Source organism: Hemiscyllium ocellatum, chromosome 16 (assembly GCF_020745735.1).
Source record: "Hemiscyllium ocellatum isolate sHemOce1 chromosome 16, sHemOce1.pat.X.cur, whole genome shotgun sequence".
Taxonomy (NCBI): Eukaryota; Metazoa; Chordata; class Chondrichthyes; order Orectolobiformes; family Hemiscylliidae; genus Hemiscyllium; species Hemiscyllium ocellatum.
Genome location: NC_083416.1, coordinates 37,502,657 through 37,646,835, shown reverse-complemented (window position 1 = coordinate 37,646,835; position 144,179 = coordinate 37,502,657). Strand labels below are relative to the sequence as shown.

Genomic DNA, 144,179 nt, shown 5'->3' with positions numbered 1-144,179 from the left:
AAATAATACACTCTAGATCTCACACTCAATGTGATGAAAGGGGGAGATTTGGTAAATTATTTTTTTTTAGTAACTTGAATTTCAAACTAGTGGCAATTGGTTTTTGACCTATTCTTTCATTGGCCTTAGAAATTAATTAGGCCAGTCTTTCCAGAACATTGATTTGAAACCAATATGTGTTTCCCAGAATGTTAAAGAAGTTTGTTTATACTGTGTTGGTGTATGACTAGAAAAAGAAAGAATTAAGCCTTTAGCTTAACGGAATCCAGGATGAGCAATGTTTATAAAGTTATTTCAAAAACTTTCAGACAGTTTGAAGTATACTTGACTAAAGTCATATACAAATAACATTTCTCGTAAGTAAAGGAGAATGTTCAGAGCAGTTAAGTAGATAAGCTACTTTAGTGAGAGGATGGTGTGTGATAACTTCCAGACCAAAAGTTCTTAGTTTAGACTTACATTAATAATTCAAAGCAGAGAATGCCTAAGATCTCAATTGAATGAGTCAAAGAAAAAGGCTTTGCAGCTGATAGAATTGAGAAGAAGTAATAGGGGCAAAGCTACGAATTTGGAAAGGAAATTTCTTTTGTTTTTGAGTAACTGTAAAGGATGGTGTTGTGGAGTAGATACGGTTCTATTTTGCTGTTTGTTTTCGAATTTTTAAAACTGTTATACAGATGACTTTAGGTGTTTTATTTTACTTTTATTGTCAAAATCAAACTCACAACCTTGTGTGCTTATTTTTCAGTGAAAGACTACCACTTAAATTTTTAAAAAAGACAAAATGTGAACTATCAAGTCAGATTTTATTCTGGGACCTAACCTGTCAAGTAGTAACATAAACCAGTGTCATAACAGTCTCCTTTTAATATTGTATATTGAGAATGGCACTTGGTCCAGTAATAGGCTGCTTAAATGCATTTAAGACAATTTTGCTTTAACAATACTGTTTTTCACTTAACAGCTTGTCAGATGTCAGATGTCGCAACCTGGCAAAACATAATTTTCCATTCACTGCACTGTCATCACTCACTTCAGTGAACAGAGATATAACTTGTGTTGCAACATTTTACAAAGAGCTGCAAAAGGAGGTTAATATCATTTTTACCCAACTTTTATACTATTCCATCTCTAATCCATGGTTCACACCTCCATTCTGTAACATGATTAGAAAAGATTCCAAAATACAGACACCTTGATGAATGCTTTCAAAATGGTACTAGCAACTTCTAAACAGCAGACTGTGGGGTTCCTGACCTGCAACCTTTCAAACTCTGCCGAGAAAATCCAAAGATGGAAACTCTGCATTTATTTTCTGAGTCTCAACTCCACGTAGTCTTATCAAATCCACCCTTTTGTCTTTGTTCACTTTGTGATGACAATGTTCAGATTCACCATCCTCCACTGAACTGGGGAGGCAATGACCTAATGGTAGACTAGTCACCACTTGTGACACCAGAACCACGGCAATGTGGTTGCCTTTTAATTGCCCCCTAATTTGCGATGGGCAATAAATGCTGGCCTCGTCAATGGTGCCCACATGCCATGAATCAATAAAGGATAATCCCAAATGCCAACGGTGAGTGGAATTTCTGTTGCTGCAAGAGAAAGCAAAACATTTTGCTGTTGTTGGAATGAATGAGTGTCATTGAATGAAACTCTCAGAGGTAGTTTGCCAGTTCAAATCAGATAGGAGAAGCATTTCTTTGTTTTCTCACAACTTCCATGTTTGAACACATCCAGAACACACATAACATTCCACCTTTGTCTTTGGCAGTTAGTTAAATCGAGGACATCTTTTCTCCACTTTAAAAGTGTGGGTCCTGAGGTGAAGAAATCGTCCAATGCTGGATCCTCAAACCCTGCTACAGGTGGCACTGGTGGTGTTTGCTGAATTTGGGCGGGAGTGCTGGGAGATGAGCAATTGCAGATGGACATTCATGTTTTCACATGCTCCTTTCTGCTGTTCACACTTGTTCTCAGTTTGGGTCTGGCCATACTTACAGATTCTCACTCTCCTCCAAATTGGATAATCTCAGGCTAGAGATGTTTACAGGTCATTGGAAAACTCTGCAATATGCTTTAGGGAGTGACATTCCCCGTGGGTGGCACGGTGCCACAGTGGTTAGCACTGCTACCTCATAGCGCCAGAGACCCTGGTTCAATTCCCGCCTCAGGTGACTGACTGTGTGGAGTTTGCACATTCTCCGCGTGTCTGTGTGGGTTTCCTCCGGGTGCTCCGGTTTCCTCCCACAGTCCAAAAATGTGCAGGTTAGGTGAATTGGCCATGCTAACTTGCCTGTAGTGCTAGGTGAAGGGGTAAATGTAGGGGAGTGGGTTGCGCTGCGGCAGGTCGGAGTGGACCTGTTGGGCCGAAGGGCCTGTTTCCATACTGTAAGTAATCATCCAATCATCATCATGCCTTCGTGACAATTCCCTGCCATGATAAAACCTGGTATAGATAGCTTATCCTGGAAGTTTTGTCAGTCAGGCAAATGATGTGTCCCAACACAATAGACTGATTGTAACCAGTACCTCAATACTCGAGGTTTTGCCAGGGGATATGCAGGATTTTGTAGAGGCATCCCTGATATTATTTCTTAGGAATTTGGATTCCTTGGCAGAATATGTATTTTCTGTAATCCCTTATTTAGACTTGATAGCTTTACTTGTAATTGAAATTAGTGCTAAGGCATATTAAGATTTTACTCCAGTTTAGTTTAGTGACTGGTTTAAGAAATGACTTTAGCCTGCTCATAAGATACTGATGATGATGGAAAAGTGCTGAATCGCAATATGCATATGAATATTCATCACTTAATTACACCCTTCCAGCAATGGTGGACAGCACACCATCTTGGATTTTCAAAATTCATTTTTGTGGGATGTAGGTGGTGCTTGCTGGGCAAGCATTTATTGCCCATCCCTAATTGCCCCTTGAGACAGTAGTGTTGAGCCTCCTTCTTGAATCGCTGCAGTCCACAAGCTGTGGGTTGACCCACAATGCCATTTGGGGGGGAATTCCAGAATTTTGACTAGAAAGAGTGAAGGAACAACAATATATTTCCAAGTCAGAATGGTGAGTGGCTTGGAGCGGAGCTTGCAGGTGATGGTGTGGTGTGTTGCCTTTGTCATTCTAGATGGAAGTGGTCATAGATTTGAAAAGTGCTGTCTGAGGATCTTTGGTGAATTGCATCCTGTGGATTGTTTACGCTGCTGCTACTGAGCGTCAGTGGTAGAGGGAGTGGATGCTTGTCGATGTATTACCGATCAAGCAGGTTGCTTTGTCCTGGATGATGTTAAGTCGTGAGTGTTGTTGGAGCTGTCCCCATCCAGACAAATAGGGAGTGTTCCAACACACTCCAGACTTGCGCCTGGTAGATGATGGACAGGCTTTGAGGAGTCAGAAGGTGCATCACTCAACACTGAATTCTGAATTTCTGACCTGCTCTTGCAGCCACTTCGTTTATGTGGCGAGTCAAATTGAGTTTCTGGTCAATGAAAAGCCCCCAAGATTTTGATAGTGGGGGATTCAGTGATAGTAACACCTTTGAATGTCAAGGGGCAGTGGTTAAATTATCTCTTATTGGCAGTGATCATAGCTTGGCATTTTTTGGTGTGAATGTTACTTGTCACTTGTCAGCCCATGCCTGGTTATTGTCCAGATCTTACTACATTTGGACATAGACTGCTTCAGTGTCTGAGTCACCCAGAATGGTGCTGAACATTGATGATGCAACTGAGGATGGTCAGGCATTGGACACCACCCTGATGAACTCCTGCAGAGATGCTTGGAGCTGAGATAGCTGACCTGCAACAACCACGACCATCTTCCTTTGTGCTAGGTGTGATTCTAACCAGCAGAGTGTTTGACACTGATACCCATTGATTCCAGTTTTGCAAGAGCTCCTTGATGCCACATTCAGTCAAATGCAGCCTTGATGTAAAGGGCTGTCACTCTCACGTCACAGCTGGAAATCATAGACTTGACTATGTTTGAACTAAGGCTGTAACGCAGTCGGGAGCTGAGTGGCCTGGAGGAACCCAAACAAGGCGGTTACTAAGCAAGAGCTGCTTGAAAGTTGAAAATGTGTTGCTGGTTAAAGCACAGCAGGTCAGGCAGCATCCAAGGAATAGGAAATTCGACGTTTCGGGCATAAGCCCTTCATCAGGAATGAGGAGAGGGTGCCAGGCAGGCTAAGATAAAAGGTAGGGAGGAGGGACTTGGGGGAGCGGCGATGGAGATGTGATAGGTGGAAGGAGGTCAAGGTGAGGGTGATAGGCCGGAGTGGGGTGGGGGCGGAGAGGTTAGGAAGAAGATTGCAGGTTAGGAGGGCGGTGCTGAGTTGAGGGAACCGACTGAGACAAGGTGGGGGGAGGAGAAATGAGGAAACTGGAGAAATCTGAGTTCATTCCTTGAGGTTGGAGTGTTCCCAGGCGGAAGATGAGGCGCTTTTCCTCCAACCATCGTGTTGTTATGTTTTGCCGGTGGAGGAGTCCAAGGACCTGCATGTCCTCGGTGGAGTGGGAGGGAGAGTTAAAGTGTTGAGCCACGGGGTGGTTGGGTTGGTTGGTCCGGGCATCCCTGAGGTGTTCTCTGAAGCGTTCCGCAAGTAAGTGGCCCGTCTCCCCAATGTAGAGGAGGCCACATCGGGTGCAGCGGATGCAATAGATGATGTGTGTGGAGGTACAGGTGAACTTGTGGCAGATATGGAAGGATCCCTTGGGGCCTTGGAGGGACGTAAGGGAGGAGGTGTGGGCGCAAGTTTTACATTTCCTGCGGTTGCAGGGGAAGGTGCCGGGAGTGGAGGTTGGGTTGTTGGGGGGTGTGGACCTGACGAGGGAGTCACGAAGGGAGTGGTCTTTGCGGAACGCTGATAGGGGAGGGGAGGCAAATATATCCCTGGTGGTGGGGTCCGTTTGGAAGTGGCGGAAATGACAGCGGATGATACGTTGTATACGGAGGTTGGTGGGGTGGTAGGTGAGAACCAGTGGGGTTCTGTTTTGGTGGCGGTTGGAGGAGCGGGGCTCAAGGGCAGAGGAGCGGGAAGTGGAGGAGATGTGGTGGAGGGCAAAGTCAATCACGTTTGGGGGGAATCTGCGGTCCTTGAAGAAGGAGGCCATCTGGGCTGTGCGGTGTTGGAACTGGTCCTCCTGGGAGCAGATGCGGCGGAGATGAAGGAATTGGGAATATAGGATGGAGTTTTTACAGGGGGCAGGGTGGGAGGAGGTGTAGTCCAGATAGCTGTGGGAGTCAGTCGGTTTGTAGTAGATGTCTGTGTTGAGTCGGTCGCCTGAGATAGAAATGGAAAGGTCTAGGAAGGGGAGGGAGCAGTCTGAGACAGTCCAGGTGAATTTGAGGTCGGGATGGAAGGTGTTAGTAAAGTTGATGAACTGTTCAATCTCCTCGTGGGAGCACGAGGCAGCGCCGATACAGTCATCGATGTAGCGGAGGAAAAGGTGGGGGGTGGTGCCAGTGTAGTTGCGGAAGATGGACTGTTCCACATATCCTACGAAGAGACAGGCATAGCTGGGGCCCATGCGGGTGCCCATGGCAACTCCTTTAGTTTGGAGGAAGTGGGAGGATTGAAAAGAGAAGTTATTCAGGGTGAGGACCAGTTCAGTCAGTCGAAGGAGGGTGTCAGTGGAAGGGTACTGGTTGGTGCGGCGGGAAAGGAAGAAGCGGAGGGCTTTGAGTCCTTCGTGATGGGGGATGGAGGTGTACAGGGACTGGATGTCCATCGTGAAAATAAGGCGTTGGGGACCGGGGAAGCGAAAATCCTGGAGGAGGTGGAGGGCGTGGGTGGTGTCCCGAACGTAGGTGGGGAGTTCTTGGACTAAAGGGGACAGAACCGTGTCAAGGTAAGCGGAGATGAGTTCAGTGGGGCAGGAGCAGGCTGAGACAATGGGTCGGCCGGGGCTGTCAGGTTTGTGGAATTTGGGCAGGAGGTAGAAACGGGCGGTGCGGGGTTGTGGGACTATGAGGTTGGAGGCGGTGGATGGGAGATCCCCTGTGGTGATGAGGTTATGGATGGTCTGGGAGATGATGGTTTGGTGGTGGGAGGTGGGGTCGTGGTCGAGGGGGCGATAAGAGGAGGTGTCCGCGAGTTAGCATTTGGTCTCAGCGGTATAAAGGTCGGTGCGCCAAACTACTACCGCACCTCCCTTGTCTGCCGGTTTGATGGTGAGGTTGGGATTGGTGCGGAGGGAGTGGAGGGCTGCACGTTCTGAGGGTGAGAGTTGGAGTGGGTAAGAGGGGTGGACAGGTTGAGTCGGTTAATGTCGCGGCGGCAGTTAGCTATAAATAGATCGAGGGCGGGTAAGAGGCCAGCACGGGGTGTCCAGGTGGATGGGGTGCGTTGGAGGCGGGAGAAGGGGTCGTCAGAGGGTGGGCGGGAGTCTTGGTTGTGAAAGTAGGCACGGAGGCGAAGGCGGCGGAAGAATTGTTCAATATCTCGCCGCGTGTTGAACTCATTGATTCGAGGGCGTAAGGGAATGAAGGTGAGGCCTCTGCTGAGGACTGATCTTTCATCCTCAGAGAGGGGGAGGTCTGGAGGGATGGTGAAGATCCGGCATGGCTGGGAGCTAGGACCTGGTGTGGGACTGGAGCTGGGGGTGGGGGCGGGGTTAGGGGTGGGGACAGAGATCGATGTAGGGGCGGGGTTAGACGTGGTGACGTTGCTCGGTGTGGGGGCGGGGAAAAGAGTGGGGGCGGGGTCATGCGTCGTGACGGAAATAAGCGTGGGGGCGGGCTTACGTGTGGTGGCGAAAGTCGGCGTGGGGGCGGGGTTATGCGTGGTGACGAAGGTTTGCATGAGGGCGGGGTTACGTGTAGTGATGTAAGACGGCGTGGGGGCGGAGAAACCTGAGGCGTTGTGGTCCTGCAGGTTAGTGATGTCAGTGGGGGCGGAAGTGGTTGCGGCGACGGCAACCGAAGGGGCGGAAATGGTTGTGGCGACGGAAGAACCGTAGTCATTCCTGGTAGCCGCGGGAGTCACGAGTCCGTCGGCGATCGTGGAAGCGGTTGTCTGTGCGGTGATCGCCAGGGCGGTTGTTTGGGTGGCGATCGCGGAGGATCCGAGGTCGGTGGGGGCGGAAGTGACGTCACGGTCAGCAGCGGCCGTTGGTGCCGCAGGCGCTGTACCGGCCACATGTGTAATGGCGTTCGACACGCCGATAGAAGATTCTGGAACAGTTGAGGAACCACGAGTGTGGGGGTAAGTACATGAAAGTTTTCGGTACTTACTGTCTTTAATTTCTGATATGGCTAGGAAGAACTGTTTGTTTAGTGTGTGGATTGATACCGCTGAGGCCAAACGCCAACTCGCGGACACCTCATCTTATCGCCCCCTCGACCACGACCCCACCTCCCACCACCAAACCATCATCTCCCAGACCATTCATAAACTCATCACCTCAGGGGATCTCCCATCCACCGCCTCCAACCTCATAGTCCCACAACCCCGCACCGCCCGTTTCTACCTCCTGCCCAAAATCCACAAACCTGAATGCCCCGGCCGACCCATTGTCTCAGCCTGCTCCTGCCCCACCGAACTCATCTCCGCATACCTCGACACGGTTCTGTCCCCTTTAGTCCAAGACCTCCCCACCTACGTTCGGGACACCACCCACGCCCTCCACCTCCTCCAGGATTTTCGCTTCCCCGGTCCCCAACGCCTTATTTTCACGATGGACATCCAGTCCCTGTACACCTCCATCCCCCATCACGAAGGACTCAAAGCCCTCCGCTTCTTCCTTTCCCGCCGCACCAACCAGTACCCTTCCACTGACACCCTCCTTCGACTGACTGAACTGGTCCTCACCCTGAATAACTTCTCTTTTCAATCCTCCCACTTCCTCCAAACTAAAGGAGTTGCCATGGGCACCCACATGGGCCCCAGCTATGCCTGTCTCTTCGTAGGATATGTGGAACAGTCCATCTTCCACAACTACACTGGCACCAACCCCCACCTTTTCCTCCGCTACATCGATGACTGTATCGGCGCTGCCTCGTGCTCCCACGAGGAGGTTGAACAGTTCATCAACTTTACTAACACCTTCCATCCCGACCTCAAATTCACCTGGACTGTCTCAGACTCCTCCCTCCCCTTCCTAGACCTTTCCATTTCTATCTCAGGCGACCGTCTCAACACAGACATCTACTATAAACCGACTGACTCCCACAGCTATCTGGACTACACCTCCTCCCACCCTGCCCCCTGTAAAAACTCCATCCCATATTCCCAATTCCTTCGTCTCCGCCGCATCTGCTCCCAGGAGGACCAGTTCCAACACCGCACAGCCCAGATGGCCTCCTTCTTCAAGGACCGCAGACTCCCCCCAAACGTGATCGACGATGCCCTCCACCGCATCTCCTCCACTTCCCGCTCCTCCGCCCTTGAGCCCCGCTCCTCCAACCGCCACCAAGACAGAACCCCACTGGTTCTCACCTACCACCCCACCAACCTCCGTATACAACGTATCATCCGTCGTCATTTCCGCCACCTCCAAACGGACTCCACCACCAAGGATATATTTCCCTCCCCTCCCCTATCAGCGTTCCGCAAAGACCACTCCCTTCGTGACTCCCTCGTCAGGTCCACACCCCCCAACAACCCAACCTCCACTCCCGGCACCTTCCCCTGCAACCGCAGGAAATGTAAAACTTGCGCCCACACCTCCTCCCTCACTTCCCTCCAAGGCCCCAAGGGATCCTTCCATATCCGCCACACGTTCACCTGTACCTCCACACACATCATCTATTGCATCCGCTGCACCCGATGTGGCCTCCTCTACATTGGAGAGACGGGCCGCTTACTTGCGGAACGCTTCAGAGAACACCTCAGGGATGCCCGGACCAACCAACCCAACCACCCCGTGGCTCAACACTTTAACTCTCCCTCCCACTCCACCGAGGACATGCAGGTCCTTGGACTCCTCCACCGGCAAAACATAACAACACGATGGTTGGAGGAAGAGCGCCTCATCTTCCGCCTGGGAACCCTCCAACCACAAGGGATGAACTCAGATTTCTCCAGTTTCCTCATTTCCCCTCCCCCCACCTTGTCTCAGTCGATTCCCTCAACTCAGCACCGCCCTCCTAACCTGCAATCTTCTTCCTAACCTCTCTGCCCCCACCCCACTCTGGCCTATCACCCTCACCTTGACCTCCTTCCACCTATCACATCTCCATCGCCCCTCCCCCAAGTCCCTCCTCCCTACCTTTTATCTTAGCCTGCCTGGCACACTCTCCTCATTCCTGATGAAGGGCTTATGCCCGAAACGTCGAATTTCCTATTCCTTGGATGCTGCCTGACCTGCTGTGCTTTAACCAGCAACACATTTTCAACTGTGATCTCCAGCATCTGCAGACCTCATTTTTTACCCGAAGACCTGCTTGAAAGCCCAGTAGATGACACCTTCCATCATTTCACTGATGTTTGAGAGTAAAATGATGGGGTAGTAATTGACTGGATTGAATTTGTCCTTTTTTTTGTACAGGACACACTCAGGTAATTTTTCACATTTCCAGGTAGATGCTAGTGTTTTAATTGTATTGAAAGAGCTTTGTCCATTTCCCAATCATTAAGCCTAAACTACAAAGAAACATGCATTGTTCAACTAACTAGATTTGTTTCCCACATTTTCTAGATTTTGCAGACTTACACTTTGCTATACATAAAATGGGATAATTTTGGCCTTGGATTTTGTGATTGTCAACACAATAATAGGGAAATTGTAAATCAATCTATTGTGTTTGGTACCAATCATTCATTTAACCAAGTTGTTTTTTTTTAATAAAACTTCCAGGATATGTTAAGGTATATTACATTCTCAGGATCTAAATGAATTCTTGGAGATTTGCATTCTAGAAATAAGTTAACAAGACTCTGACAAAAGGACCAGAATATTCGCTAGTGTGTGCAGTTAATGACATTTGCCTTCTAGTCTTATTTAGTGGGTTAAGTGTTATATTGTATGAAAAATTACTGTATTTGTATTTCTAACAATCTGCTTAATTTAAAATTCTTGAAATACCGCGACACTTTCATATTTGGATGTAAAATGTCGTCCTCTTCTGGCAAGAAGTGGTAAGACTGTTTGTGATTTTTGTAAAATACAAATTGAAAAAGTATTGTGAGATTAGTTGAATTATAGAGTCATACAGCAAGAAAATAGAGCCTTTGGTCAACTCATCCTCGCCGACCAGCTATCCCAATCTGACCTTGTCTCAATTGCCAGCGTTTGACCCATATCCCTCTCAACCCTTCCTATTCATATACACATCCAGATCCTTTTAAATGCTATGATTTGGAAATGCCGGTGTTGGACTGGGGCGTACAAAGTTAAAAATCACAAAACAACAGGTTATAGTCCAACAGGTTTAATTGGAAGCACACTAGCTTTTGGAGCGACGCTCCTTCATCAGGTGATAGTGGAGGGTTCGATCGTAACACAGAATTTACAGCAAAAATTTGCAGTGTGATGTAAACGAAATTATACACTGAAAAATTGATTGTCTGTTAAGCCTTTCATCTGTTAGGATATAGTGATAGTTTCACTTCTTTCATATGTAAATCACAAAACCTTTTTTTAAAAGTTTTCGGGTTAGCTGTTAACAATGGTGATAGCTAGACAATATGTTGAAGGTGTTGGCTCCCTGTGTTCTCTGTCTATGCCATGATGCTTAGATTGATTCTAATCTAAAAAGTGAGATAACAGAGTTTTACATAAATTCATGCAGTTTTTGAGCTCAGAGTTCTACATGAATGTATGCGGTTTTTGAGCAAAGTGCAATGTAACTCTGCAAGTACAAATTCACCCCACACAATATATGTGTGCATGTGGGTCTTTGTCTGTCTGTCTGTGTGTGTCTGTCGGGGTGGGGGTTGTGAGTGTGAGAAAGTGTGTGTATGTATGTGTGTGTGTGTGTATAGTGAGTGCAGAGTGTCTTAAGTCTGTGAGGGGGTGCATGTGTGAGTGTGTGTGTCTATAAGGGTGTGTGTGAGTGTGTGCGCATCTGTGTGTACCTGTGTCCGTGTGTATGTGAGAGTGTGTGTGTGTGTAGGAATATGTGTATGTGTGTGTGTGTGTAGTGCAATGGTGATCACCTATAATGTGACATGAACCCAAGGTCCCGGTTGACGCCCTCCCTATGGGTACCGAACTTAGCTATCAGCCTCTGCTTGGCCACTTTCCTCTGCTGCCTGTCCCAAAGTCCACCTTGGAGGATGGTCACCCGAAGGTCCGAGGCTGAATGTCCTGGACCACTGAAGTGTTCCCCAACTGGGAGGGAACTCTCCTGTCTGTTGATTGTTGTGCGGTGCCAATTCATCTGTTATCGTAGCCTTTTAAATGTTGTAATTGTACCAGCCTCCACCACTTTCCCTGGCAGCTCATTCCATACACACACTACCCTCTGCGTGAAAAGGTTACCCCTCAGATACTTTTTAAATCTTTCCCTCTCAGTTTAAAACTATGCCCCATGGCTTTTAGCTCACCCATTCTGGGAAAAAAGACCTTAACTATTCTTCCTATCCATGCCTCTGGTGATTTTATAACAGGGCGCCAGGGAAAATATTGCCAGCATACTCAGCTTCACCCTATGACTAAATCCCCCAGTCTCGACAATATCCTTGTCAATTTCTTCTGCATTCATAGAGTCATAGAGATGTACAGCATGGAAACAGACCCTTCGGTCCAACTCGTCCATGCTGACCAGAAAAGTCCCTTTTAACTTTTCCCCCTCTCACCCTAAACCTATGCCTTCTAGTTCTGGACTCTCCCATCCCAGGGAAGAGATTTTGTCTATTATCTTACCCATGCCACTCATGATTTTGTAAACCTCTATTAGGTCACCCCTCGGTCTCTGACGCTCCAGACAAAAAAGCCCCAGCCTGTTCAACCTCTCCCTATAGCTCAAATCCTCCAACCCTGGCAACATCCTTGTAAGTCTTTTCTGAATGCTTTCAAGTTTCATAACATCCTTCTGAGAGGAGGGAGGCCAGAATTGCACATAGTATTCCAAAAGTGGCCTAACTAATGTCCTCTTTGCTCCTCCACAATCTACAGACCCAGAAAATAGCACTGTTTTATTGCTGTAAAAAACTGCTCCAGGCTAACAATGTTTACGGTTTATACTTTTAAAATTTAATCAAAAGATAGATCTCAATAAAACATATAAACAAGACAGAACCCACTCTACTCAGTATTGTACTCTTGCAAGTTTAACAACATCTCCTAGGGGAGGGCAACCAGAATTTTACCAGTATTTTAAAAGTGGTCTCAATGTTTTGACCAATGAAGTGTATGCTAAACATCTTCACCAGCCTGTCTACCTTTGACTCCCCTTTCAAGGAACTACGCACCTGTACCCCGAGAGGATTTTGTGCAGCAACACACCTCAAAGTCTTTGATACTTAGAATGTCATAACTTGGATGCAATTTATTTCATAAATAATTTTGGAGGCTATAAGGAAACTGAAAAATACCAAAGGCCCAAATCAGTTAAACTAGCTGTTCTAGCAGTTACAACAGACAACATATTTCTCTTCAAGACACTTACCTAATTTCCTAACGAAGAGCTGAAAGACATTTGATACCACAATCACTCTTGATTAATGATTCCAAGACCCCCAAACATCCGTTTGGTGAAATATTTCAATTGCATCCAAAATTATCTATCTTCAATTTATATTCTATCTTGTAGTAAACCACTTCTTAACATTCCTTCCCTTACTGTAAATACGTCCAACACACCTCCATGTTTCCAAAGAGTCTAAGCAAATGGTTTATACTCTGCTCCAGTTATCAGCTATGGAACTTTCAATGTTTTTACGTGAAGGCTATAGTGAATGAGTCAGGTACTGGACAACACTTAGAGTGTTTGGACAACATATTTTAGTTTATAATCTTTTCCTCTCTTTATACAGTCTGAAATTGCATTTACTTCCTTGGTGATAAGGGGGAGGATGAAGGGGGATTTGTCTGCACTGCTCTCTGTTTAGGTGACTTTCCAAAGTCTTCAGCAGTATTTTCCTACTAACTCCATGGGCTGAATTTGACCAGAAATTGGCTGTGTTAATTTTACCAGGTTTGAAGGCAGGTTTCTCTCTCTGAACCTTAGCAGATTTTCTCTTGCTATTCTCGGCAGCTCACCTTATTAGCCATGCACCATGAGTGTTGTGTTGCTCACACATTGCTCTACTCACCAAAAGTGGAAGTACTCACCACTGCTGGGACCTCCCCGTGTTATATATAAAACACAATTTTTATACGGGTTCAGTGCATTCGGTCCAGACCTCCCCTACATGGACTTTACTACAGTACATCGCACGCACTCCAACTCTGCTACTGCATCCACCTCCTATCAAAGCTCATAATGGCATGTCACACATTCCCTCATTGGCTTTCGTCTATCCCATTCCTCTGAATCACTAGCCCTGCGTGCCCTCAGCTGTTTGCTTCACTCACTCAGAACACCAAACTATTGCTCCCCCACCTATAACAGTGCTAACGGGTGTGCCAGCCATTTTCAACACAATCAATGCCTCCCTTTGTCTCATTCCAGGAGGAAATGACCAAGTAGAGGGGTGGTGGAGTCACTGACATTCAGCTCCACAGACATCTCCTCACAGGACACTGCAGTGATGACTGGGCCTACCACCTCCACCCTGAGAGAGAGCTCAAGCTGAAGAGGATGCACCTACATCTGGGGAGAGTATATTCAATATGTCTGGGCCCTCTATACATAAATACCCCTTGGACTCTCTGACCAAAACTCTAAGGTCAACAGACTCCACTATAATAAAAACAGAAATTGTTGGAAAATCTCAGGAGGTCTGGCAGCATCTGTGCAGAGAAATCAGAGTTAACGCTTCAGGTCCGGTGACCCTTCCTCAGAACACCCTGAGGAAGGGTCACCGGACCTGAAACGTTAACTGTGATTTCTCTTCACAGGTGCTGCTAGACCTCCTGAGTTTTTCCAGCAACTACTGGTTTTGTTCCTGATTTATAGCATCCGCAGTGCTTTCAGTTTTATTTAGACTCCACTATAAGACAGGCTGACTCTATCTCAGCAGTGGACCTCGAATCTGCACCTAACCAAAGTAGGAGGGAAAGGAAGATGACAACTTTCAGGTCATGGGTGACATTTCTTATAAATACATTATCACATTTGTAAATATATGTTCACTTTCCATCGGTAATGTGAGCCAATGTTATTTTAGCTTCAACAACAAAATGGGATAGAGAGATTAGCATGAAACAGTCAGGATTTAATATGGGAGCATCAGATATTGTGAAAATTCCATCTATTTGTAAACAGATTTTAGAGTCATCAAGATGTACAGCATGGAAACAGACACCTCGGTCCATCTCATCCATGCTGATCAGATATCCTAACTCAATCTAATCTCATTTGCCAGCACTTGGCCTACATCCATCTAAACTGTTCCTATTTATATACCCATCCAGAAGCCTTTTAAATGTTGTAATTGTACCAGTCTCCACCACTTCCTCTGGCAGCTCATTCCATACACGCACCACCCTCTGCGTGAAAAAGTTGCCCTTTAGGTCCCTTTTAAATTTTTCCTCTCCACACTAAACCTATGTCATCTAGTTCTGGACTCACCCACCCCAGAGAAAAGATTTTGTCTATTTACCCCATCCATATCCCTCATGATTTTATAAACCTCTATAAGGTTACCCATCAGCCTCCAACACTCCAAGGAAAACAGCCCCAGCAGTATTCAGCCTCTGCCTTATTTTATTAATTTTATTAAATAGCATGAACTGTATAGAAATAGCAATGCACTTGCAATTGGAATTATACAAAGGACGATAGTCTTGACAATATCAAAATATATGCAATCAGTGAAAGGTGACTTCCTGCAACTCAGTTCCATTGATCAACCTCGTACCAACTTTTCACAAAGTTATTCAAGCTGCATGTCCCATTTGTCCAAGGGAAGTATGTGCCTCTGTAAACTATTCCTGTCAATGATGGAACCCATCACAGTTCTTCATTAGTTTCGCCTAAGTCCTCTTACAGATAGGGTTATCAAAAATGAAAGCAACCACATCTACACTGTCATACTTTTCCTGTGTTCACATTTGATGAAAAAAAACCTAGACCATGCCAATTCTTAAATCTCCGCTTTTCAAACCAACTTATATTTTTGTTAAAAAATAAGCAACTTCTCTTTGATGATTGATTTGGAAACTTCCATTCTGTAGACAGAGTTAACCAAGTTGCTGCTCCCTGAAGCACGTGCTTTTTCTTTCCTTTAAGTAAAAGTTAAAAGTACATGTAATAAAACTTGTAAGGGCAATATGTAATTTCAGGCAGCATTAATGGAAGCATTAAGTTTTCTAATAGCGCAAGGCCAGTTTTAAATTTCATACCACCCCTAGTCTTTGATTGGTTTTAAGTTATAATCTGAAATACTTGTGATTTAAAGTGTTCTATTCAAATGCTACATCCTCAACGTTTTGCCATGTATGTCAACAATGAGGGGAGCAATGGCATGGTGGTCAAATTTCCACAGGACAAAAAGATAAGTTGGAAAGTAAAAGAGGACATGGTTTTGCAGACCAACACAGATAGGTTAAGTGAGTGGGAAACACCTGACAGAGAAGATATAACGTGGGAAAATGTGCAATACTTCATTTTGGCAGGATGAACAAAAGAATAATAGAATAATACTTAAACAAAGAACAGCTGCAGAATTCCAAGATACACAAGAATCTAGATGTTCTGGTGCATGACTCACAAAAAAATAAATATGCAGAGACAGCAAATAATTAAGTAAATGGAATGTTATCCTTTAGTTTGAAAGGGATTGAATGGGTAAAGTAATGATGTTTTGGTTCAGTTGTATAAGGTATTAGTGAGACCACATCTTGAATACTATGGATGAAATTTTCTGCCCCTTGCTGCAATGTGAAAAAATGATGAATGAGAAAAGAATCTCAGTGTCTGGAAAGCATTTCACTACTTCACCCTTAAGCTTTAAACAATGACTTTAGAATCTCATTATTAAATGGCGATTATCTTATTTCCATGCATTTGCATCTCATTATTAGCCCAAAACCCTGGTATACCTGTATGTGTCACTACCCATTTTCCTCTCCTTCCCTAAGTAACTAGATGGCTACGTTTCCCAACAGGAATTCAGGTTGTTACCTGGGGGCTGCAGCACATGACTTGCCCGGCTCAGCCTTCAACCACTCTGCCTTCACCACAACATTCCTACCTGCTCCATAGTCACCATTCTCCTAAACTTTTCAACCACAAAAGTGAGCATTGTTAGATTTGGGGGCTAGTGGACACAGTTCAGCCATTCGTAAGAATTTTCAGATGGATTATTATGTTTGTAAAGCAGCAATTATGCAACCTGTGACAATTGAGGATGATTCACTCTTGTCAGAGAATGAATAGGCAGTTGATGATCTCATTAGAGTTGCAAAGGCAGGATCCTGCCCTCCAACCAGAGTGTTAGAGAACACTTCCCTGGATCTTCCTTCAATGTCTTAAGTTCATCTTCGATCTGTCTGATGAGGACTACCCCTGATAAAGAACTACTCTCTGACTCTGAGCTTTTGTTGATAAATTTTATATTTAGAGCTTGCAATCCACACAATATCAATTACTTGCCAGAATCCTTTTTAGCTCAGGACAGTGACTAGGAGAAAGTGAGGACTGCAGATGCTGGAGATCAGAGTTGAAAAATGTGTTGCTGGAAAAGCGCAGTAGGTCAGGCAGGACCTGAAGAAGGGCTTATGCCCGAAACGTTGATTCTTCTGCTCCTTGGATGCTGCCTGACCTGCTGTGCTTTTCCAGCAACACATTTTTTTAGCACAGGACAATGACTCTCAACATCACAACAACCATTGTCCCTGTGCCCATCTTCACCTGAAAGTTAGTTTTTAATCTTTTCGAGAGTAAACCATTTTATTTTCCAAAACACTTACATTGATAATAATGTACACATGGCGCCAGATAATTATTTAATGTCATCTTGAAGGAAATTGTAGCTTCAGTGGATTTTGTTGTCATCTTCTTTATCTTATTGAACAGAAATCTTCCATAAAAGGAAGCAACTGCTGTTGCACCCACTACATGAGGAGCTAACCTACACAGGAAATACAAGAAAATTTCACTTGTAAAGGACCCTCAATTTCCAACTATCAGCAATTTACCAGGCTCACTATATCATCATGCTTGTTCTCGGTTGATATTTCATACTTCAATCCTTCATATTTATATGGCTGGTCCAGTTTGGTTTCTGTCAATGATGTGACCCCCAAAATGTTGATAGTGGGGATTCAGTCTTGGTAACACCTTTGAATATCTAGAGATGGTGATCAGATTCTTCGCTGGAGATGGTCATTGCCTAGCACTTGTGTTGCATGAATATTACTTGCCATTTGTCAGCTTAAACCTGAATATATCCAGGTCTTGCAACATTTTAGCATGAACTGCTTCACTTTCAGAGGAATTGCAAATGATGCTGCCATTGTACAATGATCAGTGAAAATCTCCACTTCTGACCTTATGTTGGAGGGTAGGTCACTAAAGAAGCAGCTGAAATTGTTGAGCCAAGGACACTACCCTAAGGAACTCATACAAAGATATCCTGGAGCAGAGATGACTGTCCCTCAACCACCACAACCATCATTTTTTGTGCCAGGTATGACTCTAGCCAGTGGAGAGTATTCCCTCTGGTTCCAGATTTGCCAGAGCTCCTTGATACCACATGTGGTCAAATGCAGCCTTGACATCAAGGACAGTTACTCAGTTCATTTCAGCTTTGGAATTCAGCTCCTTTCTCCATGTTTAGATCAAGGCAGTAATGAGGTCAGAAACTGAGTGGCCCTGGTCGAAACCAAACTGAGTGCAAGTGAAGAAGGTTATTGTTAAAAATCACACAACACTAGGTTATAATCCTGGAAGTATAAGCTTTCAGAGCACTGCTCCTTCATCGGGTAACTAGTGGAGCAGGACCATAAGACACAGAACTTATAACAAAAGATAACAGTGTCATGCAATTAAAATAATATATTGAACAAACCTAGATTGCTGTTAAGTCTTTCATCTCTTAGAATGGGTTGCAGGTTTTGGTTCATTAATATGCAAATCCCAGAATCTCTTTTACGTTACATTCTCGAGATAACTTAAGGTTTTATAAAAAAAAGGTGACATTTCAGCTCGGACAATGTATTAAAGGTGTGACAGCAGTCTAGGTTAGTTCAAAGCTAGCTTTTCCAAATAAACCTGTTGGACTATAACCTGCTGTCGCGATATTATTACTTTATCCATCCCAGCCCAACACCAGCACCTTTACATCAAGATTATTGTTAAGAATTGCTAGATAGCACTTTTGATGATTTCTTCCATCATTTTATTTTTGATCAAGAGTAGATGATGTTGTTTAATTATCCACTGCCATTCACGACTAGTTGTGGCAGGCCAGCAGAGCTTACATCTTATCTATTGGCTGTTGAATTGCTCAGTTCTGTCTCTCACTTGCCACTTATACTGTTTAACACACAGGTAGCCTTGTTTTGAAGCTTTGCCAGGTTGACACCTCATTGTTTGAATACTTGTGTGCTGCTTTTGGCACACCCTCTTACTCTCTTCTTTGAATGAGGGCTAATCCCCTGGCTTGATGGTAATGGTAGAATTAGATTGCTGATTGTGTTGGAGTACAATTCTAATGCTGCTGATGGCCCAAAGCACCTCATGGATGACCAGTCTCGAGTTGCTAGATCTGCTCTAAATCTGTTTCACTTGGTACACTGATAGTGCCACAAAATGTTGGAGGGTATTCAAGGTTTGTGTAAAGATTTGTAGCTTGGATAGCAGTTGCAATTGTTGTGGGTATGTTTGCCGAGCTGGGAAGTTGGTTTGCAGATGTTTCGTCCCCTTTCTGGGAGACATCCTCAGTGCCATGGAGCATCCTGTGAAAAGCTGCTGTACTGTGTTGGTTAGAACTTATTTGTTTTTTTTCCTGTTGCTTCCGGTTGCTGATTCCAGTTGTTTGTTGCAGTGGTCAGTATATTGGCTGTAGGTCAATGTATTTATTTATGGAGTCCATGGATGAGTGCCAAGCTTCTAGAAATTCTCTGGCTGTCCTTTGTTTGGCTTAACCTATTATTGTTGTGTTGTCCCAGTCAAATTTGTGGTCCTTGTCATCTGTGTGCATAACTACTAGGAGGAGCTGGTCATGGCTAGTAGATGTTCATGATTGTCTTCCTGTTTATCCTATATAGTGTTTTGTGCAGTCTCTGCATAGATTTTTGTACACCACGTTTGTCCTGCACATGATAGGTATCTGTTTTTTGATCTGGTGAGTTGATGTCTGAGCATGGCTGTTGGTGAATCTGAGTGGTCGGAGGAGTCTAGCTGTCAGTTCTGAGATTGTTTTTATGCAAGGTAGAGTGGTTAGTGTGTTGGGATGTGGCATTTTCTTGTCACTTTGTTTGCCAGACATCTGCAGATGAAGTTGCGGGGAGATCCGTTCTTGGCAAAGACTTTGTAGAGGTGTTCTTCTTCCTCTCTTCACAGGTTGGGAGTGCTGCTGTGTGTTGTAGCCCTTTTGAATGGGGGTCATAATGTTGTTAATTTCCCAGGACAAATATGGCATACAAAATTCCATGCAGGGACTCCAAGAAACAGTATATAGGACAAACAGGCAGACAACTAGCGATCCACATTCATGAACATGAACTAGCCACTAAATGCCACGACCAATTGTCCTTAGAAACACAGAAGACAAGGACCACAAATTCAACCGGCACAATACAAAACTTCTAGGACAATCCAAACAGAGGACAGCCAGAGAATTTCTAGAAGCATCGCACTCATCCACAGACTCCATCAATAAACACATTGACATAGACCCAATATACTGACCACTGCAACAAACCAATTGGAATGAAACCAAATATATTCCAACCAAAACAATATAGCAGTGCTTCACAGGAGGCTCCATTGCATGAGGGTGTCACCTAGATAGGGGACCAAACATCTGCAAACTAAGTTCCCAGCTCAGCGAACATACCCACAACAACTGCATTGGAGAGTATTCTTAATATGAAGATAGGACTTCATCTCCACAAGCACAATGCAGTAGTCACTCTTCCCAAAATCATTATTGAGAGATGCGGCTGTGGCAGGCAGATTGGCGATGGTGAGGTTAAGTGTTGAGTCTGACAAAACATAGCTAGGGATGGTGAGATTGTCTAGAACAAAGTGCTTAAGGTATGATTTCGCACAATATGACTTGTCAGTCTGTTCCTTTATTTGTCTGTGAGATCTCTCAACTTCCTCCCACCAGTCCTAGAAGCTACTCAGAAGGACTTTGCAGGGTTGATTAGGCTGCATTTGTTGTTGTGGTTGCGTTGCGATGAAAGGTGGTCAGTCCCATTTCATTTGTTTCCTTCCTCTCCAGCTGTTGATACAACTGAATGATCTGATAAGTAATTTCAGAGGACAGTTAAAAGTCAGCTGCATTGCTGTGGGCCTGGAGTCACACGTAGGCCAGACCCAATAAGGACAGCATGTTTCCCTCCCTAAAAGGACAACAGTTGACAAATGGCTTCATGGTCAAAATTAGACTTTGATTTGTTTTACTTTAAAACAAAATGAACTTTTATAATGAATTTTAAATAAAAATCTAGAATTAAAATTCCATCTGCTGTGATGGGTTTCAGACATTAGCTGGATGACTGAATTTCTAGTCCACCAACAATATAACAATTCCGTACTCAAGTTTTAATAACATGCAAGTAAAAGTAATTTTACAGTGATCAGGAATCAAAGTTTGTGAGATTTGTAGCTCGGGTGCTCATTGTTGTGGTTCTGTTCGCCGAGCTGGAAGATTTTATTGCAACCGTTTAGTCCCCTTTCTAGGTGACATCTTCAGTGCTTGGGAGCCTCCTATAAAGTGCTTCTGTGCTGAATCTTCCAGCATTTATACTGGTTTGAATCTGCCGCTTCCGGTTGGCAGTTGCTGTCCGCTGCAGTGGTGGGTATATAGGGTCTAGTTCAATGTGTCTGTTGATAGAATTTGTGGATGAGTGCCATGCCTCTAGGAATTCCCTGGCTGTAGAAAACAAATTCTATCAACAGACACATTGAACTAGACCCTATATACCCACCACTGCAGCGGACAGCAACTGACAACCGGAAGCGGCAGATTCAAACCAGTATAAATGCCGGAAGAATCAGCACAGAAGCGCGTCACAGGAGGCTCCCAAGCACTGAAGATGTCACCTAGAAAGGGGACAAAACGTTTGCAACAAAAACTCCCAGCTCGGCGAACAGAACTACAACGATCAGGAATTAATTTCCACCACTTTCAATTGTTGCATTCTTAAGGGACTGTGAGGCTGCTGTTCCAAGTATTAATATCTATACAAATTGCATTCTACAAATAATGATTTAAAAAGTGGAAGTATATGATCTGAGCTTAGAAAAAGCAGGACTGATGGTACCTGTGACAGCAGAATAGTGAATGTGAATATATTTGGCCTGATGGTAAGACCAGCATCACAGATTCATTTTGCGGTATTGCTGGAATGAAAAGCTAAACATTTAGGAGCATTAAAGAGTTTTTTAAACATGAAAATATTTTTCAAATGTACTTAAAAAGCCAATACAACTCAGGCCAAAAAGTGAACCAGACTGGCAAGAAGTTTCTACTGAGCTCACTATTTAGGACATGTATTTTTAAAAGGAGATGAATGTGGGTTATTAAAAGGAAGCAGCTGTAATGAATTTCATTAATCAAACTTGTTTAAAAAAAATAGGAGTTGTAGGGAATGCAGCTTATTTTTCATATCATTATAGTCAAATCCCCAATCAGTAAAATAGGAAATTATTTCACAAATCGAAATTCATTTCTTAGATTGTTTTGGGAAGATTTTATTTACATGTAAGCAGGCATTTCTAATTCCTCTACTGGATTTGCATGATGTCTAAAAACTAAATGAAGAAAGCTGTGTAGTAATTCTTTAACCGGAAATTTAATATTCTAGTTCAATGAACAGGCTTGGCATTACGTGGTAGCATACTCCCCTCTGAATCACAAGATTCCAGTTTCAAGTCCTGCTCCAGGGCTTGAGCTCAAAAGTCAAGGTTGGCACACTGATACGGTTCTGAGGGAAGCTATGATTGATGGCGGTGCCAACCTTTATATGAGATTGTGCACTCATGCAGATATGAAAGTTTCCATGGCACTATCTTGAAGAATAGCAAGACAGTTACCACTGGTGTTATGGCCAATATTTATTACTCAATAAAAATCAGAATAATATTTATGGACATTATTACATTGCTGTAGGGAGTTTGCTAAGCGTAAATTGTCAGCTGTTTTCCCTAGGTAGGACAGTGACTACACTTTAAAAAGTACTTCAAAACCCGTGGAGCACTTTGAGACATCCAATCATCATGAAGAACAGGGTGGCATAGTGGTTAGCACTACTGCCTCACAGCACCATGGTCCCAGGTTCAATTTCAGCCTTGGGTGACTGTCTGTGTGGAGTTTACACATGCTCCCAGTGTCTGTGTGGGTTTGCTCCAGTTTCCTCCCACAAGTCCAAAGATGTGCAGGCCAGGTGAATTGGCTATGCTAAATTGTCCATGGTGTGAGGTGCATTAGCCAGAGGGAAATGGGACTGGGTGGGTTCCTGTTCAGAGGGTTGATGTGGACTTGTTGGGCTGAAAGGCCTGTTTCCACACTGTAGGTAATCTAATTTAAAAAAAATCAGATCATTGCAGGTCTTTCGTTATTTGCTTGAACCAGCCATTTTGCTTAAAAAAATAGGAAGGATACAGTGAAAGCAAAAATGTTCAACATTAAATACATACTTCTGTCCAAAATTTCTTGTCAACTTGTACTGAAACATTAGCATAGCACATCATCATCAATGTAAATTGAAGAAATTAGAATACAAATGATTTAAACCAGGTTTTTAGAGTCAAAGAGATATACAACATGGAAACAGACCTTTTGGTCCAATTCATCCATGCTGACTAGATATTTGATATAAATCTTCCATTTCCCAACATTTGATCCATATCCCTCTAAACTCTTTCTTCTCACATGCCCAAAATGTCAATATTCCTACTCTGCAGATGCTACCTGACCTGATGTCTTTTCCAGTGCCATACCTTTCAAATCTGATCGCCAGCATCTGCAGTCCTCACTTTCTCTCACCTGATCAACATCCTGTTGTAGCTTTCTTTGCTTCCATGACACCTCCAAATTTGATGTCATCTGCAAACTTACTAACCATACCTATGTTCACATCCAAATCATTTATATAAATGATGAAAAGCAGTGGACCCAGCACCAATCCTTGTCACTGGTCACAGGCCTCCAATCTGAAAAGCAACCCTCCACCATCATTATCTTCTACCTTCGAGTGAGTTCTGCATCCAAATGGCTAGTCCTCTCCATATTCCATATGATCTAACCTTGTTAGCCAGTCTATTATGAGGAACCTTGTTCAACACCTTACATACATCAATACATACTGTAGGGAATCTAATCTCATCTGCTTTTAAATATCAGATGCTCCGCCCTCATCAATCCTTTGTTACTTCTTCAAAAACCTCAATAATTGAGACACCATTTCCTACACACAAGGTCATGTTGACTATTCAAAATCAGGTAAAGAAGAGGTAAAAACAATGGCTTTTGCCTGAAACGTCGATTTCGCTGCACTTTGGATGCTGCCTGAACTGCTGTGCTCTTCCAGCACCACTGATCCAGAATTCAAAATCAGTCCTTGCCTTTCCAAATACATATAAATCCTGTCCCTCAGAATTCTCTAACAACCTATCCATCATCACTGGTCTATCGTCCCTGGCTTTTGCTTATCACCTTTCTTAAATAGTGGCACAACTTTAGCAAACTTCCAGTCTTCCAGCACCTCACCTGATACAAATATCTCAGCAAGGAGCCCAGCATCCCGCAGAATTCTAGGGTACACCTGATCAGGTCTCAGGGATTTATCCACCTCTCTGCTTTTTAAATCATCTAGCACCACCTCCTCTGTAATGTGGACATTTTTCAAGATATTGCTATTTATTTCCCCACATTCTGTATCTTCCATACCCTTCTCCTGATACAAAATACTTAGTATCTCCCCTATCTGTTGCAGTCCATACATAGATGGCCGTGCTGGTCTATTCCTAGTTATCCTTTTGTCCTTCATCAATGTGCAGAATTCCTTTGGATTCTCCTTAACCCTATTTGCCAAAGCTGTCATGTCCCCTTTTTGCCCTCCTGATTTTCCTTCTAGGTATACTCCCACTGCCTTTATTCTATTGCTACTGTCCATATCTGACAAATGCTTTCTTCTTAATTTATCAATACCTCAATTTCTCTACCCCTCCAGCATTCCCTACACTTATCAGCCTTGTTCTTCACCCTAATAGGAACATACTGGCTTTGGACTCTTATTATAACATTTTTGAAGTCTTCCCATTTTCCAACTGCCCCTTTACCTGCAAATATCTGCCTCCAATCAATTTTTGAAGATTCTTGCCTAATACCTCCAATTTAGAACCTTAACTTTTAGATTTGGTCTATCCTTTTCCATCACTATTTTAAAACTAATAAAATTATGGTCACTAGTCCCAAAGTGCTTCCCCACTGACACCTCAGTCACCTGTCCTGCCTTATTTCCCTAAGAGTAGGTCAAGTTTTGCACCTTCTCTAGGATGTACATCCACATACTGAATCAGAAACTTTTCTTGTACAGTTAAGTTCATCTCCATCCAAGCCCTTAACACTATTAGCACTATGTTTGGAAAGTTAAAATCCCAACTTATTATTCTTACTGATAATGGAGATCTCCTTATAAGTTTCTCAATTTCCTACTGACTATTGGGGTGTTGTTTGCTGGGGGCAGGGAGTGGACATCAATAGTATCATCCTAACAAGGTGATCATCCCTTTCTTATTTCTCACTTCCAACAAATAACTTCCCTGGACATATTCCCAGGAATATCTTAAATACAGCTGTAATGTTATCCCTAATCAAAAACTCCACTCCCCGTCCTCTCTTGCTCCTTTTCTATCCTTCCTATAGCATCTATATCCTGGACAATTAAGCTGCCAGTCCTGTCCATCGCTGAGTCACATCTCTAATTACTATATCTCAGTCCCATGTTGCTAACCGTGCAGAGTTCATCTGCTTTACCTATTAGGCCTCTTGCATTGAAATACATGCACTTTATCAGTCCTACCGTGTTCTCTACTTTGTTCCTGCCTGCCCTGTTCAACATGCTCCTCTTCCCAACAGTACTAGTCTCAGACTGATCTCTTTTCTCACTCTCTCTCTGGGCTTAGCATCCCTCCCTCCCCACTCACTAGTTTAAATCCTCCTCAGCAGATCTAGCAAATCTCCCTGCTAGTATGATTAGTCCTCTTCCAATTCAGGTGCAATCAGTCCTTCTTGTATAGGTCACTTCTACCCCAGAAGAGGTTCCAATCATCTGAAAACATGAACCCTTCTCCTCTGCACCAACTCCTCAGCCATGAATTCATCTGCTCTATTCTCCTACTCCTACCTGCACTAACTTGTGGCACCATGAGAACTCCAGGATATTACTACCCTCGAGGACCTCCTTTTTAAATTCCTGCCTAACTTCCTTTATTCTCTCCTCAGAATCTCATCCTTTTCTTTTTCTATGTTGTCAGTTCCATTGTGTACAATGACCTCCTGCTGGTTCCTCTCCCCTTTGAGATTATTCTGCACCCTCTCAGATATTCTTGATCTTGGCACCAAGGAGACAACACACCATTCTGACATCTCACCATCAGCCACCACAGAAACGCCTATGTCTCTGACAAGACCATCCCCTATCACAATCTATTGCTTGGAACCTTACATATCCTTCATTACGTTACAGCCAGTCTCAATACTACGCACCTTACACAATTTTCCTTTAATTTCTTGAGCCAATTCAGTAAAACTGATGTTCATTAACAGGAATCCATTCCCATGCAAAAGACAAGAGAAGGAAAATTTTCCACATTAATACTAAGACTGGTCAGGCTGTAAAATGTAGTTTTTAATAATTTTTTTAAGTACAGCAGAACACAAAGTCATCTTAAACATGTGTCTAATGTGCATTAACAATGGTTTGTTGGCTACAAACTTTAATTACCATGCATAAAGAAAGATAAAAAGGAAAATCGCCAAAGATACATACTTCCCTCTGAACCTAATGTTCACGTTGACTTTGTTTACCATTATTTCTATTTTCCAGTGAACGCTAGTATGATTCTGAAGAAATTACCAAATACTTTTCAGCAACATTGTCATAAAAAAGTGTAAAGTTTGATGTAACCTACTAGTTACACCATTCATGGAAATTTCAGACTTCTGTATTAAAATTGAAGCTTGTAGTGACAGAAACATAAAATATTCATGCAAATCCTAGAAGGTGATTGGTTAAAAGTAGCAGCTGAGATACAAGTGTTTGTATTGTTCTCACTTTGCAGTCTTGGGAGACTGAATTCAACATTGTAGCATTTAATACTATGTAGAATAATTTAAAGTAAATTTCCTGAGTAGTCAAGTTTGCACCACCAGTTTAAAAGGACATTTTAGTGCAAGCAATGTGGTAATTTTAAAAGAAACAAATAAGTAACACTTGCGTATTTATCTATAAATCTATTTTAACAAGCACCTGACACTGTTAACTTTCTTGCAATCCTCCTTTCTAACACATGAATCCTGTCAGTGATCACTAGGTTTTAAAAAAAGGTAATAACTGAAATCATTGCTGAACAGCATGGACAACATAATGTAACAAAGAGATACAATTTTTAAAAAAGGTTAAAACAATATTCATTTGAAATCATTGTCTGAAAAACATCATAAGTACTGTCTAGCTGCACGGCATGATGAATCTAAATCTCGAAGTCTGCATAGGCTAATTTTTCTGCCACTGCATTTTTAAAATGGACATATTTCACAAAATGTTCACATTAGATAGACAGGACTGGACTATTTAATAGCCCAGAAATATTGTGTTACCTACAACTGAGTCAGCAGTTGTATCCCCCTTTAGTTCCCCACCCTACCTCATAGAAAACATCTAAAACCACATTATCTTTAACAGTAACAAACGTAATACATTTGTGGTGGTCTATACATACAGACAAGTAACATTTCAAAATATCCATTAACTACAAATTGCTATTGATCCCTTTGAAACCATTATTAACAAAATTTAAGGTTTTCGTTGCTGCCATTAAAAAAGTCTAATGTTGTACAGCGGCCTCATGGTTTACTTCCACAGGTCTCAGCGTCAGAGATGAAACAGAGCTATGTCAGTGATTTTCATCCACTGTGCTTCTACAAATGTGCTTTCCACAGCTCTTCAGTTTGCTACTTGGTTTTAAAATTTTTTTGTAAAATTTCACCAGTTGGCTTTGACAGCTTTAATGTCAGTAACCAGATTCTGTGCCAGGCAAATTCCAAATATCTGAAAAAAGCAAAGTAAACACCATAACCATAACCACTATTGCAATTCAACCAACAAAAGCAAGCACCAAGCTGACTACTATATTGAGACATAACTACATACAGATTTCAGTTCATCAGCTAGAAAAACAATGCAAATACTGGAAGTCTCCTGCAGGGAGACTAGTTTTCTTCACAAAAAATGTATGTAACACATTTGTTTTCTTATTTTTGTATTGTACTTTCTGTAAAACAATTGCTTACCTGTAGTAAAGCAATCGCAATGAAGATTCCAGCAACTACTATCAAATTTTCCTGCAACCATTTCTCAAACTGCCCAACACATCCTTTGGTATAAATATAATCTTGTTGATCTATTTCCTACAACAAAAAAAATCAACTTTGTCAACGGTAATAATTTTAAAAGTAGGCTAATTTTTCATCGTGAAAGGTTTATGGATATAAGCTAAGGTTTTTGAGAAGAACTGTGTAATAGCTCTCCCATATTTGGATATGTATGTAAACTAAAGTGGATTAGATTAGTTTGCTTTTGTACCAGACCTCTACTCTGACAAAGTGATCAATTCTGTGAAGATATTAAGAGTCGGTCAATGAGAGTGGGGATAGAACATTCAGTGGCTGAAAAGTGGTTGGAGAGGTTTGCAGTTAACCAATTAAGCAATGAGTGCTTCTTCACTGAGGAAAGGCTTAAAAGTCTGCTCTGAAAAAAATTATATACGCATGGAAACACCAAATGGCTGCATCAACAAGGATTAGTTGAGTGACTGGGACAGAACTGTTGGGATCAAAAGTTTTTCAAGACACATCTACAACATTTAAGAGGTGCTTTTCACCCGTAAAACCCTCAAAGATTTTGATAATCAAGTTGGCAATAAGACCGAGATAGAGAATTATTTCTGAAGCAAGCCCAAAGTGTACAAGACGATCAGGAAATTGAATGCCCTAACAAAGCCAGAATTTTCTCTTTACCAACAATTTCTACTGTCAACTAATTTCATAATGAACCGTGAAAAGCATTGGTGACAACTCAATATTAATCAGGCTATTACAATTAAATAGATAATTGTTTAATGGTTAGAAAAAAAAATGGCATTTCCAAAGTCCTTTGTTCAGTTAAATGTATTAAAAGTAAGCCTATTATTTTAAAATTCCATTCACTATAAAAGTGTTATATTATTATATCACCATATCAGGTTTGACTTAGAACCATAAATTTTGTAGAATTTGGCTTCCCAAAAAGTAGTCTTTATGTATTCAGTAGCTAAACTATCATTGTTTTAGAAGCCCTATTAATACTCTCTTTTATTCCAGTCTCTTCTATGCTTATATTTCCACACCTCATATAATCCCAGGCAAGTTAGACTGTATGTTCTCTACATCATCAATAATCTTTTTGTGATGGGATTCCCAAAATTGTTAATGGCTAACTAATTGTAGTGCAACTGATGTCTTGTACAAACGTATGGATTTATTCTTGTACTGTGATTGTATTTTACAGAAATTATCATTTCCTACCTACTGATTACAAATATTTGAGAATGTTTTGTCCCTGTATTTGTCTCTGTCCCTAGTTCATCCATACTCTAGAGATTCTATGATATTACGACAATTGAAGTCACTGCTAGATTGGCAATATTGCTAAGCTACACAATAGGATGCTGGCTTGGAAAATAGTTTAATTAAAAGGCGTGTTCTTCAGATCTTGGGTTAATGCAGCACAACGTGTTCTGAAATTTTAACCTGATATGCTCAATTAAACATGCTGTGCAAAAACTGTTCTGTAGCCCAGTTTTTGGGCTAGAGGAAAACTTATTTTCCTCAATTTCAACACTTTTTAGTGAGGATTACATAAAAATATAAAAACACAAATTAATTCATTGAATTTTATTTCATTGTAAACAAAATGTATCGTAGTAGGTTGTTCTTCCACTACAAAGCATATTTTTTTCTCAGAAGGATAGAAATTTCCAGCTCACTCAGTATTAATCTCTTTAAACAATACTGAAAAAGGAAATGAAAACCTTTAGGATAAAACCTGAAAACATATGAAATGTGCACACAATCTTCCTGTGAAACTATAACAATACGAACATCTGTTTCCCAAAGAAAGAAATGTTGGTCATTTGACCTCAATAATAAAGCAAGCACAAACTGTAATCTGTCTCTTCCTTCAACAAGAATTGAATTGCAATTACCATTTTCAACCGAACATCATATCCGCACTGAGTGTTGATGACATCTTCCTACAGAAGTTAAAGAAAATAAAGTGTTATTCAAAGATTCACTGTCACAGCATATTTCAGTAAATTACTTAGTTTGGTTCATCTAATTAAGAACCAAGCAATATGCTGATTAAGGCAGAACTCTCAGGAAGCACCATAGTTTATTTTTTAAGTACCTGCTAATGGTCGCTCTGCTTCAAAAACATTACTCAATGTTGTGGGTTGGCTAATTCTCGACCCACAGCATTTTGGTAAATGGAATAGGGTTGCCCTATATGGTGGTAGAATCAGACTAAAGCATTAACTTCCTTTTCGTATCAACTGCTGCTGTGCTTAACAATAAAATGTTGTATCTCAAAGTGCAATAAGGCTTGATGGACAGTTATCACTAGTCTTAATGACTGGTAACAAGCTCTTCCCAGTCACTAATGTCAATGCTGCTAAGATTCAAGGAAAACATCAAAGTGTTTCTGAAGTCTTTTCTCTGCCTTTCCCTATGATACTGGCCATTCGAGAGTTGAAAAACAGGACACAGAGATAGGGGAATTGCTGTTCAGCTAGTTGGATAAAGTATCCCTTCCATCAAAATTGAATTTGCAGGGGTTTGCCTGAATGTTTATGGAGCTGGTCTCAATAAGAATGCTAGTATTCACAAGACAGTCTTCCAGTTGAATCTAGAGGATGCAACAGAGGCACTGCTGATGGAATTTCTCCAGCATTAATGAGTCTCAAACACAATCCAGGGAACACTGGTGATGGGCTAACTATTGTTTGGCCATCAGGACTTGTATTATAGATGGCAGAGGGCTAATCTGCTTATCGTAGATTATTTATCTATAATGGTCAGTTTAGTTTTTACATAAGGTGACAGAGGTTGATCCATTTTACATCTAAGCAGTGTTTAATTGTGACACCGGATAGGAGTTATCTTTGATAAAAATTAACAGCCACTATCAAATAAAATTAAAAATAACATGGGAGCCATCCTACAACATTGCTCTATCCCAGTCTGGATTTTGAAGGTGTCTGTTTCAGAGCTCCCATCCAAGGCTTTTGCATTACACAACTATAGTAGTCCAAACCTCACCTACTGCATGCAATCTATTCATAAAGAGGTGATGACAGTGACTATAAACATAAATACTAAGTTACGCTGAAGATTATGTCGATCTTCTCGTTTGCAAGGTATAAGAAAATTTTCTGACAATCACATTAGAATACACTAGAACGTGTAAAAAAAGTGGAAATTGATGTAAACCAATTTATCTCCAAAGTAAGTGTCGAAATAAACAAACAGTGCATCGTAAAATCGCCAAGACTGAGGACTGCAATCCCAATTCTGGTGTAACTTTAACTTTAAATGCGCAAGCTTTCAAAATTGCTGTACATTCAGGAAATGTACAGAGCTGAAGTTTCCACTGAGGAACACAGGGTTTTGATTGAGATTTTTACAGAATCAGCATCAATAGAGTGACAAGTTATTTGTACAGCACATAATCACTACAAAATAATCCATCTTTTAGATAAACAGTCGAAAAGTTTATAATGTCATTCTTTCACAGGAGGAATATTGTACGTTACAGGTGAAATAAATTTAAAAATTTGTATTAGTATGAAATAGCGATGTGCAGTTTTATCATAGTAAAACCCTCAATGCATCAGCATAGGTGACAAATAGAAACAAAAATACATATGAAGTACAGACTTCTATTTAAAGTTGGGTAATGAACGCTAGTATCATTAAAAGTTTTCCAATTTTCAAATTTCATTTTTTGTTCCAGATTACAATTTATATTGAACCCTGGAAGTTTGTTTTTCAATTCACAATGACAGCAATGTTTCAGAAGTGCAATCAAGCTAATTTAGTATCACAGCATCTAATTAAGTTCCTGCACTTTAGTATGTGGCAATAATTTCAAACTCTTAATTTAATGAGATGGGACTATTTACCCTACTGAAAGACAAAGATTAAATTGCTTTCAATGCAGGGTCATTAAAAAGTGAACTATAGCAGCATTGCTTTATCACTAAACAAAGATTATAAATTACTTGTATGCAAGGAGGCTCAATCATCTGTCATGGTAAAAAGTTCAAGAATTTGGATCTTGTAAAGACTTTGAACCCCAGTTATTTTTGCATTTCATGGATGCAATGTTGTTTCGCAAACTTAGCCATAATCTACAACAGTTAATTTTATCACAAATGTATACAATATTGATACCGCAGGGTCTTTAATACAGCAGGAAAATGGAACACCACATCGCTCTCTGCTTGGGTTGAAATCTGTACAATTAAAGTAGATATTTAAGTCCCAGTCAATGGGTCCTCGAGCACCACAGCACAACCACTAAAAAGACAAAACAAGAATAAAATAATTAGCCCCATTAAAGCATAAGACTACGAAGCCAGCCTTGAAATACGTTGACACTAAAGTGCGCTAGAAATGGAAAATAAATAAAGCTCAATTATATGAAACCTGCTGAAGATAGAAGGTACTCCTAGAAATTTGTAACTTGCTTCCAGAGTATTGCAGGGTTGGAAGAGGGAATTTATTTCAATTCTCTCCATCTTCTAATAGGAAAGCAAGTTAGCAAAAATCTGATGCAGCTTATATCATTTGTGCTGGTATAACAAATTATTTACCATGAAATTTCATCAAAGTTGTTATCAGAAAAGGACAAGAATAGTCGTTGAGGTTTTGTTTTGGGAAAGAAAACCAAATGTTTAATCAAGGACAGACAATATCAGCTTCGATAGCTTGTACTTCCAAGTAAACCTGTTGGACTATAACCTAGTGTTGTGATTTTTAACTTTGTCTATCCCAGTCCAATGCCAGCACTTCCACATCACGAATAAGATAAAGCATTTTCCATCACTCACACTGAACATCCTTTATATTTATTCAAAAATTAAACCATGATATTCTAAATCAGTTTACTTCATCAGAAAATAAACTACCACTGCAACTAATTTGCATTTCATATATTAAACTGCTTTAGTCTTATTGAAGCAAACATTTTTGAATTTAAAAACATACTTCCTTACAAAACACTCAAATGTTGCTTCCTCAAATTGAGCGTACTTCTAACTTCACAAGTGTGAAATTTGCAAGAGTGCAGCAAGTCTCCAATCTGCACCACACAAAATGTGGTTGTGATGACACACCCAAATTGAAGGAACCAAGTTTTTGATGGTTAAAATGTGCCTGGAAACGATCTAGTTTTGGTTAGGGGAAGACTTTCCATTAATCCCTCATAATAAAAGTGAGGGGATTAGCAGTTACTCAGTTAGAGACATCAAAAGGTGGCAAAGCCTTCGAGAGCTAAAAATCACTTCTGTTTCTTTATGAATGTAGCATCGACACAAGGCGAACGGTATAACAATGGAGAGGGATTTCAATCATTTGAGAAATTAATGCTAAACCTTTTTGTACTTTCAAACATAAGTTGTCTATTGATATAGCGTCTAGTCACTTTTTTAAAAAGTTTTTGAATTACAATAAAAGTCTTAAAACTTGAAACCTTGGGTGATTCTCGGTCACTGGAAGTTCAAAATTCTGCTGAAAAATTATTGTTCTTTGCATGGGTTATAACAATTCCAATTGGCAGACATACTATATTGAACTTTGACATAACTAACAAACATTTTATATCTAATCCCACAAACCATTTAATATGTTGCATTGAGAAGTTTCTTTCAACAAACTTGCATTATTCTTTGTGGAGTAATGTTGCTGACAATTCATAACTTAAAATACTTTTCAAATCTCATTTGCATTGCATTCGTGAGCAAAAAGTTTGCATAAATCTATATTTGGATGAGCCAGATATCGCATGAAAACATTTTAAATGATATTCTTAACTAAAAAGCATTGCATGAAGATTCTATTACTTCAGAAATAAACCATTACAAGACAAAAAAATTTTAGAAATGGTGTACCTTGAAGTGAATGTCACTAAAAAACCCAATTTTGGGATTAAAAATGAATACAGGTCCAGGCACTTCAGCTGCTAGATCTCAATTTGCATTACAGGATTAGATTAAGAATTGGACATTTGCAGTTTCACAAATTTGAAACCAACAATTGTCCCATGCTTATGGTGAGTGAAAACCACTACATGTTAACTAACACACTACCATCTAAAAAAGCATGCTCCAACGCTATTCAGTGCCAACTTTTAATATTACAACACTAGAACAACCAGATCACATTCAATGCATAAATTAATTTACACCTTCAATACAGCCAGAGAAAGAACTGCTTTTGCTTCTCCATCTAAGATACTACCAGCTTTTGAATGGAAAAGCAGATAACAATTTTGACTTCCTATCTTAGTCCACAAATGGAGAGCCAAAAATAACAGTTCATAAGGGCATTCAAGATTTGAACCAGCAGCCTGACCAGGGCTTACATTTTTTAAATCTGCCTATTATTAAAATGAGGATAAAAGAAGAGGAGCAAGATGTGTAGTTTAGAACACAACCAGAAATCAAAAATGGGGCTGACAAAAAAAAAATAGTAATGACAGCCTTAAACATTTGTTATGGACTAGGCCAGACCACTCAAAACATTCTTAAGCAGGGCAGCCCAGGCATAACTTTGCTATTTGGTTCAGTAAGTGTACAGGGAAAATTATCCAGAGTAAGCTAGCTAGGTTGACTACCAGGTTTTACAACAGACAAAAATTTATTCACAAAATTACAGAATGAAACACAGAACAGAACAGAACAGAATACACACAAAACTCAGTCTATCCAATAAGATTTATTTATCCTGTTCCAAAAATACACAACAAACAATAAACAAATCCCTTAAACACAGTAAAACTGAAACAGAGGCTTATGGATCGAAGTTAGAAGAGCAAAAGGAGAAAGCGAAGTTCCAGTCTCAACTGACTGACTCTAGCAGCCTTTCTTCTCACACACAACTGCTGAACTGAACTGCACAGCTAGAGAACTGGCCACACCCCACATTAACTATATAGGTTATTTCTAAAACATAAAAGCTTTGGCCTGAATACCCATTTGCTTACATATAAACAAAAAGGCCTCCCAATATCCTTTTCATCGCAGTAACAATCCAGCCAATTCGGAACCTGGGCTGTTGACCCCTCTGAAAAAAATCAAGGACTCAGTATGTTTGAGAAGAAGGAACAGCTTTTAGAAAAAGGACAGCTTTGTGACACATTAAAAAGACTGAAAAATTGTAAATAAAAAAGACTGAATAGTTATACAGTCCAGGAAAGAACACATTGGAGGAAGTGATTTGATGAAAACGGATTTTTAAAAAATTAAAGAATTTTTTGAATATTACAAAAATACAAAATACAAAGAAAACAACAAATTGCAAAATTAACTAAATAATAACTAGTAACTATAAAAAATGACAGTAATAATAATAATACAGCTCAACGAACCATAGAAGTAGCCCTCGACAGCATAAATTTATACATACTCATGTTTTCATCGTTTCTCCTCTCTGCACACCAAACGCATTAAACAGAATTGTCATAGCTATATAAAGGCCATTATTAGTATGGCAGACAAATCTGTACCCAAGTAGTCCAAAAAGGGCTGCCACGTTTTATAAAAATTCTGTTTTATGGTACACACTTGTAAGAAAATCCAATGGGGTGTGCTCCATGTCTATCTTATGCCAGCCCGATAACCCCAGGGGGTTTTCACATGCTCACCTCCAATAGAATATTCTTTCTTACACACGAAGTGAGGATACCGAAAAGCTATTTTTTTTGTGTGCATCTGATGGAAGTGGGTTAACAAGACCAAGAAGAGGAGATACTGGGTCCATCCCCACCTCTGTCTCCAAGATTCTATTTCACCTATCACATCGCTCCAGTGTGCCTGCAGCCTGTGAGCGTGTCCTGTTGTAACTCGAGATCCTTCTTATATTTTCCCAGATATTCTCCTATACTTTAGAGGAGATCTCAATGTCCAGCTCTCTCGCCCACACTTTACAGAGCCCTTCGGAGTTCAAGGGACCCTCTCCCAACAGGTAAGGGAAATTGCCGACAGAAAGCGTGTTCTCAGCACTCAGTACCCTCTTCTTCATGTCAGATCTATAAGGGTCAGTTAGAAGCGTGGTCTCTTTTTTGTATTAAATTTCTAATTTGAAAAAAAACACAGAAGAGGTCCCTACTGGACAACTCATATTTCCGAGCCAACCGGTCAAAAGACATCAGTATGTCTCCCTCGAATAAGTCACCCAGGCAAGGCACACCCCTAGCTGCTCAGTGTTTAAACCCTGAGTCCATGCTGAAAACCCAGCAAACCAACTATGGGCGTAAAAAAGGACATTTTGGCAATATTGCCCTCACTCTGACGTATGGCCCTCCACACCTTAACAGTATTAATAATTATGGGGCCAAGACAATATTCCTTAACGGTCTTCATTTTGTCCCAGAACTGCAAGCTAGTAAGGGAGCATCTTGCCTGAGATGCTGTAATGTCCAACAATAGTGAGTGAGGATACCCCCCACCCCAGGCCCAGTCATTCACATAAGGTAGCAAAGAGTTTAGTTGATAGTTTTTATATCTGGAAAATCCACTTCTCCCCGTCTGTGTGGTAGCTGCAGTTTTGTCAGTTTAATAAGGGGTCACTTACAATACCAGATGAAGGAACTGAACCAGCTGTTCAGTCTTCTAAATGTTTGCTTAGTAAAAAGCAGAGGCAGCATTCGCATAGGACACAGCAGATGGGGGGAGAATGCTCATTTTAATGAGGGCTACCTGACCTAACCAAGAGATCGGATGCACCTCCCATCTTCAAAGGTCTTGCTTGATTCTGTCAAGTAAATGGGCAAAATTGATTTTAAATAGCCAATCAAAGACGGGAGTGATGAATATACCTAAGTAGAGAAAGCCCTCCTGTGACCATCTGAAGAGAAACCGAGATTAGTCCTCAGGAGAAGGCATTTTCAGGATCATATTAAGCAACCTCCTGACATTATTTGATGATCTACAACCTTTTATAAAATCCGTTGAATCCTCCTTAATGTTGGAAGGCAACACAGTTTCTAATCTAAGTGCAAGTGTCTTAGATGGGATTTTGACAATGACATTCAGGAGTGGGATGGGCCTATAGGAAGCAGTGTCCTCCAGGGCCTTCCCCTTTTTTTAAGAATAAGAGAGATGTTTGCCTCTCAAAGGTGGTGGGAGGCAGCCACAGATATGTGAATCATTAACCATACTGACAGTATAGCTTCCTTACAAAACTCACTGGGAGGTCTGTCAGGAGCAGGTGCCTTTCCATTCTGAAGCTGCCTTGCACCAACTACGGGGCATTGAGGATCGACTCTTGCTCAGGGGTCACTCCCAGGAGGTCCACACTCTTTTAAAAAAAACGACTCCATTCTAACTCGCCCATCCTCTCAATTTTCAAACTTCTGAAATGCCACGTTAATCCTTTTAGAATCATGGGTTAAATTTCCAGTGTCTTCCCTGATCAAGATCATGCCTTGGGAAATACTCCCTTTCCTGGCAAGATACACTAAGTACTTGCCCGGCTTGTCCCCATGCTCAAACAGGTAAGCTCCCTCATAGTTGTCTTTGAGAGGAAAAAGAATTGTGATCTTGGTACATTGACTTCTGTATTCTTTTTGACTCCTGCAGTGCATTTGGGCTCAGTGTTGTCATGTACAATTGGCAATATCACTACTTCTGATCATGCTCCAGTGTATTTATTGGTCAGGACTAAGGACACAACGATAGGTCTGAGGCATTGGCGACTGGATCTCTTCGTCCTTCAGGATAACAAATTTACTGAATTACTTTCTGAATTCGGGGCTTTTTTTAGACATTAATTCAGGCTCAGCCAATAACCCATCCATTGTCTGGGAAACTGCTAAAATCCATGCTAGGGAGTTAATTATTTCCTGTTCTCCCAGTAACAAATGGCAGAAAGGTGAGCAACAATGAGACACGTCTGAAGGCAGCTGACAAGGCATACTTTGATAGGCCCTCGATGGCTAAACTGCAAAGGATCACAGCGCTTCAGTCCACACTGAACTCCATGCTCTCACATGAAATTTTTTAAAAAACTAGATATATGCAAATACAATTATTTCTGTGTAGCCAGTACTAATATTATGCATTCCCAGATCATGAATAGCATGGCTCAAAAGCAGAAGATTAGATTAGATTACATTACAGTGTGGAAACAGGCCCTTCGGCCCAACAAGTCCACACCGACCCACCGAAGTGCAACCCACCCATACCCCTACATTTACCCCTTACCTAACACTACGGGCAATTTAGCATGGCCAATTCACCTAACCTGCAAATTTTTGGACTGTGGGAGGAAATCGGAGCACTCGGAGGAAACCCACGCAGACACGGGGAGAACGTGCAAACTCCACACAGTCAGTCGCCTGAGGCGGGAAATGAACCCGGGTCTCTGGCGCGGTGAGGCAGCAGTGCTAACCACTGTGCCACCCACTATGAACAAACCTTTAATTTTACTTCAGCGATATGTATTTCTGAAACAACCTCAAAAGAACATCTACAGTATATTTTTGTGATTTATATGTCAATTTTCTTGAATTAAAAAGAATATATACTCACTAATGTCCAATTCTAGAGTTGTATTGTCCAATACACTCAACACTTGCCTCATGTGGAAAATTGCAACTGCCATTTTCAAATGCACATAACACTGAGTTAACTTGAAGTTACAAATGTGGGTATGAGTAGGAGTATCACTCACTCGACCACTATCAGTCATCCTTCTGTGTAAGAAAGGATCAACCACATTTCTGTTGAATTAGTGTCACGCATCAGTTAGACTGTGACTATATTTATTACAATATAATTCAATGCTCCAGTTTTTAGAGGCCTGGAAGCTGATGGGCCACATGTTCAAAGAAAGAATAGTCCACTAGTTTTTGCCTTCAGCATTCAAATTCTTTTTTGGATGTGTTTAATGATTTTAAATATTATCTACATTTAAATATGTGGACAACTACAGGGATGCTCTGAAACCAAGGACAGTCGTTGGAACCTTACTGGCGAATCTAGTGTCATAGCGAATGCTAACTGAATAATTTGGTTATGTTGAACTAGTAGCTTATGGTTTCCTCAAAATAATTGAGCTGCCTGAACAGCAGTCAAATCTGAAGGATTACTAAATGACAGTTGAAATGTGCAATGTTGGTAAGCTGGAGCAGTGCAGCGACATCCCAGCAGGTTCAACTTTCATATTGATACATTGGATGAATTAAATGATTGAAAGGATGGCTTAAAAGGAAGGTCGGCCATGAGCCAAAAGGTGAAATAAATACCCAACTGTGTTCAGAAATGCCAGGCAACAGAGCATATGCAAGGTTCAGAATACAGAGGTCAATGTACAAAGATCACAATTCTTTTTCTTCTCAAAGACTCCACATATAAATTCTGATAGTTAAAATAGTTTCATCTGGAAGAAAAACGTATTTAAAGCAAAACATAGCACACTACCAGAAACAGAACTTTTAATTTAAGCGTCACCACATTCCAAGGCTGTAAAAAGGCTCGCTTTGCAAAGTAGGTGGATGGAAAAGTCCCTTTGAAGTTTACAGATTCTCAGAATTGTTTTAGCTCAGGAGAAGGCCTTTTGGCTCACCCTTTCAGTTCCAGTTCTCTAAACAGTGCCACTGCCCTACATTCTCATTGTAACACTGCACAATGTTATCTAAAATGAAACCTAATTCTCTTTTGAATGCCTGCGTCCATCACATTCCAATCCCAAAACTCTGGAAAGATTTTCCCTTATATCACTTTGCTTCGTTTAATTATTTTGAACCCGTGTGCTGTTGTTCTTAATCCTTTCATAAGTGGGAACATTTTCTCCCCAATTAGTCTGTCCAGAGCCCACTCAATTTTGAATCCTTCAAACCAATCTTCTATCAGCCTTTATTTCTCCAAGACAAAACAGTTAGAACTCTCTCAACGTATCTTTGTTGTTAAAACTCCCCATCATAAAACTTCTAATAACTTCGCAATCTTCCTCAAGTGTGGAGCCTAATGTTCCAGCTAAGGCTGGACTCATATCTTATACAAGTTCACATAATCTTCTTGCTCTTGTACTGTACACCCTACTGATAAAGCAGTAGGTGTATTAAATGCTCTCTCAACCTGTCCTGCCACCTTTATTGACTTATATACATATACATCCAAGTCCCTCTGCTCCTTCAAACACTTTAGAGTTGTTCACTTTATTTTATGTTGTCTCTAAAGAGTCTTCCTTCCAAAATGTATGAACTCTTACTTCGCAATGAAATTCATCTGCCACGGAACAACAGACTCCAAACAAAAAATTAGGTCCTTTTGAAGACAACATCCTCCTCTACAGTTTACAAGGTTTCAATGTTTGTATTATTCCCAAATGTTGAAACTGTGCTTGTACCCCAAAATCTATATTATTTACGTACAACAGAAAAGGCAGGAGACCCATTACTGACCTATGGACCCCTGCAAGTAACATTGCCTGAGACATCCATTAACCATTACCCTCGCTTTTCTATCACTGAGCCAATTCTGTATCCATATTGCCACTATCCCTTTTATACAGTCGTAGAGTCATACTGCATGGTCCAACTCATCCATGCCAACCAAGTTTCCCAAACTAAACTAGTCCCACTTGCCTGCTTTAAGCCCATATCCCTCTAAACCTTTCCTGTTCATATACCTGTCCAAAATGTCTTTTAAATGCCGTGACTGTACCTGTACCTACCACTTCCTCTGGCAGTCCATCCCACACATTGAACCACACTCTGGTCCCCTTAGGTCCCTTTTAAATCTTTCTCCTCTCAATGTAAAAGTATGCCCTTCAGTTTTGAACTCCCCTACCTTAGGGAAAATACTTTTGCCATTCACCTAATCCATGTCCCTCATGATTTTAATCCATAAACTCTAACTTTGCTTAAGCCTGTTTTGTGGCATTATATCAAAACACCTTCTGGAAGTTCATGTATATATTAACAGCATTGCCCTGATCAATGCTCAGTCCTGCCTTTGCCAGTAGGTGATTTGAACATGATTTTCTCTTGTGAAATCCATGCAGACTCTCCTTAAAAAACCTGTTTTTGTCCATATAACTATTAATTTTGCCCTGAAAGTTTCAGGAAGTTTTCAAACCAGTGAAGTTGGACTGGTCTGTTCTTGTGCAGCTTATCCTTACACTCTTATTCAGACAAGAGTGTAATGTTAAACAAGAGCAGCATGCTGGCTCAGTGATTAACACAGTTGCCTCACTGTGCCAGGGACATGAGTTCGATTCCAACCTTGGGTAACAGTGTGTGGAGTTAGCTCGTTCTCCATAGACTTCTGTATAAACTTCTACTGGGTGATCCGGGTTTCCTCCCAATAACAAAAGATATGCAGGTTAAGTGGATTAGCCATGCTAAAAAGTCCACATAGACTAGTAATGTGCAGGCTAGGTGGATTAACAGTGGTAAAATGCAGGATTACAAGGATAATGTCAGTAGCTGGGTCTGGGTGGGATGCTTTTCGTAGAATTGGTGCAGGACCTGATGGGCTGAATGACCTCTTCCAGCATTGTAAGGGTTCTATGATTTTTCTATGATTCAGCTACAGTTTCCCATTCCCTGGAAAATTATTGCATGTTACTCTAATTTCTATTCTCACTTTCCTCAATATCGTTGAATACATTTCATTCAATCCTGGTGCCTTGACTGGTTCTCCTAGCTCTGGCAGGAAGTACATGTGTTAAATGCTGACCATTTGAAATCACAAAATTGTTTTCAAAACAATAAACCTTTGAGTTACTAATATTGTATACAATTTGCATCATGTAGTAATTAGGATGACATGATCACTACAATTTTGGCTCGTACTGAAATGCTACTGGACGACACTACTATGGACTGTCTATCACAAATTCAAACAACCTATTTCAAATCACTCAACATTTTATGGCAAAGTTTTTATTAAATAGCACCTGTGGGACCAGGAGCAAGCTAGTTAATCAAGTCTTAGAGTTGATCAAAAGGTCCACATAATCAAAGTAGAAACGCACATTACATATTAGAAACGTAATGCAGGAGGCATACACATCACTGTTTTATTTTGTTTATGCATAAATAAGTTAAATAAGAATGCAACTTTGCCTTAGCTAAAATTTACCACTTCTCACTCGCGTTCTTAACTGACTACTTAGACATCATGGAGATCTCGATAATACGGTTAACTGCTGGCATTTCAGGTATATAATCTTTGCCAGTTAAAATAAAGTTTGCTGTACTTCCACAGCCAAATTGTTTTTCAACCTATTTTGCAAATCCATGATGAAATTCAACTGGAAAGTCAGATGAATGCAAAGACCTTTGCATCTTTTAACAAAGATTACAAAATAGGGAAATGACAAGTAATATTTTATTTCAAGCTAAAGCAAACTCTACTGATACATCTCTCCAATATTTATTTTCATTTGCTGCATCTATAAATGTCAAAACAGTTTTAACCTAATTCCTACATGGTAAGCGTACATGTGGTAAGAGGATATTGAGCATTGTTGCCCCTACCTTTGAGCTAGAAGGCTTGGATTCTTGTCTTGACAAGTTGATTAAAAATATCTATGCATTATGATATAAATAAAACTTCATTATAGTGAAATTACTGCCATGCTATTTTAGGTGCCCGTTTTATCAAGTTTATGAAATGACCTATCAATTTTACCTAATACATGGATGATTTATATTTACTTACATATTCCTGTGCAAAATCAATAAGGTTTTGAAGATCTATGTCATCTCTATAAGCTTGAACATTTTTGTTGATAAATAAGTTGAGCTGGTCCTTGATCCAGTCCTTGAAGACAAATGCAAGTATTCCCGTCGTCAACTCCAAGAAGAAAATTAGACCCAAAAATACTGAAAACTGAAAAAACAATGTTTTAATGGAATTCACCTTACAAAATATATTGTAAATTCAGAAATGTGACAGGTTTTTTCCAGTTAGCACAAAATATTTTCACACAAATTTCAAATGTTATAATTTCTGCATTTTCGATGCGAAAAACACAAACTGGTAAAACTGAAAAAGAAAATATATACATAGTGTAATTGGTCCCCCAAATTATGACAAATAACAAATTTAACAAAATTGTTCTTGCTCACTTATTGTTCCATCTCACCCTATTTCCCATTAATTCAGAGCTAATTTTAGAAATTATCTAAATCTAATTTAAAAGGTATCTAGTGAACTGAAAATAGAAGTTAAAGAACAGAGTACATAACTTATTTTAATATTCACACCTTTATGTAACATGCCTTTTATTTATTTATAAATGCATGTCTCGTTGACACTTTCCCATGTAGAGAATTGAAATCAGTTTTAACTCACTGCTAATGAAAGCACCCTGCATATTTCACAAGTCCAATTTTAACAGCAGGAAATAATAAATGGCATTCATTATTTACAAGAAAATAGGAAATTTCTGTTTATGTTACTAAGACCAATTGACCGACAGCTACACAGAATGGAAGCACAACGAAAAGGTGGCAGTTTCCTCCTTCAAAAATAAATTAGTCTCTTCAAAACTAAATTATTATGGCAGTGGTAAATATTTCAAAAGTACTTTATCTGCCATTAGAATGCCAAAATTTATTCTTCCTACTTTGACCTGTATCTCTATTAGATTTTGGCATCTCCTACCCCAATTTGGCCAATTTCCATCTTTCAATTGTTTGACACCAAAATTTCACTTAAATTCTTCTTCTTTCATCATTCCTGTTATTTCTGAAGCTCAGTTTATTTTAATTACATCCTTTTGTGAAAATGTCCCTCTTCACCCTCACGAATGTATCTTGCAAACTGGATCGTGAGGCACTTCTAGGACCTGGGTTCGATCTAACCCTCAGGTAATGGTCTGTATGGAGCCTCCACGCTCCCAGTGTCTGCATGGGTTCCCTTCAAAATATGTGAAGGTTAGGTGGGTTGGCCAAGAGAAATGCAGGGTTATAGGGATAGGATAGGGGAGTGGGTCTGGGTGGGATGCTCTTTGGATGGTCACAGTGGACTCAAATAGGCCGAATGGCCTGCTTCCACACTGTAGCGATTTTATGAGCTCTGAAATGAACTTTAGTATCCAATGAGGTATGGTCACTTCAATAAAGTAAATAAAAATATCATTCGGGCCTCAGTAAATAAGTAATTAAGGTACAAGAGGAAAATGACCTATTGACATGGCTGAAAAAAGTTAAAAGCAGCACTGCGAGTCAACAATGCAATTAAAATGCTGAAGCAGTTAGCAATTTAATTCTAGAGGTTAAGAGGATATGTTAACATGAAGAGGATTCTGATTAGACCATATCTATGCATAGCACTGGCCTCCATATTGTTTAAAAAAAGAGAAGCATTCAAAGTGCAAAGAAACCAGGAATGGTACTAGAACAGAGAGAAAAGTAGAAGAGAAAAGAACTTGGAGAAGTAACTGAGATGCTGAAGATCCGAAAGAAAAACAAATTGCAGGAGAAACTCAGCAGGTCTGGCAGCATCTGTAGGAAGAAAAAAATGTTAACTCTGCTTTCTGCCCACAGATGCTGTCAAACCTGTTGAAGCTGTCCAGCAGTTTTTGTTTTGTTTCAGAACTTAGAGGAAACTTGATAGACATCTTTAAAATTTCAAGAGATACAGCATATTAAGAAACATTTTCCAAAATTAAATAGAGGACCATCAATTTGTCAATAGGGATATAAAAAGTAACTTCACCCAAAGTGGTTAGTTTGGTACTTGCTGTCACGGTATAATTGATTGCTTAGATATTTGCAAAAGGAAATTTTGACACTTTATATTTGTAATTTTTTTTGAGGTATTGAAACTTTTCAAGATGCTTCATGGGGGTATTTTGAAATAAAGTATAATGCCAAGCCACATATGTTTTAGGAATTATCTTAAAAAGGAGAAAATGAAATGGTGAGAAGAGGTGTAAAGAAGGAATTCTAGAGCTTGCAGCCTCAGCAACTCAAAAGCATAGCCACTAATGGTGGAATAATTATGAAGAATTAGGCACAAGAGAATACAAGAGGACTGCAGGGTTGGAGGAGATTGAAGAGTTAGGGAGAGGCAAAGCAATGGAGAGATCTGAAAACAAAGATGTGAATTTTAAAACAAGACTTTGCTTGACCAGGAGCCAATTTAATTCAAAACAGTGGTAATAAAGGAACAATAACTCTGCCTCAATTTGTAGCAGTTAGGGTTGTGGATGACCTCAAGTTTACCTCAAGAATGACAGACTAGCCAAGATTGCATTGGATTATTTGAATCTAGAGATAATGAAGTCACAAATGCAGGTTTCAGCAACAGATGAACTGATCCTGGTGCAGAAGACAGAAAAGAGAAAAAGCTGAAAAACTGAGATAAGGAAACGAAATGGGAACAAAATAATGCAAATATAAACACCAGCAGAGACTAAAGAATAGCCTGTTTCTCTTCAAAATTTTTTCATATCCTTATCATGACTGCCTTGAAGAACACTCCAACTTTCTCAAGTAAAATCAAAAGTCCATCAACTCTCACTTCCCTGCTCATGCTTAGGATGCAAATATGTTGATCATTAGAATTTTTATTTTCATGTCCATGTTCCAGCTCTTTCCTCTTTCTGATCTGGATGGCAAAGCTCTGAAAAAGGGTCACTGGATTCAAAACATGAACTTTGCTTTTTCTCCACAGATGATGCCAGACCTGAGTTTCTCCAACTATTTCTGATTTTGTTTCAGATTTCCAGCTCCTGCAGTTCTTTGTTTATTTTAACTACTACACAGATGTTTCTGAACAAATTCTGCTTTCCACCTGGAAGCTTCAACAGCCTGCAGTACCCAAGACAACCTTATTGCTGCTTGTAATTTCTAAAGCCCACTATTATGACTAGCAATCAGAACCTTATCAAAATGCACATTCCAGTACCATCTTCTTGTTCTATTGCTCTTTCTAAATATCTTATAGCTTTTCTCAATCCTCCCACTGAACCTTTCCCAATCTTGATGGTACAATCAGTAATTCATCAAGTTAAAGTAACTCCACTTTTTCAAATTCTTAAAGGTTTTTTTTGTTACTGCTTTCGAGATTAAGAGTTCCTTTTTCAAAAACTACAACTGGCAATTTCATTCCACCATGTTCACTACTTTGGTTTCTTGTTCCATTGCTTATTTCCCATCTCACCCAACATGTGCCCTAACTTGGGTCATCTCTTCCGTTTCACTTATTCTAAATTTACTTACTCCTTGAAAATGTGATCTTTTTCAACCTGAGAATGCGATCTTTACTCTTATAAGTACATCCCACACTAGCTTATTTTCTGAACTCAGAGTAAGCAATGCGATTTTCCTCAACGCTTATACACCGCTGATTGAATTTTTGTTATCTTTTCCTGGGATATCCCGATCGCAAACATTTGTACCTTGAACGTTTTGTTTCTCTAAATGATGGACCACTGCAATAAAACGTGCTCAATAAGATCATCCAACAATCATAACCATAATTGACATCCCACCTTTCTGCATCTTTTCAACATATTATTTGCATTAACAAAGCTGTAAATTTTACTAGCTTTTACTTTTCAGTTTTGAAAGTACAGATGTAAAACATCTACCTTCCCACAAATTCTAGTTGACCATCAAGATTGAAACAGAAGTAGAAATATATTTTTTCTCAGCATTTGTAATACTTTTTAAAAATTCCCTTGTGATCTAGTTCCACAAACCATTCCATGATTGAATTCGGATTCTCAACACTTTGGTAAATTACCAGTCTTTGTGCAGCTTGTCACTGCACAGCTTTTAAGCAAGTTACCAGTACATGTCTTGCCCCCAATCTTAAATTTTTGGCCATCCAAGTGTAGCAATGTATTAATACAATAATTCACAATTCACTCGCTGACTTCATCGGTAAGTTGACAAATTCAACTTCAATCTGTCCTCTCTATCTGAATTCTTTAATTCTCTAAAATGTAGAAATATCAATTAGACCATTAAAGCCCTTTAAGTCTGTTCTACCATTCAATTAGATCATGACCGAAGAGCATCTTAATGCTATTTAACCACCTTGCTTCATATTCTGTCATACTGAAGCTTAAGGTGAAAATCTCTGTCCCAACAGTTTCAAATGAATACCTTAGCCTTTTTGGTGAAGAAGTTTCTAGACTCAACAGCTCCTTTGGTAAGAAAAATGTTTGCCATTTATTTCTCAAACGGCACAGGTCTAAGATCACACCCTTTTATTCTACATTCCCCAACTTCTCCAGTGGAATCAGATTTTCATTAGCAACCCTACTATCTCAATAGGCTATTTGGTACTTCAAACCCCTGTTGATATTTAATAGGATCATGACTGATAGGATTAAAACCTCAACTCCACATTTCTGTCTACCCCAATAAACTTTCACCCCTTGGTTAGCAACACAGATTCCAGACTGAATCAAATCACACAGAGCTTGGTTACCAACAAACTGAGAAGATTCAGCAAACCTTGTCAGGTAATGGCTAACTCCACCAGCTCAGAAAAATCATCACCAGCAAATGGCTTCAAGACACCCAACAGGTCATCAAGAAACTACGTTTGTTTTGGACAATGAAGAACTAGAGCTCTCCATGAGTATAACCTTCATAGACAACAAGTCATAATTCCACAGACTTTACATCATGACATGCTAGACCATCTCTGTCTGAAAATAAATGAAATTGGCTTGCGTCCACCCATTGGCCGAGCATTAATAAGAAAATAATTATTAAGTAATGTGAAACGTATCAATTCTATTAACCTCAAAAAAGAGGTAAAGAAGAGGGAGTAAAAGGCTAAAAGAGTTGAGAAAAACTAATCAGAAAGTGTTGTTAAGATAGAAACTTTTGTAACATTTAAGCACTAGTTAGATATTCAGTTGCATTGACATAGCCAAGGTTATGGAGCTCTCCCAGGTTTTAACTCAGAGTGCAGAGAAACTAGGTTTTAGAAACTAGGTCACTGAACAATGCAAGTTTCACCTCTTCAATTCTTGTAAACATAATGGAGGGGGAGGGGTAAGCTACTCTTTGGAGGGTCGGTGTGAACTTGTTGGGCCGCATAGCCTGTTTTCACACTGTAGGGATGCGATAGATAGCAGGAATTCATCAAGGATCTTGAAACAACATATTTAAACCCGCAACTTCTACCACCCAGAGGGACAAGGACAGCAGGTATTAGGAGACACCACTATCTCAAAGTCCCCCTCCAGTCACCCAACAATCCTGGTTTGGAATTATACATCTGTTTCGTTGCTGTCATAGAGTTAAGGTCCTGGAATTCCTTTCCAGTAGCATAATAGGTGCACCCAAGCCACAACAACTCTAATCTTTCATGGAGACAGTCCATTGCCACCTTCTCAAGGGCAATTTGGAATAAATAACAAACGTTGGCCGTGGCAGCAATGCCTACATTCCCATGTAAGGCAAGACAGTTGTGCAAATTACTCTGGAAGCCAGCTGTACTGGGAAGCCATATCACTGAATAAACATCCTGATGAGTTTTAGATTATGTGAACAATCAGTTACAAACTTATCGAAGTGATGAGAAATGGAAAAGCTATCTGCTCGTTATGATAGCCTCATTCATGGTAAACACTGCATCAACAGACGAGATATAACTAACTATTTGAAAGCAGTAATGCAGTACATTGCAGCAAAGTTCAACCATCGATTCAGATTCCTGCACTTGGCTCAAAATGTAACCTTAACCTCTTCACTGTACAGCTGTTTTTAACTGCAGACTCTATTTTAGAAATTACATAAAGGTAATATCACCAAATCTGCAATAATGCAGTAAATTGTCAAAAGAATGTGGAATACAATCATTGATATCAAACAACAACTGCTAATTTAAAAATCATTAGAAAAATCAAGAGAATTGAAAGTATTTAAAATAGAGATTAAAGTTTGTTACAAACAATTTCTCCCATAAGTAACATACACAATGGTAAAGGTGCCCCAAAAAAATAGGAAGCCAAATTAAAAGAGACTACTCTGGGAACACTGATGCAAGCAATATCTATGAAGAAAATAAAACTTGTGTTTCAATTATAACATTTGTCAGAACAATAAACTGGCAACCTTGTTTGAAAACAATGCAAGTCCAAATGGTTCTCTACATTTTACATATCCTGTTGGTTTATTGAAGACAACAGTGCAACATTGCCACCACTTCAGACAAAGTAAAATCATGGAAGACATACTGAGCTGCACTTGCTATGGCAACCTAAAAAGGTCTAAATCTCGCAGTGAGTGGACCTTGTGTTTCCAAAACTAACCAGGAATCATTAGCGCATACATTCCTTCAATTTTCCTTGCCAATGAAAGATTCAGCAAAATTCCTTCAGCACAATAAACATCAGAGGAAGCAGTCCAGAGATTCTATGACGCCACACGCACCTTTTCCAGCTCTAGCTGCCATATTCTACTGATATCTGAAAAGTCCCAAATAACTTTAGTCTGCTAGTATGAATCTGAGTGCATGTGAAGAACATTGTCTGGGATAAAATGTTGCCCGGGGTGGGGTGGGGGGTGTGAGCAAGTGAGTGCAAGCGTGGGAGTGAGTGTGTGTCTGGATTATGAAGGGAGTATCAGAGACTCATGTGATTATATCAGATGATCACTGGGTTTCCTCAGTCACCTAGAATCACAGATTTTCATGCAGGATCCGGGAATCTTCCTGGGCCAATTACCAGAGTTGGCACCTTAAAGGGGTGTCAGCACGCATCCTTTTAGGTACATCCAGTTCCTGTCTGAACGTCGAGACGATAAAATCTAAACCAACAGTTTCTATCATGTCTTTAGGCTGCACTGAATGGTTGATATACCTATTGCAAATAAGTAACTTCTTTTCTAATCTTATTCAAAATTTTAATCAGAAGCTACTGACTTGGCGCTGCAATTTCCAAATTCCCACTATCTTCAAATTGTCAATATTTACCTCAAATGTTTTCAGGGACAGGTCAGGAAATAAACAGCAAACTGTATCTCATAATCATGCAGTTTTCAAGTGATGTATTTGACTTATGTCTCTACAAGATATCCAATATTTCAAAAAAGTGAAATGCCACTCAAATTTGCAAAACATTATTCTTTCTAGATCATAAATAAAAACATTTAAAAAGACTATTTGACGATTAAAACTAGCCTAACCATTTATAACAAATTGGTAACTACTCATCTGCTTTTTGCACGATTTATCAAACTGAGCAGTTCCTTCAGCATTTTTGAGCTGTGTCAGCTTTTAATTTAAACAAAATCAGTCTCTATGGAGTGCAGAAAGACGTTCATGTGATTTCTGATTTCCCCACTAAAATTTTAAAAAGGAATTCAGTAATATACAAAATAAGCCAATTATACAATATCTAAGAAGTCTGATTATTCATGTGACAAAACCCACCATGTTATCATCTCTGCACAGGAGTTTGAACTGCAGTAGAATTTTTAATTATTTATGTGCTTTGAACAGCTTTACAGGAATAATCATTAAATTAGTATTTAATAAAACCTTATTTTTGTCGGGATCAATTTAGGTAGCTGACAGTGATTTCTACAAGGAGCCAAAAGGTAGCTCCAAGTCAGTAGCTTTTGATTAAAATTTTGAATAAGATAAGATCAGAAAAGAAGTTACTTACTTGCATAGGTATAATCAACCATTCAGTGCAGCCTAGACATGATAGAAATTGTTGGTTCAGATTTTATCGTCTCAATGTTCAGACATAAACTGAATGTACCTAAAAGGATGCATGTTGGCATCCTTGATGAAATGAATTGCAATATACACAACCATAAGTTAACTCACAAATACATATCTTGGCTAAAGCAGTTTGTTTTTTCAGAGATTACGTGGAAACTAACTTTTCCAGTTATAAAAATGTTTATAAAGTTAATGCACATTATTCTGTTCAGAATTGAGCAAATCAAAGTTTACAAAACATTCAATAAAATTTTGGAGGATGCCCCATTTGGTTTGTTTTCTAAACTATTAACATTGATAGAAAACAATTGTTGCTATTAAATTTGTTTAAAAAGGAGAAAATAATTTTAAAAATAACAAATTGAGAGAACAGTCAAAGAAATTAATTATAACTTACTTTAACACTGGTTAAGTGTGGTTTAAGTTTTAATTAAACATACTTACAAACTTCAAAAGGAATGTGTTTTCACGGAGTGCACCAATACAACCAGCAAATCCAAGAATGAACATCACTCCACCTACCACAATGAACAACCATACTGGGTCAAACCCTCCCAGATCTGTAATAGAGGAGATGTTCGAAAGAACACCCTAAAAAAGAAAATATTACATATCATTATCATTCATCAAAGATAAATCAACTTTCTAACTAGCGTTGGATTACCACACTTTATGCCCTAAACGATTATGAAGCAATGAAAAAAAAAGCAAAGTCAGGATGGAAATTGAGCTACTGAAGTACAATCAGGATAAAATCACAAGCAACAGGGAAATAAATGTCATTTTGCTTCAATATTTACCTGAGAAACAAATCAGATAGAATATCAAAACATGATTTAAAATCACAATCCAATATTTCTTTTGTTTTAAATATTGTTAACTAATTTAATTCAGAGGACCAGGTCTCTTACTGCCATAATTGTCTCTGTATTTTAAAGATTCCAAGGAGACTAAAAAAAAGGGTTTTGAATGAGTGGGTGGCACAGTGGTTAGCACTGCTGTCTCACAGCGCCTGAGACCCGGGTTCAATTCCCAACTCAGGCGACTGACTGTGTGGAGTTTGCACGTTCTCCCCATGTCTGCGTGGGTTTCCTCCGGGTGCTCCGGTTTCCTCCCACAGTCCAAAGATGTGCAGGTCAGGTGAATTGGCCATGCCAAATTGCCGTAGTGTTAGGTAAGGGGTAAACGTGGGGTATGGGTGGGTTGCGCTTCGGCGGGTCGGTGTGGACTTGTTGGGCCGAAGGGCCTGTTTCCACACTGTAAGTAATCTAAGGATGCTAGTTTATTTATGGGATGCGTATGTCCCTTGCCAAAACAACACCAACTGATCAATAATGATTACCCTGGAGAAGGTAGGTGTGAGTTGCCTTCTCGAACCTTGAGATCTTAGGACACGCAGCGTGCTGTTACAAAGGCTGTTTCAAGAACTTGGTGCAGCAATAGTGATTGTTCCAAATCAGGATGGTGTGAGACTTGGAGGGGAATTGCAAGTTGTGGTGCTTCCATGCAACTACTGCCTTTATCCTTCTAGGTAGTGAAGGTTCAGGCTTGGGAGTTGAAGAAGCCTTGGTATATCACTGCAGTGCAGCTTATAGATGACACAGACGTCTGTCACTCTGCATCAGGAGTGAAGGAAATTACTTTTTAAGGAGGTAAGTGGTGCACCAAACATGCAGACTATTGTGTTCTAGATGGTATAAAGCTTCTTGAAATAGAACTGCATCCACATAGGCAATGTGGAGAGTATTCCATCACATTCTGACTAATACATATTTCGTTAGTTAGTAGACGGTGAAGCATCAGATGAATGGTAGTAAGCCAATGTCATACCTTTACTGGAAAAGGAATATCAAACAAATATTGACAAATAGTAGGAAAAATGGATTCCTGCAAGTACAGAAAAGAGAAAAATATCTGACAGCCAAAAATATAATGATGGATAGTTAATGTCAATTTTCTGCATTGGATTAGTGAAGCATATGGAAGTGAAGTAGCGGAGATAAGATTGAAATGGCACGGTTGTCAGTTGCAGAGTGAGAAAGAAGCAATGTGGTAAGAACAGTGGGAAGGAAAACACTGTGGTCCAGGTAAGATCGTTCAATTCAGCGGGAAGGTGGGATTGGTTATTTCTTAAGGAGCACAGATGTTCCCTGAACTGTTCCGCAAATTGGCATTTGATCTTTCAGATGTCAAGGCAACCACATTGAAAGCGCCAGATACAATAAATGAGACTGATGGATGCACAAATAAATCTCTTCTGGATTTGAAATGATCCTTTCGGGCCTTGGATGGAGGCGAGTAGGGAGGTGTGGGCGTAGGCTTTTCACCTCTTACAACGGCAGGGAAAAAGGTGCCAGAGTGGAGAGGGGGTTAGTGGGGAGTGTGGATTTAATGAGGGAGTTGTGAAGGGAATTGCCTCTATGGAATGTAAATAGGAGTTGGGAGGGAAATATATTTTTGAAGATGGGGTCTGACTGTAGGTGGCGAGAGTGACAGAGGATGATGTGCTGGATTTGGAGATCAGTGGGTTGGAACGTGAGGATCCGGGGGATTCTTTGTTGTGGTTAGGGGAATGGGGTTCACGGGCAGAAGTGTAGGAAATGAAGGAGACGCAATTGAGTGCACCGTTCATCTGGTGGACATATGGGATGCCCTGGAGTAGAATTGCTCATCCTGAGAGCAAATACGATGGAGGCAAAGAAATTGGGAGTAGCAGATCACGTCTTTATTTGGGCGGGGGGGGGGGGGGGGGGGGGGGGGGGGGGGGGGTGTTATTAAGGTAGCTGTGGGAATCAGTGGATCAGTGGGTTTCTGGTAGATATTGGTATGTAGTAGACAGAAAAGGAGAGGTCGGAGATGGACTAGGTGAAAATGAGGTTGATTTGGAAGGTGTAGGTGTGGTGAATGAATTGTTCAAGCTTTTCGTGTGAACACGAAGCAGCATCGATATAATCATTGATGTAGCGGAGGAAAGGATGGAAGATGGTGCCAGTGTAGTTGTGGAAGAGGGACTGTTCCACATATCCTATAAAGAGTCCTGAAGAAAGGTCCTGCCCGAAACATCAACTCCTTTGCATCTTGGATGCTGCCTGATCTGCTGCGCCTTTTCCAGCACCAAGCATTATCAACTCTGATTTCTCCAGCATCTTGTAGTCCTGTTTCCTTGCAGAACAGAGTGACCTCGGGGTGCAGGTACATAATTCTTTGAAGTTTGCTTCACATATAGACAGGGTGGTTAAAAAGGTGTTTGGCACACTCGCCTTCAATGCTCAGTCCTTTGAGTGTAGGAGTTGGGAAATCATGTTGAGGTTGTACAAGACATTGGGGAGGGCTCTTATGGAATACGGTGTCCAGATCTGGTCACCCAATTATATGATGGATATCATTAAGCTGGAGAGGGTTCAGAAGTCATTTACCAGAAGGAGGTGCAAATTATAAAGAAAGGGTGATAGGCTGGGACTTCTTTCACTGGAGCATAGGAGGTTGAAGAGTTGACCTTATAGAAGTTTACAAAATCATGAGGGGTATAGATAGAGTTGATAGTAGCTGACTTTTCCCTAGGATAGGGGATTCTAAGGCTAGGGGCACATTTTTAAGGTGAGAGGAGACAGATTTTAAAAAAAGACATGAGGGGCTTTTTATTTTCTTACACAGAGGGTGATTCACATGTGGAATGAACTTCCTGAGGAAGTGGTGGATGTGAGTACAATTACCCAACATTTAAAAGACATTTGGATAAGGACAGGAATAGGAAGGGTTTGGAAAGGTATGGACCAGGATCGAACTGGTGGGACAAGTTTAGTTTGGCATAATGTTCAGTGCAGACTGGTTGTACTGAAGAATCTGCAAATTCTCCTCCATTCCATATACATTCTAACTTAGAATTCTAACTCGCGTCCTTTCACTATTGCTAGGTCAATGTTAGGAAATCCTTTCCTAACAGCACTGTAGTTGTCCCAACACCTCAAGGATTGCAGCATTTTGAGAAGGCAACTCACCAGCACCTTCTCAACAGCAATTAGATAAATGCAATAAATATTAGCCTAGCTAATAAGATGCTCATTCCATAAATAAATACATCATTCTGTTATAAGGCACATTTCATCATCGTGAATTTGCTGTAATTTGATTGACAAATCCGAGTTGCTGTTTCTACAGCACGAACTTTTAAAACTTGTGTTGGCTGTAATACGATTATAACACAAACACATTAAGTGCTCTTTCTAAAGCGCCATTTCTTCATAACTTGGAGTTACACAAGTATGCAACCATTGTGTTATAGAAGAACTGACTGCATACTATATAAATGTGTTTTTTAGTACTCAAGGTTCTGTAAAACATGCAGCATAAATTCTTTGCTTCATTTCAAAAATTAGCCCATAAAGAAACTGAGTATTTTAAAAGATTTTGCAGCACTAACTTTGACTGCTTCTTATTACTGTTTATAATACGAAGTTCTGTGGCATTTTGGTTATATTGCACTATTAATAATCCAAAGACCTGGAGTAATGAACTGGACACAAATTCAAATCCCACCATAGCAGCTAGCAAATTGAAATTCAGTTAACTAAATAAATCGGAGATATAATAGCTCATGTCAACAATGACAACCCCGAAGTTGCAGGTTTACCAGAAAAAATAAATTGATTCCCTAATGTCAATTCAGCTCGAGAGAGAAGCAAGGCCCAAAGTGAATAACTGACTCTTAAATGCCCTCTCGTTCATTAGGCCCATTCATGCAGCTGTATCAAAATTGCAAAGAACAAGAATAAAAGAACACCGTACGTTGCCCTATGCATTTGACATCACACAAACACACCCAGCCAAAGTCCTTCTCACTAACATCTGGGAACTTCCCCAAAATTAGAAAAGGTGTGATAACTGTTCCACAGATTATGTGATTCCTGATTTAGTCATCCAACAGAAGATGAATATCCATAATGCCTCCATTATCATACCTGGATATGCCTTGGTCCATTGGCAGGACAGACTTAGCAAAGTGATATACAATTGGGAAGGTTATGGCCCTGAAAATGTGTTGCTGAAAAAGCGCAGCAGGTCAGGCAGCATCCAAGGAGCAGGAGAGTCGACGTTTCAGGCATGAGCCCTTCTTCAGGGGGAGAAGCCTGAAGAAGGGCTCATGCCTGAAACGTCGAAGCCTGAAGAAGGGCTCATGCCCGAAAAGTCGACTCTCCTGCTCCTTGGATGCTGCCTGACCTGCTGCGCTTTTCCAGCAACACATTTTCATCTCTGATCTCCAGCATCTGCAGTCCTCACTCTCTCCTAGAAGGTTATGGCCCTGTTGACTTTGAAGCCTGTGAAATTTTGTACATCAGGTCAAATACTGGTCAACACAACATTCACTTGAATATCATCTGTAACTCTTCCTTCAGCTTATGCATCAATGTTTTTCCATGTTTTAAACACCACAACAGAGAAGATGCACTGAAAGTTTGACAACGTAAGAAGTCTCTACCTGATGCATTCTACCACCAAGATGGCCAGGTCCTCAAGCATACCGTTGCCACATTAATTTGCCCACAAGCAAAATGTGGCTGCAACACAGCCATCGACAAAACTTTCAAGCATAAGATTATTTCTTGAATTTAAGTGCAAACCAGGAATTACCCAGAAAATAAAACAAAATTATATATCTATGTAAGTCTCAAACCATAATATATATGATTACTCATTTGGTCCTCTACTCACTAAGTTTCAGTGTGACACCTGTGATACTAGTGCCTTGAAGTTCTGGGTTTAGTTGAGACTGCTGGTCATACAGATTTCAAATGGTTATCTTTATTTGGGAGAATACTGAATTCCAGAGATATGCTGAGTCAAAATAAGCTTTCATTTTAAAAGCAAAAGGTACGTACTTTTCTCTGTTTAATCCCCTTAAAATCACTTTCCTTGATCGGACTTTCAGCTGAAAATATATTTTGCATAGTAATTATTGCCATATCAACTCCACTGCTGTGTAAACCAAAATTTGGTAGCTAATCCAATGTCAACTTGAAGGAATGGTTTTGAGACAATCTTCTGTTAACTTCCTCAGATGGACACACAATTTCTGGGTAGAACCATTTTTCTTTGTCTTCGATTTTTCTAGTATTTTCTCCAGAAGCTAGTGTTGCAGTGCTTAATTTTTTAAACTGAGAGAACTACAGTCCCAGTTTCAATTTGAATGCATTTACAGCATTGATCATAAATGCCGAATCTCTGTCCTTTCCCTGAAGTTATAGAGTCAGAGAGTCCTGCAAAACAGAGACAGGCCCTTTGGTGCAAACTGGTACATGCTGACCAAAATGTCCATCCACGCTAAACCCATTTCCCTGCACTTGGCCCATGTCCTTCTAATCCTTGCCTATCCACATATTTGTCCAAATGCCTTTTAAATGTTGTTAATGTACACATCTCAACCACTTCCACTGGCAGTTCATTCCATATCCATACCACCCTCTGTTTAAAAAATTTGCCCCTCAGGTTACCTTTTATTCTTTTCCCTCTAACCTTAAACTGATGCCCTCAATTTCCCCAACCCTGGAAAAATATTGAGTGCATTCCCCTATGCATGCATCTCATGATCTTATACATCTCTAGGTGGCTTCCCCCCTCAGTCTCCTACGCTCAAAAGAAAAACGTCCTAGCTTGTCCAAACACTCCCTATAACTAAGACCAGAGTGTCCAGGCAACATCCTTGTAAATTTCTTCTGTATTGTTTCCAGGTTAATAACATTCTTCCTATAACAAGGTGACCAAAACCGAACACAATATTCCAATACTGCGGCCTCACCAACGTCCTGTATAACTGCAATATAACTTCCCAACTTCAATGCCCTAACTAATAAAGGCCAGGGTGCCAAAAGTCTCCTTCACTGCCCAGTCTACCTGTGACTCCACCTTCAGAGAACAGTGCACCTGAACTCCAAGATGCTGCTGTTCCACTACATTCTTTAAGGCCCTACCATTTACAGAGGTACCTCAGTTATCCAAACAAGATGGGCGGGCACTATTTCGTTCGGATAATTGATTATTTGGTTAATTGATTTCCTCTGGGCCTGAGAGTTTTCTGTGAAGCCTGCTTCCCTTTCAGGAGATTAGGTAAAAGCACACTGTGTGCCAGACCCCGCACCCCCCCCTCCCCAACATCTGCCCCCAACCCAGTCTGCTCCCACCCCGCCCCCTGCCACTCTCAACTCATCACCGCCTGCCTCCAACCCCACCTGCTCTCAACGAGACACTCCACGAATCACAGGCCTCCAGTCTGATACATATCCTTCCACTATTACCCACTGCTTCCTATCATCACGCTAATTTTGTATCCAATTTGCCAGCTCGTACTGGATTCCATGTGATCTAACCTTCCAGAGCAGCCTACCATGTGAAACCTCTAATCTTAGGCCTTAACTAAAATACATATAGACTACATCTACCACCCTGCGCTCATAACCTTCCTGGTCACTTCTTTAAAGAACTGTAACAAATTTGTGATATATGGTCTCCCACTCACAAAGCCATGCTGACTACTTCCAATGAAATCCTGTCTTTCCAAATGTATGTATATCCCATCTGTCAGAATCTTCTCAAATTAACTTACCCACCAGAGATGTTAAACTTACCCATCTATAGCTCCCAGGCTTTTCTTTGCAGTCCTTCTTGAATACTGGCACAACATTCACTACCCTCCTAGTCTTCTGGGACCTCACATGATGGCTAATGATGACACAAAAATATCAGCCAGAGCTCCTGCAGGGTTCTGGATATATCTGGTCAAGACCAGGAGATTTGTCCACCTTCATGCATTTTAATACATCCAACACTACCTCTATTGTGATATGGACTGACCCGAAGATATCACCACTAACTTCCCAAGTCTTCATGTCCTTTTCCATGGTAAACACAGAGGAGGAATATTCATTAAGGACTTCACCCACCTCCTCTGGTTCTACACAAACATATCCACTTTCGTCCTTGAGGGGCCATATTCTGTTGATAGCTTTTTTTCCCTTTAATATGCTTAAAAGTACCTCTTTGGATTCAGCCTTGGCTGAGAAGATTAGGATATCATGTACCCCTTTTCGCCCTCCTGATTTCCTTCTTCAGTAAACTCCTGTATTTCCTGTCCCTGAGCCACATCTCTTTTTATCTGGTCAAAGCCTCAATATCTCTATCATCCAGTGTTCCCTATTCCTGCCAACCTTTCCCTTCACCCTCACAAGACCTTCAACTCTAGCTATCTCACTTTTAAAGGCCTCCCTCTTGCCAGAGGTCTCTTTTCCTGAAAACACTCATCCAATCAACCCCTGCAAGCTCCTGTCAAATTCCATCAAAATTCACAATACTCCAGTTTAGAACTTGAATCTGTGGACTAGTTTTGTCCCTCTCCATAACTATTTTAAAATTAATAGAACTATGGTCACTGGTCCCAAAGTGCTCCCCCACTGTTATGTCCCCTGCCGTATTTCCCAAGAGTAGGTGAAGTTTTTTCCCTTCTTGAGTAAGATACTCGATATACTACGAGACGAAACTTGCCTGAACGCACTTAAATTACACCCCATCGAAGCCCTGAACGCTCTGGCAGTACCAGGCAATGTTAGGAAAACAAACTTTCCCTACTATGACAACTCTATTGCTCCTGCACCTCTCCACAATCTCCTGCATATTTGTTCCTTTAATTTCGATTGATTATTTGGGGGCCTACAGTACAACCCCAATAATATCACCATCCCTTTCTTATTTCTTAGCTCCACCCACAAAGCCTCACTGGATGATCCTGCAGTTATTTCATTTTATTACTGCTATGAAATTCGCCTTAATCAAAATTGCAACTGCCCCTCTCCTCCTTCCACCACCCTGACCCACCTAAAGCACTTGTACCCTAACACATTAAGCTGCCAGTCCTGTTCCTCCCTTAATCATGTTTCTGTAATGACTATAATATCCCAGTTTCTCATACCTATCCACACCCTGCGTTCATCGGCCTTACCTGACAGCCCTCTTGCATTGAAATAAATGCAATTTAATCCAACAGGCATTCCTTGCTCCTTGTGTTCCAGCCTGACTTATCTCTTCAACCTACTGTTTCCGATTACTATAACACCTTCCAGCCTCGCATGTGCCTCTCTGCTGTTGAAGATCCCACTCCTCTGTCAATCTAGTTTAGATCCTCCCTTGAAGCACAAGCAAACCTGGCTGCCAAGATATTGGTCTCCCTCCAGTTCAGATGCAACCCAATACTCTTGAACAGGTCACCTCTGCCCCAGAAAAGATCCCAACATTCTAAAAATCCGAATCCCTGCCCCCTGCAATAATTCTTTAGCCATACATTCATCTGCCATATCCTCCTGTTCTTACGTGCACTAGAACGTGGCACTGGAAGTAATCCGGAGATTATCATTGATGAGGTCCTGGTTTTTAACCTTTTTCCTAGCTCTCTACAACTAGTCTGCAGGACCCCATCCCTATTTCTACCTACATCATTTGTGCCAATGTGCACAATGACGTCTGGCTGCTCATCCTCTCCCTCAAGAATGTTCTGCAGCCACTCTGAGACATCTGACCCTGGCACGAGGGAGGCAACACAGCATTCTGGATTCCCGTTTGCGCTCACAAGAATCTCCTCTCTGTCCCCTTAATTATTAAGACTCCAATCACTAAGGTCTTATTTACCTTTACCCATTCCCACTGTGCCCTAGAGCCAGTTGTAGTGCCACCAACCCAGCTACTGCTGCTTTCCCCTTAACAGTCACCACCCCAAACAGTATCCAAAACTGTATACTTGTTTAAGAGGAATGGCCATAGTGGATTCCTGCACTCTCTGTCTACTCCCTTTACTTTTCCTGGCAGTCATCTGCCTACTCTCCACCTGCACTTGAGGTGTGAACACCTCCTGAATGCATCAGCTCCTCTTTCACCTCATTCAGTTTTAATATTATGGAAGAAACCCAAATCAAGCAAATACACAATGTAAAAAATCTTCGTAGACCTTCCCTCAACTTAACCACTATACATCAGCATAAAGGTTAGCCTATCGAGACCAAAACAAAATGCAACAAGCTGGCAAAGCCTATGAAAAGCATGTACTTTTCTCAAGCCACATGGTTTCTGGAAGAGCAAGCTATGCATTGTAACTAATGAGGGAATGTGGGCAGGCAATGAGATCAACTGTCAATGATGTGCACAGTAAGGAATGTGTGTGGACAGAGAAGTCAAACCTGACAGAGACATGCATGGCATGCAAATTCAGATGGCGAGTTCGATTGTCAAAAGCTCAGCAAATGACCAGTCAATTGCGACTTTTGCTTGGAGACAAATCCACAAGGCACACTCAACTAGAATAAATTGAATGCCTCTCTGAATGCACTACTCAAACCTGTGACATCGAACACCTAGAAGAACAAGTAAAACAGGTGGAAGGATTTCCTTCCAAGTCTCAGAATCTGGTCTTGGATATTGCTGCTCCATCATCGTCACTGGGTCAGTATTGTGGGACATCAAATCTAACTGCACAACAACTGCAGCAGTTCAAGACGTTAGCTCATTATCGACTCCTCAAAAGACAGTTAGGGATGGCAATAAACACTAGCCCAGCCAATGACCAAACAAATACAAGCCAAAATGATTATGTATAGTATCTTATGTTTAAATGCAATGCAACAAATGCAGCTTCAAAGACTGGTTAGCAGGGTTAGATCACATGAAATACAGAGAGAAATAGCTATTTGGATACAGAACTGGCTCCAAGGTAGTAACCAGAGGGTGGTGGCGGAGATTTGAGACCTGTGAAAAGCAGTATGCCACAAGGATCAATGCTAGGTCCACTCTTCTCGTCATTTATAGGAGTGATTTGAATCTGAACATTGGAGGTATGGCTAGTAAGTTTGCAGGTGACACCAAAATTGGAGGTGTAGTGGACAGTGAAGAAGGTTAACTCAGATTACAATGGGATCTGGGCTAATGGGCTGAGGAGTGGCAGATGGGGTTTAGATAAATGTGAGGTGCTGCATTTTGGAAAAGCAAATCAGAGCAAGACTTACACACTTTATGGTTAGGTCCTGGGGAGTGTTGCTGAACAAAGAGACATTGGTGTTCAGGTGCATAGTTCCTTAGAAGTGGAGTCACAGGTGGATAGGATAGTAAAAGAGGCACTGATATGCTTGCCTTTATTGGACAGTGTACTGAGTATAAGATTTGGGAGATCATGTTGTAGCTATTGGCTCGGCCATTTTTGGAAAACTGTGTGCAAATCTGGTCTCCATCCTGTAGGAAGGATGTTGTGAAACTTGAAAGGGTCCAGAAAAGATTTACAAGGACAGTGTCAGGATTGAAGGGTTTGAGCTATAGAAAAAGGCTATTTGCCCTGCAGCATCAGAGGTTGAGGGGTGACCATTTGAGGTCTATAAAATCATGAGGGACATGGATAGGGTAAATAGACAAAGTCTCCCTGGAGTGGGAAGTCAAATATTAGAGGGCATAGGTTTAAGGTGAGAGGGGAAAAATTTAAGAAGGGACCAAAGGGGCAACATTTTCACGCAGAGGTGGTGTGTATATGGAATGACCTGCCAGGAAGAGGAGGAAGCTGATAAAATTACAACATTTAAAAAGGCATCTGAATGGATATATGAATTGGAAGAGTTTGGAGAGATATGGACCAAATGCTTGCAAATGGAACTAGATTAATTCAGAATACTTGGTCGGCATCGATGAGTTGGACCAAAGGGTCTGTTTCTGTGCTGTATACCTCAGTGACTCTAAATGTTATTTATTCTACTTCAGCTCATGCATTTTTTTTTCTAAAGGATAGATTATAAAACCGATTTACGTAGATTGTGCATTAAGAGCATCTTGTACAATGTCCACACTTATGCAACATACCTTTTCAGCCCATGCCCAAAGGCCTATTCCAAGAAATGCTGCACCCAGCAACTGCAAAACATAACGAGATACAATAACACATTAGCTACATAGATTAGTAGACATTCAAACATATTTCAATGAACGAGCGTTATCAAGTCAAGTCTGTGGAGTTGATGCTTGTACATATGGGAGAAAAATTAATGAGTGATTTACAAAGATGTAGTGCTCCAACTTACATAGCAAGTAAAATCTCTATGCTTTCAATTTTAAATAATACAGCCAAAACGAAAACAAATTAATCTCTCACCCCCTTTATCAACCATTTGTATTCCACACTCATTTTATGATAAAGGACCAATATTCATGAAGTGGAAGTGGTACTTGCCAGTTTCTGGTTTAAAATAAAAATCACCCTCATCCTTCTGTTCATCTCTGTCGTTATTTAAATCCATATATCGAAGATGGTGCGTACGACTGATCTTCTCAGTGAACTGTTGACTAAAGAGCATTATGCTGCTCAAACTTAAAAAGGTTTGAAGTTACATTGCCAGAAACTATTTCCAATGATAGAAACATTGGCAGCCCCTCTGCCTAAGTTACAGTAGTGACTATAATTCATAAGAATGACACTGGCCTTGAAGGCAGCTGGAGAATCTTGTGGGCATGAACTATTCTACATGCATGCAAATCCTCTTTCTTCCATTCTGTTCTTGTAGAGGAACCTTAAGATGTGTGTGACAAAAGAAACCCAAGATTTATGCAGTATGGGACAAGTAACAAGAAAACTGCCAATACACTGAAAATGTTTTACATTCCTATACCAAGGATCTGCCTCTCTTCACATTTGAGTAAAAGGTGAGGTCAAAGTTAAATACAGCGACAAAAAGGAAAACAAAAGGAGTATCACATCAATAAAGACTGGCACTTCATTAATTCTCACCTAAACAGTGCCAACATTACCATATCAAAAAGGTTCCATTTAGATGCAATGCAAACTATTCTACTTGAATTGTAATAATGACTGTAATAACATGCATAATCACAGAAATCTATCTTTTCACCACACAAATGCAGCCATTTGTGAAGATAGCTCACCAACACTGGAAATAGGCAATAAATATTCACCTGATTAGTGATATCCACACTCCTTGAATAAAAATCTCCCTATAATTGTTTTATTCTCTCCACTGAGTGAGGTAAAATATTTAACATCTGTTTCTGATTGTCATGCAGATATCAATTGATCAACTCAACCAGGCTTCACAATTTGAGCAGATTTAATTAAAGGAAAAGGCGCAATTTATTTTAATACAAAGATACAACTGAAACAAATTGTTATCCTACATTAATAAAAAGAAACTAGAATAGATGCAGGAATTCAATAAAGAAATAAAAACAAGGGTAGCAAAGACAAAATGATTGGGGGGTGGGGGGGCAGCAGGTCATGTGGAGGACCCAGGGAGCCTGTAGAAGGACTTGAACATGCCAGACAAGAGGACAGAGTAGTGGCAAATAAAATACAATGTGGGAAAGTGTGAGGTTATGCACTTTGGTAGGGAAAATAGAGGAGTAGACTATTTTCTAAATAGGGAAAGACTTCAGAAATCTGAAGCACAAAGGACTTGGGAGTCTTAGTTCAGGATTCTCTTAGAGTTAACATGCAAGTGCAGTTGGTAGATAGAGGTCAAATGCAACACCAGCATTCATTTCAAGAGGACTAGAATGTAGAGTCATAGAGATGTAGAACATGGAAACAGACCCTTGGTCCAACCCGTCCATGCCGACCAGATATCCCAACCCAATCTAGTCCAACCTGCCACCACCCGGCCCATATCCCTCCAAACCCTTCCTATTCATATACCCATCCAAATGCCTCGTAAATGTTGCAATTGTATCAGCCTCCACCACATCCTCTGGCAGCTCATTCCAGATATGTACCACTATGCGTGAAAAAGTTGCCCCTTAGGTCTCTTTTATATCTTTCCCCTCTCACCCTAAACCCTCTAGTCCTGGACTCCTCGAACCCAGGGAAACGTTTTTGTCTATTTATCCTATCCATGCCCCTCATAATTGTGTAAACCTCTATAAGGTCTCCCCTCAGCCTCCGACTCTCCAGGGAAAACAGCCCCAGCCAGTTCAGCCTCTCCTTGTAGCTCAGATCGTCCAACCCTGGCAACATCCTTGTAAATCTTTTCTGAACCCTTTCAAGTTTCACAACATCTTTCCAATAGGAAGGAGACCAGAATTGCACGCAATATTCCAACAGTGGCCTAACCGATGTTCTGGACAGCCGCAAAATGACCTCCCAACTCCTGTACTCAGTACTCTGACCAATAAAGGAAAGCATACCAAACGCCTTCCTCACTGTCCTATCTACCTGCAACTCCACTTTCAAGGAGCTATGGACCTGCACTCCAAGGTCTCTTTGTTCAGCAACACTCCCTGGGACCTTATCATTAAGTGTATAAGTCCTGCTAAGATTTGCTTTCCCAAAGCGCAGCACCTCACATTTATCTGAATTAAACTCCATCTACCACTTCTCAGCCCATTTGGCCCATCTGGTCAACATCCAGTTTGTAACCTGAGGTAACCCTCTTCGCTGTCCACTACACCTCCAATTTTGGTGTCATCTGCAAACTTAGTAACTGTACCTCTAACGCTCACATCCAAATCATTTATGTAAATGACAGAAAGTAGAGGGCCCAGCACCGATCCTTGCGGTATACACTGGTCAAAGGCCTCCAGTCTGAAAAACAACCCTGCATCACCACCCTCTGTCTTCTACCTTTGAGCCAGTTCTGTATCCAAATGGCTAGTTCTCTCTGTATTCCACGAGATCTAACCTTGCTCACCAGTCTCCCAAGGGAAACCTTGTCGAATACCTTACTGAAGTCCATATAGATCACATCTACTGCTCTGCCCTCAATCTTCTTTGTTACTTCTTCAAAAAACTCAATCAGGTTTGTGAGACATGATTTCCCACGCACAAAGCCATGATGACTATCCTGAATCAGTCCTTGCCTTTCCAAATACATGTACATCCTGTCCCTCATAAAAGCAGAGATATACTGCTGAGGCTGTGTAAGGCTCTGGGCAGACCACATTTGGAACGTTGTGATAAGTTTTGGCCTTTGTAACTAAGGAAGAATGTGTTGACGTTGGAGGAGGTTTACAAAAGTGATCCCAGGATGAAGAACTTGTCATATGAGGACTCTACATGATGGAGTTCAGAAGGATGAGGGGGATCTGACTGAAACTTACAGAATACTGAAGGGCCTAGATAGAGTGGACCCATGGATAAGCTGTTTCCACTAGTCAGAGAAACTAGCAGAACCTGAGGGCGCAGCCTCAGAGTGAAGGGACAACTCTTGAATGGAGAGAAGGAATTTCTTCAACCAGAGGATAAATAATCCGTGGAACACATTGTCACATAGAAGACTATGGAGATCAAGTCATAGTGCATTTAAAGACTGATCTAGACGGGTTCTTGATTTGCAAGAGGATCAAAAACACCAACTATGATCAAATAGCAGTGAGAACGTGAATTGGGTATAAGCAGGTAGGGGAAGAGTTAAGTTCGGAGTCTTGTGCAACAACAGGTTCAGCTGAGCATGATTCAGATCAGATAAAAACTTACATTAACAATGGGGTGCTGCAGAAAAGGGTAATAGGTTAACAAGATACAAAAGCATTCATTATGTAGAGCCATTTAACAATATTGGAAGCATTCAGTATGTAAGGTCAGTTCAACAAGATGAAAAGTCTTCATTATGTGAAGCCAGTTAAGGTTAAGAACATTCATTGTGTGATACTAGATAGCTTAACCTTTGCTAATGACACTTGCTGACTGTGATGGTCACCGAATCAAGATGCACGTTGCGTTATCTGGATGCAAATGAGTATATAATTCATTAAGAAACTGCTGTTCCAGAGACAAGATGGAGAACTCATGTCTCTGTGCGCACGGGCAATCGTTCTCTCTCCGTCCAGGGCCCGGAATAAAGACGAAGGAGGTAAAACTACTGTGTCTCTGAGCATTTTTCTGTGACCGGGGGGGATGAGATGACAGCAGAAGAGACCCGATGGGCTAAATGGTCTAACTCTACTCCTTTTGACTATGATCAATGGAACAGACTATATCTGGCAAGACAAGACTTGGTAACTGGAAAACTCAATAAATGCCTTGTGAAGAGTTTAAATGAAAGTGTTACTTTGTGTATGTGCAAGACATGGACCTGATGGAGGTTGGAGACTAACTTGCTGAACAGCTTTGAATCAAGGGGCATAGACAGAAAAATAACAAATGAAGTGCAGTAGAGAGTCAAAGAACAACAAAAAAGTAATTGCACATAATTCAGAACAAGACAGAAATTGGCTAGGACACATCTTAAGAGGAGACAAGGTTGTTAGAGACATAATGGAGGAAATAAAGATGAAAAGAAAGATCAAATGTTGGAGGACTTGAAAATTGAAGGAAATTATTGGCAAATGAAATGATTCACACGGAATGGATAAGGAAAATCTACAACGAGCCAAAGATGTGCCTTTGGGCAAAGCAGACATGACTATAAAACATGAACCCTATAGAAAATGATTTCATCTTACAATAGCTTAAAAATGGTCTCCTTTTTGCTTATCTAAAAGAAGTATTTTGAGTCAGAGTCATTCAGCGTGAAACAGAGCCTTCAGTCCAAGTCATCCATGCCGACCAAATTACTCAAACTAAATAGTTTCACTTGCCTGCATTTGGCCCATATCCTTCAAACCTTTTCTTATTCATGTACCTGTCCAGATGTTTAAATGTTGCAACTGTACCTATATCTACCACTTTCTCAGGCAGTTCATTCTACATACAAGCCACTGTGTGGAAAAAGTTGCCCTTCAGGTTTAAGTCTTCCTCCTTCACCTTAAAAATATACCCCTTAGTTTCGAACTCACCCATCCTAGGGAAAAGACCTTTGGTATTCACCTCATCTATGCCTCTCACTGAAAAGTTATACACAGTGCCCTGCCTGGCTTTTAACTTCCAAACTACAGATATTTTCAAAGAGATAATCTGTAGAGTAGAACCATTTGCTTCAAATTAGACGTAGATTTAACCATCATTACAAAAGCAAGCGCTATAATAGATTTTTTGCATTCAAATTTCAAAAAGAAAACATTTCAGAAACAAACTGAGTCCAAGTCAACTGGAATTGCTGAATACAATTGCATTCCAGTTGAATTAAGCATCAAATTGTTCACAAAACATTTCTTTTCACTTTTACTGTAAAAGTGGTGAATTCATTTTAGGAAGTATTGATTATTCTTTGGGAAATGTCAATATAGAAAATTAGTCCACCAACTACTTGTTCAAAATATTTTGTACATAAGACCAAATGTCCAGCTTTGTAATCTTGTGTTACGGTTGCAATGTATTATAAATCAGTTTAATCCTTTAACCACATATGTCTGCTTCTCAGGTAGTCCTATAAGATCAAGGGTGACTTTCCTACATTCCGATGATTTAAGCCCCATAGATGACTAAATAGTCTAATGCTGAATTTGCAAATCCTCCTACAGGTAGTGTGCTCTGGTTTTCACATACTCCATCTGATGCATGTGCTTGTTCAAAACCATTGGTTCTTTCACGGATGCTTCTTCAAAATGGATGGTCTTGGGCCGGCAATTCCTGAGTTAGTGGGGACAATGCATTTTTTCATTCAAAAATGTGTGGACAGGCTTGAGTATTTCTTGTGCCCTTCTGGTAAGTTTTGCCATGACAGAGCTCAGAGTAGCTTGTTGCAGAAGTCTGGAGTCAGTCATGTGGGTACTTTGGTCCACCATTCACCAATACTGGGTTGGGGGTTGGGGGGGGGGGGGGGGGGGGGGGGGGGGTGAGGGCTGTGATTGGTCTGAGAGAGGGAACCTGTGGAGTATCTATCCTGCCCAGTGGATTTTTAGAATTTTACGCAAGTATTACTTACTACTTCTCAAGGGATTTGAGGTATCTGTTGTACAGAATATGTTTAAAATGGCCAAAAAACTAAGAGGAAAGAGTACAAGAAAGCTAACCAGAAACAGACTAAGATACAAGACCGTTTTAAAAGAAGTTTCTAAACATATTTAAAGAACTAATAGTTTAAAAAAAAGACCAACAGACGAACAGAGAGGAGAGTTGATCATTGAAAATAAGGAAATGAAATGAATTGAACAACCATTTTGCATCACTCGACACAATTAGAGGATAGGCAACATCCCAGAAGCAACAGTATAGCAGGAAATAGAAGGGAGCAGGAACTGAGGAAAATTACAATCACCAAAGGAGCAGTATTGAGTAAACTATAGGAGATGTGGCTGAAAAATGGCCATGTCCCGATGATCTTCATCCTACAATCTTAAAAGAAAAAGTTTTAATTTCCAGAACTCCTTTGATTTGGGGTGGACCCATTATATTGGACGATAGTGAATATAACTTATTTATCCATAAAGGAAAAAGATGACAAAAAATGAATTTACAGGCCAGATAGCTTAACATCTGACATCGGAAAAATGTTAGAAGCAATTATTAAAAAAGAGTTTAGAAAGACATTTGCATAAGTTTAAAGGTAGTCATGCCAAGTCAACATTGTTTTCTGAAAGGGAAGTTATGCTTGACCAATCTATAGGCGTTCTTTGAGGACAGAAAGGAGAACCGATAAGATACACAGTACACAGATTTTCAAAAGACATTTGATAAGATGCCAGCAAGGTTACTACTGAAACTAAAATGTCATGGTTAGTACGTTGTACAGGAAGGGCTGATGAAGAGCTTATGGCCGAAACGTCAATTCCCCTGCTTCTTGGATGCTGCCTGACCTGCTGTGCTTGGCAAGAAGTAAGCAGTGTATCATAGATATCAGTGCTAGGACCTCAAGCGTTTATAATGTACACAAATGAACAAATAGAAGAAGAGACGGATGAAGAGAGGGAAATTACGACTGCCAATTTGCTGGCAACACAAAAATAAATAGGAAAGTAAGTTGTGAAGTGGACGCAAGGAGGATGTAAAAAGGCATTGATAAGTTAATCAGGAAAGTGAGGAATGTGTCATCATTAGGGTTATCAAGCACCAACTCAGCAATAATCTGTTCACTGTTGTACAGTTTGGCTCAGGTGGAACCCATTCGGCTCCTGACCTCGTGGTTCTTGGTTCAAACATGGTCAAAAGAGCTGAATTCCACAGGTGAGAGCAGAGTAACTTTTTCCTGCCATCAAGACTGCACTTCATGAGAGGCATCAAGGAGCAAAACTGGAGTCAAAGGGTGTCAAGGGGCAAATTCTCTGCTAGTTGGAGTCATACCTGGCACATCCAAAGTGTCATCATGGTTGTTGGAGGTCAGTCATCTCAGCTTCAGGGTATTTCTGCAGGAGCTCCTCAGGTAATGTCCTAGGGCCAATCATCATTGCCTGCGCCATCAATATCCTTTCCTTCATCATAAGGTCAGAAGTGGGGATGTTTGCAAATGATTGCAAAATACTCAGCACCAGATACAACTCCAAAAACAATAAGAGCTGGACAAAATCCAGCTGTACTGACAAGTATGGCATGAATGTTACTTGCCACAAATGTCAGGGAATGATCATCTCCAATAAATGACAGTTTAAGCATCACCCCTTGACATTCAATGGCATGACCATTAGCATCTCAGGTATTACCACTCAGCAGAAACTGAATTGGACAAGCCATAGGAATATGGTGGCTGCAACAGCAGGTCAGAGGTTAGGAGTAGTGCAGCAAATAACTCACCTCCCAACTCCTCAAAGCCTGTCAATCAGCCATGAGACACAAGTGAGGGTTATGGTGTAATCCCCACTTGACTGGATGAATGCTGCTCCAAAAACACTCCAGAAATATGACACCCATGAGAACAAAGCAGCCCACTTAAACTGGCATCACATTCAAAACATCTACTCTCTTCACCAACAATACCCAGTAGCAGCAGATGCACTGCAGAAATTCACCAAAGATCATTACACAACACCTTGCAAACCCATGGCCTCCACAATCTAAAAGAACAAGAGTAGCAGATATGAGAACACCATCATGTGCATGCTTTGCTCCAAGCCACTCACCACCCTGATTCTGAAATATGCTGCTGTTCCTTCAGTGGGTCAAAATATGGAGTTCCCTCTCTAATGGGATTAACTGGCGGGAGGGGTCTACATTACATGGAATGCAGCAGTTCAAGACAGCACTCACCACCACCTTCAAGGGCAACTAACATTGGTCAAAAATGCTGGCACACACAATGATGCCCACATCCCAAGAATGAATTAAAAAAGGAACCAATTGAGCAAATGGAGTATAAAGTAGGAATATGTAAAGTTTTGGTAAGAAGAATAAAAGTAAAGTCTTGATGAAAGCAATGAGAGCTATCAGAGCTCAGAGAAGCAGAGAAATCTGGGTATCCAAATGTATGCTTCATAAGCACTTAACATGGGGATCCAGCGAGCAGTTAGAAAAGTTAATGGAATGTTATTATTTAGCGCAAGGGGAATTGCATACAGAAGTAGAAGAATCATAATTCAGTTATACAGAGCAATGGTGAGACCTGATTGGAGTAGTGCACACAGCACTGGACAATTTATTTAAGAAAAGATGCAAACACATTGGAGATAGTTCACAGAAGGTTAACTAGACTAATACCTGGAAAAGGGTAGGGTAAATTTGGAGGAAAATTTGGACAGACTAGGCTTGCACCTGCTGAAGTTTAGAAGAGTAAAACAAAATTCTGAGGGGTATCAACAGTGTAGATAGATGTGGATTGAACGGTTCCTCTTATGAATCTAGAACGGTTTAAAAATCAGTGGTTATCCATTTAGAACTAAAACTGGGCAATCTTGTTCTTGCGCACTTGAGTTTTTGGAACTCTCTTCCTGGAAAAAGTGGTGGGAACAGACTCCTTGAATATTATTGGAGATTTTCAGACTCTAGAATTTGGTTACTTAACATACTCTAGGAGAGCCTCTCATCCTACAACCTCCATAAACTTGAAGTGACCTGCTGGTTTTTGTGATCTCTAGATTTGATTATGGGGAGATGGCCTCGTTTTTCCATCCAACATAAAAAGTTTTAAAGCCTTTGTCATCTGCAGCAACAGATCCCATTTATCCATCACACCTAGGCTTATTACAATAACCATTCTATCCGTCAGGATAATGAAAGCTGTGGCCAGAGAAGGAGCATTCATATCAAAGCCCGTTATCAGACGGTTAGTTAGCGTGTAAATCATTCCACTACTTCAGTCTATTCACCAAACAAAGAAGGTTATTTTGTGCCTGCACAAACAGTCCTTTGACATTAGGGATAAGCTCCATGGCTGTCCTTCAGGGACTGAATGTTTCCCTTGTTTCTCAAATAGCCAGAAGTGAACAGTACTCATCATACAGTCAGAGAAAAATACTGCAAAATCTCTGCATAATTTGAACAAATAGTCTGATTTGTACATTCTTCTCTCTACAGTTCAATATTTTAGTTTATTGCTGCTGCACATTTTCTCAGCATGTATAATAGCTCGTAAGTACTAATCTTGTAGATTTCTGTCAATTATTTCAGATTTAATTTTTTTTATCACAACCACTTGAAAGGAGCAGCGCTCCAATAGCCAGTGCTTCAAAATAAACCTGCTGGACTATAACATGGTGTTGTGAGATTTATAACTTAATCTGTATTGATATTTTAAGAAAACAAATAGTGCACAAGCAGCCGACAGCATTCATAATTGTGTGGACTTGTGAAGGAAAGACTTGCACTTGTTCAGGAAAGGCTTGCACTTATAAATTACCTTTTACGACCTTTGACTGTCAAGTGCTTTGGAACATCCTTTAAAGTACTTTTAATGCTAGTTACTGTTGTAACATAGGAAATGCAGCAATCAATTGCAGGTCCCAGAAGCAGCTGTTTGGGAATGTATTTTTGAGATATGGATTGAGGGATAAACATTGCCCAAAACTTCACATAACTCCACTGATCTTCAAAATAGTGGCTTGGGGGTCTTTTACTCGGCACAGTATTCCCTTTGTGCTGTAGTGGGATATCTGAAGTCTCCAGAGTGCAACTTGAGTCCACAACTTTCTGGCTGAAAAGGCAAGGTGTGCTACCTACTGAGGCATAGCTGATACTGCAGGCTTTTGTATGAAATCCCATGCCCATCTGGTGTGGCATAAAATGCATTATAAATGATGTGGAACAATATACTTTTTAATAAACCATTTCTTAAATATAAACATCATGATGACAGCATCATTGTTTGTTAATAAATAGAAACAAGCAAAGAATTATTAGCCTTACGAAATACATAGAGGATCAGCCCTTACTAAATGCCTTCCTAGTCTAATCCACAAAAGAATGTGAAGTCACTCGACCCAGATCAAGTACCGTAATGATCCTGATCATCCTACAGACTCAGAGTTACTATCTAGTTTCACTGTATTCTTCCAAAGTTTACAAGGTTCAATCCAGTTTGAAACTGCCAGCATTACAGCCACTGGCTTTTCATGAAAAGGTATGCTTTTCTTAATCTACTGACATTCATTCTTAAATCCTATGGCTCAAAGCATCAGCTTGCATCCAAGTGCTCAAGATTGTGTATTAGTTCCCTGATAATCTGTTACCACCCACTATTACCTCGAAGGAGAAAATACAATCAGTTTGTGTCCTTACAGTTTTAAATCACCAACCAGCTGGTTTTTAATCACTACCTAATAATGTCATCTAAACACATGCATTCACATTTATCAGGATAACCCATAAATTGTGGACAACTGAAGTGAAATGCTGTTTGATGAGATCAACTAGTCATTGGATATATGCCTACATAACTGACATCGCACAAGCACAAAAATTTACATAGCGCATCACTCACTTGCATTGTAGGCAAAACATCTTTCTAGCTTGATAGGAGCATTCTGTTAGTGGAGAATTCTACTACTCTGTAGTAACACAAATGGCAGAATAAAACAGCTAACTTCATCTCTGCAAACCAAAGAAACATGCCCAGGGAATGCACTTTTTCAATTAAATCAAAATTTGAAGAAAAATTATTCTCTAATTCAATTCCTTGACTAATTAGGATTTTTTCTCATGTAATTTTTGTTCCCTTTGAAATTTGGTATTTTTGCATCAGTCCTGATGACTGCAAGATAAACAGCTTCATCAACACGTCTCTTTCCTCAGCAATACTAAAGTTTTTGTATTAAAAGAGGGAGACAGAGGAGAAAATTGATGACAGACACACTGGGCTGGATGGAGTTGATGTACGTGGTATGTGCAAGGGTAGCATTAGACACCCATAGGAATCAGTCAGTCAATCTACTGGGAAGATGATACGAACAAAAAAAAATGAACAAATTGACAAAACTTTCTAGAAAAATGGATCTTCTCCTTACTGTTATAGAAGACCTAAACAAAAAACAATGTTGCATTTGGATTTAGATATCATTGTAGAAAGACAAGTAGTATTAACGCTATGCTATAACAATGCTTAAAACCTTAATTGTAATGTCTCATCTTTTAATGTGACATGTTAATTAAAATTTATAATCTAAAATCTATTAAGTACCTAATGTAAATGATTAAGCAGCACTTCTTGGCAATACATTTTATAAAAACAAGGGGCACAAAGACATGCATCCTATTCATGGCCAGAGGCTACTGTTGTTGCAAAACTCATTCTCATCTAATATGTTGAAAACTACAGTTAAACACATTTTTTAAACTAGACCACTCAAGTTTTAAAGGTTAATAAAACAGCTTCGTAAAACTATTAGCTCGCATCGACTATCTTAAAATTGATCAGTAGTCATTATCAACAAGTGATTAAATGTATAATTCTTTTATTTCCAAAGTGAAGTTACACTTTGCTGGCCCTACCACTTCAATCACCGTCGACCAGATCACTGTAAGAGACGGTTACACGTTCGTTAATTGATTTTTCTTTAAAATAAAACCAAATCTCTCCCGTCCATTTGTCTTGTGGAATCAAAATCAAACAAAAAGCAGCGGCAACGAACGGATCCGTCAACGAGCAAAACGTTTGGCGCAACGAAGCAGTAACTCGAAACAACAACATTGGTCATAGCTGGACACCTTGCTGGGTTTTTGTCAACCCCTTCGCGCTGATTATCATTGAGCGATGCTGCTATCACCAAAGGCAAAATACTCCCAATGTTCGGCCGTACCAACACGGGTGAGTTTGCAGCGAAGAGGGTTTGAGGAAGTTGTGTGTGTGTGTGTGTGTGTTTTGTTGTGACATGGTGCCACAGGCGAGGAGAAGCCCCTGAGGCTGGGAGTCAGACAAAAGGCTGTCTCTCGGTCACTCAGAGACAGAGACAACAGGAGCCTGCAAACACTCACCCAAAACACGATGTTAAAGCCGAACAGAACGTACTTCACACAGCAACTAACTTCAGGTCCTTTGAAGTGTTTCCCGGACATGGTGATCTGGAAACTCAGGAGGGTCAGAGACAGACAGAGAGAGGGAGGGGGGAGGGGTTTTGTTTTATATTTAAAAAAAAACAAAACAAACGTTAAAGGCGAGAGGCGGACAGCCGCCCTCCGTGAAGCTCACTCAGGGAGAAGCCAGGCTCCGAGGCCCGGCCACCGCCGCATCAGGAGAGCGCGCCTGCACCGACATTGGCCTTCACTCCGGGCCAGACAGGCCGCTCCCGCGCCGGTGCCGCTCACAGCTCCATGCGGTTACTCCCTGGTCACCGACACAGCGCGCTGCCCCGGCGCCGCCATCCACCACACCAGCAGCGCGCATGCGCCCGCTCTTCCCCCTCCCCCATCCCCATCCCCCTCCCCATCCAGGCGCATCCGCGTCTCCAGCCTGATGACGGGGGGCGCGCGCGCCGGTTGCGAGGTCTGCTCCCGGGCACTGCAGGGAGACTCAGTGTCACCCTCTGCTGGTCCCAGTGAAGTAGCAAGAGCATCAACCAACCATCACACACACACAGGGCAGAAACAGATTTAAAAACCTCAGCAAGATCGAACAGCAGCTTGCGTTACATGCGACTTGCAATATTTATTCTGTTTCTCTCTTTGTTATTTCAGATTTCCAGTAGCCTTTTATTTAAATTAACCCAGAACAGAACACGGTACTGGAGAACACATTCACGTGCCAACTCCTTTGCATTACTGCTTTAACTCTTCCAGTGTCACCTATTACAATGAGTTCAGCTGACAAGCGATATTTACAATAAAGTAAAAATGGTTTGTGCAGTAGCTACCATGACACGTTACTGCAGAAAATACCAAATGCAACAGCGTGCTACATTCCTGAAGAATAATGCAAGTTTTCGCATCAACCACTCCTGTCGTGTAGAATGTCACTGAATATAAGTTGGAGTAACCCTTCCCAAAAATAATCTAGTCTCCAACTACTTCTAGGTGCTTGCTTTCAATTTCGTTGTCTCAAACTAACCGTTAAAAACCACAAATTCCATAAAATTAACGATCCTACTCGTAAGCTACCTGACGAAGGAGCAGCGCCCCGACAGCTAGTGCTTCCAACTAAACCTGTTGGACTATAACCTGGTGTAGAGAGATTTTTAGACTTTGTACACCCCATTCGAACACTGGTACCTCCAAAATCATCATTTAAGAGTATGACTTTCTTTGCACAATTTAAAAGATTAACTGAAACTAAACCGTATCAAGGGTGAAATCTTGAAACAGCTCAGGATAGTGCTATAGTAAAAAGTGAGGTCTGCAAATGCTGGAGATCAGAGCTGAAAATGTGTTGCTGGTTAAAGCGCAGCAGGTCAGGCAGCATCCAAGGAACAGGAAATTCGACATTTCGGGCAGAAGCCCTTCATCAGGAATGAGGAAAGTGTGTCCAGCAGGCTAAGATAAAAGGTAGCAAGGAGGGACTCGGGGGAGGGGCGATGGAGATGTGATAGGTGGAAGGAGGTCAAGGTGATGGTGATAGACCAGAGTAGGGTGGGGGCAGAGAGGTCAGGAAGAAGATTGCAGGTTAGGAGGGTGGTGCTGAGTTCGAGGGAATCGAGACAAGGTGGGGGGGGGGGGAGAAGGTAGGGGAAATGAGGAAACTGGAGAAATCGGAGTTCAGCCCTTGTGGTTGGAGGGTTCCCAGGTGGAAGATGAGGCGCTCTTCCTCCAACCGTCGTGTTGTTATGTTCTGGCGATGGAGGAGTCCAAAGACCTGCATGTCCTTGGTGGAGTGAGAGGGGGAGTTAAAGTGTTGAGCCACGGGATGGTTGGGTTGGTTGGTCCAGGCGTCCCAGGTGTTCCCTGAAGCGTTCCACAAGTAGGCGGCCCATCTCCCCAATACAGAGGAGGCCACATGGGGTGCAGTGGATGCAATAGATGACGTGTGTGGAGGTGCAGGTGAATTTGTGGCGGATATGGAAGGATCCTTTGGGGCCTTGGAGAGAGGTAAGGGAGGAGGTGTGGGCGCAAGTTTTGCATTTCCTGCGGTTGCAGGGGACGGTACTGGGAGTGGAGGTTGGGTTGGTGGGGAGTGTGGACCTGACGACGGAGTCATGGAGGGAGTGGTCTTTTCGGAACGCTGATAGGGGAGGGGAGGGAAATATATCCCTGGTGGTGAGGGATAGGGGAGGGGAGGGAAATATATCTCTGGTGCAGGATAGTGCTATAGCCTATCTTCCAAATTCCGATAGGTACACTGCCTCAGCTCATTGCATAAAAACACATCTGTACAGGTTAGGTAGATGTACCTACCAATGTCAATTATTTCAGTAGACTTGTTTCATAACTAACTTTTTCCCCAATCTTGACATAATGATTTTGAACTAACATCCCCAAGCCTGTGTTTTGTCTTCCAAAACCACAACTGGCTCAAACTATAAATGATTCTGTTCTCCTTCCCTGCCACAATTTCAATTTTCTTAAAACATCCCTATCTTAATCCAGAACTTTGTCTCAATTCCAAAATAAAGAAAAGGGGATTATATTTGCCCTTCAAAGTTGGCACTGGCTAAAGATCCTTTGTCTTAGAATTCCCAGCCAGTAGACCAAAAAAAAAAACAAAAAGGGGGACAATCTTGAAATCAGCCAGTCCCTCCAATAGGTCACAGTATGGAAGATTAGATGACTTGGCCATCATAAATTTTGTAGGTAAAAACAATGACTGCAGATGCTGGAAACCAGAATTTAGATTATAGTGGTGTTGGAAAAGCACAGCAAGTCAGGCAGCATCTGAGGAGCAGGGGAAAAAAAAAAAAAAATGATGTTTTGGGCAAAAGCCCTTCATCAGGAATACAGGCAGAATGCCTGAAGGGTGGAAAAGGGCTCTGAGGCCAGTTCCCACTGCGTTTCCAGTTTAACTAGTGATTTCCCACTTTTGAAGTGAAAAAAGTGATGCTGTTATTCAAAGTAGGCATGTGCAACCTGCATATTATAACATTTTTTAGTTGTAGCAACATTTTTTAGTTACATTAACTAAAATGGATCTCTAGTTAACAATCATAGGGAAAACAATCTAAATATTCAATGTCATGCAATTAATTTGTCTTTGCATCCAAGGCAGTTTTACTGGAGGATTAACAATCTCCCAAACCAGGAAGAGAAAGTAAGGACTGCAGATACTGAGAGAATGGTCTCACCAAAATGCTGATAGGGTGGGGAGGGGAGGGAAATATGTGGTGGGGGTCTATTTGTAGTGATAGAGGATGATGCAAATGTATAATGAAGGTTTTTGATGTAGTGGAAGGTGAGGACCAGGGAAGTCCTGTCCTTGTGTTGGGAGGGGTGGGGTTCAAAAGGCAGTGGTGTGGGAAGTGAAGGAGATGTGCTGGAGAGCATAGTTGACCACATAGGAGGGGATATTGTAGCCTTTGAAGGAGAATGGCCAATTCCACCATAGAAAATCCCAGATGGCCTTGAAGACTGCAATTTCCCCTCCACATGGTCAGCAATGCTGTTCAGTGCATCTCCTGCACTTCTGCCCTTGAACCCCACCCCTCCCAATGCAACAATGACAGAACACCCCTGATCCTCATCTTACATCCCACCACCCTCTCAACATTGCATCATCCTCTGCCACCTACAAACAGACCCCCCAGGGTGGGTATTTCCCACTCCTATCAATCAGTGTTTTGCAGACACCATTCCCTCAGTGACTCCCTTGGTCAGATCTACGTGCCCCACTAGCTCTCACCCTACACATTTCCCTGCTACTGCAAGCAATTGCGGAACATGCATCCACACTTTACCCCTCACCTCTGTCCAAGGCCCCAATAGGATCCTTCCACAGACAAATTTACATATACCTCCACTCGTGCCATCTGTATCCATGGCACCAGATGTGGTCTCCTCTACATCAGGAAGACAAGACGCCAACTTGTGGATCATTTCAGAGAACATCTTTGGGACTCTTGTACCAACCAACCCCACCACCTTGTGCTTGAACTCCAACTCCTCCGCCCACTCCACCAAGGGCATGCAGGTCCTGGACTTCATCACTAATCCCTAACTACCCAAGACCTGGAGGAAGAGAACCTCATCTTCTGCCTTAGGACTGTGATCCCGTATGTTTGTAATGTGGATTTCACTAGTTCTCATTTCCTTCCCCCACCCCACCATTTTCTCCCAGTCTCAAGCCTCCAACTCAGCACCACCCTCTTGACCTGTCTATTGTCTTTCCCATCAATCCCATTCCACCCCCCTCTCTGACCTAACACGCTCATCTACTTATTGCATTCTCAGCTACCTCCCCCCACCCCCATCTCCCTTCCATTTTATCTCAGGTAACCCCAGCCCACAAGCCTCATTTCTGAGGAAGGGTTTATGCCTGAAATCAGGATTCTCCTGCTCATGTGCTGCCTTGCCTGCTGTGCTTTTCCAGCTGCAAATGTGTTGCTGGTCAAAGCACAGCAGGCCAGGCAGCATCTCAGGAATAGAGAATTCGACGTTTCGAGCATAAGCCCTTCATCATCAGGAATGAGAGAGAGAGAGCCAAGCAGGCTAAGATAAAAGGTAGGGAGGAGGGACTAGGGGGAGGGGCGATGGAGGTGGGATAGGTGGAAGGAGGTCAAGGTGAGGGTGATAGGCCGGAGTGGGGTGGGGGCGGAGAGGTCAGGAAGAGGATTGCAGGTTAGGAGGGCGGTGCTGAGTTGAGGGAACCGACTGAGACAAGGTGGGGGGGAGGGGAAATGAGGAAACTGGAGAAATCTGAATTCATACCTTGTGGTTGGAGGGTTCCCAGGCGGAAGATGAGGCGCTCCTCCTCCAGCCGTCGTGTAGTTGTGTTCTGCCGGTGGAGGAGTCCAAGGACCTGCATGTCCTCGGTGGAGTGGGAGGGGGAGTTAAAGTGTTGAGCCACGGGGTGATTAGGTTGGTTGGTTCGGGCAGCCCAGAGGTGTTCTCTGAAGCGTTCCGCAAGTAAGTGGCCTGTCTCACCAATATAGAGGAGGCCGCATCGGGTGCAGCGGATGCAATAGATGTGTGTGGAGGTACAGGTGAACTTGTGGCGGATATGGAAGGATCCCTTGGGGCCTTGGAGGGAAGCGAGTGTGGAGGTGTGGGCGCAAGTTTTACATTTCCTGCGGTTGCAGGGGAAGGTGCCGGGGGTGGAGGCTGGGTTGGTGGGGGGTGTGGATCTGACGAGGGAGTCACGAAGGGAGTGGTCCTTGCGGAACGCTGATAGGGGAGGGGAGGGAAATATATCCTTGGTGGTGGGGTCCGTTTGGAGGTGGCGGAAATGGCGGCGGATGATACGTTGTATGCGGAGGTTGGTGGGGTGGTAGCACCACAATCCCCCAATCCAGTCTAAAACTGGAAAGTAAACGTTTAGATTGTACACACAAGAGTTTATACTCAAAGTCAGTTTGCAATAAATGACCATTGAAATCTCAATTTAAATACCTTGCATAAATATTTAATTTTTTTCTTCAAACATCATTCCAACAGCCAAGTTTGGTAAAACTACAGAGTCTCCCAAATCAACTGCACAAATTAAACAAGTTCATTTACACAGCTTTAAAGCTTGGTGAAAAAATTGCTCAAACAACAAATTTGTTTTTAACTCCCAATCCACTCTTTGTTGCAGTGTCTGCATGCGCTTGATAACCAATCACAACCTTCATGGGAAGACCAAGCCTTTCCTTGTAGGTTTTTCTGAAGAAGAAAAAAAAATTCTTAAAATACATTTTAAATGTTCTAAATTACAGCTGCATCCGGAGAGATTGCACACCCATTAAAAAAGTTCTTAATTAAACCTGAAAGCCTTACTACTCAGTAGATAACACCCTTACCTCTACAATAGAAACAAGGTTCAAGTTGTAATCCCAAGACTCATTGGCAATGTTATGAATGCTTGTTCCATGGTCAAAGATTGATCATTAACTTGCCAAAATCAGCCATAGTTGATGTGGAACTGTGCCAGTCCAAGTGTGTAAATGTTCTCAAATGGGACAAACCAAAGTTAGTAACTTGGCACTGATAAGATCATGAGCAGAATTGGGTAATTCAGCCCATGGAGTCTGCTGTCATTTAAATCATGGCTGACATGTTTCTCAATCTCATTCTCCTCATAACTAATCCTTGATCCTCTTCACCATCAAATACCAGTCTCAAACACACTCAATGACAACCACTACAGCCTTCTGTGGCAATGAGTTTCACAGATTTACCATGCTCTGGCTGATGAAATTTCCCCTCATTTCAGCTCTGGAGGGTCCTCCATTTACTCGAAGGATGTGCCCATGGGTCCCAGTCTCTCCTAACAGCAGAGACATCTCCATGTCCACTTTATCCAGGCCTCAGTATACTGCAAGTTTCAATTAAATCCCCCATCATCCTTCCAAACTCCACCACATGCAGACCCGGAGTCCTCAAGTGCCTTTTTAATGACAAGCTCTTCATCGCCAGGGATCATTCTTACAATCCTCCTCTGGACTCCCTCGAATGTCAGCATATCCTTCCTTGGATATGGAACTCAAAACTGCACACAATACTCCAAATGCAGTCTGCACTTCTATTCAGCCCTCCTGAAATGAAGGCTAACATTGCATTTGCCTTTTAACTGCAAATTGAACCTGCATGTTAACCTTTGAGAATACTGAAGCAGGACTCCTAGTCCCTTTGTGCTTCAGATCTCCAAAGCTTTTCCCGGTTTAGAAAATATTCTACACTTCAATTCTTCCTACCAAAGTGCGTAATCTCATTTACCCACATTGTATTCCATCTGCCGTATCCCTGCCCATTTCAAAAACGATATTTAACATGGTGACAATATACCTCAATATATCCCATGAAACTAGCTTTGTAATTACTCCCACCAGCGAAGAAGGGCAGAGACTATGTTATAACCTATTTGTTAGTAAACGGATACAATTGGAACTTGGTACAAAACTTGCTCTAAGAACCTTGTTTTTGACAAAACAAGATGTGGATCTTGGAACATAAATAATCTGTTTAGCATTGAATGATGGTGCAAAAACTTACTTTGTAAAAAGAAAAATAAGTAAAGCTATGGATTGTCTCAGCTACTGTCAAAAATGAGCAGTTTTCAAAGCTTGTTGTTGAATGTGGAAAGGGATGGACAGGCGGTTGTATAAAGATGATGAGTTTTATAATTTTATATTGACCAGCTGTAGGACTACCTCTACCACAGAAATGCATTCATAACATGGCCAATGGATTGGAGTTTGCAGGTCTCCAACACAGCCTATAAATAGTAAGAAGAATGGTTTATTTCCTGGTCAGCTATACTGATCAAGGCAATAGTAAACCATTACAGTACTTTGGTCTGTGATTGCTTGTCAATCTGATTCAAATCCATGATCACTAATGCCCGCTTACCTGAACAGAGTACAAAATTACATAGCAAACAGCCAAAGACTTGCTTGATTCTGATAACCTCAATTAAGAACAATGTGACGAAGGAATTCCCTTGTCTTTAGTTCTGCACAATGTGTAATGGCATAGTTCAAGTCAAAATTCAGGCATTATTCAGTTTTCTTATGCTTTTTCCTTCCACCTCCCCAACACATCTAATACCGCCCTTCCACCATCCAACTGGGTAGAACTTATTTCATGATGGTTCCATGATATCCAGAAAGTCACCTATAGCAACTTCTCTTCCCACTCAGTTACCTTTGCCCGACCAGGATCTATTCTGGACCTCATTTCTCACCAGCACTTTGCTATCACTAATCTGAAAACCAGTGCTAAAAAAAAACTTATACCAACAACATGCAAGTTCACCTCAGCACTCCTGACGACAGACTGCTTGTCCCAATCCAGTCCTCTAAATACTGGAAGGACTGAAGCCAATATTTGTTTTCATTGCAAACTCTGCTCCCTAGTCACCATTTACATAGAAATGCTCAAAACGAAAAATCAAATATTCACAACTTTAATGTTTTGTTTGCAGGATATCAGCTTGCCTACTTCTTGGCTCCAGTATCAGAATGCCTGTTTTAATTCTGTAATGTTTAATCAAACTTTCAACTTGCCTTGGTACCTGAAAACCTTCATTAATGCTTTTGTTTTCTTTACAGATATTCTAATCTCCCATCCTTTACAATACTTGGCAAAACACTTGCGGTTGGATATTCTCAAGTTTGAAGTTCTCATCCTAGTTGAATTTCATCCAAAGATTCATCACTCCATATTTCTAATTAATCATAGAGATGTACAGTATGGAAACAGACCCTTCGGTCCAATCCATCCATGCCGATCTGACATCCTAACCCAATCTAGTCCCACCTGCCAGCACCTGGCCCATATCCCTCTAAACCCTTCCTATTCATATACCCATCCAAATGCCTCTTAAAATGTTGCAATTGTACCAGCCTCCACCACATTCTCTGGCAGCTCATTCCATAGACATACCATCCTCTGCTTGAAAAGTTGCCCCTTAGGTCTCATATCTTTCCCTCTCTCACCCTAAATCTATGCCCTCTAGTTTTGGACTCCCCGACTCCAGGGAAAGGACATTGTCTATTTACCCTATCCATGCCCCTCAATTTTGTAAACCTCTATAAATATCACCTATCAGCCTCCGACACTCCAGGGAATACAGCCCCAGCCTGTTCAGCCTCTCCCTGTAGCTCAGATCCTCCAACCCTGACAACATCCTTGTAATTCTTTTCTGAACCCTTTCAAGTTTCACATCTTTCCAATAGGAAGGAGACCAGAATTGCACACAATATTCCAACAGTGGCCTAACTGATGTTCTGTACAGCCGCAACATGACCTCCCAACTCCTGTACTCAATACTCTGATCAATAAAGGAAAGCATACCAAACGCCTTCTTCACTACCTTATCTACCTGCAACTCCACTTTCAAGGTGCTATGAACCTGCACTCCAAGATCTCTTCATTCAGCAACATTCCCTAGGACCTTACCATTAAGTGTATAAGTCCTGCTAAGATTTGCTTTCCCAAAATGCAGCACCTCACATTTATCTGAATTAAACTCCATCTACTACTTCTCAGCCCATTGGCCCATCTGGTCAAGATCCTTGTAATCGGAGGTAACCCTCTTCGCTGTCCACTACACCTCCAATCCTGGTGTCATCTGCAAATTTACTAACTGTATCTCTAACACTCTCATCCAAATCATTTATGTAATGACAGAAAGTAGAGGGCCCAGCACCGATCCTTGTGGCATACACTGGTCACAGGCCTCCAGTCTGAAAAACAACCCTCCACCACCACCCTGTCTTCTACCTTTGAGCCAGTTCTGTATCCAAATGGCTAGTTCTCGCTGTATTCCATGAGGTCTAACCTTGCTCACCAGTCTCCCACGAGGAACCTTTTTGAACGCCTTACTGAAGTCCATATAGATCACATCTACTGCTCTGCCCTCAATCTTTTGTTACTTCCACAAAAAACTCAAATCAAGTTTGGAGAGACATGATTTCCCATGCACAAAGCCATGTTGACTATCCTGAATCAGTCTTTGCCTTTCCAAATACATGGACAAGCGGTCCCTCCAGATTCCCTCCAACAACTTGCCCACCAAGGTCAGGCTCACTAGTTTATAGTTCCCTGGCTTGTCTTTACTGCCCTTCAACAGTGGCACCACATTTGCCAACCTCCAGTCTTCCGTTACCTCACCTGTGACTATTGATGATACAAATATCTCAGCAAGAGGCCAGCAAGTCACTTCTCTAGCTTCCCACAGAGTTCTCAGGTACACCTGATCAGGTCTTGAGGACTTATCCAATTTTACCCATTTCAAGACATCCAGCACTTCCTCCTTTGTAATCTGGACATTGTCACTTTGAACATCTCAAGTTGCTTTATTACAGATTGCAACGCTTTCAGCTGCCTGTATGAGAAGCGCTGGAATTCCATTACAAATTAACCACTTTGAAATGTTCCTTATTTTAAAAAGGAATTTGAGGTAGGTTTCATCAAAAGAGAATTGCAATTCTTCTATTGAGTTGGTGTTATATTGTAATGTTAAGGGTGCAAGTGCAAATTGGTTTTAAAAGTCTTTTGCACAAAGTATTAAGCTAGCAGCGTGAAAATATTTCAATGAACTATTGACACAACTAAAGAATAGGCACAAAGTTTATAGTGCATGACTAAGAAATTTAATGTAACTTGCCCTCAGTTTAAATGGTTTTGATAGCAAATCCCAAAACCCAGCTAAAGTGAAACATTACAAGTAAGGCTGGAAATATGGTGAAAAACAACACATTCGGAGAGGGAAGTTAAGTCTTTGAAAGGTCTCAAGTTGTTTTAAAAATAACTTGCAATCGAAGGAGAAAACCAAGATAAATTGGTAGCAGCCAACATCATAAAAATGCAGACAAGTGTCTAACAGATGCAAAATTCTCCACAGTTTACGCATGGAAGGGAATGGTTCAAAAGAGATGGGAAAATGGATACAATTTTCAACAAATTAAACAAACCTTTAAAACATTTTAAAAAAAACGTACCCTATGTGTAAAACTGCTTCTTCATTTTCTGTGTCACGGGTCCATATTGCTATTTTATCCCCTTTTGCTCGGATATTAATTACCGCACCACATATGTCATTGCTATAATCATCAAAAGCTTCTCCAATAAGACATAGCAACTTAAAAAGATAATAAATAAAAAAAAGTTAATATTAAAATCATTAATTACTTGCACTTTACAAAATGGAGATTGAGTAACTATTCTAAAATGCTTAATAGCTCTATTGGCAGCCACTGCATTTACATAGAGTTAGATTTGAAAAAGAAGGTATACTTCAATCTGGCCACAAACACTCAAAATTTCTAGTGACCTGAATCAATGGGTGTTATCAGAAATACGATAACCAATTTGCACATGTAGGTTTCTTGATGATTCTCAACGAATGATACTTATGCCTCAGGACAGGGGATAATTCCCTTGCTTATTTTGAAAGCAACATGCCATTGGATCCAAAGAGGGCACATAGGTGCCATCTATAGCTCATGCCATTACATAACAGAAAGTTAAGTGTGTCCATCATCTAGAACAGATATTGCAGATATACGGCTATGAAACAAAGAATAAAATTGAGCATTGAAAAATCTATGATTGAACAGGTCTTTGATGTTCCACCAAAAATGACAAAAACAAATTTGTCTAAGCATTTTATTAACTCACTGTTTCTAGCCAGTATTGATCTAGTTCCAGCATTCTTTGCTGCTTGGACAGTGTGATTAACCATCTTCCACCACATTTGTTTCTGTTGTCTTCCCACATGGGTTCAATACCATCCTATATAACAATAGAAATTTGTAGTTTAGTTTAAAATGTTAAACGAGATGGCAGTTCTCAAATCAATTTCAATTCTTAAGAATAAACCAGCAATAAAAAGAATACTGTTGTTAAGTGAAATACTTTAATGCAAGTTGATAAATAGATTTTGAATCTTACGTAAGAAGTCTGCTGCCCAAAGTGACCTATTTTCAACAATTCAAATCATTTAAACATGCAGCAAGTACCAAAGTGACAAAATAACTTGAAGGAGAGAGGACTGAAGGAATTTCAACTCACCCAAGTCAGTGAACAAGACAGGCAGTCAAGCTGAAAACTTCTCAATTATAAAATTTCTGCTAATTCTAGAAGTTTTTATACTAGAATAGGGAAACTAACTTCCAAGATATTAACATTTTTGATTCAATTGAGAGAAACTCTCACTTGAATAACCAAAGGCATAGGCAGATTTGACTTGAACATTGGAGAACAAGTCATCCATTATTATACTGATCATCCCTCCTTACATTAGTAATTCCCATTTGTTCCCTCAATTCCTCACGGGGGCACTATAGTCAAAACCAATCATCATCTTTCAAAGAGACTTTCCAAGATTGTGACTATGGGTCAGAGTCAAATTCACAGATAACGGTTTCTTCTGAATAACAGATATATGTTACACAAAGTGTACAAACCTTAAAGACAGCATAATCACAACCTGACATCAGCCTACTGGCAAGTTGAATGTGATTGTACAGTCTATTGAAGGAAAAAAACATTTCCAGTTAGTTAGTGGAAAAAAACTGATACAACGGGTTTAAAACTGCAACAATTCATCTTTTATATAGGAAGTTGATATCAGTGAACAAATTAATTCCAAAATATTTTTAAAAAGTACTGAAAGAACAGTCAAGGTCCACAGAAAGGTATCTATCATTGACTAACAAACCACACATGAACAGCGTCAAGAATCAGCGCACAGTAATGATGTGCACAGAAATGCTAAATATGAAAGCTCATTTTTAAAATAGCAAATTGATTAGCTTTCTGGTACTTTAGCAGAGAACCAAACAGTTGAATACAATTGACAAAAGAAATCTTGATCATCAGTAATAAAAAAAAGAGCAGGAGCTCAAAAGTTTACTGATCTGACAACTACAAATAATAATTTCATGTACCATAATCAAACAACCGGGGATGGACTACTGCTGTTGGTCACTGGGCTAGTAACCAAGAGATCCTGGTAATGTTGTGGGGAGGTGGGTTCAAATCCCACCATTCCACCAATGTGGAATTGATTTTTTTTTAAAAAAGTGGCCTGGAAACAAATCGAACGCTGACCATGAAGTCATTGTTATGAAGTCCATCTGATTCACTAATGATTATTACCTGAAACTGCCTACAGGCTTATATAGAACTCTAAACTCAATTATGCAATTGACTGGATGGCTTGCGAGAGCAATTAAGAGTCAGACTCAGTCAAACAGCATGGAAACATATTGAAACAGCCTGCGCCAACAATGTTCCCAAACCAAATTAGTCCCATTCACCTGTGTGCTAGGTCCATATCCCTCCAAAATTTTGATTCATCCAGGTCTGCAAAAAAGTCTCAAGTTTGTAACTATACCTAATTGCCCCTCATCTGTAAAATCCTTCTCTTCTCACCTTAAAGACATGTCCTCTACATTTGAAATCCCCCACCCTACAGAAAAGACTCTTGCTATTCACCTCTTCTATGCCACTCAATTTTATAAAACTTCTAAAAAGTCACCTCTCAACCTCCTGTGCACTAGTGGAAAAAAAAAAGAGTCCCAGCCTATTTTTATATCTCAAGCCTTCCATTTCCAGCAACGTCCTGGTTAATCTTTTGAGACCCCTCTCCAATTTAGTAATATCCTTCCCGTAATATAGTAACCAGACCTATACACAGTACTCCAGAAGACACCTCACCAATGCACTGTACAACTTCACATCCCAACTCCCATACTCATAATTGAGCAATGGAGGCAAGCATGCTAAATGCTTACTTACCCAAGCCATCTATACTTTTGCAAAATCTTAATTATGTACCTGAACCCCTAGACCTCTGTTCAACAAACCACCTAAGGCACTACCATTAGTTGTACAAATCCTGCCCTTGTTTGTTTTACTAAAATGCAATAGCTCACATTTATCCAAATTAAACTCCATCTGCCACATTTTTCTCCCTTAAGATGGTGACGGAGAAGCAGCACAACATGCAGGCTCCTCAGCCCTGAACTTACAAGGTAGACAGTGTAGATTCCTTTTCCTTTTGGTGCTTTAATGTTTCCATTTGTTATAGTACCTTACCTTCTTTTAGCAACTTTGGTGGAAAGAGGAGTATCCTCCTGGCCCAGGCCCAGTGATGAGGTAGCTTCCAACACCCAGAATGGTGATATTGGCCTGGTGCCTTCCGGGACAGTCTTGCAATGCAGTAGTCTCCCTTGGCAGTTTCCAGGTAATCCAGCAACTCTGAGGGCCTGGTCCTGATATGAAAGTCTTATCCCGGCCCAGTTTTTCTCATGTATCCTGAACCCAGGAGTCAAAAGTGAATTGAGTATAGAAGCAAAGAGGTGCTTCTGCAGCTGTACAGGGCCCTGGTGAGACCACACCTGGAGTACTGTGTGCAGTTCTGGTCACCAAATTTGAGGAAAGACATTCTGGCTATTGAGGGAGTGCAACGTAGGTTCACAAGATCAATTCCTGGAATGGAGGGATTACCTTACACTGAAAGACTGAAGCGACTGGGCTTGTATAACCTTGAGTTTAGAAGACTGAGAGGGGATATGATTGAGACGTATAAAATTGTGAAAGGATTGGACACTCTGGCAGCAGGAAACGTGTTTCCGCTGACGGGTGAGTGCCGAACCAGAGGACACAGCTTAAAAATACCTGGTAGACCATTTAGGACAGGTGAGGAGAAACTTCTTCACCCAGAGAGTGGTGCCTGTGTGGAATGCTCTGCCCCAGAGGGCAATCTCTGGATTCATTTAAGAAAGAGTTGGATAGAGCTCTCAAAGATAGTGGAATCAAGGGTTATGGAGATAAGGCAGGGAGCGCATACTGATTAGGAATGATCAGCCATGATCATTCCTAAATGGCGGTGCAGGCTCGAAGGGCTGAATGGCCTACTCCTACACCTATTGTCTATTATTTTTTCCCCCTTCTTAATTATGACTTCTGTCATTGGTTTAGGCACCATGGCATTGAGACTTAAAACTTTCCACTTTTTTGGTAAAAATACACATTACAATAAATTGCTATTCCATTCTTCAGTCCATTAAGCCAATCACCATCTCTTTGTAGTCTTAGATAACCTTCTTCACTGTCCACTAGTGACAATGGCTTCATTCACAAAACTACTGGCCATACTTCCTATATACTCATCTAAATCATTTTATATAAAAAAAAAGTGACAAAAAGTGGACCCTGTGGAACACTGCTGGTCACAAGCCACCAGTCTGAAAAATCAACTCTCTACCTCCAAAGCCCACTTGATCTAATTTTGCTAATCAGACGACCACAGAACCCCAACAACATTTACTGTTTGGCTCGCATTCTTTTTGGCGACTGTCTCAAGAAAAAACAAAAAAAAACCTCAAATCAAGTTTTAAAGATGATCTACACTCAAATGGTCTTGCTGTATCCAGTCATGAATGGTAATGGGGAATTCAACAGATCGCTGGAGACGGTGAATTAAGTAATTCCATCTTCAAGTGAGGGGGAAGGGTCCAGCACACCATGCAAAGGATAGGACTGAAGCATTCAAATCAATCTTAATCCAGTTAGCACTTCTGACTAATTCATCCCACCTCCATCCAGAAATCCCAGTATCACAGATGCCAGCCCTCAGCTAATCAAGTCCCTTCACGATATCAAGAAACTGCTTAAGGAGATGCTGAAAAGGCTATGGGCCCTGACAACATTCCAGCAATAATACCGAAGACTCATGCTCCAGAACTCATCACACACTTAGCCAAGCTGTTCCAGTGCATTTCCAATGGCATCTACCCAAGGCAGAAAACTGTCCACATCCAAAAAAACAGGATAAATCTAACAGCCAATTATCACCTCAATATAGGCGAGCTTCACAGAAGTAAAGTGATAGAAAGTGTCATCAGTGCTGGCACAATTAACAGCAAACTGAAGTGGACTAGCCATATCAATATAGTGGCTACAACAGCAGGTCAAAGGCTAGAATTTTGCAGTTCTCTTCAATTTCCTGTCTAAACCTGTCCACCAACCAGGCACAAGTCACAAGTGATAGAATACTGGCCACTTGCCTGGATGATTGCAACGCGAACAACAAAAAAAAAGTCAAGAAGCTTGACACAAAGGCAAATCACTGTGCTTGATTAGCATCACATCCACAAGCATACACTTCTACAACACTGTATAGAAGCAGTGTGTCCCATCGAAAAGATGCACTGTTAAAATTCACCAAGGACATCATGTCTGGTACACCGGTGATGTCACTAGGGACATGGGTTCAAATATCACCAAGACAGATCAATAGGCAAAAAAACACCAAAACAAAAAAAAACTGGTCTAATGATAAACATGTAAATGTCACATCTAAGTCCTTCAGGGATGAAAATGTGCCATCTTTACCTGATCTGTATGCATACAACTCCAATGAGAAAATGGAGGACCACAGATCCTGACGATCAGAGTAGAGAGAGTGTGGTGCTGGAAAAGCACAGCAGGTCAGGCAGCATCCGAGAAGCAGGAGAATCGATGTTTCAGGCTTAGGCACCACACAATTACATACAATTCCAGACCCACAACACGGGTGGCCTGGTCAGTGACGCCCCTGTCCCAGGAAAGGATGTAGTGGGTATGTGTATGTACATACACACACTTAGATTCCTATTCAAGCCATACAACATCCTGACTTGGAAATATCACCATTCCTTCATTGTTGCCGAGTGAACAATCCTGGAAATCTTTTCCTAATGGCATTATGGGTCTATGGCACATGTACAGTAACAGTTCAAGAAGGCAGCTCACCATCACCTACTCAATGACAGATGGGCAATGAATGCTGGCGCAACTGGCAACACACCCATAGCCGATGATTTTTTTTTTTAAAAATGCTTTTGGTACAGATAGGTCAATTGAAAGATGAGCTTTCTTACCCCACAACAGACATATGTAACAGCACAAAGAACTGAATTTTGAAAATAAAAATCTGCAACCAAGTCATATATACACACACATATACAAAGAAAAAGGCAAAAGGAAGAGATGAGAATTTACTACATTTTTTTCCCCCTATTAAATTGTTCCCACAAGTCAATAAGTTCTCAAACTGTTCCTTAGAGCATTAATTCAGTCCACTTCCAAAAGCAAGCACAGTTAAAAACAAACCCATTGCCTTTCTGGCATACCATACTCCTGTCTCAAGGCAGTCTTGTTCCTATCAGTTGTCTTGTTACCACGTGACATTCGAGAAGCATTTTTGATAATTTGAGTTTGAGTTTATGTAGAGAATCTCTTCCTGCTACATTTCTTTATTAGTCAATCATCCACAAGGGATCACAAGTTTTAAACCCAACTAAAATTATGCTCCAAGCCTACTCAAATCTAGTACATCACTAATAATAGAGCACAAAAGCAATATATATAAAAAAATAGCTATACAGTAGAACTTGATCACAGAAGCACTTCACAGGAGGCTCCCAAGCACTGAGGAGGTCACCTAGACAGAGGACGAAGCATCTGCAACACAAATTCCCAGCTCAGCGAACAGAACCGCAACAACGAGCACCCGAGCTACAAATCTTCGCACAAACTTTAAATCACAGAGCATGCAGGGATGTGGGAAGTGCTTAACTTCAAGGCAAAAAATCTACAAGCGATTTGCTTAAGCATATAGCTTTGAGAATTTTAAATGTTTAGATGTAGCACAAAGTTTTGTCTAATATGTCTTAGATCAGTAGCAGTCCATGCTTAGCACTAGCAAACAAGATCAGTGCTGTCGCTGAGAAAAAAAAATTCTTCAGTTCACTACTAACAGTATTATTTCATTCAAAGACTGCAGCAAGAAATCTCAATATTTTCCACTTCCATTTTCTGGAAACCACTTCTGTTCTATTTAAAATTTATCAATACTTACGCCCAAAAATCCTCCACGGTGTCAAATTTAGTAACAAGACGAAGATTTGCCTGCCAGGGCTTACTTTTATCATTTTTGTAAAACCAGAGAGTCCACCTGTGTTCGAAACAAGAACATATGAATTGAAATATTTTAGATAATTTACAACCATTTTACTGTTTCATTTTAAATCAAATGAACTATTTGCTTCAAATTGCATTTAAACTTACGATACTGTTCATTTCCATGAGGGGTAGAAAATTCAGATGCTATCAAAGAGTTTATATGAAACGGGTACAACAATTAGTTTAGTTTTCATAGAGTGCAGCCCTCACTTTCTCCATAAAATGAGTATAGTTACAAGAAAATTGAAAAATGAAGATCCTGCATCCTAGGTAATAAACAATTGCACCTCAACAAGAACTAATTTGTAGGAACTCTTCCAAAACTTACCAAAGGCTCATAAAGAGATTCAATACTTACCACTTAGATCATAGTTATATAGAACATTTCCAGAGCAGTCAGATTAAATAGTATAAGCTAGTTCTTGCTTTCAGCAAGATCCACGATTTGCTACATCTAGATGTAGTTCATGCCTAATGCCTTCACATGGCAGGGTAGTAGTGCTGGAGAAGGTTCAGTGCTGGACTATTCAACTAATTATCTTCCAAAACAGTTTGTGCATAACAAATGGACTGCAGCTGTTCAAAAAGCTCACTCAGTGCAATGGTCAAGGGTAGTCAGACTTGGGCTAGACAATACAGGCTTGCTTACATCCCAGTAATAAAGATACATTTTAAATATCTTAGTCTAGAAGCTATGATAGTAACTATGCATATTTACTGCAGGTTACAAAGGGTGGGAATGAATAACTAAATTCCTGCACGTAAAATAAAGACTGGCAAAATAGTTGAAACTGGTATGCCAGATTTACTCGATTCCCTTTGCATGGATAAAGATTATATTTACCAAAAGGCTATTAGTAATGTGGAAAATACTTAATGGTCATTGCACTTTATTGGTCAGGGATGTGCCAGGCAAGTTATATCAGGAAATTTTAGATGCTTTTTTTAAAAAAAAATTGTTCCAAACGATCCTACTTTTATTCAACTTAGTACATAAATAGCCTTGGACCTTTATGTACTATAATAGATGCTATCGTCTAATGAGTAAAAAAGGTAACTTCCAATTTCAGAAAACTAGTATTTTAGTGTCTTCAAATGGTATATAACATACTTTTCATATTTCCTACCATATACCTATAAAAAGTTCCAGACTGAATTGCATTATGCCACAACCTAACTTTCTACTGTTCATGACAAAGGCACCATCAGCACAGATTAAAAACAAACCATTAAAAAGAAAAAGGGGGCAACTTGCCTACTGAAAGCCAAATATCATGATACTAACACATCCAAATCAGATTTATCAAATCAAACAAAATCATATCCCTTTGAGATCTCTGTATTCCTCCATTCTGTTTTCTAACACATTCATTAATCTTCATATGACAAATGGTAACCTTATTTGACAATTGAGATATTAAATTTTAACTCCCTCAAACTGTCAGTTTAACATGTCCAAATGGTTCACAACAAACAACAGTATTTGGTAACACTCCAGTTAAGCACTAGCATTTTACCTTAAGAAAAATGGTGTCATTTACATCTAGCAAGGTGTATTTACATATGGTAGCTAACTGGTGATCTAAAATAGCACTATTTAAAATGACAGTAAATCTAGTCAGATTAAGTTCAACCTTGCTAGAGGAGCTCATTTATATCGTGTACTACAAGTAGTATTACAGAACAGACCCATGTTGACTCCAATTGCACTGAAGTATCAGTTGATAGCGGTGCAAAAAAAGAGGGAATAGAAATGCTAAGCACTCTTGATCACAATTCAAATGAGCCATGCAAACATCAAGCAAGGCCAGCATTGAGATTGCTCACAAAATGAACAGCATCTTAATCCATAGTAACTGGGTTAGCGTTTTGAAAATGCTGTTTGGCTTACACATAAAAACAGGCATTAAAAAGTATTTCTTTTCTAAAAGAAAGTGTTTTAAATGGCAAGTGTCAAACACTAGTTTTCTTAATAAATCTTTTACGAAGCATAAAGTTATATTATACCTGTTTTGCAAAGGATGCTTCATATATGGTTGAACAATCAGAATCTCCTTCCTAGAGGACTTCCTGGTCTCTTCAGACTCTTGAAGAGCTGCCAGATCAGCCTTCAAAAGAAACCAAATGTTTAAAAATGTATAAACTAATACTGCTTGTATAAAAAATTCTAGTTATACCACAATCCACGTTGTACTGCAATTATGAAGATGGACTCAAACAAGATTTTATACATCAAAGTCAAAAATCATGGAATGGCTTACTAAAATCACAATTGGGAGAATGCTTTAGGAAATGCAGCAGTTCTTCTCAAAGAGAAGAACCATAATCATGTTCTCAACACAACATGGAATAAACAGCAATATCACGGACAAAAGAAAATCAAGTGCTGCTCATATTAAAAAAGGAAAGGCAGACAATGAAGACATGCCATCCAGAGGGCTCACATCTTTATTGCGCATTATACCCATTGGTCTGTAATTGTACAAGTCATTTTTGCTGTAAGATTGCTTTTAATTTGGCTTCAAAAGCAAACAACACTGAAATTGCATTAGTAGAAGTCTCCATTTTGTGGATGTAGCAAAGGTACAGGAACAAGTACCAACTACAAATGTGGGCCATGTCAATTTTTTTTATATGCCAAGTTTAACATATACCACCAGGATGGCTGAGGAAAAGAAAAAAAACTGGAAGGTGGAAGATTAACATGCTGTGAATTATACATTGATGTAAATCAGATGATGAGGCACTCCACAACTTTAGCAGGAGCATTTCTAGTGTTATCATTACTCTCTAATGGAAGATAGAACAAACAAATCTACTTCTCAGTTTTAATCTCAATATTTAAAGTTAACTTTATTTCACCATAAAAGATCAAACCAAATCAGATGGAGTCATACAAATGGAAACAGATCCCTCAGTCAACTAATCCACACCAATCACATTCCCAAAATAAAATAGCCCCACTTGCCTGCATTTGGCCTATATCCCTGCAAACCTTTCCTATTCAGCAACTTATCCAGAAGGGTTTTCAAGTGTTATAATTCTACCTGCATCTGCCACTTCCTCTGGCAGTTCATTCCACACATGAACCATTTCATGTAAAAAAAAATTGCCCCCATGTCTTTTTTTAAAAATCTCTCTTCCCACATTTAAAAAAAAAGCCCCCACCCTAGGGAAAGACCCTTGCTTTTCACCATTTCTATGGCCTTCATGATCTTATAAACCTCTGGAAGGTCACCCCTCAACTTCCTGTGCTCCAGTGAAAAAGAGTCCCAGCCTGTGTTTTTTTTAAATATAGCTCAAACCATTCATTCCCAATTCTCAAATCTGCTCTGAACCCTCTCTAATTTAATAGTATCCTTCTTTGTAAGAGGGCGGCCAGAACTGCACACAGTACTCCAGCTGTCTGCACCCAATAAGTTAGGGGAGTTGTGGTACCAATATGCTAGCTCCAGTTTGCCACATTAAATATACTGAATATGTGGATCCCAGTCTTGCTCTAACCACAGAGAAATGTATGTTTGTTTGTTAAAACCTAAAAGAGAAGAGAAAGGAGGGATTTATTTTAACGAGTTCCATTGAAAAAATTAGGCTACTATTAATTTAGTTTCTACTCTTTCCTACTCGACTCCATCCAAGACTTATCAAATGTAAAAGGAAAAATGTGCAGGTCAGCAAAAAAAAATCAAAATTACATAGTCATGATACAAACGCGTTTGCTCCTCGTGTGGCTAAAGTTCAATGTAATTAAAACGTAGCATCGAGAAACAAATCTGCTCACAAATTAAAAAGAAATAGCAACGCGAGATAATTCAAAATGCTAGTTAAACCTATTTCCCAATTTAACAGCCTCTCACTAACCAAATTCCATCGGACCCCGACGTCCCTCCCCAAACGATAGCAAACTCCCTCACCGATTTTGCTTTCGCCATATTGAAACGAGAAACCTCCAAACTGCTTGATCAATCCCCAATTTATGGGGTAAATTGATTACTTGTTAAAGAGACCGGATTCCAACTGTGCTGTCTGATTTAGGAATGGTAAAATGTGTCACAATGAAAGCAAATGGGGTCCCCAAAAATCAACCCTAAAATTATAACAAATCGTCTGATGATTCCGAGGTTGGATCGGGATTCACCTGATTTTAGCACAATTAACCTGGCCCAATCGTGTGGCAAAACTTCTACCTTATTTGAAAAGGTTTTCCAATGGGGCAAAAAAGTTGCTGGCAAAAAGCTGCTAAAAAAGGACGATGGGAAAATTAAACACATAAATAGCACTTAAAGGTCTAAACAGTAATACCTTCACGTTGGTTGCTCATATTTAAATGTATATCTTAATATTTTCAGCTGTTTTGAGGTAATAATCCAAGCAAAGCATAATGAATGGCATAGTTATGTGTAGTCATGAAACAAAGTCTTATGCGAATTATTGGAACACACCAGTTATTTTATATACTATTTAATAGCTGGAAAAGAAGAGATTACTGAAATTAGAAGTTATGACAAGAAAAGCTATTACCTGTCACAAGCATACAGTCAATAAACATAGAATGGTACAGCATAGGAACAGGCTCTTTGGCCCACGATGTTGTATTGAAATAGAGACACGTATTTGAAGGAGTTATAAAATGAGGGTTTCAAAGTGAATGTGCAGGCTGAATATTTCCAGCCCCTGGGTGGTCTTCTGCTTTGAGCATCTGCTGGGTGCTGCAGAGTGTTATGGCTCACTTGAACAATGTTCTGATGAAGCTCCTGAAAGAAATAGTCAAATGCATGAGCCAGTGGGGAGCTCCAGACCAGCATATACAGGAAGGCCACCCACACAAAACAAGTACCCAACCACAACCCAACTATCCCAACACCCACAAGTGGAGCTGCAGCAGAATATTGTTCAAGCCAGCCACACCTCACTGCAGCACCCCGGAGCACAGAGCTGAAAAAGAACACCTACACAATGTCTTCAGAAACAATGGGTTCCCAAAAATCGTAGTCCACCGATACTGATACAGCAGACCACAACAGAAAGACACAGCACGTCCTGACACACTGGCCACACTGCCATACATTAAGGACATACCAGAAATGACCACCAGACTACTTGTGCGTACGATGATAGTCCATAAACCAACTATGACAGCTACTAACAAATATAAAGATCCCATACCCACAACCAACAGGATCACGTCATATACGAAATATGGTGTAAAGATTACCAAAAGCACTACAGGAAGGAAATTAGTCACCAATGGACACAAACATCAACTAGCCACCAAGAGACATGATCAGCTATCACTTGTATCCATACACGTAGACAATGAAAGACACCAATTCAACTGGGACAACGCATCCATCCTAGGACAAGCCAAACAGAAACATGCACCGGAATTCCTAGAAGGCTGGTGCTCAACCCAGAACTCCATTAACAAACATGTAGAGTTGGACCCAAGATACCAACCATTAAGAAAAAGAATCAGCAACAAAACCGGAAATGACACCACCAACCCAGAGGATCTAGACACATAAATAGCAAGCAGGGCAGAACACCAACACTTCACCGGAGGCGCACTGATGATGTTAACTAGAATGGCAATGAAACATCTGTGAACAAGGTTACCAGCTCAGCAAGCAAGTCAATAACGTCAGATTAATGATGAGTCAATCAGGGCACTTCACAGAGATCAGTCAGAGGTGTGATACTTATTAGTCAGGACTGTCCTTTCCTTTCAAGTGGTGTAAGCCACTTGCAACACTGAGCAACAATGTGGTGTTAGGTTAGACTGAGCATTAGGAAAAGAGTAGCACTGCTTTAGGCACAGATCTATTATGATATGATGCCAAGATGGGTAGTCTGTGTAGCTCCATTCTTCTAGCTGTAGTTACAATATCAATTGATCAGACAGGTGGGATACTAAAATGGTAAAATATACAAATATGAGATTCTCTTTCCATGAAAGTGTTATTCATGTCACCTGTGTGCCATCAGAAGCTTTCCTCTTTTGTTTTCCTCCCACTACATGTACAGAGATTGGCTATTCATGGCTGGCAGCAATTGACCTAGCACACAGCTAGGCTTCAAATATGGTACTATCAGTGGACAGCCAGGAGGGTCCTAGCAGTGTCAAGTACTTCAATCACCGGTGAGTGCAAGACAAGCCAAAAGTGATGCTGTAGAGAAGTGTTACATATGTAATGTTGTTAGCTGTGGAGAAGTGCATGAGATAATTTACTGGGAGAAACTATCTGCGAAACTCCTGAATTTGACACTTCGCCAATTTGTTTAATAAAATTTGGCTCTGCAGATTATTGCCATTGGCACTGTTGCACTTAATACAAGCAGGTATTCTTGAGGCGGGTTGCACATGCTTTGCATCTTTCCTTCTACTGATGTAGAGTTCGTGTTGATATTTCTGTATCATTAGGAGGAAATTAACAGCTTGGTAGCAATCTATTTCTGGTGAAGCTAGAATTGCTTTGCATTCCTCTGTGGCCCCTCCACTTCTTCCTCCAAAAGGCATGGATGAATGTTGATGTGGTACCTTTTGAAACTTGGTCACATATATATTGAATTTCCTCACCCAATTATGGTACTCGACTTCTTCACTAAGTAACGAAAGAAAACACTAAAATATCCTTTAAATTCTTTTAACATTTTTTACTCTTGATTCTATAAAGGCTTTTGCATAAGCACTATATATGCACAGACACAAATGGTTACATTATGTGGGCAGGTATTATAACTATTCTATTAGCATTAACCCCAGAGTTGTATCAATCACTGGAGATTAATTCTATTGGCAAATTCATTTAGGACCAAAATAGTTCTTTTCTTCAGACACTTGTTACCCAATTCTAGATCCTCAGAGGATGTTAAGAATCAACCATAAAGTGCGGGACTGGTCACATGTAGATCATGCCAGGTGAGTTAAGTTTCTTTTCTTAAGGATATTAATGAACTGCATTCAATATTTATGACAGTAGTACTTACAGTGATTTTCTGATTCCAGCCTGGGAGGAATATGAACTATGAATTCTTTAGCTTGTCTAGTCGAGTACCATAACTGCTAAGTGCTATTCCCATACAAACGCTGATGAAAATTGGTTGAAATGTAACAGATCTCAGCCAATTTTTTCTGATTGGTTATCTATACTCACTTCACACATATTGACATTGAAACATCTTCCTTAGCTTGTCACACAAGCTATTTGGCAGTTTAAGATGAGACAAACTGTCAGCCATGGATCAGGTTGACCTTTATCAGAAGGTCAATCCTTACTTCTGAGACTTGAGAAGGTACTAAGGTTGTCACTTCAGTACAGTGCTAAAGGAATAATGCACAGTCAAAGATGAGTATCTCAGATTAGATGTAGACCTAAAATAACCCCTGAAACTATTTCAAAGCAAATTAGAGATGGCGAGATCCCTTTTCTCTTGTTTGACTTGTTCAAATGTGAATGTCAATGCCAAAAGTATAGTCTTATCAATAACATAATTAGATTAAATTTATGATTGATTTTCTGATATAAGGATTTGCTTGACCCCTTACAAACACCAGCACAATTATCTGCAATCCACATGAAATAGATTATAAGTTGAAGGGTTCTTGACATGGGAAATCACAGAAAGAAAAGGAGCAGGAGAGGTTCTCATAGATCCAGCTCACTGGGGAATAAGCTTAGCTCTTCGCTCAGCTGAAAAGGGTAGCAAGACTTTAGGGCTGCAAATGTGTTGCTGGTCAAAGCACAGCAGGCCAGGCAGCATCTCAGGAATAGAGAGTTCGACGTTTCGAGCATAAGCCCTTCATTCCTGATGAAGGGCTTATGCTCGAAACGTCGAACTCTCTATTCCTGAGATGCTGCCTGGCCTGCTGTGCTTTGACCAGCAACACATTTGCAGCTGTGATCTCCAGCATCTGCAGACCTCATTTTTTACAGCAAGACTTTAGGGATCCAGTTTTTAATATAAACTTGTATGTGAACTTGTTACTGTATAAGGTACTGCAACATTCCACAGAATATGAAAGATTTGCTTTCAACTTGTGTTATCTTCGATGGCAAGACATCAACACTCTGCAATATTGAAGGCGATATCAGCCTAGTTAACATAAGTATAAAATTGAACAGACATCCAAGAGATCAAATGGTTGATTAAAATAGCAGTAAATACTTGTTTTCAAAGGCAAATGTGAGGTCATCTTCTTTTAACCTAAATAGGAAAGAACACAGTCCTTTCTAAATGCTTTTGTGACTGTGTTGATGAACTGCATTCACTTTCTCGGTCTCTGACATTCCACTGTACTGCAAATCAGTGGGATTGACGATGGATGTTTTACATATTGCCACGACTTGGCCTATAGGCAATCTGTAATATAGAGCTGCCATGGAGCTAGACACCAAAGTATGGGGTTAAGGGAAGGTGAAACATGCATAGGGAACTACTGTGGGTGTGTTTCTCTTGTGTGAAATAGCCCCTTTTCTCAGCTGTCAATTAGCTGTCTTGATATTTGGTTGAGATATGTTTTCTCAATGGCAAGGTAACAATGGCATCCAGAAGAGTTCCTAAGTGGGCACTGAATACCCAAAAGATGGGTGGGACAACTGAGCTTCCCCCCCTCCCCAGTTGAAGGTAGTTAATGACCCAGGCATAGCATCAATAGTATCATACCCAGTTCTGCATTCTCTGCCTGACAGCTGCTTGTCTGAGGCTGTGACCTTCCACCCTTCAAATTTATCCCTTCTTTCATCAGCCAATGGCAATGATTTTTCTTTGCCTGAAGTCGTTGTCAACACTTCTATCAAATCTCCCTTTCAGTTTCCAAAGAGAACAGCCCCAGCTCCTGCAACTTAATCCTCTAGATAATAATTCCCTTTCTTGGAGCCATTCTGGTAAGTCTCCTCAATGCCCTGTCAAGATCCCTCCCATTTTTCTGAAAGAACTGGATACATTACTCCAGTTGTGGTCAAACAAGATTTTATAAAAGTTCATCATAATTCCCCTGCTTTTTGCTCTCAATATCTTTCATTATGAAATCTAGGATCTCATATACTTTGCTAATCATTCTCCCAATATATCCTGACACCAATAATACCCTTGCACTTGTATCCTCAAGTCCCTCTGTCCTTGGACACTTCTTGCACCTGTTGCCTCTTTCCATCCCTTCTGTCAAAATGCACCACTTCATATTTCCCTATACTAAATTTGATGTGTCTCGTATCTGCCAATTCTGCTGGCTTATCTAAATTCGCTTGCATTGGTTTGTGTCATGTTCTCTTTTACCACTCCTCCAAGTTTGATATTATCAACAAATTTTGAAATTTTATGCTGTATTCCATGTAATTTATATGTAGAAACCTATTGTCTTCAAAACGACTCTTGGAGAACATTATTGTCCACCACTCTCTTGTCTGAAAAATCATCATTTTCTATAACTTTCATTTTCTTTTCCAGGCTGATAGAATCCCTTCTATTTTGTGAACCGCAATTTTGTTAACCAACCTTTTATGTGTGCTTTGACAAATGCTTTGAAAGAATTCATACAGACAATGCTCATTGCATTCCCTTCATCAAATGTAGTGCAACCAAAATTTCAGATGAGACAAAAATAGATGGAAAGGCAAGGAGAGAAAGGAATACAAATAGTTTACAGATTACAACAGTGTGATCAGGTCCATGACTCACAACAGAGTGGTCAGGTCCCCCTTGTTCTCACTTTTCATTCCACCAGCCTCCGAGCTCAAAGGATCATTCTCTACCATTTCAGACAACTCCAACAGAATGCTCCACCAAACACATCTTCCCCTCACTCTCCCTATCTGCATTTCATAGGGATCATTCCCTCAGGACACCCTAGTCCACTCCTCAACCACCAACACCACCTCCATTTCTGTAGCACCTTCCCATGTAACTGCAGAAGGTGCAACACATACCCTTCACCTTCTCTCTGGTCACCATCCAAGGGCCTAAACAGTCTTTTCAGGTGAAGCAACATTTCACTTGTACCTCTTCTAATCTTGTGTATTATGTTCGCTGCACCCAATGTGGTCTACTCTACATGAGAGAAATCAAATACAGACTGTGTGACCGCCTTGCAGAACACCTCCAATCCATGCAAAGCCAATCATTTTAACATAGCATCCTGCTTGCATGCCCTCTATCTGTCCTCAACATTATGCAATGTTCTAGCGAATCATGGTGAAAACTGGAGGAACAACATGTCATCTGTAAACTAGGCACTTTACAACCCTCTGGGTTTAATATTAACTTCAAGATCTTTAAATTGTGAACCCATACCTTCCCTTTATTTTAGCTTTGCTTGTTACATTCTCTGTCACCATGTCCTGTCTCCCCTTTCCCTACTGCTGTGGGACTGTATGTTGTTTCCAGTCTGGCAGTTAGACTCATCATTGTTCTGTCTTTCTCACGTTATGATCACTTAACCTGAACTATCAACATCCTTTCTCCTCCAGCACTCCAATTATCCCCCGACCTCGACCCCCCCCCTCCCCATGTTGGATAAATGCTGCCCCCTCCACACTCAATTCAGCTCTGATGAAGAGTTATCTAGACTTGAGATATTAGTTTGCTTTCTCTCCATGGATGCTGCCTGACCTGTTGGGATCCCCAGCATTTTTTGGCTTCATTTGTTTATAGAGAGATATTGATAAGTTAAGTAACTGGGCAAAAGGTTGGCAAATGGATTATAATTTGGGGAAATGTGAAGTTGCTTGGAAAGGAGCACAAAATAATAGATTGCTAATTAAATGGAGAAAAATCGCAGAAAGCTGCAATACAAAGAGACTTGGGGATAGTTCTGCACAAAATACAGAAAGCTAGCTCACAGATGCATCAGTTAATCAGGAAGGTTGATCAAATTTTGACGCTTATTTCAAGGGAGTTGAAGCATAACAGTAGGGAAGTCAAACAGGTTGGGACACTACTCACTGGAGTTGAGAAGAATGAAAGGTAATCTCATTGAAACATTTAGGATTCTCAAAGGGCTGAGCAGAGTAAATGCTGAGAGGATTTCTCCTCTTTTGGGAGAGACTAGGGCCAGAGGGCATAGTCTCAGATTAAGGGGATACCAGTCTAGAAGTGAGGTGAGGTGGAATTTCTTCTCTAAGAGGATTGTGAGTCCTTGGAACTCCATGTCATAGAGAGCTGTGGGGAGTGATTCCTTGTGTATATTTAAAGCTGATACTAATAAATTCTTGCTTAATAGAGAAATCAAGAGGTGCTGGGAAACTGGAGGAAAGTGGAAATGAGGAATGTTGGATTAGCCATGATTCTATGGAGCAGATTAAAGGGGCTGAACTGCCTACTCCTGTTTTTATTTCTTATAATCTTATAATCTATTAATCTTCTCTGTTATTAATTAAAAACATCCAATTAGCTTAGTCAAACTTTGTCTGCCTCGTATAAATCAGGAGTCATTTTCCTTGATTTGTTCAAATCTCTTCAAGCTACTGTTGATATTTTCCTTGATTAATGTTTCTCAAACCTGACCAACCACTGATGATACATTAATTATTCTATAACTGCTATGACCAGTTATTTAATGCAGTTGTTTCATCAAACTGTTCACACATATTTTGACACACTTCCAGAGTAGATGAGACATGACCTCTGGTCACCTACACCAGTGGTAGGGACACTAAGATTGCCCCACAAGACTCCAAACATTAAACATTTAATGCCAGTTTGAGAGTTTTCTTCTGAAACTCATAATTCCAACTATCTGCCAAGGTGGGATTTAAGCCCAGGTCTCCAGCAGATCGTCAATGTCTCTGGATTTCAAATTCATTGAAAACACCTCTGTGCTCTCATTTTATTGGTAGGACTAGCCTCAAACTCTTTCATTTGTAAGCATGTCACATTTGCCATTCTCCAATTTGCTGGCACCTTCTTTGCAGTTTGGGAAGATTGGAAAATTATGCTAAACCCTTCTGCTTTATCTCTACCTTCCCGTCATTTAATAATCTGGGACGGAAGTCATCTGAGCCAGGTGACCTATTCACTTTGATCATAGTCATATCTTTCAGTGCATTCTACCTATCAATATTCACCCTACCAACTACCTCTATGTCTTATGCTTCTATCAACACTACCCATTAGGTATTTTAATCTTGAACTGCATCTTGAAAACTATGTGACCCTCTTTTCCCCTAAAAGGATTCTCTCCATCTCTTACTACATGCTTACTATTTTTCATATCCGTGGAATTTTGTTTCGTTCCCTTTTATGTTTACTAGGAGAAAGTGAGGACTGCAGATGCTGGAGAGTCAGAGTCAAAAATTGTGACACTGGAAAAGCACAGCAGGTCAGGTAGCATCTGAGGAGCAGGTGAGTTGACACTTCGGGCATAAGCCATTTATTAGGAAGGTGGAGGGGAGAAGGGGCTGAGAGATACATAGGGAGATGGGGGTGGGGCTGGGAGAAAGGTTGGTGGGATGGTGATAGGCGGATGGAGGTAGGAGATGATTGTGATAGGGTGGAGCGGATAGGTGGGAAGGAAGATGATCTGACCTACCTGTCCATCTTCCTTCCAACCTTTGGTTCCATTACCTTTCATCTTATTGAGATGTACCTCCCCATAGTGCAGCATTTCCTTCTTAAAGCTCATCCCTTGCTCCATTGCAGTAATTTCCTGTCAGTCTTGGGTTTCATTTTACTCTATTTTGTCCATGCTTCAGACACTTCAACCAGTTTATTTATTAAAAACACTTTACCCATATGCTGTTGGTGAGATGGATAAAGGGACACAGAATTGAATTTGCTGTTCAACTGAATTTCACTGGCAACATGTTTCTTATTAAAAAACCATGTAAACATTTCCCAAATTCCCACAATATTTATTATTTCTCTCATTCTATCTATCAAAGAAAGGATATTACAGTCAATGAATCATGTGTTTGAGTTGAATCGATTGAATCTCCTTCATCCCCAATGAAGAGCTGGCTGCCTTCCACAGGGTTGGGTTCTGCAGGTCAGGGTGGATCTTCTCCTGGATATTCTTAGTTTGCTGCACTGTCTTCCACCATGAGTCTTGTTGTAAGTCTTTGCTGAGAGGATGGCTTCCAGGTGTGTGCTTTTATTCCCCTTGCCCCGAACGTTCCATCGCTTTAGCCAGTGGCTTCATGAGTGGAGATTCAAAGCATCTGATGGAATTGCACCAACACCCTTCATTACTGCCATGCTGGGGAGGTGTAAAGTGTACGTCCTCGGGGCAGGGTGGATGTCAAGGTGCCAGAAAATCTGATCTCTATGACTCCATAATACTTCTCAATACATAACCCTCGGGCTGGTTGTAGCTGTTTCCTCCTGAACCTTTGAGACATCCTTGACTTCAGTGTGTATTGTTCTCTGTAGCTGATAGAAAACAAATAGCAGCAAGTAGCTGTCAGGCCCAATTTCTCTGGCTAAGGATCAATTTGTAATATCCAACTTTGGGTCTGTGGTCAATTGGCCACAGCTGGCTAGAACCATTTTCATTCCACTGAATATCATCCTCTTCCAACTTATGCTTATTCTCTTTGCTCTTCTGAATTATTAGTCTACACTTATCATATATAAGAGAATTAATGAGTTTTTATAGCGTGGAAAGAGGCCTTCTGGCCAATTATATCTGCACTCGTCTTCAAAAATTTGAATTCTTTTTTCCAGCACGTGGCCAATGGCCTTGTATGCTGTGGTAATTCTTAAAAGTCTTGAGAGTTCCTGCATTAACCACCTTTTTAGGCATTGAGTTCCAGATACCTGCCATCAATGGCTTCCTACACCATGGATCACCTCTGTAAGGTCCACTGACCTGTACATGATCCCTTCCCCTGCTGGCTTCTCCACTAACGTGCCCAATCCAATTAGCCTTCTCCTCAACAGCACCCTGGGCCCTGACTTCCCCTGGCTGGCATCAGAACATCCACACTATTCTGAAGACTTGGGACTTTGAAGACTGGTCATAGTTCCAACCCTGTTAACTAGTACCTTTTTATGTCTGTACATTCTGCTCTGCTGACTGTGATGCTGGAAAAGCACAGCCGGTCAGACAGCTTTTGAGGATCAGGAGAATCAACGTTTCAAGCATAAGCCGTTCATCAGGAATGAGACTTGTGGCCCAAGGGGGCTAAGAAATAAATGGGAGGGGTGGTGGGGGGGAGGTAGGACTGCAGGGAAGGTAGTTGGGAATGCAATAAGTAGGTGAAGGTGGAGCTGAAGGTGATAGGTCAGAGAGGAGGGTGGAGCGGATAGGTGGGAAGGAAGATGGATAGGTAGGACAATTCAAGAGGGTGGTGCCTAGTTGGAAGGTTGGATCTGGGATAAGCTGGGAGGAGGGGAAATGAGAAACTGATGAAATGATCCTGTTTGTTTCAAGGGACCCAAGGTGGAAGATGAGGTGTTCTTCCTCCAGGTATCGGGTAGTTAGGGTTTGGCAATAGAGGAGGCCCAGGACTTGCATGTCGTTGGCCGAATGGGAAGGCAGGTTAAAGTGTTCAGTCACCCGGTGATGGTGTTGTTTACTGCGTGTGTCCCAGAGATGTTCTCTGAAATGTTCCACAAGTTGGCATTCCTGTTTCCCGAATGTAGAGGAGACCACATGGAGAGCAACAGACACAGTAGATGATGTGTGTGGAAGTACAGGTATATCTCTGTCAGATGTGAAAGGATGCTTTCGGAGTTTGGACGGAGGTAAAAGGGGGTGGAATGATTGCATGTTTTTGCATTTCATGCGGTGGCAGGGGGAGGTGCCTGGAGTGGAGGGTGGGTTGGTGGGGAGCATGGACCAAACAAGGGAGTTGTGGGGGGGAATGGTCTCTCCAGATTACAGATGGGGTGGGGAGAGAAATATATCCCTAGTAGTGGGGTCTGTTTGTAAGTGGTGGAAATAGCGGACGATGATACAATGTATCCAGAGGTTGGTGGGGTGGAAGGTGAGGAGCAGGAGAGTTTGTCCTTGTTGCGAGGGAATTTCAAGAGGGATGGGGTTCAAGGACGGAGTTGCGGGAAATGGAAGAGATGCGCTGTAGGGCATTGTCGACCACATGGAAGGGGAAATTGCGATCTTTGAAGAATGAGGCCATCTGGAATGTTCTATGGTGGAATTGGTCCTCCTGGGAGCAGAAGTAGTGGAGTCAGAGGAAGTGAGAATAAGGGATAGCATTTTTTGCAGGAGGCAGGATGGGAGGAGGTGTAGTCAGGGTAGCTGTGTGTCAGTGGGTTTGTAGTACATGTTTTGTAGTAGATCTGTCTAACCCCACTGTACTGTGGCCGAACACTTTAACTCCCCCACCCACACTGCCAAGGACATGCAAGTCCTGGGCCTCCTCCATCGCTAAACCCTAACCACCCGACGCCTGGAGGAGGAACACCTCATCTTTTGCCATGGGACCATAGAACCACAAGGGTTCATTGTGGATTTCACCACTTTCCTCATTTCCCCTCCCCCCACTTTATCCCAGTCCCAACCTTCCAGCTCAGCACCGCCCTCTTGAACTGTCCTACCTGTCCATCTTACTTCCTACCTGTCCACTCCACCCTCCTCTCTGACCTTTCACCTTCACCCCCACCTTCATCTACCTATCACATTCCCAACTATCTTCCCCCAGCCCCACTCCCCTCCCATTTATCTCTCAGTGCCCTTGAGCCTTCATTCCTGACTAAGGGCTGGTGTTCGAAACGTTGACTCTCCTGCTCCTCAGATGCTCCCTGACCTGCTGTACTTTTCCAGCACCACACTCTTTGACTCTGACCTCCAGCATCAGCAGTCCTCACTTTTCCCTCCATTCTGTGCTGCTGTGTTGTCACACCCTAGTTACCATCACCCGATAGCCACAGTGCAGTATTGTCTGGGTCTTTTCCAAATCTCCTCTCAAATGATCTCCTGTTTGTCTGCAGTTACGACTTCATAATTCATCAGAAACTTTGAGAAATGGCTACGAAGGATTTAAAGCGCCCCAAACATGATCACATTCCGGATATCAAACATGATACAGTAACACCGTTTTCTAAATGTTGTTATTAACCGTTTTTTCTATAATATAGAATTTTATGGACTAGGCTGTGTTGTTTCTTTCTTTTATTTTCTTGTTTTTTTTCTGACTACCATCAATGTACGAAGGTGGGGGGGGAAACAGCTTCAATATGTTGTTTGAAAATAAAGGGGGATTCCTCCCACCCATCATGAAACCTGAACACGCTCCTGATTCTAGTCGAGTCGTACAGAGGATAACTGATCACTGGCGAAAAAAAAATGTGACTTGTCTTAGGAGAATTACAATGCACGAGGGAGGGCGGGGAGTTTGAGGATGTGCGAGTGTCCGTGTGTGTGATTGCACGGTACTTTGGTGAAATCACGGGCTCTTCCTGGAGAGCTCTAGGGACAGAGAGAGGAGGGAAAGAGCCTCGGAGGGAGTCCACCCCAGACAAGCAGCTTCAGCTGACAGGTCAGTGAATCGGTGGCATCATCACCGCCCAACTGGATGATCTCCATCCTCGCTTAAATCCGAAAGCCTCCCCCCTCGCTCCATGATGTTTTGATCCCATCTATCCAATCCGTTATTATCCAGTTTGACAGAGGTCAGTATTGATGCTTGTATCATTTCTCTGTCGGTGCCTGTGATCTTCCTCATTGTGTTTGGCTGTTTTGAGGGTGAATGAATCAGGTGTTTATTCTACAGTGTTCCATTGAGCGAGGACCAAAATGGATGTTTTCATGAAAGGATTGTCTAAAGCGAAGGAAGGAGTAGCTGCTGCAGCCGAGAAAACCAAGCAGGGAGTCGCAGAAGCGGCAGAGAAGACTAAAGAGGGAGTGCTATATGTTGGTATGTAGCTATGAAAAGGCAATGACCCTGCAAAGGAAGATAGCGTCGCCCCTTTCAATTATACAATAAATCATTCCTTTGGGCACTGACTGGACGGGCGACTTGCACAGTTATTACATTATAACGGGAGAAAAAGAAGGCTGTTTTTTTTCAATGGAATATTAGCAATAACTATATCGGGTGTTTTAAAAAAAATAAGCGGAAAACATTTAATCTCGGGGGATCGATCTAGTTTCCGCGTAGAGATACTTTGGCTGTCAGTTGGGGACTGATTCAAAGGTCTTTATTTCCGCTGAGCAGATGGGCCAGCCATATGGCACTCTCCTCCAGCCCAGAGAGAGAGAAGCTTTATCCAAGGATGTGGCATCCAACACATTCACACCACGTCTGCCATTTAAAAAAAAGGCAAAAGTAATCATGGCATATTACAAGAAATGTTACATACTTTAGGGGATGATCGGCAACATTATGAATTCAGACAATTGCCCCATGGATAATATGTCTTTATTTAACCTTTAGGCTCCAAAACCAAAGAAGGTGTTTCAAGTGTTGTCTCCGGTAAGTTCCCACGAATGTTTCATATGACAGAGTAATTGAAATGCAGAAGTGACATTATTGTTTTCAATGTGTTTTAATCGAATGTTTTCTGCCGTAACAATCAAGATTTATTGTAAGATATTGGTCCGGTATTTAATCCAAGTGTAAACGTCAATTTCAGAAGGTGATCAATCCATTAAGATCACAAACTCTTACAGTTCGACTTAGCAAGGTGTGAAAGTCGAGCAGGTTTGTCGGAAGTGCGGTTCTCATCTGCAATGTACCTGTAACTGAAAAAATAACTTGTCATCCCGTGCTGTCCGTGAACTGCAATATGTGCTGCGATTGCGAAGTGAAATAATACACCAATTAGTTTCACTTCAATAAATTGAAACGTTTCTTAGAAAGGGTGCATTATAAGCTGATCTGATCGTTACCATGAGTCGTAACAAATAAACACATATGAACATTTAAAATTAACATGCTAATAATAAATGCACAACACCAGGTTATAGTCCGTCAGGTTTATTTGGAAACACTAGCTTTCGGAGCATTGCTCCTTCATCGGGTAACTGTTGAGTATAAGATAGTAAGACATTAAATTTATAGCAAAAGTTTAATGTGATGCAACTGAAATTATGTATTGAACAAGACTTGGATTGTTTGTAAAGTCGCTCATCTTTTAGAATGCCCGTGTTGTTTTCAGTTCTTTCATATGCTATCCCAGAAAAAGTTCTGGAATTTACAAATGAAAGAACTGAAACCAACATGGTCATTCTAAAAGATGAGAAACTTAACAAACAATCGATGTGTCTTTTTCAATATATCATTTCAATTGCATCTCACTGTAACCTTCTGCTATAAATTCTGTGTCTTATGATCTTATACTCCACAACCACTACAGTGGTACAGTGGTTAGCACTGTTGCCTCAAAGTATCAGGGTCCCAGGTTCGGAGTTTTCACATTCTCCCTGTGTCTGTGCGGGTTTCCTCCCACAGACCAAAATGTGCAGGTTAGGTGAATTGGCCATGCTAAATTGCCCATAGTGTTAGGTGAAGGGGTAAATGTAGGGGAATGGGTCTGGGGGGTTGCTCTTCGGAGGGTCGGTGTGGACTAGTTGGGCCGAAGCGCCTGTTTCCACACTGTAAGTAATATAATTTAATCTAATCTAAAAAAAAACCTGATGAAGGAGCTGTGCTCTGAAAGGTAGTGCTTCCAAATACACCTGTTGGATTATAACCTGGTGTTGTGTGATTCCTAACTTTGTACACTCCAGTCCGACACCAGCACCTCCAAATCAACAATAAATACTTAATATTTTTGAATATAATTACTTTGCTCACTATTTTACAGAAAGTATGTATACAGTCATAGAGATGTACAGCACGGAAACAGACCCTTTGGTCCAACTCGTCTATGCCAACCAGATACCCCAATCTAATCTGGTCCCATTTGCCAGTAGTTGGCCCATATCCCTCTAAACCCTTCCAATTCATGTACCCATCCAAATGCCTTTTAAATGTTGCAATGGCTCTTTCTCTTCCTCTGGCACCATTTCCTTTGGCAGCTCATTCCATACACGCACCAGCATCTGCGTGTAAAAGTTGCCCCTTAGGTCCCTTTTCTATCTTTCCCCTCTCACCTTAACATACGCCCTCTAGTTTTGGATTCTCCCACCCAAGGAAAACACCTTGTCTGTTTACCCTATTCATGCCCCTCATGATTTTATAATCCTCCATGAGGTCACCCCTCAGCCTCTGACACTCCAGGAAAAACAGCCGCAGCTTATTCAGCTTCTCCCTAGAGCACAAATCCTCCAACCCTGGTAACATCCTTGGAAATCTTTTCTGAACCCTTTCAAGTTTCACAACATCTTTCCAATGGGAAGGAGACCAAAATTGCACGCAGTATTCCAAAAGTGGCCTAACCAACATCCTGCACAGTCGCAACATGACCTCCTGACTCCAATACTCAATGCTTTGACTAATAAAGGAAAGTATACCAAATGCCTTCTTCAATAAAGTCTCAAAAAAGGACAAAATTGTTTCATAGGAATTTCGACTGCCAGTTTGTTAATATTGTCTCAACTATTTATAGAATCCCAACTGTGTGGAAACAGGCTATTCAGCCCACTGAATCCACACAAGACCCTCCAAAGAGCAGCCCAACCAGACTGACTCCCCTAGCCTATCCTTGTACCCCTGCATTTTCAATGGCTAATTCACTTAGCCTGCATATCCCTTGTCACTATGGGCAATTTAGCATGGCCAATCCACATAACCTGCACATCTTTGGAGGAAACCCACAAAGATACAGGGTGAATGAGCAAACTGCACACAGTCACCCAACTATCAGAGGTTGTCATTTTCAGGAATATAATGGATTTATACAAGGCTACCAACATATTTGTTCATAATTTAATACTGCAGTTATAATGCATACATTGATCTGAAAGAATTTTGTGCTCATACAGTAGTAGGTACTGTTGTACATGTACATTGTCTTTAAAAGAGTTTACTTTTAAGGACTCAATGTGCTCTGTATACAATGTTACAGCTCTGCCTGCCAGTTATGCAGTTGCAGGTTTACATGCTGCACATACAGAAATCAGATGGCTTACTGTAATGTCTGTTTCATAACTTGTAATATGTTTTGACTAAAATAACTCATGGAGTTAATCCATCTCTAATAGGCAATTGATTGTTCGACCAGTATCATAAATGGTACAAGTATCATTTTAATGTTTCCTTAGCTGATTCAAACTTGATCTAGGAAGGAATATGACATTTTCTTCAGGTGCATTCTCATTTCAGAGAAAAACCAATCACAGCACAAAATCTGTTCCATATGTCATTTTTATTGTTCTAAAAGTTTATGATTACAAAGACAATTATTGTTTATGGTCAGATCAAATCAAAAGGGAAGGTGAAAACAAAGTTGAATGAATAAGTAGAATGTGTTTTTGATAAAAGGAAGCAGATAGATGATGTGCTTGGATAATTTGGAGAAAATAAACACTCAGCATGCTCTTTAAAAGTTAGTGTGGACTCGATGGTCTGAATTGCCTTTGTCCACACTGCAGAGATTCTATAATTCTGTGAAATAGGTATTGTTTCGAGAACTCTGACAAACCTTAATAGGAAAATTCAAGTGATCACCATCTCAATAATATAAACTACATTCACATTGTTTGAAAGATGCCACCTTGGTGACATTAAACTGCTCGAGCTATTGACCATGTTACTCTAAAATTGATACAGATGCGTATCTTTACACTCTTATTTTTCGGTACTTGAACTAGTTGGGTTTTTTGGGCAGAACTTTGTCTTTGTAGCTAAAAATGATCGCACTTAACAATAGAATGTTAGAAATAAATATAAGAACATTGCTAAAATATTCCTGTATTCATAGATTAATTCTATTTTACTCCACTCTGACGTTTACATATGTTGAAATTAAACATTTCTCAGGGAATCCAGGTTTGCATTGCAAATAAATGATACAGGACTTTTTTTAACAAGCTCTTCTAAAGGTAGCTTATGCAATAGGTTTTAATTTGATTCAGAAAGTGACATCTGAAATGTAATAATTAAAATAAGGAAAAGCTCCTTCTGAATAGGAAACAATGTATATTAATGCTTGCTTTTTAGTGGCTGAGAAGACAAAGGAGCAGGCTTCTTTGGTTGGCGGTGCTGTTATGACTGGTGTCTCAGCTGTGGCCCAGAAGACAGTGGATGGAGCTGGGAATATCGCAGCAGCCACTGGCCTGGTGAAAAAGGAAGACTTCCCGCCTGAAGAACTAAAGGTTAGCCTTCAGCAAACATGAACACCACATCCTGTGTGGCTGTAAAATACATTAAACCATTCAGATTTAATATTGCCACATTATATACTTAGCAAAACCACGTCACTGTGAGTACACGGTACAGGAAACTGAAGACTTTACAATGATTTAGATGTTAATATTAAAAGCTGTTTTGTATGCCTCAGAATTTGAGTGTACACTTCCTAATTATTTCCATTATAGGCTGAAATTAATGTAGCAATTCAATGGGGACTAAATTTGACTGGATAATGTAGCCACCCCACAATTCCATTTGGGTTAAAGTTACACACACTGACTTATACATTGACTTTTAAAGAGAAATACACAGCAATCCACCTTGGCATAGGGTGCTTCATATTTAACGACTGCTGGCAGTTTGAAGACAAGGTAAGTTAAGGTGTCAGTCAGCATCAACACTGACTTGGCACCATTACTAATTTCAAATTTCACACTCCAGCCAAAGTATCATTGCAGAATATGACTTACAATGGAATGCAGATTTCCTTCCCGCAAACCCCTCAGACACCTCTCTCAAACCTGTGCTATTTCAGAGAACCATGAACTCATCCAAAATCTTTACTAGAATACTTCTTTTGACTGGTGGATCAATTGTGCATGTATTTGAAGCTTTCCTGTATTTGTTTTAGAAGTCGATAGTTATTGTACATTTTTTGCCTTTGGTGGTATTCCTGCAAGACGTCTCCATCGTGGCTGGGAGATAGGTGGTGAATGGTTTTGAATTTTCATTTGAGCAGACTGGAGGTAAGGATGGAGGATGACATCGGGCAGCTCTGTTCCCCAAATTCAGATTGCATCTCTTTGGCCTGGGCTGCAGCAGTCAGGCCTGACTAGCTGATTGAGAACCACAAAGGTACTGGTCAAGTAGTAGGGATGTAGATGCTGTCATCCTGCAAGGAAAACAAACAGATTTATGCTCCATCTAAGCACTTTCACTCTCCTGAGAAGCTACCTCAGTAATCCTAATTATGTTTTGTTGGACAGACTGCTGCAAATTCTGCAAGCACCTTTGAATAGATATTAAAAGCCACCATGGTAACAATATTGCCTTGCAGGGCAACATTCTGAGGGTCCATACAGCATTCAGACTTTTAATGTTGACTATTTGTGCCACAATGAGGCCTGTTTGTGCTGCAAAGTAAGTTTTGACATCAACCATCTGGCTCTGCGTTATAATGAGTTCCACAGGACTGCTGAAGTGACCACTCATTCATGTTAGAAAGGATAGCTGTATGTTCCACGCAAAGCCTGGTGCCAAGTTGCTTTTGAACTCTTTCACTCTCCATGACATTAAAAGTGAGTTTTCAGAGCACCAAGAACCAATGGTTATGTTCAGTCAGCAATCTTCTTCAGTAGCCAGATTTATCAAAGGCTTGATTTATCACTTGTACAGAGAACTGATATCTGCACTATACCTTTTCCTGTGCTGGCTATGATGGACTTCTGCTTGATGTCTCTACACTGGACTCTCAAATGCATACATTAGCTTTTAGTGTAAAATTGCGAGACAGTATCACACTATCTTCACTGGCTTTCCCTCCTCTTCCTCAGACTGGGACAGTTCCAGTTGTTGGCTATCTGAAAAAAGAACACGGGTTGGGCATTATTGAGGCAAGAAGAGAAAGTAAGACATCTGTGCTTGCATCATTTTCTGTTTGTAAATTGGAATGAGGGAGCAGTAGGACAAGAGGAGGACTAAGTATGGCTTAATTATACCTTTATCAGTCACTTCCAGCTCTGCAGTGTGCCATAGCCTCAACAATGCCCCTTAACATGATGGCCAGCACTGTCTTCTCCATGGGTGGCATGCTTGTCATCCTCCTGTTCTTTTCTGATGTCTCATGTTACACAATACGTTTTCTGATCAGAAAAAGGGAAGTGTGTCAACAAATATGCTGCAATATATTAGTGTTGTGCCTGTTATGATTGAACATTTGCCAGTGTGTGAGAGGTGTGAATTGTGGGTGTGAGGTTTGCAGTAGTGCAGAGTGAAGTATAGCGTATGAATTGAAAGATTGTGTTTGGGATTGTGGATAGAGTGATGAGGGAGTAGAGAATGGAACAGTGGATGAGGTTAGTGGAAAACTTGGTAGGGAGTGCAATTTGAAGATAAATTCATTCACCTTCACAATTTATTTCAGTTTGTTGGACGGATTTATTTTCAATGCTTCCATGTTCGTGGAGCAATACATCTGGCATTGCTGTCTGCCATTAATTCTTACATTTTGCATTAAGACCATCAGTACATTATCAGAAAGTCGATGTGGTCACTTAATGATGTGTTCAACCATTCCTCAAAGTAACACTGCCCAGATGATCTTTTATTGAAAAATTGCACTATTTCATGCATTCACTATATACATTTGGAGACACACAAGCTGCTTTTATAAGCTTTGCTGTCTGCGTACACTTCCCAGTTTCCTGTTAATAAATGAAGCCAATATATGATACTTACAGTGCTGGCTGGATGCAGATTATTTCAAACAGTAGGCAGGACTAATTTCATCTGTTCTTTGCAACACAATGAATCAAAGTCAGTTAATTATGTACTGTGAACTCCATGCCCACTTTTGGTTATTATTCCTCCTTTTAATTAATTTAATTAATTTTATTAATTCCTCTCTTTAAAATTTATTTACAGAATCTTATTTTTAGCCTGAGAATTGGTCTTGGTAGGTTTTTGAATTTAGTGAAAAGGTATCTGTTCTTCAAATTGCAAACTCAAAGGATGGTCTGCTGCATAAAACAAGATATTAATTATAATACACCAGAGAGCAACAGGATGTTTTTGGCTTGATCATTTACAATGTGAGCGCTCGGTCTTGGCCATGCTGTCTGGTGATGGGATGAAATCACATTTTCTAACAGCTGTCAGTGAGGTAATTGTGATGAAAGAAATCTAAAAAGAGGATAGAATTAGCTCAAAGACAAATTAGTTAAGCTTTGATAGGGTGTACACTAAATTAAATTGCAACTTTGAATGCACATATACCATATCAGCTATTTGGCAAATCATACAAGAATAAAACAGGGACTTAAGGAATCAGTATTTTTGAAGTAACAAAGTGGCCTAAAGAGCTGAGGTTAAAACAATGTGATCCAAGGTAACATGTCTTTAATCAAAATAGATTAAATTCTCTTCACCCTCATTCAGAACAAATTTGTGAAATGTCATTTATGAAATAGAGTAGATGGTATTGAAACATAAGACTTCATGAATGCTGCTCATGTTCTATAACGCTGTATTGTTTCTCTAGCATTTGAAAAACCATTTAACCAGATTAAATAATAAAAAAATTAGTAAATAGAAGTGGAATACATGTCATGAGGTGAATTTTCGTTTTCAGTGCCAGGATATTTCCAAGGATGGTTCCACAAACCCAAAGAGAGAAAAAAAATGCCCTGCAGTTATTTTTTTTTATTCTGAGGTGACAGGATTCTCTGAGAGTTGGACCAGGTGACCCCAGCTGACTGCAGGGACTGCCAAATACAGAGGCAGGCTGGATTGAAAGTCTGCACCAGTGCTCCAATGCTGTGATCAAGCATTTGTATTTTTTTAAAAAAACAGTAAAACATAAAACAGCCCTCTAATCCTCATCCCATTCACCCCTCATTTTCTCTATACTCTTCACATGGACCATCCATCCATGCCAACCCATGTCACCTGATAATACCAACCCACTCCCAAAGCCCCTCATACATTCAATACCAACAATGTCCTCCAATCAACTCTCGTGGCTCTTTAGAACATCTATGCCAACTTAGAGCTAACTCCCACCCATCACTCCCACTTACCACCCGCCCGACTATTACACTAACCATATGTGGACAGATTTCAGGAGCCATATTGAGATGAAAAATTTGAAACTCTGTGTGTCTATGGCAGATGTATATTTTAAAAGCACACTTTCATTCATTAAAATATCCCATATTTAATTTATTTAATTTCATAATCCCTTATAACCACAATTATCTCTTATTAAAAAGTAACACTGAAATTTGTAGTCTCACTTTAAAGAGGATATAATACTTGGAGCAATCAAACTGTGAATTAGCAGGGACCCTTCTATGATAAGAGAAAGTTTGTGAAATCAGTCTAGCCCCTAGCCTTTTATTAACAGAGTGAAATAGCCATTTTTTAAAATCAGTTTTACTATTTTTTTTCGAAGATTTAAAGATGAGCTTTAGTGAAGAATGTTGGTACTTTTTGCAGATTCTTTTGACAGGTCTTTTTGACATTTATAAACAGTTCATTTTGATAGATTTTTTGATAACTGCTTTTTGACAGATTTATAGGATCATTGAATCCCTGCATTGTGGAAAGAGGCCATTCAGCTCATCAAGTCTGCAACAGCCCTCCGAAAAGCATCCCAGTTAAATCCAGCCACCCACACCATCCCTGTATTTACAATGGCTAACTCACCTAACCTGCACGTCCCTGCACATTAGAGGACAATTAGAATGGGCAGTCCACCTAACCTGTATAACTTTGAACTGTGAAAAATGGAGCACATAGGAAGTCATGCAAGCGGCACACAGACAGTTACTCAAAGACAGAATCAAACCCGGGTTCCTGGCACTGTAAAGCAACACTGCTAACTACTGAGTCACTGTGCTGCCCCTGCCTTTTGACAGTTCCAATGCATAATGACTGTTATTCATAGACTGGAATCCCTACAGTGTGGTAACAGACCATTTGGCCCTACAAGTCCTACACCAAACCACCAAAGAGTAACTCACCCAGACCCATTCCCCTACCACTCTACATTTACCCCTAACTAATGCACCTAATCCACACATCCCTGAACACTATGGGCAATTTTAGCACAGCTAGTTCACCTAACCTGCGCATCTTTGGATTGTGGGAGGAAACTGGAGCATCCAGAAGAAACCTATGCAGACACTGGGAGAATGTGCAAACTCCACATAGTCAGTTACCACGGCTGGAATCAAACCCGGGTCCCTGGTGCTGTGAGGCAGCAACCACTGAGCCACTTTGCCATTATAATGACTGGTATAAGGTTTATACATGTTTTCTGTCCATTTTTAACAATTCCAAAGGGTACCTTATCTCTCCCAACATGCTGCCTTTTTCTCATAGAGGTGCCCTGGAACAATATTCAAAGTAGTTCCTTTTATCTCCAAGAAGTGGTGAGCCACAAGGATTTGTGCTGGGTCCACTGCTTTTCATCATTTATATAAATGATTTGGATATGAACACAGGAGGTATGGTCAGTACATTTGCCGTTGACACCAAAATTGGAGGTGTAGTGGATAGCCAAGAAGATTACCTCAGTGTACAACAGAATATTGATTAAATGGGCCAATGGGCTAAGGAATGGCAGACGGAGTTTAATTAAATAAATGTAAAGTGCTGCATTTTGGAAAGACAAAAACAGGGCAGGAACTTTATACTTATTGTTAAGGCCCTAGGGAGCATTGCTGAACAATGAGACCTTGGAGTGCAGATTCATAGTTCCTTAAAAGTGGAGTTACAGTTAGATAGGATAGTGAAGTAGGTGTTTAGTATGCTTTCCTTTATTGGTCAGAGCATTGAATTTAGGAGTTAGGAGGACATGTTGCGCTGTACAGGACATTGGTTATAGCAAGTTTTGAGAAGATTTGTAGGTCAGGTTGAGGGTCTGGATGTCGGTTTGCTCGCTGAGCTGGAAGGTTTGTTTCCAGATGTTTCGTCACTCTGCTAGGTAACATCTTCAGTGGGCCTCTGGGTGTAGCACTGTGTTTAATCCACGCTTTCTATTTATATGTTTGGGTTTCTTTGGGTTGGCAAAGTCATTTCCTGTGGTGATGTCTTTTCCTGTTATTTTTCTCATGTGGTCATGATAGATGTGGTCTAAATCAATGTGTTTGTTGATAGAGTTCCGGTTGGAATGCCATGCTTCTAGGAATTCTCGTGAATGTCTCTGTTTGGCTTGTCCTAGAATGGATGTATTGTCCGAAATGGTGTCCTTCCTCACCTATATGTAAGGATCCAAAGAGAGAGGGTTATGTCGTTCTATGGCTAGTTGATGTTCATGTATCCTGGTGGCTAGTTTTCTGCCAGTTTGTCCAATGTAATGTTTGGTACAGTCCTTGTGTGTTTTTTTTAAATTACATTAATTTTAACTGTTTCCTCTATAGGATCTTGCAAGTTCATTAGCTACTGTTTTAGTGTGTCAGTAGGTTTGTGGCTACCATGATGCCAAGGGGTCTGAGTAGTCTGGCAGTCATTTCCAAGATGTCTTTGATGGAGGAGAGAGTGGCTAGGGTTTGCAAGCAGAGAAAAAGAACAGGAAAAGATATCACCACAGGAAATGATGTCACCACAGGAAATGACATCACCAACCGAAAGAAACCCAAACACATAAATAGAAAGCAGACATTATCAACAGTGCTTCACCCAAAGGCCCACTGAAGATGTTACCTAGTAGGGTGACGAAACATCTGGAAATGAACCTTCCAGCTCAGTGAGCAAACCTACATCCAGAGGATGTTGGTTAGGCCACTTTTGGAATATTGTGTGTAATTCTGCTCTCCCTCCTATTGGAAGGATGTTGTGAAACTTGAAAGTGTTCAGAAAAGATTTACAAGGATGTTGCCAGGGTTAGAGGATTTGAGCTATAGGTAAAGGTTGAATATGCTTAGGCTGTTTTCCTTGGAGCATTGGACACTGAGGGGCAATCTTATAGAGGTTTATAAAATCATGAGGGGCATGGATAAGCTAAATAGACAACGTCTTTTCCCTGGGGTGGGGGAGTCCTGAACTAGAGGGCATAGGTTTAGGGTGAGAGGGGAAAGATTTAAAAGGGACCTAAGGGTCAGCTTTTTCATGCAAAGGGTGGTGTGTATATGGAATGAGCTGTCAGAGGAATTGAACCTGGAATCCTGGTGCTGTGAGTCAGCAGTGCTAACCACTGAGCCACCGTGCCACCATGTCATCCCCTAATGGGTCAAGTGCTGGCAAATGTGAATAGTCGGCAAAAGAGCAATGTGATACAGCTAGCTTCACCAGTTTCTCATATCTTTGAGCCACGTTACATATTGTCAGCATTGTATATGGTGGCATCAGAGAAGTACCACTATATTGAAATATTGATAGTTAAAGTGAATGGCAAAAATGTGGCAAATGAATCTCAAAGTAAGTAAAATAAGATTATCCACATTGAACCTAAAAAGGATAACACAGAGTATTTTCTAAATGGTGAAAACCAGAAACAATGAAGGTTGAAATAAACTTGGGCATTTAAGAACCCAGATCATTAAAGAGTCATGAACGGGTACAGAAGATAAGAAGAAAAGTTATTAGAATGTCAGCCTTTTTATTTAGAGGATTGGCGTGCAAGGGATTATTTTAAAGTCCTGGTTAGGCCAAACCTGAGCAAAGCTATGGGCACCACATCTTAATAAAGATATACGAACGTTGAACGAAGTATAGTGTAGCTTTACCAGAATGAAACCTGGATGTTTAGAGTTACATTATGAGGAGTGATTCCACAAAATAGGATTGTACTCTTTCTAATTTAGAAGATGAAGGAGTGATCTGATTGAATTTTTCAAGATATTAAGGGGAACAGATAGGATTAATATAGAGAAACTAGAGTTTAGTTTTTTAATCAGTGTTTGGAAATTGGAAGTGGGGTGGAGGGAGGGATGAGGGGGGAGTGGGGGGAGCAGTGTTGGTTACTTCTAGATCCACACATACCAGGACTTTCAAATATTCAACCAAGTAACAGCCAGGTAATATGCTTACCATTCAACGGGGGACAGCAGATGGGCTTCTAATGTTGCGTGGTGTTTCAGGAATATCTCTCAACCAATTTCCCTAAAATTTGGCAAAAAGTGAGCTAGAATCTAGAACATATATGTAGGATCTGAAGAAATCTGATCCAGAGGAGGACCCCAATTCAGGAAAAGTTGTTAGTTTCTTCTGATAGTTTAAAATGCACTTTTTTTCTGGTTAGGTTGTCAATTTTCTGGATATTGTAAGGGTCTGAATGGAACTCCTCAGAATATATTCCCCACCAAGGGATTAGGAGTTGGTTTCATTGAGCATTTGATATGGAAGATTAGCTAACACTAATTAATTTTTAAGTGAACGTATAAACTTAGTATTACAAGAAAGCACGTAGTTTTGGCAGAAGTCACTTCAAACTATTAGAGAATAGAATTAGCTGTAATAATGTTGGTAAGACATAAATACAGTTTTGCTTTTCAAATAGTAAATCTAAAATCTTGGCAGGCAATTAAGTAATGCATGAGATAAGATAAATATCTTTTGTTGAATTGCATTCAATTCTGGTTGCCACCTTTTAGGAAGGATGTGGAAGCTTTGGAGAGGATGCAGAAGATGCTTACCAGGATGCTGCCTGGAATAGAGGGTATGAGCTATAAAGAGAGGCTAGAAAACCTTACATTGTTTTCTTTGCCACTGTGGAGGCTGAGGGGGGATTTGATAGAAGTCTGTAAAATAATGAGATGCATAGATAGGATTGATGGTCACAATTTTTTTCCCAGTGTTGAAATGTCTAATATTAGGGGGCATGCATTTAAGGTGAGGGGGGAAAGTTCAAAGGAGATGTGAGGGGCAAATTTTTCACACAGAGAATGGCAAGAGTCTGGAATATACTGCGAGGGGTGGTAATGGAAGCAGATACAACAGGGGCATTTAAGGAAGTTTTAGATAAGCACACTAATATGCAGGAATAGAGGGATATGGACCAAGGCAGAAGGGATTAGTTTAATTTGACATCATGTTCTGTAAAACATTGTGGGCCGAAGGGCCCGGTCCTGTGCTGTATTGTTCTATGTTCTGTGTTCTTTCGGATGAGTGCCCACTTCATGCTATTTAAATGCCATCCTTTAATGATTGGGGAATCTGCCCTGAATGTAATGATGACCCCAAACCAGCAAAACAGACAGGGCAACATCAAATCCCAGGGAAAGAACATGATAATGATTTCCTGACAAGAAACTATTGCATAAATCTGAGTGGTCGTGTTTAAAAGAAGCAAGTGGGCTTCATCATATAAAATCTGGGGATTATAAAACCTAAATTCATTTCTTACACACTGTAAAGTGGATTTTTCATCTTCTCTATCTGGGCAGTCGTGTAACTACACAATTGCCTATCCAATAAACAACCTGGTTGATTCACAGTCCGTTGAAATTAATGACTTTTTAACAGCAGACAATCCACTATGTAAAATTATCAGCCAAATAGAGAAATCAAAAACATTACTCTGCCATATCAGTGCCAAGTGGCCCAGCCTTGAGGGGAGTTTCCCTTTTTCACATTTTTTCAGCATTCACTGACAGATGATGTTGCAACAAAATAAAAACAAATGTTTGCTCTAGGGATCAATATCCATTTGTCAGAAATGAAATTAACATGTTGTATTGAGAGATATAAATTTATGCTGAGGCAGTTAAAGACCAACAAATCAATGTTTGGACACAGAGATCCACTTATCCACACAGAGACTAAAAACCACAAATCATACAAATGAATTAAGTTTGGCCTAAGTGCATTCAAGTACTCTATTACTTGTGAGAATATGATATTGTAGAAGGAGGGCTGTCAGTCATTAATGATTTGTTTCACTACTGGGATAGTTATCAGACCCAGGAGCAATAGTCTTGTCTGAATATGTAGAATTATAATACAGTTACAATATATTCGGCCTGTAGTTCAATGCTAGCTCCCTGCAAGATTAACTCACCTAATCCCATTCCTCCATCTTTTTACCATAGTTATGCACATATTTTTCTCCAAAGAAGAACTGGATAATTATCTGAAGATGTGAATTGAATCTATCACCACCAAACTATCAGTGCATTCTAGGTCATAACCACTTACTGTATGGTAAAGGTTACCAGTTCCAACTATCGCATCACACCTCCCCATCCTCTCCCATTTGACTGCAATTTTTCGAGCCCGTCACATTAAAATGGTGTCCTCTGGTCCTCAATCCCACTGCCAATAGTGGAGCATCTTCTCCATATCTATTCTATCCAGACCCCACATAATTCTGAACACCTCCACCAAATATTCCACAATTCCTTCCTCTCCAAGATGAACAGCCCCAGCACCTCTAATCATTTACAGGCAAAGCAGACAAAGCTCATCATTCCTGGAGCTATTCTGACAAACCTCCTCTGCCCTCACTGTAATGTCCTCACATACTTGCCAAAGTATAGTGGCAAGAACTGAACACAACATCCCACAACATTAGTCCATTGTTCTTCCAGGTTTGTCATAACTTCAGGTTTCCTGCACACCACACTCTTATTCAAGAAGAGCCTTCAACCACTTTTAAAAGTGCTCCTTCAGTGACTTGCACCTAACAGGCCGAGATCTCTCTGCTCCTCCGCCAACAACCACAGCTGTATCTGTCCTTTTACGTTTCATCTCCACACCTTCCTTTACTAAAATATATCAGTCCACTTGCATTTGCCCACTGTATCAACTCTTCTATGATCTCAGAAGGCTCACCACAATCATCTTTACAGTTCACAATAACTCCAAATTTGATGTAATCCTCAAAGTCTGAAACTATGCTCAACAATCTCATTGTCACTAACACGTAGCAAGAAAAGTAGAGTTCCCAAAATGGACCCCTGTGTGACTCCTTACTACATACTTTCCTCGATCATGTCAGGTGGTACCTTATCAAATGACTTTTAGAAGTACTTATACACCATGTTAACGCCAATGGCCCATCCAATTCTCTGTGTTACTCAATCAAAAATCCCAAGCAAGTCAGTCAAACATCATTTGAACTTAAGAAATCTATGTTGGTTCTCCCTAGCCAATCCATACTTGCCCAAGTGACTGTTAATTTTGTCCCAAATCAGTATTTGTAAAGACATCCCTAACACAGAGACTAAACTGAAAATCAAAGATGTAATGCACTTGCAGCTGTCCAGCGGCTTGTGGCCACATTTACAATCAAGTTGGATGAGAAGAACACAGCCGTCACCTCCAGTATGTCCAAACCCCTCCATTCCCCACAACTTCCTCACCATATCTCTCCATGACCAAAAGAGTATTATGATGTGGCTGGTGCAGATATCAAAGAGAAAGTGTCTTTTATGTGAGCTTTGCCATGTCCACAAGATAGAACGTTACCAAAGTAATCTTGACAGAAGGTTGTTGTAGTCAAAGGTACTATGCCATTACTGACTATTATAGCAGATGTTTCAATACAGTGTTCTGGCTTATGTAGCGAGCTATTACATTATTTAGTTTAATGACAGCAGCATGCAGTGAATTATAAAGTAACAAATGACATCAATCACTCATATCATTGGACAAAACGTCTGTAGTAAAAATAGTGTAGATGAAAAATTACAATAAAATAAGGTAATATAAATGCATTATTTAATTTAGAAACAACAACAATGACGAACAATTTAAAAAAAAGCTTTATCCTAATTGGCAATGTTTAGTTAGAATGTTGTTCGATTTTACTGGGTTATGGGGAAAAGACATGGAGTAAGACTAAAGGAATTTCTCTCACTGAGAAGTGCCAACAGCATAATGGGCCGAGTGATCATTGGAGCTATAACAATCTATGATTCAATGATTCTATAAATCAATATGTTTGTATACTTTTAGTTATAAAATCAGTGGTGAAAAGCATTATATTATAATATAAATAGAGAAATCCAGGAAAGCAAGAACTCCTAGGTTGTTCATTGTAAACAGCAAATTACACTATTCACAGCATTCAGAGACATTGCTAGTTTGTTCAGGGTTCAAGGTTAATTAGTCAGATTGGGATTTACAGACTATAGATGGTATACTGCCACCACCAGATGAGCTACTTTTAAAGATTTGGCTGTTCAGTTATTACCCATGAAGTGAAAATCAAGTGATGTGAACACAACATGGAAAATATGGAAATGGTAATTTGTGTGAAAAGCCAAAAATGCAACAGGAGATAGACAGGTGATAACAAACCATAAGTATATATCAAAGGCAATAATTTATTGGAAGATAAATTACCTAAAAGGAAATATAGCACCAGCAGTACTGAAAGAAGATCTACATGCTTAAAGTTAGATTTATTTTCTGAGTATGCCGCATCCTTCAAGCTTTACTTTAAGGGCTGCTAGGTGGCTCAGTGGTTAGTACTGCTGCCTGACAGTGCCAAGGACCTGGGTTTGATTCCACCCTTGGGTGACTGTCTGTGTGGAGTTTGCACATTCTCCCTGTGTCTGCGTGAGTTTCCACCGGGTACTCCAGTTTCTCGATCGGTGCTGCGTCCACTACTTTTCATCATTTACATAAATGATTTGGATATGAACGTAGAAGGTATAGTTAGTAAGTTTGCAGAAGTCACCAAAATTGGAGGCGCAGTGGACAGCAAAGAAGATTACCTCTGATTATGACGGGATCTTGATCAGATGGGCCAATGGGCTATGGAGTGGCAAATAGAATTTAATTTAGATAAATGCAAGGTGTTGCATTTTGGAAAACAAATCTTAGCAGGACTTATACACTTAATGGTAAGGTCCTAGGGAGTGTTACTGAACCAAAGAGACCTTGGGGTGCAAGTTCATAGCTCCTTGAAAGTGATGTTGCATGAAGGGAGGATAGTGAAGAAGGCATTTGGTATGCTTTCCTTTATTGGTCAGAGTATTGAGTACAGCAGATGGGAGGTCATGTTGCGGCTGTACAGGACGGTGGTTAGGCCACTTTTAGAACATTGCATGCAATTCTGGTCTCCTTCCTATTGGAAGGATGTTCTGAAAATTGAAAGGGTTCAGAAAAGATTTACAAGATTGTTGCCAGGGTTGGAGGATTTGAGCTATAGGGAGAGGATGAACAGGCTGGGGCTGTTTTCCTGGAGTGTCAAAGGCTGAGGGGTGACCTCATAGTGGTTTATAAAAGCATGAAGGGCATGGATAGGATAAACAGATGAAGTATTTTCCATGGGTTTGGTGAGTCCAGAACTAGAGGGCATAGATTTAGGGTGAGAGGGGAAAGATATAAAAGGAACCTAAGGGGCAACTTTATCATGCAGAGGGTAGTGAGTGTATGGAATGAGCTACCAGAGGAAGTGGTGGAGGCTGGTACAATGCAACATTTAAAAGACATCTGGATGGGTATATGAATAGGAAGGGTTTAGAGGGATATGTGCAAAGTGCTGGAAAATGGGACTAGATTAGGTTAGGATATCTGGTCAGCATGGATGAGTTGAACTGAAGTGTCTGTTTCCATGCTGTACATCTCTATGACTCTATTTGCTGCTTAAGTGAATTGGCCATGCTAAATTGTCCATAATGTTCAGGGATATGTAGGTTAGGTGCACTAGTCAAGGGTAAATGTAGAATAATAAGGTAGGAGAATGGGTCTTGGTGTATTACTGTTCGGAGGGCTGGTGTGGACTTGTTGGGCCAAATGGCCTGTTTTTACACTGTTGGGATTCTATGATCTGAATGCATGTTCCTCCCATCTACAGGTCTGATTACTGACACTTCATTTTGTGCATTTTACTCAATTTGAATCATACAATAATTCTATTTTATGAACAAAAAATAGTTTGCATGAGAATTTTGAAGCCTTTTAAATGGTAAAAGCAGTTGTATGAATTTTGATACGATTTGTCATGTTTAAACCAAGGGAATTAACAGGCTGGATTTTATGGGCCTTCACTGAGCAGATTTTCAGCATAAAATAAAAGAAGACAGAAGCCCAGTCTACCATGTGCCAACCACTTCTAAGCTCTCCCATAACATAGGTGGGCACCACTGATGATAGTATCTGCATACTGTACTTAAATCATAATTAAGGGTCAATTGAGCTTGTTAACAAGTCAGCTGACCAGGTGTTATGAAGAGTGGGTGTACTGTACCTTTAAGAGAGTTAAAAGCTAGCAGAACAACCTGATAGCACCAAATGTTCTGAATAAGATATATTGTAACATGTGGTCCAGTTACTGGGGTAGGTAACAGGTTGCCTGGAGCCAATACAGAATGGAATTAGACCAATCAGTTTAAATTATACCCAAAAAATACCAAACTCCAATCCAGTCTAAATTTAGTATATTGACAATCTTAAAAGCTAATAGCACATTTCTGATTCTTTGGGGGTATAAAAGTGAGGAAAATTGAACAGTTGGGAGAACTGTCAAGCCACCAGCATGTAAAGACTGCCCAAAAAATAGCTCTGTTAAAGGTACTTTTATTAATCAGTAACCCGTGAAGCAGAATCCCCAAGAAGAAGAAAAGAAGACAGGAATACAGAGAAGAACCAAAAGCTGCCTGGTTTGAGATGAGAAGTTCTGTTTTGTAAATCTTAATTGGGACTTTTATCAGACCAATATTGTTGAGGGGAAAATAAAAGATAGATTAGAGGAAGGAGTTGTAAATAGTTGTTCGTTAATTATTTTCTGTTATACTTTAAGAAATAAAATTGTTAATTTTTACTTTAAATAGTTCTTGGCCTCTCGAATTTTCAGATTACTGCACAGGATAAATCTTTTCTATGTTGCTGGTTTAAATTAAACAGGAGGGGTTATCCCATGTTGTAAACATCAGGATATTATGCTGCTCAAACTGACTTTGTGGCTCTGTGATAATGTCACTGAGCTAGGAGGCCCAGATTCAAGTCCTACCTGCTCCAGATGTGTGTAATAACATCACCAAACAGGTTGTTTAGAAAACATTTGCTGCCCACATCATGGTTGGCCTTATTGACATGGGGACACGATATTCCAGGGAGTTTCTTTGGCGCACTGGCGTCAGTCACCCACACAACCTGCTTCTCCCCTCCCCCTCACTCCTTTCTACTTGCCTCTCCCCCAAAGTGTCAGCCCTCATCCCACTCAAACTCCTCCTCAAACTGTTCAAATAGTCTTTGGCCAACACCCTGGATTTAACTTATTCTGAGGATCCAGACTCAACCATGACAATTATCAAGCTTTGCCATCCAATGCCAATCAGATCACTGTTCTGCAGGGCAGGTATGCGTGTATGTGCGTGTATGCATGTGTGTGCGCGCTTGCGTGTGTGTGTAAGTGAGGAAAAACTCTGTCCTATTTCCTCATGCTAAAGCTGATGGACAAATTTTTATCAGTGGTCATATTTTGTCTACAATAATACTGACAGTAATTTTTACTTTTTAAACCTCTGTTGATTTTGTTTTCCTCTAAATAAAAGGACAAATACCCATTGCAATGATCAGTCAAAGGTGAATTCTGTGTGGTTTCCAGAAGCTTGTTCGGTTAAGCGTAATTGATTGCCTCACGTCTGGGTTGTATATCAATTGTATTTTTATGGATTTTTAATCTCAGTCTTCCTATTTCCCTTTGAATGTTAACTGCTGTAATATAAATGTACTGAGTCTTTTTCTAAGCGACAGCTGAGTTACAGAAAATCAAGATTATACCAGCCTGTGCTCAAACCTCCCCAAACAATGTTCATCAAATATCCCACAGCAATTTTCAACCTTTTCAACTTTTCCAGTTAGCCACAAAGATTTATGTTCTCTTTAGTGTGAGGCTAAACTTCTGTCCAATCAAAATATGATTAACTAATTTATATCACAACAATGAAAAGCATATTATTAAATTTTCTTGTGTAAGAAAGAGAAATTTTAATAACTATTACCAAGAAAAGAATAAAGACCTATTGTTAAGCATATATAAATAGGTACTTCGTTAAAAAAATGATAGTGCCCAGTACAAAAATGAATTCAAGACCTGATAAGTCACATAGAATTGTGAAGATACCTTTCACAAGTGCTGCATTTACGCATGCACAGAGGATTGAAAGCAAGGCAATGACAACTCAGGAGTGAGGATGTGGAACACAGGGGATTGAAGCAAAGTGAGGATACAGAGGGTAAGCGAGAGAGGACCAGGGAGTGAGAAGGGGGATTGCACAGAAGTGAGAGCAAGGCAGTGAGGACTCAGGAGTGAGGATGCAGAGCAGAGGGGAGAGAGAAGGGGAGTCAGGATGTGAGTAGGTGGTGGAAGCACAGAAGATGGGGTAAGGACTGTGAGGTCCCCCTTTACTCTCTCCCTCCTTCTCTCCCCTCCTCTCACTCTCACCTTTCTCCTCCACAACCTCTCTCTCTCTCTTCCCCCTACCCCTGTCTCCCTCTTCACAGCCTCCCCTACCCTCTCCCTCTCTTCATAACCACAGGCCACTTAAACCTGAACCCACTGAAACATGTGCATGCACAAATTTAAGCCATGGATAGCATGCATGTGTGTGCTGTCAGGAAACATAGCCTTTGTTACTTCCATGCTGATTTCATGAAGCTTGGCTCACTGGTCTGATGAGTGCTGTGGGCATTTTAAGTCAGTGCCTTTTGTCCCTTGTTAAAGCCATTTCTATCCATGAAGATCCCAGCTATTGAACTCAGACAGTATAATTTGAAAATCAATAGTCTGTATTTTACCACCGTTGTACCAATATAGTGTAAACAAATCCACATAGCTATCAACACATCAATGATTTATTTCCAACTCTTGGAATTTTATCAGAATCCAAGAATACTCACTGAGTCAGTTAATGCTGTCACAAGTAAGCAACATTTGGCTTGAGTTCATGTTATTTTTCTCATGAGTGTCCAATCCTGAGGAATCAGTTATACAATTTCTTTGGGATTTCCTTGGATTTTCTGCAACTGAGGGCGGCACACTGGCTCAGTGGTTAGCTCTGTTGCCTCACAGCACCAGGGTCCCAGGTTCGATTCCAGCCTCAGGCAACTCTCTGTGTGGAGTTTGCACGTTCTCCCTGTGTCTGCGTGGGTTTCCTCCAGGTGCTCTGGTTTCCTCTCACAATCCAAAGATGTGCAGGTCAGGTGAATTGACCATGCTAAATTGCCCATAATGTTAGGTGTATTAGTCAGAGGGGAAATGGGTCTGGGTGGGTTACTCTTCGGAGGATCGGTATGGACTGGTTGGGCCAAAGGGCCTGTTTCCACACTGTAGGGAATCTAATCTAATAGAAAACTGATTGAGACATTCACAGCCTCTTCAAGATCTAATACAATGTTCTGTTGAGATTTATTAAACATTTTCAATAACTTTTAGAATTAGAAAAACCAAAGATCAGTACTTCAGCATAAATGTTTTATTTTGTTGACTTTATTTTCTTTTCTCTATTTTATGGCTTTGGTGGAGGCAAAATGATTCTAACAGTTTTCTTTTTTGTCGTGTTAACTGCTCTTCTTGAGTCATATTGACAGCTTCCCAGCCCTATCCTGATACTCTAAAAGCTGGTTGCTAAAGCTGGTCATGCTTATAATGTTTATTTGGTTCTGTATTTGATTTAAAAAAGAGTGACATTAGTAAGCATTTATAATGCATAAGAAAAGCTAACTTCCCAATGTTTTAGTTAGAGAAGCTATGTTCTCTGCATAAACTATTCTCTTGCCAATCAACAAAAAATTTATGATCATGCAAAAATATGAATGCTTTGCTATTTTGCTTTTGAAAGCAGATTTGTATTTAATGCATAGAAAGCAACTACTTAGGCCTTCAGTGCCTATGGTGCCCTGGAGAGTAATTTCCACTGGTGAGTAGAGGATGTGCTTCAGAGAGTACAGATCTTCAGAGAATACAGATCTCTAATTCATCAATCAACTGAATTATAAGTATTTCTTGCAATAGATTGATAATTATCTTAAGGTAGGCAAAGATTGTGAAAAGAAGATTTCCCTTTATATCCTTGATATCATTCAGTGATTGATTTTCCAGCCTGGATTGATTCTGAGGTCAGTATTCTTAAGGAAACAGGGATGACTTAAATAAGTGTCTCAAATGATGAACACCATCTGCTCCCATTAATTAGTTCAAATGTTGCTGTGTCAGTCAAACTCAGTTCCATAGAAACAAACCCATGTTAACCTTTTGAGTATTGAGCTTCCTTGTAATTTTTCCAATACAGTTTTCAGGCTTCACTCTCTGTCCAGAAAGTGAAATATGAATAAACCACTGAACCTGAAGAAAATGGCCATTCATTAAGCCAGTACTGTATTGTATTGCAGTGTGAAACATTTCTAGATTGCTTGCAGGTTATATTTGTTTGTCACATTCATGTATTTTACAGGCATAGTGCACCATAAAATCAATAAATTGTAAGCATATAATTTTATTCTCTTTTGAGCAGCCCTCTTTTTATGTTAAATGAAATTAACAGTATGCAGCTAGATGTAATAAAGAAAAGATGTCATACAAAACTCAAGCCTTTCGTGATAACATTCAGACATTTAGTAATTCAATTGGCTTCAGTAATTATGACCAATGTAAATTTGTGCAATATATGTTACAATGTATTTGTAATGGTATCAATGGGTTCGACAGACTAGAGGTACAACTCTTGTATCTGTTTCTACTAGGAACCTTCACTTCCTTTGAAAAATGTAATTTAGACCTAAAGACTTAGGAAGAGAAATAAGTCATTCAGCTCACTGTGTCTATTCTGTCCACTAAGATCATGGATGACCTGATGGTCCTGAATTTGACTTTCCTGCCATTTCCCTATATTATATATTGGAAACAATTTCACATTGATCTCTATGGCACATTACTAGTTAGAGGTTGACACCCTCAAAATGTGCCCGTTATCCCATCTGTCTATCTTCTATTCGTTATCCAATCCTCTATCCATCCTAATATACTACTGCCAACACTACTGGCTCGAAATGTGGGGCATTTTAAACATTGCCTCATATAGTAACTATGGTTAAACTTCTAATATCAGTGTAAAAATCCGAGTGGTATAACACCTTTATTGATCAGAGTTAACCTTATACTTTTGTCTAGAGTGATCAGCTATTAAAATGTGTGTTCTGAAGATGAGTCATGTTGACATTTCTCTCTCCTCAGATGCTGCCAGTGCTGCTGAGCACTCACTGTTTTTATTTTAGTTCACTAGCATCTGCTGTATGTGGCTGCTGTTATTTGTCTAGTTGATAATTTTAATTCTGAGAGCATGGGAATAGGCTGGCTTATGATTGCCACCTATTTTTAAAAGATTCTATTGATTGAAAATATTTTATTTTTATAGGTTGCATAATTGAATTCATTTTCCATTGTACCTATGTGCACAATAAGTCCTGAACAACATGGGCAATGGCGAGATAATTAGGAAAATATGGTGAAATTGGAAAAATAAGTCTGTCGATGTTGAGTAAAATAGTTCAATTTTGTGCATAAGATTTTAACAGTTAAATAAGGATTTTCTTTGTGACTGGCATGGGGCCTATTTGTATATATTAACATTTCATTATTACATCATTTATCACGTCATTTATACACAGTTAGCAATTGTCCCAGGCAGTGAAAGAAATAAGGTGGTGACAATTCATGACATGAAGTCTGAGTGGATACCTGGTGCTGCAATTTGTGTTCTCCAAGAATCCATCTTGATCAGCAGTCCCCACCATCTCAGACTCAGAGGCAGTGATCACCTCTATCTGTTGTCCACATAGACTGGCACTGGACAAGCATCAACCTCACCCCATTATCACAAACTAATTCATAATACGGGCCACGGCTTCAATATTACACAATAGAGCTCACCAGCACTTTACACTGCAATAATGTTGTCAGGCTGTTTGGTATGCACGGACAGAACCATCTCAGGAAATGAAACAGGATGTATCTCAGGGTTCTCGGCTTGATTTATCACCAGTTACTTAGTTTGAACCTATTTCGATGCTCTTGGCATCTCTGTCTTACTTTCCCTCTTTGCACTTGTCACCTCATTCACCATTTATGCCTCACAGTAGTTCTGGCTTGCCTTACCATTTAGCACAGATATAAAGCCAGGCAACTTGATATCTTTGCCAGTAATGATCAGTTAAGGCGATGAACATGTTGCTTTTTAGCACCCGGCTACGTCAATGTGCATATGCCAGCAGTTTACATAGAAAACACACTGAATGTGGATTGAATACTAAATGAATGGCCATGTCTCAAAGTATAATGGGAGTAGTCCTCAATCAAGTCAATGGAGACAGCCTTCAGTTCAGGTATATTTGTATAGTAAATCAACAGTGTCATCTCCTATCAATCCACAGGCTTAGCTGTGGTCACTTGGCTGCTTGGGGCTTTCAGAGTCAGGGATTCTGTCTAGGGGAATTAGTCCTGCAGGTCCAGTGCAAGTAGTTCAGTGATTAACAGGAAGTCAGTTGGGAAGCTGCATACGGATCTGGTCAAACATCGTTTGGGGCTCATGTCTCAAGGTGTTCAAGGGGTGTACCATGGTCTGTCCCAGGAATCTGCTCACTCATAGTGAATGCAATTATTAAAGGCCATTGCAATGGTGGAGATGTCATTTTGCAGAAATTGGAGGCAGTATGCTGGGGTGCAGAGAGGATAATAATTGTGAAGGTGGAACACACAACATAAAAGAATTGGAGACAATAGACTATGAGAGGGCAAAGGGTACTGCAGTATTGGAGTGTACTTCAATGACCACCATTACCATAACTTCAATAGGGGCACATGACATAACAATGTTTGGCATAAGTAAGCACTTGGGGGAGGGGTAAAGTGGGGAGATGAGCAGTTAAAGTAAAGTTAGGTGGGAATGTGGAGAAGATCATAACAACTGGAGTTAACTGGTAGAGGTAGGCAGACAGGAACATAAGGATTTGTGGGGGTCACCTAGATTGAAGCATTTCCAGCGTTACCTCCATGTTCATCTTAATCATAAATGTGCAACTTTAATGGAAAGTGGCTGCCATCACATGCAGAATGGGAGGAGTAAGTGTTTTACCTCTGAGGCCATGAAATTCTCTCTGTGACTGTCATAAGGGTTTTCAAGAGGCAATTGTATTAATCAGACAATGTACTCACACAGTACAGGTTGAAGACAACTGTTATACCAAAATCCTGATTGTGAACATTGACTAGCCACATTGAGTCTATGGAAAGCATCCAATAAAGTGATTGCTTCTTTCCCGTTACTGACGTCCACCTCTACTGACTCAGTAAACAAATCCTCCTCAACAACCTCCTTTTGTGCAGATGCACCCTCTAATTAACAATGCTACACCCCCCCCCCCCCCCCAACCCCACCTTTTATCTCCCTCCTTGTTCTTTTAAAAAGATCTATACCCTGGAGCATCCAGCAACCATTCCTTCCCCTATGGATTGCATGTTTCCGTTGTGGCCATAACATCATAGATTCAAGTACTGACCTATGCTCTAAGTTCATCACTCTTATTCCTGATACCCTTTGCATTGAAACAGACACACTTTAACCCATCCCTTGACCCTATAAACTGTGTATTCTTCCTGACAGATTCTCTGCATTCTATTTCTGCCTGTTAAACAACTGCCCTCTCCTCTGATCTGTAGCCCTAACAAAATAGTTTAAACCCTCCCGAAGTGCTCTAGCAAATCTCCCACCCAGGATATTGGTGCCCCTCCAGTTTAATTGCAACCCATCCTTCATGTACAGGTTCCACCTTCCCCAGAAAGTACTCTAATGAGCTATGTATCTGAAGCCATCCCTCCTGCACTAGCCCTGTAGCCAGGTGTTTAGCTGCACTTGCTCCCTGTTCCTCACCTCACTAGCATGTGGCACTGGTAGAAATCCCGAGATTACTGCTCTGCTTGACCTGCTCTTTAGCTTCCAACCTAACTCCCTGAAATCACTTTTTAGATCCTCATCCCCTTTCTTGCTATGTCATTGGTACCATTTGCAGCACGACTTCTGGCTGCTCACTTTCTCCCTTCAGAATCTTGCAGACTCAATCAGACATCCCTTACCCTTCCACCTGGAAGGCAACATACCTTCCGGGAGTCCCGTTCGCAACTACAGAATCTCCTATCTGTTCCTCTAACTATTGAGTCTTCTACCACTAGCACTTTTCTATTCTCCCTCCTTCCCTCTGAGCCACAGAGCCAAGCTTTCCCCTCCCCCAATAGTATCCAAAACGGCATAGTGATTATTGAGGGGAATGACCACTGGATCCCTGCACCCTGTCCCCTGACTGTAACCCATCTACCTTTTTCCTATACCTGAAGTGAGACTACCTCCCTGTAACTCCTCTCTATTATCCCCTCTGCCTCCTGAATGACCTGAAGTTCATCCAGCTCCAGTTCCACTTCCTTAATGCTGTTTCTGAGGAGCTGGAGTTATGTGCACTTCCTGCATATGAAGTCAGTGGGAACACTAGTGGTGACCCTTACCTCCCACATCCTACAGGAGGAGCTCGCAACTGGCCTAACATCCATTCCCACTGTTCTGAATTTCCAAAGAGACTATTGAAAAAATTCTAGTAACCTTACAGAGTTGGCGCACAGAATGTTTTGTTTGGTTAAAGGAGGAGCATGGGTGGGAGTCTCTATCTAAGTAGTGTTTCAGATATACCAAATATATTACCTAATTTACTCAGCAGTCCCATGTCTGTTCCTGCTCAGCATGCACTCCGCCTATTCACAACATAAGTTATTAAAGGATTAGTTTACCTTCCCAGTAGCCCCCAAACCTTGCTCTCACCGCTCTCGCTGCTGCTGCAAAAATGCAGGCCACTGACTCTGTGAGGTAAGTTTTAGAGGAGAAACTTACCTTTCATTATGAATTTTCTCCCTCTTTTAGTCATTCAATGCTGGTTTCTAAAAACAACTCCCAATCTTTTGGCTCCCATAAGACCAATTTATTTCACCGTCTGCTCTCCTGATTAAACAGATTACAATGATAAAGAAGTTGTTGGTTAAAATATCAATCAATCACAGACACAATCATGGAAAGGTATGTAAATAATAGGTCCAAGGTAGCCTTCCTCTGCCAAGTATTTCACTCAACATGTCATATTTCACAGAGTTCACATACTCTGTACCAATTTGATATTCCATAAGGTATCTAACTAATTTACAATTGAATGAATCAATTCTGAGTTTCCCAATCCCCTGGCAACCCATTCTAACAGATTTATAATTTGACCTAATTCCTCACCTGAGGAACTTTACTTGCTGTTTGTTTCTGATGTTATCCACATTAGCTCATTGGACAAGGCACAGAAGCTGTTGACATCTCTGCGTCCACATGAAAACATCTATACAAATTGATGAAGAACACAAGGGTCTGGAAGCCCAGAACCGGTATTACCCTCCAGTGGATATAGTGTAAACTGCTAATGCAGAGTTCCTCACAAAAGGTGTCCTCACAATGTGGCAAAAATGGAGGAGACACACAATCATTCATGTTCAAGATGAGATAGGGGCAGTGGCACCTACAGGCCATCCAATGAGTCTGTCCTGGGACATTATGTGAAAATTGTGACATCTGCAACATTCAAGGTGCAAGGTGTGTTACACAGTACAGAGGCAAGGATCAGAATGCCATGTCCTGAGACACAGAATGTATGCAATGCAACATCCACTTTCACTGGAATTAAGAAAGGCTATTAGATGTTCTCTCCACATGAGGTTACCATGCTGTTCAGGGCTGGGGTTTTGTTGCAGAACAGTACAAAGGGTGCCAAACAATCCTTGTATGCGTTGCTTTGGACAGTTGGAGGGTGGGGCATGGGTGTGTATGTTGTGCAATAGAAGACAAGCGTACTTAAAGTGTGGGCTTGGACTCCGTTTAAATGATGGCTTTATTTAAGTTAGCCCCATGCTAAAACACTATATCTATGCAATTAATTCATGCCTAAATGCCCCCAAATTTATATATCCATCACATGTTCCCCCATTCTATTAGCTCTCAGGCCTTCCTTCATCCTATATTAGTTGATAATATAATAAACAATGATGATCTGTGAGGTCCACAGCATTGTACCTAGTAGCAAAAAGAGGTTGTTCATCAGAGGGAACATTGCATTCACTGTCCTTTAGTGAAGCATGATTGGCTGCAGCAAAACAAACAGAATTTTGTTGGTAATAATTTTTCATGGAACTAGTTGGGCGATTAAATAATTCCGCAAGGGCCAGTATCCCATCATCAAGTCATCCTTTATTTATGCAAGAACAGCCTTTAGCTTTAGTACTGCCTCATTCAGAGTCAGGTACCAGAATATTAGTATCTCTGATACTCGCCCTTTTTATCCGTCAGCCAGGGCTCCCTGATTGGACCAGATTAAGAGCTCCAATCAGCTAGGTCGAGCTGGCTAACCTTGCTACAGTTACTACAGATTTCACCACCACAGGTGAAGTCATCTGTCACTGACTGAAATGTTTTGATGCTGCAGAGGCCAACAAGCCATGTTTAATCTCAACTGCTAATCAAAATTTGTCACTATTGTCTTCGCATAATACAATTCACAGATTACTGAGTTTTGTTTCAAATCTTTGTTAACAAGAATACATTTTCCAAGGTATGTGTATCCATATGCCATGTTAATGCTCATGAGTTTGATTGAAATCGGCAAATTACATTTTGTAAACTTTGCTCTGGATTTGGAAGGCCAGTTAAAAGCGGGGTGGGGGGAGGAGTGTTTACATCTTAATTTTAATTCTATAATAAACTTGAAGTCGCATGTATAAGTTCCCCTCCAAATTGCATATCATCCCGAATTAGCACTAAGTCCCATTCCTTTACTGTCATTCCTGAAATGCCTTACCTAACAGCACTGTCAGAGTAAGTATATCACACAGACTGCAGCAGTTCAAGAAGGATGCTTACCACCTTTTCAAAGGCAATTAAATATCAGAAATAAAGAACGTTATTGCCAGAAATGTCTACATCCGATGTATGAATAACAATACACCAGGAATACCACCTAAGGAAGTAAGGCATTCATTAAGTGTAGCCAGTGTGGATGTATGTTTCGAGTCTGTTAGAATTCATTCAGCAGCTAGCAAGACTAGTTGATGAGGAGTATTCAGAAGATAAAACTTAATTGGATTTTTAAATATTAACATGCAAAACTTTCAATAGGACCTGTTTTGGATCTGCTGTGATTCCTCATTAGGTAGTAAACAGGTTAGTAAGTTTGTATTAAGTTGTTGAATGCTATTACTTTTGCAGGTCTAATCACAGAGTAATAGATAATAATTTTTTTTTAATGAGAAAGATTGCCTTTTATGATTCACTTTGTTTTTGCTGCTCAGTTGATGATGGAATTTGAAGTTGGAAGTTTATAGTGTCAGATTCCATTGTAGTTTAATGTTAAAAGAACGGCCGTGAAAACAAATGATTAATCATAATAAACATAAATCAATATTTTTCAGGGGTTTCTGTTAATTCTGCAATTAATGATGGTTTTTAGCTGTTCTCCAGACAATGAGCTGGTGTACAGTTCCCAACAGACTTTGTTACAGTAAAATCTGTTTATACTAATACTTACACAGTTTAAAAAAAAACACAACACCAGGTTATAGTCCAACAGGTTTATTTGGAGGCACTAGCTTTCGAAGCGCTGCTTCTTCATCGGATGGTTGTGGAGCAGAATCATACAGCACAGAATCTACAGCAACAGGATTGCAATGTCATGGAATGTAACATTAAACAAATTTAGCTTGAATTTTTCATCTTTTAGAATGATCATGTCAGTTTAGGCTCCTCCATATGTAAATCTCAGAACTTTTTTAAAGTTACATTCTCAAGAATGCTTTATGTAACTTTAAAAAGATTCTGGGATTGACAAATGAAGGAATTAAAACTAACATGATCATTCTAAAAGATGAAGACTCAAGCAAAGTTTGTTAAATATTACATTCCATGACACAGCAATCTCATTGCTTTAAATTCTGTGTCATATGATTCTGCTCCACAACTACCTGATGAGGAAGCAGTGCTTCCAAATAAACCTGTCGGACTATAACCTGGTGTTGTGTGATTTTTAACACTGTCCACCCCAGTCCGACACCAGAACCTCCAAATTAATGCTTACGCGTGTATTCAGTCAGGACTATCATTCTAAAGCAAGAAGCAATGAACATAATGTTCTATCAACGGATACAATTTATTGTCATACGAATATAAACTGAATTAGATTTTAAATTTGCAGATAACCTTTAAACCATTAAATAGTGTTTACTTTCTCTGCCACTTGCCACAACACTGAATGCTTATAAGTTAATTTCGGGGGCTAGTTAGGAAGGAGGTATAAGTTCATTGAAAATCTAGGATTGCACTTGCTAAACTTTACAACCTTTAGGAAAAGTATATTTGTCAGTTTAAAGCAGCAAATACTATTTAAACACTTTTGTTTTAAGTCATTAAAATCTGCATTATATTTTTTTAAATTATGCACATCGTGGTGTAATAAACCTACTTATATGAACAGCCAATATTAAGACCAAGTGCTTTAACATTTAACCAAAGACCATGGGGCTGCTCTCCCATTAAAGAGAGAGATGATTAACCTGAAGGTCACCACACCTTACGTGAGGGCAGAGGTTAAGAAGATGAATCCTTTTTAGTAACCTCAGCCAGTTTAGCAATTGAATCTATGCTATCGACATACTCTGCATCATAAACCTGCCATCCAGCCAACTGAGCTAATCAACTTCTATTTATAATGATAGAATAACTTAAAGATTTGGAAAACATATTATAGACTTGCTTTAAACCCAGAATGGGAGCTAGCTTAGCTGAGGACTATGGTGGAGGCGCAAAACAGTTTGAACATGGCAGTGGGAGATTTAACTACCTGGGCATTATATACATTGTTTCCATCAATCTCATGCCTCAATACTACCTGTAAGCCTAATATAAATATGAACCCTAGTGACTTCAAGCAGGTATACATCTTGATGCTCGACTGCCTGTCCATTCTCTTCCTGCCAAGTAGCTAGCTTTGAATTTTCTCCTTATAACCATGATTAAATTTTCAAGTGATGTTATTTTATCTATAAATTTATGAGTTATTTTGTTTTCTATTGACAGCCTGAAGAGGTTGGGGAAGAAGCTATTGAAATCATGGGAGAAAATACAATGGAAACAGAAGGTGAAGTTGAACCTGAAACTTATGAAGAGGCTCCACAGGTAAGACAGTCAGATACTCAGTTGCAGGTGACTAATGTAGATATGTTTGAGAAGTTGTTGCACCGAATCTATCAGCAATGAAACTTTAGGGTAGCTTTTCATCCTGAACATAGTAAAATTTGAATATAATATTGCTTTCAGCCACCAGTCCAAAAAAATGAGAGATTAGGCTAGGGATTTATGAAGATTATTTGCAGTTCAAATAAATGATATTTGATCTAGAGTAATAAATTCAAGCTAATTTAGTAAATATTCTGCATAAGCGAAGAATGGGGGGTAAAAAGACTCTGTAAAAATTAATTGTGTCATATGCACAACATAATTGCAATGTTAATTATAGATGTATTGTTCTTGAAGCAAATGAAATAATTAAACAGTTTTATCATTTTAAAATGGAAGTAGAATATAAGACCAGTTATGATGATATAAAACAATAAGTATCTTTTAATTACTTTTAAAAAGTATCCTTGTATATGATCTGACATGAGATCAGTTATTTCTAATCAATCATCGAACACTGGAAACAGGGTTATTGGTATTACATGGTGTTCTTTGTTTTCCTGGGAGCAGGCTGGTGGAGATTTCATAAGGTTGGGATTGGGGCCAGCATCACAAAAATTGTGTCATATCGGAGGGTGTGCCAATCACATCATATATTTAGCTCCATTGTGATTTTAGCAGTGGGACAGGAGATAGTGGTTGGCCCACTGCCTGTGAGTCAGTTGAGGCCCTGAAATGGATAACTAAGGCTTATTCCTGTTGCCACTGGTATTTTGCCAGCAGCAGAGGAGGGATCCCTAATGTTCAGGTAATGTGTTTCCTGCGAAAGTCTACTCCCTGATCTAGCTCCCTCCCTCCTGATATCCACATTCCTGATGGCAACCCCTTTATCCCTAATGTCTGCCTGGAGGACTTCATCCCTGTGACTGCACTCCCTCCCCTTTCCATCACCTCTGCCCCCTCCAAACCCCACCCCCACTTACCTTGTTATTCCCTTGTTTGAGAAAGCAGCCAATCATTTGATTAGGAGCAGATGTCTCACCCTAAGTTAATTACCAGTTCAATGTAAATTCAGTTTTGTATTTTCTGGTCACACAAATGCAGGCTTGTTCCTGAATTTTCAGCTACATCACAAAATGCCAGCAATGATTTTCAGTCAAAAGAAACACCTCGTTTTAATTGCAGATTGATACTATTTTTAGTGTTGCCCCCTGCACACATATAGGATAAAATTAATTATCTTCTATAGGTCATATATCTGCATTCAATGCACGAGTTAGTCTTATTTGATTCCGGTCATATGGGGATATTATTATTTAAATAGATAAAGCACAGTGTGAGTTAACCTACACTCTGAACACATTGGAATTAAATGTGGAAACTGGCACATTCTGAAACTGCTTCCTGACACACTGTCAATTTTGTCAGTTTTAATAACCCCCACCTGCTCCCAAAGTGTGAACAGTGATATGAAGCTTCCACATAATTGGTTGTTATATTTCATATGATCTGCTGTGAATTTAATTAGATACATAACTCTGATGGTTGAGAGCCAGATAGAAACATTTTACTGAGAACCAGGATTAACAAGACGTCATAAGTATTTGATTCATGTGACAATAAGGGATCTAGGAAATGCTCTGAGGTTTCTGGGAATATGCAAAATGGTCTTCTAAACGGGAATGATCCATTTCATATCAAAGCATTTAAAAATATGAATAAGGATGATCCCAGTTCAAAAGAAAAGGATTCAGTAGGATTTGCACAACTCAATTTGAACGTGAATCTTGACACGTTTGACACAGACTGACAATCAATATTGAAATTTTCCTTATTTTCCCAATGTACAATAAATTTGCATAGTGTAAATTCTGAATACTTATTTGGTGAGGCTGTATATGAAACTTCATCATAGGATGGAAGTCACTGAAACATTTTTCTTTTGTATTCCAGAAGTCTATTGATTGTAACTCATGCAGATAGATTTTCTGCCTTAAGTCCTCCAGCAATGTCCTCCACTCCACTAATGAACACACAACTGTTCATTAGATTCAGGTTGAGAGCAACCTTGATCACTGAATGTAAATCTCGCCACCCCCTATAGGTACAACTATAGCTCTTACCCCTCCATCTCTTATCCCTCCATGATAGAACAGCATTCTATCATGCATCTGTCAGCACTATACTTGGAACTCAGAGATTGGAAAATGAGAAAGAATGGGCTGAAGGAAGTGGTTCAAATAGCCTACAGAATTGATGTAAGAAGTATATTCAAGCTTCATGAATCAATTATTTAAACAGTGCTAAACTTATGGAAGGAAAAGAGAATGCCCTTATTTCGTTTTCCAAATTAGTATTAGCCAGAAGCAGGTTAAAAGGAATGGTGGACATGTTCTGGAGTTGTGGGTGTTGGAAATACTGGCATGGGAACCTAGAGCTCTTCAATTTTATGAAGCAGCATTAGTTGTAGAGAAAGGTACTTGCTGTTTGGCTTACGTAGTTTGATGCCCAAATAAAGATTGTTTGATAAATCTTAGCAGGACTTATATACTTAGTGGTAAGGTCTGAGGGAATGTTGCTGAACAAAGAGACCTCGGACTGCAGGTTCATAGCTCCTTGAAAGTAGAGTGGAAGGTAGATAGGATAGTGAAGAAAGCATTTGGTATGCTTTCCTTTATTAGTCAGAGTACTGAGTACAGGTGTTGAGAGATCATGTTGCGACTGTGCAGTTAGGCCACTGTTGGAATATTGCGTGCAATTCTGGTCTCCTTCCTATTGGAATGATGTTAAGAAACTTGAAAGGGTTCAGAAAAAATTTGCAAGGATGTTGCCAGAGTTGGAGGATTTGAGCTATGGGGGCGGTTGAATAGGCTAGGGCTGTTTTCCCTGGAGCGTCAGAGGCTGGGGGGGTGACCTTATAAAGGTTTACAAAATCATGAGGGGCACGGATATGGTAAATCGACAAGTTCTTTTCCCTGGGGTGGGGAGAGTCCAGAACGAGACAGCATAGGTTTAGGGTGAGAGGAGAAAGATATAAAAGAGACCGAAGGGGCAACCTTTTCATGCAGAAGGTGGTGCATGTGTAGAATGAGCTGCCAGAGGAAGTGGTGGAGGTTGGTACAATTGTAACATTTAAAAGGCAACTGGATGGGTATATGAATAGGAAGGGTTTGGAGGGATATGGGCCGGGTGCTTGTTGGTGGGACTAGATAGGGTTGGGATATCTGGTTGGCATGGACAAGTTGGACCGAAGGGTCTGTTTTCGTACTGTACATCTCTATGACTCTATGTATGGTGAACTTGCTACCTGCCTCAAGAGCAAAGCTGCTGATATCTCCCTATGGGGGCAAGAAAGTTTAAAAATGCTAGGTGGAAGATCTCTAACCACTTCGAGCACTAGCAAGCCCTTCACAAAGCCCTTGGGCTGTAAGGGCACCAGTGCAGACATACAGCACATGCACTGGAAGGTCGAAGAGTGGGTTTATAATGACGTCAAACAATGCCTATCATTGAGTTTATGCATCAGTTGCCACTTTGGACCTCAGAGCTCTAGTGAATGTTTGCTTGTAAACTCTGCACTTTCAATTACCCGATGCAAGATGGTGCCTCCCTGTTTCCTGTGTGCAGGTGTACCTGAAGGGCATTTTTAGGCACACAATCATGAACTCATGGTGACAACAATGGCCTGCAAGTTTACATTAACAGTCTGCATCCGCTGAGTGTTCTCCTCGATCTGCCTCTTGATAACAGTCGCAAATGTGTTGCTGGTCAAAGCACAGCAGGCCAGGTAGCATCTCAGGAATAGAGAATTCGACGTTTCGAGCATAAGCCCTTCATCAGGAATAAGAGAGAGAGAGCCAAGC

The 144,179-nt window shown here is 40.6% G+C and overlaps 3 protein-coding genes across 5 annotated transcripts; 1 reads left to right on the top strand and 2 right to left on the bottom strand.

Annotated features, from left to right (window-relative positions):
- Window positions 1-26,070: 26,070 nt before the first annotated feature.
- On the bottom strand, window positions 26,071-75,087 carry LOC132823192 (tetraspanin-17). Of its 3 annotated transcripts, none has more exons than XM_060836785.1 (8): window positions 74,673-75,087; window positions 62,315-62,365; window positions 50,885-51,031; window positions 42,455-42,625; window positions 31,956-32,081; window positions 29,708-29,755; window positions 27,756-27,872; window positions 26,071-27,513 (listed from the first exon to the last, which is right to left on the bottom strand). In XM_060836785.1, exons 1-8 carry the CDS (start codon window positions 74,751-74,753, stop codon window positions 27,448-27,450), a joined length of 807 nt encoding a protein of 268 aa, XP_060692768.1. In that variant the 5' UTR covers window positions 74,754-75,087; the 3' UTR covers window positions 26,071-27,447. The 3 variants fall into 3 exon arrangements, with proteins under 3 accessions (XP_060692768.1, XP_060692769.1, XP_060692770.1); XM_060836786.1 differs by having other exon boundaries at window positions 50,963-51,031; XM_060836787.1 differs by having other exon boundaries at window positions 42,455-42,556; window positions 50,963-51,031.
- Window positions 75,088-80,302: 5,215 nt separating this feature from the next.
- LOC132823191 (eukaryotic translation initiation factor 4E-1A-like) lies at window positions 80,303-94,300 on the bottom strand. Its single transcript, XM_060836784.1, has 6 exons — window positions 94,221-94,300; window positions 92,110-92,205; window positions 86,666-86,729; window positions 85,878-85,991; window positions 85,199-85,338; window positions 80,303-80,417 (listed from the first exon to the last, which is right to left on the bottom strand). Exons 1-6 carry the CDS (start codon window positions 94,241-94,243, stop codon window positions 80,303-80,305), a joined length of 552 nt encoding a protein of 183 aa, XP_060692767.1. The 5' UTR covers window positions 94,244-94,300.
- Window positions 94,301-108,906: 14,606 nt separating this feature from the next.
- On the top strand, window positions 108,907-140,397 carry sncb (synuclein, beta). Its single transcript, XM_060837500.1, has 4 exons — window positions 108,907-109,027; window positions 109,547-109,585; window positions 113,216-113,370; window positions 140,218-140,397. Exons 1-4 carry the CDS (start codon window positions 108,907-108,909, stop codon window positions 140,395-140,397), a joined length of 495 nt encoding a protein of 164 aa, XP_060693483.1.
- The last annotated feature ends 3,782 nt before the right edge of the window (window positions 140,398-144,179 follow it).

Bases quoted from the DNA above. Each gene is read 5' to 3' on its own strand.
- LOC132823192 (XM_060836785.1), bottom strand. From the start codon at position 74,753: ATGTCCGGGAAACACTTCAAAGGACCTGAAGTTAGTTGCTGTGTGAAG. The intron at 42,626-50,884 runs GTAAGTATGTTT...TTGTTTTTTCAG, and splicing joins ACACATTCCTTTTGAAGTTT to TTTTCAGTATTTTTGGGTCT. The intron at 27,873-29,707 runs GTAATTGCAATT...TTTTTGTTGTAG, and splicing joins ATGATGTTCGGTTGAAAATG to GAAATAGATCAACAAGATTA.
- LOC132823191 (XM_060836784.1), bottom strand. From the start codon at position 94,243: ATGAAGCATCCTTTGCAAAACAG. The intron at 92,206-94,220 runs GTATAATATAAC...TTTCGAACACAG, and splicing joins AAGCATCCTTTGCAAAACAG to GTGGACTCTCTGGTTTTACA. The intron at 85,992-86,665 runs GTTTGTACACTT...ATTGTTATATAG, and splicing joins GTGATTATGCTGTCTTTAAG to GATGGTATTGAACCCATGTG.
- sncb (XM_060837500.1), top strand. From the start codon at position 108,907: ATGGATGTTTTCATGAAAGGATTGTCTAAAGCGAAGGAAGGAGTAGCT. The intron at 109,586-113,215 runs GTAAGTTCCCAC...CTTGCTTTTTAG, and splicing joins TGTTTCAAGTGTTGTCTCCG to TGGCTGAGAAGACAAAGGAG. The intron at 113,371-140,217 runs GTTAGCCTTCAG...TTCTATTGACAG, and splicing joins TCCCGCCTGAAGAACTAAAG to CCTGAAGAGGTTGGGGAAGA.